At 46.7% G+C, this 143820-nt stretch overlaps 3 protein-coding genes across 10 annotated transcripts in view; 2 read left to right on the top strand and 1 right to left on the bottom strand.

Moving 5' to 3' along the window:
* The window catches only part of ATXN1 (ataxin 1), a 453518-nt gene extending 397608 nt beyond the window's left edge, over positions 1 to 55910 (top strand). For all 8 annotated transcript variants that reach the window (XM_030817352.1, XM_030817350.1, XM_030817346.1 and 5 more), the window contains 2 exons: positions 33327 to 35358; positions 55286 to 55910. In XM_030817352.1, coding sequence (XP_030673212.1) covers positions 33487 to 35358; positions 55286 to 55816 — 2403 coding nt within the window. In that variant the 5' untranslated portion in view covers positions 33327 to 33486 and the 3' untranslated portion in view covers positions 55817 to 55910. The remainder of the gene's footprint in view (positions 1 to 33326; positions 35359 to 55285) is intronic.
* LOC105740192 lies at positions 55793 to 63048 on the top strand. Its single transcript, XM_030818375.1, has 4 exons — positions 55793 to 56399; positions 56565 to 56629; positions 59159 to 59313; positions 62050 to 63048. The coding sequence occupies exons 1-4, from the start codon at positions 56204 to 56206 to the stop codon at positions 62576 to 62578; spliced, it is 945 nt and encodes a 314-aa protein (XP_030674235.1). The 5' UTR covers positions 55793 to 56203; the 3' UTR covers positions 62579 to 63048.
* Positions 63049 to 75945: 12897 nt separating this feature from the next.
* GMPR (guanosine monophosphate reductase) lies at positions 75946 to 134282 on the bottom strand. The gene is made up of 9 exons (XM_003263539.3): positions 134091 to 134282; positions 125857 to 125976; positions 122454 to 122537; positions 118110 to 118283; positions 97590 to 97671; positions 93008 to 93114; positions 86063 to 86105; positions 80934 to 81093; positions 75946 to 76497 (listed from the first exon to the last, which is right to left on the bottom strand). The coding sequence occupies exons 1-9, from the start codon at positions 134175 to 134177 to the stop codon at positions 76317 to 76319; spliced, it is 1038 nt and encodes a 345-aa protein (XP_003263587.1). The 5' UTR covers positions 134178 to 134282; the 3' UTR covers positions 75946 to 76316.
* Between the last annotated feature and the right edge of the window lie 9538 nt (positions 134283 to 143820).

Genomic DNA, 143820 nt, shown 5'->3' with positions numbered 1-143820 from the left:
TTTTTTTTTTTTTTTTACGTCCATAGGTTTTGGGGGAACAGGTGGTGTTTGGTTACATGAATAAGTTCTTCAGTGGTGATTTCTGAGATTTTCGGTGCAGCCATCACCCAAGTACTATACACTGTACCCATTTTGTAGTCTTTTATCCCTCACCCCCCTCCCACCCTTTCTCCCAAGTCCCCAAAGTCCACTGTATCATTGTTAGGCCTTTGCATCCTCATAGCTTGGCTCCCACTTAGCGTGAGAACATACTGTTATAGGATCTCTGGGGTGTCGATTTTTCTGATGGGAAACTTCTGTGGCCGCAACGCCTTTGAAGCCCAAGTTTTTGTCCTGCGCCCAGAAAGAATGAGGTACACAGACATGTGAAGGGTGAAAAAGAAGAGTTTTATTTAGTGTTAGAACATCTCGGAGGAGTGGGGAGCTCCTGTCTGTAAGCAGATCGCCCCATTGAGTGTTCAGCTCTCAGCAGAGAGGAGGCCCTGGAAAGGGTGGCTCCCTCTCTGCAGGCAAGTCTTTCTGCAGGTCTCTGAAGCACTCCTCTTAGCAGAGAGGGTAGCTCCTCTCTGCCAGCAGGTCATCTCTGCAGCTGGTCGTCCCATCGTCTCCAGCTATCAGCAGAGAGGGTACTCCTCTCTGCAGCTGGTCATCCAGTCGCATTCTCTCTCTGCCCCCTTTGTCCTCTGGCCATATTCCTGTCTGCTGTGGCTAAGCCCAGGGTTTTTATGGACCTCAGAGGGGAGGAAGTATGTGCCAGTTCATCCATGGGCGGCCATGGGTGGACAGAAGAGGCACCATGAGTCCCCACTCTGGTCGGCAGGACTGGCAGCCCGGCCCCCAGCCTTCAGGCCCTCCCTCGCCTGAAGGTGGGGCCTAATTGGGGACTCCCCTCTTTTCTGCCCCGGACTCCGTCTTCCTCCTGCTGCCATTCATGTCCCCGGGGCTTGGCCCCAACCAAGCTCTGAGATCTGAGTGGGTGCCTGGAACGGAGAGAGGCCAGGCAGTGGGCGCAGACACACCTGAGCATGCAGAGATGGGGGGGTCCTTCCTGGGGCGCCCAAGGGTGCAGGCTGCAGAGATGCCCCGGTCCTGTGCCTGGGAGGGTTGGCCACAGCTGCACGCGGGAGCTCCCGCTCTGACAACTTGGAAGGGGCAGGGCTCCCACTTGTTCCTGGCTCCTGCCTGCTTCCTGGAATGGGAGGCCCAGGTCTGCAGCCGTGGGTGCGGCAGCTGCAGCTGCACCCGGGAAGGCAGATCCTGCCTGTCCCAGGCTCCCCCAAGAGCACAGAGAGGCTCGGATCCACAGCTGCAGTTTGGGTGGCAGTAGCCCCAAGAGGGCGGGGCTCCTGCATGCTCTGTGGAGCAGGAGGCCTGGGTCTGCAGCTGCGGTTCAGATGGCTGCAATGGCACGCGGAGCTCGCATCCCAACTCGGAATGAATGGGGCTCCCACCAGCTCCATGGAGTGTGCAGCACCAGCCGCACAGCCAGCTTGATGGCAGCAGCCACTGCCATCATTACGGTGTTCGGTTTTCCATTCCTGAGTTACTTCACTTAGAATAATGGTATCCAGTTCCAAACAGGTTGCTGTGAATGCTATTATTTTGTTCCTTTTTATGGCTGAATAGTATTCTGTGATATATACATACAATAATTTATCCACTCATTGATTGATGGGCATTTGGGCTGGTTCCATATTTTTGCAATTGCGAATTGTGCTGCTGTAAACATGCATGTGCAAGTATCTTTTTCGTACGATGTCTCCTATGGGTAGATACCCAGTAGTGGGATTGCTGGATCAAGTGGTAGTTCTACTTTTAGTTCTTTAAGGAATCTCCACACTGTTTTCCATAGTGGTTGTACTAGTCCACATTCCTACCAGCAATGTAAAAATGTTCCCGTTTCACCACATCCCCGCCAATATCTATCATTTTTTTTTTATTATGGCCATTCTTGCATCTTCGCCCTTCTTGACTACTTTTCCTCTCTCTAACCAAAATTATGGTAGGTGTTTGCTCTTCTTCCCCTTTGATTGCCTTTCTTGGATATTTCTCCCAGTGTCAGCTTCCTTCCCGGGTACTGGTGCTGCTTCTGTCACCCCGTTCCCTTACCTACTCTTGGTCCTTTCAGGAGAGTTGCTGTATGTTTATCTTAGAGCCACGTAAAGGTAAATGGGTCTTACTGTCTTTATTAACGAGCTTCATTATCTGCCCCTCCTCTAGCTTAGCACTCTGTCCATTCTGGGTATCTTGTTGCAGTTGTACCTTTCCTATTCCCACCTGAGAGCTCCCACTCCTTTGGTTCAACCCAGCTTCCATCAATCATTCCTCAAGCCTTGCCAATTTTTTGTGTCTCTCTTCCATGTTTACTGTCGCTACCTGAGTCTAGACCCTCTGGGAACTGAGCTGATTGGATTGCAGTCTTCTGCACAGGGAGCCATGGTGTAGAGTGGAAAGTAATGGATGTGGAGTTAGAAAGATCAAATTCTGGACACGGTTAAGCATTTAATTAAAATGTCTTGGCCAGGCATGGTGGCTCACACCTGTAATCCCAGCACTTTGGGAGGCCGATGTGGGTGGATCATTTGAGGTCAGGAGTTTGAGACCAGCCTGACCAACATGGTGAAATCCCGCCTCTACCAAAAATACAAAAATTAGCCGGGCATGGTGGCAGGCACCTGTAGTCCCAGCTACTCAGGAGGCTGAGGCAGAAGAACCGCTTGAACCGGGGAGGCAGAGGTTGCAGTGAGCCGGGATCATGCCACTGCACTCCAGCCTGGGTGACAGAGTGAGACTCCGTCTCAAAAAGCAAATAAATAAACAAAACAAAACAAAATAAAATAAAATAAAATAAAATAATAAAATAAAATGTCTCAAACCCATAGGACCTTAGTAGTGCATATTTCTCTCTAGGCCTGTTTCACCACCTATAAAATAAGCTGCATTTTATAAATGGAATAACTATAAATGAATATAAATCGATGTGGAATTTGCATAAATTCTATATAGATTTGGGTTTCTTGGCCTTATGCTGAAACCAGCATTTGAGACTGTTGGTGAAAAGAATATAAAGAGGTGGTGTGGTGTACATATTACCATCCATATTATGGTCTGATTGTCACCGCAGTCCTCCATATTAGCTTTTTATATGACCCCTGCTTTCCCAATCTAGACCTCCAGGATTTTTTTGGTGTTTTTTGAATATAATCAAAACTTTGTTTTGCTCAAGATTCATTTTCCTAAAAATGTTTGACAAATGCCTAATTTGCAAATTAATTTGCTGTCTTCGAGCTTCTCTTAGGAAAGAAACATGGTCCAAAAGAAGTTTGTCTAATATGCAGGGATTTTTAAAAACTGGATAACCCAGGGTGGTCTGCATAAGTTATATGCTTTTCCCCCAAAGAATTTCAAATGGCTTTCCCGGTATCATTTGTCCTTATGTTTCTTTAGTTCCAGGATAGTTCATACTGTTCTTGGCAGCTTACAAAATGAGAAACTGAGGTATTGTAATTCAGTCTACTTCCCTTCCAAGGAAAATTGAAAAACACTGTGGGGAAAATACTAACAATTATGTGAGCCTCAACTTTAGATTCTGAAAAATTTATTCATGGAAAGCAAAAATTCATTACTATTCCCAGAACATTGCCAACAGCAAAGAGATTATATTCAGAATTAAATACAGCCCTGTTCCATTTCTCCTTTGCTTTGAAACTCAGTGTGAGACAGCAGTGGAACCTTTTCCCACTTAAGGCCAAATTAGGTCAAAAACCTTTGCTTTGAACCTTCTGAGTCATAGAATAAGTAGGGAGGAGGAAGAAAATCCATGACCTGTGCCATGATTTTTTACTGAGGTTTTGTGCAAAGAGTGCTGTATATACTTTGCATACTGTGGGCAGGAAATATAGGAAGAAGAGAGGAAATCACTTCTTCAGTGTTTCCTTGTATGTCCAGAGATGGGAAATTCAGGCGTTTGTTTTATTTGCTAAGCTTCACAGATGTGAGCAAGAGGAACATTCGAAGCAATGTGTCTAAGTTACTTACTTAGATGTAATGACTTCAGAGCTCTCAGGAGGAGAATGGTCCCGGGGAAGGAACGAGCCCAACCAATGGCATGCCCAGAGTCAGCCCTTCATCTGCAGTTTTAAGAAGTGGTGGTTGGAGCGAGAGGTGTTTGCGGTTACAGGAATAAGCAGGAGAGGGCAGCTCAAGGTGCCCATCAAAAGGGTGGGTGAGGGGCTGGGCGTGGTGGCTCATGCCTCTAATCCCAGCACTTTGGGAGGCCAAGGTGGGTGGATCACCTGAGGTCAGGAATTCAAGACCAGCCTGGCCAATATGGTGAAACCCCGTCTCTACTAAAAATACAAAAAAATTAGCCGGGCGTGGGGGCGCATGCCTATAATCCCAGCTACTCAGGAGGCTGAGGCAAGAGAATTGTTTGAACCCGGGAGGCAGAGGTTGCAGTGAGCCGAGATCGCACCACTTCACAACACCCTGGGCCACAGAGTGAGACTCTGTCTCAAAAAAAAAAAAAAAAAAAAAAAAAAAAAAAAAAAAAATGGTGGGTGAGTATTCCTGCAGGAAGGGGAAGATCGAGCAGAGAAAAATGTCATCCCTTTCTTATCCATGGGGCTTCTCCTCCCCCACCAAGCTCACCCATCAGGGTCGACACTGCTCTTGTTTGTCTTCACTTAGAAGAGCCTGCTAGAAGAGTGGCAGATGAGTCACCTGTCACTAAGAGTAGGTGTTCTTAGCGCTGAAGAAAATGGAAGGTGGCAGCAAATTCCTGCTGCAGTTTTCCATAAAATTGAATTACCACTACTGGTTTTAGGTGCCCCTGGTTTTAGGTGCTCTGTGTGTAAGTTTGTGCAAAAGTACAGCAGCATCTGTGGGCATCCAAGCTGGGTTCTGCTCTCAGCAAACTGAAGCAAGCCCAGGCCAGTCCAAGGGAAGATAGCTATGGACCTTCCTTCTGTTTTATGCAGCCTAGTTTGAGGCAGTTCAACTGCCCCAGAGTTAAACAGTTCACCATACATAATACAGGACTTCATAATTAAAATAAATACCTCTCCACCAAGAGAGGAGAAAAAGAAAGATGTGCACGGTGTGATGCAGAAATGCAGGGTGCCCTAAAGTCAAATATGTTACAGGACATGGTGTGCAGCTGTCAGGGCCTGTGGCCAGTCTCCAGCTATGCTGGAGGTGTTTTCTGTGCTCTGACCATAAGCTACAAGACCACATGGCTGCTGCTCCACTCTGTAGAGTTTCTTGCGTATCAGAAAATCTGAGACCTGACATTTATGATGAATATTTCTTGTACCCATCACAAATCAGGGGAACAACCCAGAGAGGATGTCAGGCACCTGTTGGTCTTTCCTCTTGATCTACTTGTTGCCTCCAAGCAACTAAGGTTCTTTTTAGAGCTCTCACCCCCCAAAGCATAGATAATTATATTATCCTCTAAATATCTAAAAACTTTGTTTAAAAGGACTCGATTTTGTTTTCTGGGAAAAGCTTGGTTTAATACAAACAAATTCCATGCGTAACCCAGCTTTATGAAATAGAAAGGTCTGAGTGCAGTGGCTCACGCCTGTAATCCCCACACTTTGGGAGGCTGAGGCAGGTGGATCACGAGGTCGGGAGATCGAGACCATCCTGGCTAACACAGTGAAATCCCGTCTCTACTAAAAATACAAAAAATTAGCCAGGCATGGTGGCGCACGCCTGTAGTCCCAGCTACTTGAGAGGCTGAGGCAGGAGAATCACTTGAACCCAGGAGGCAGAGGTTGCAGTGAGCTGAGACTGCACCACTGCACTCCAGCCTGGGCGACAGAGCGAGACTCTATCTCAAAAAAAATAAATGAAATAAGATAGGAGGAAGGGGTCTGGCTTTATTGTGGAGGGCACTGCCTTAGGGAGGTACATACATGAATATGTTCCTCCCTCAGGGAACTGAGGGTCCACTGCACTGATTCTCAACCATGGCTGCACATTGAAATCACTGATACCCACTCCGACCCTACAGGTTCTGAGTTCAGTGGCCTGGAGTGTGGTGTGACCGGCAAGACTTTTCAAAATCTTTCCAGGTGATTCTCCTGTGCTGCCAAGGTTAAGAAGCACAGGTATAGTGTAGTAGTTCCCCAACCTAGCTGCCAATCAGAATCACCAAAAGAGATTTTTAAAATACAGATTCCTAGGTCCCAGCCCAGACCTACACAATCTTGGGAAACTACAGAGAATGTGTATTTTTACAGCATCACATGTATTTCTGATTATCGACTCAGGGGACCCTCACTGTAATGTCCTCATGCACGATTGTGATCTTGAAGCATAATGCTTATAGCAGTTTTCATTTATTTATTCTCGTAGACGAAGCCGTTTTTCACTGTTTCAAGTTTAATGGCCAAGTGTGTTTGTAATTGTGGTTTTTTGTTTTTTGGTTTTTTTGAGACAAGGTCTTGCTCTGTCATCCAGGCTGGAGTGCAGTGGTGCAATCTCGGCTCATTGCAACCTCCGCCTCCCAGGTTCAAGTGATTCTCATGCCTCAGCCTCCAGAGTAGCAGGGATTACAGGCACAAGCCACCATGCCTGGCTAATTTTTGTATTTTTAGTAGAGATGGGGGTTTTGGCATGTTGGCCAGGCCGGTCTCGAACTCCTGACCTCAAGATCCGCCCACCTCAGCCTCCCAAAGTGCTGAGACTACAGGCGTGAGCCACCATGCCGGGCCTCCTGTAATTGCTTGTTAAGCGAATCAGACACCTTTCTGAAGCCGCTAACCAACCAGCAGCATTCCCCATTCTATGAGCGCTTTTCCTTTCTGCTTTCTTGGCACATTTCTGTCATAGACCTCGTTCTCAGCCTTGTTGAGATACCTCCTTTAGTTTAGTGTGGAGTATTTTCCTAGAACCCCGCAGCCAGACGTCCCCCGTTATCCACGGGCTGATTTCTGAGGCCAGCTGCAGACTGAAAATATGAAATGGAAAATTCCAGAAATAAACAGTTCCTAAGTTTTAAGTTGCGTGCTGTTCTGAGTAGCATGATAAAATCTCACACCTTACCCCATCCTAACGCGGACGTGAATCGTTCCTTTCTCCAGCTTGTGGGCTGCGCAGCGCTCCCCGCCGGTGAGTCACCTAGCGGCCATCTTGGTGCTTAGATCCACTGTGGTGGGATGGAAGTGCTTGTGTTCAAGTCACCTTTATTTTACTTAATAATGGTCCCAAAGCACTTAGTGATGCTGGCATACTGTTATAATTGTTCTATTTTATTATTAGCTATTATCGTTACTCTCACACTGTGCCTAATATATAAATCAAACTTTATCGTAGGTATGTATATCTAGGAAAAAAACATGGCGTATATAGGGTTTTGTACTATCCATGGTTTCAGGCACCCACTGGGGGTCTTGGAACCTATTCCTCATGGATAAGGTGGGGACTATTGTACTGAAATCTGACAATAACTCTGCCATGATGCTTCTTTGAGCCACGAAGGGAGCCCTCGATGTGCCTTGCTGTGGTCATTTCCTTTAAATTCCCTTGCTGTGATCATTTCCTTCCATCCAGCCCAGCCTGAGATGTGGAGACTACCAGACAGAGCCTCGTGTGATGCTGTGTCAGCTTGAGTGTGAGGAAGCTTGTAAATCTGTGCGTTTTGTTAAAACATTATCTTCCACAGTGTCGTTGAGGGAAGTTTCAAATCAGCTGTGAAAGAAAACAAAACCCACCCATCTAAGGCATTACTCATGCCTGGCTGTTCCTGGCTTGCATTAGCCTCCCTGGCTCGTCCCTTCAGGCTCTCCGTTGAGAGCTTTCTGTGAAGTTCTTTGTATATTTTCCCAAATATGTTTGTTATGGGTTCATTTTATCATCTATGTTGGAAACATTATAGATTGAGACTCAGTCACTCCCTTATTGCCGCTTTTCATCATCCCACCCACCATCCCTTGGGTTAACCAGAGCAAAATGGAAGCAAACGATATTATTTGCGAAACTATAGCAGGGAAAAAGATCCAAGTTTCTGGAACGTGTCCTGTTGAAAAAATAAGAGTGCATCAGATGTGGAGATAAAATGTCTCAATGTTGAAGGGATGCATTTATCTACTTAACAGTCAGATGTTTTTCTGATGGAAGCCTCTGCTTATTTATATTTTAGGAAAGGCCAAACTAACCTGTTCTAAGAAATTATCTCGTACTGAAAGAGAGACCTCACTTCCCATTTCCCAATCCAAAGTAAATGCTGTGAAAGACCAGGAATGTAGTACCGTCAGCACACATCTGGGACTGTTTGTAGCCTACGTTCTGAAATCAGGGGATGCTGACAGGCTCAAGCTGCGATACTGAAAGGAGGCCCGGTTTCCCTTCTGTTGGAATTACATTACAAGGAGAAATATTGATCCAGCATACTCAAGAATGGGCTGGGTGTGGTAGCTCATGCCTGTTATCCCAACACTTTGGGAGGCTGACACAGGCAGATCTCTTGAGCCCAACAGTTCAAGACAAGCCTGGACAACATGGTGAAACCTCATCTCTACAAAAACTACAAAAAATTAGCTGGGCGTGGTGGCATGGGCCTGTAGTCCTAGCAACTCAAGAGGCAGAGGTGGGTGGATGGCTTGAGCCTGGGAGGTCGAAGCTACAGTGAGCCGAGATTGGGCCGCTGCACTCCAGCCTGTATGACAGAGTGAGACCCTGTTTCAAAAAAAAAAAAAAAAACCCTGAAATTAAAAAAACATTCATCGGGGAAAAAATTGGTTTCTTAGTAGAAGAATACTAGCAAAACTCAAAATGAAAATGGAAATACTCTGCTGCCAATCATGAAAAGACTGAAAATCTTGGCAGAATTCTCCTGGAATCCTCTGCCCATTTCCTTCATGTTCTCATAATTATAAAAGAAAAAGAAATGAACATTGATAAAGTTCCTGCTGAATAAGAGAAGTTTTTTCTACCTCACATTTGTTGAATGCATCTCATTTAGTCATCACCCTAACCCTGCAGGGTACGTGTTATTATCTCCATTTTCTTTGTTTTTTTGAGACAGGGTCTTGTTCTGTCTCCCAGGTTGGAGTGCAGTGCCGCAATCTCAGCTCAATGCAGCTTCGATCTCCCAGGCTAGGCTCAAGAAATCCTCCCACCTCAGCCTCCCAAGTAGCTGGGACTGCAAGCATGCACCACCACACCTGCCTAAATTTTTTTTTTATTATTTTGTAGAGATAGGCCTCACTTCGTTACCCAGGCTGGTCTCGAATTCCTGGCCTCAAACAGTCCTCCTGCCTCGGCCTCCTGAAGTGCTGAGATGACAGGTGTGAGCCACCACGCCCAGCCAATTCCCATTTTAAAATGAGGAAACCAAGGCTTGGGTTCAGTAATTTGCTGTGACTCAAAATCCTTCCCTCCCCACAAATAGGGACACTACTATCAGATATCACAGAGATCATTTCCCAGGAGCCAAGGGCAAAGGGCAGACCCGTCTTTGGCAAAAGCCGAATTCTTTCCTACACAGTAAATATGGGAAAAAAAAGAGAGAGACTTCAAATTTCACCCCAAGAGTTGAGACATTTTGAAGTAAGACTGACACAATTAGGGGAGTAGCTGGATATAGGAGTGAAGTGCGAGAGAGGTATCAAATATCAGGCTCTGGCGTATGCTTGGAGAAATGGTGCAAAACCATTAGCAGAAATATGGAACCGGAGTGCATGCTGATTTGAGAGGGGCGGTAAGCATCCAAGTGGAAATTCCTCACAGGCTCTTGAGCTGAGACTGAAGTTTAGGAAGAAGAACACACCTGGATTTTTTTTTCTTATGCTAGGCGTTATAGTTGCTCTTATTTCATCTCAACAATCTTTTGAAAACGTATTATCATCATTCACATATTCCAGATGAGGAAACTGAGGCTTACAGAGGTTAACTGCATCTTCCACATCCACAGTGCTAGTATAGAAAATGAGCTTTGTTGTAAACAGGAGACTTACTTTTTTTGCATTTCCGTTTGTCCATTAAATATTTTATTGCCTATTTAGATTACAGTCATTGGTGCCTACAGCAGCATTATTTATCTTTCATTGGGAATTAGGGCCTTAAATTAAATCGTTAGTCATATTTTATGTTTTTATAATGTTGTAGAGATTCTAGTTAGGGCACGGTATTCCAAAAAGGAAAAGGATTGATTTAATTTATAATGAATAATTGTATCTAAACAGTGTACTATGTGTTCTGCGTTCAAATAAGCCAGAAAGCTTCTATTTATACCAAAGGAATAAACAGCAAACAACAGACATACTTAAACTGAAAACATGAGCACATTTGAATTTTATTTTTGAATGTAGATGTAACTGACCATTTGTTCTGCAAACAAGGCTTTGGTCCAGTTTAGGGGGAAAAAAAATCAGTGCACTAGTGTGGAGTATTTTCTAAAAGAAGACAATTTTAGAGACTTAGTAAACTTTCTGAACCGGTAAGACTTGAAATGCCTCATGAAGGGAAGTGAGGCAGGGAAACTTTTAATGAGAGATTATTCCATTCACCATCTTTGCTGGAGCTGACTGGTGTCTATGATGCAAGAAGTAACCTGGGAAAGAATTCTAGGGTGTCTGGAATTGGTGGGTTCTTGGTCTCACTGACTTCAAGAATGAAGCCGCGGACCCTGGCCGTGTTACAGCTCTTAAGGCTGCGCGTCTGGAGTTGTTCATTCCTCCTGGTGGGCTCGTGGTCTCGCTGGCTTCCGGAGTGAAGCTGCAGACCTTCGCGGTGAGTGTTACAGCTCATAAAAGCAGTGTGGACCCAAAGATCAAGCAGTAACAAGATTTATTACAAAGAGCGAAAGAACAAAGCTTCCACGGTGTGGAAGGGGACACGAGCAGGTTGCCACTGCTGGCTTGGGCAGCCTGCTTTTATTCTCTTATCTGCTTTTATTCTCAAATCTGCTTTTATTCTCAAATCTGCTTTTATTCTCAATCACGTCCTGCTGATTGGTAGAGCCAAGTGGTCTGTTTTGACAGGGCGCTGATTGGTGCATTTACAATCCCTGAGCTAGACATAAAGGTTCTCCACGTCCCCATCAGATCAGTTAGATACAGAGTATCGAAACAAAGGTTCTCCAAGGCCCCACCAGAGCAGCTAGATACAGAGTGTCGATTGGTGCATTCACAAACCCTGAGCTAGACACAGGGTGCTGATTGGTGTATTTACAATCCCTGAGCTAGACATAAAGGTTCTTCACCTCTCCACCAGACTCAGGAGCCCAGCTGGTTTCACCCAGTGGATCCCGCACCAGGGCTGTAGGTGGAGCTGCCTACCAGTCCCGAGCCATGTGCTCGCAATCCTCAGCCCTTGCTTGGGTGGCCAACGGGACTGGGCGCTCTGGAGTAGGGGGTGGCGCTCGTCGGGGGAGGCTCGAGTGCACAGGAGCCCATGGAGGGGGTGGGAGGCTCAGGCATGGCGGGCTGCAGGTCCTGAGCCCTGCCCCGCAGGAAGGCAGCTAAGGCCCGGCGAGAAATCGAGCGCAGCGCCGGTGGGCTGGCACTGCTGGGGGACCCAGTACACCCTCCGCAGCCGCTGGCCCGGGTGCTAAGTCCCTCATTGCCCGGGGCAGCAGGGCCGGCCGGCTGCTCCGAGGGCAGGGCCCGCCAAGCCCACGCCCACCCAGAACTCCAGCTGGCCCGCAAGCGCCCTGCGCAGCCCCGGTTCCCGCTGGCGCCTCTCCCTCCACACCTCCCTGCAAGCTGGTGGAGCCGGCTCCCGCCTTGGCCAGCCCAGCATGGGGTTCCCACAGTCCAGCGGTGGGCTGAAGGGCTCTTCAAGTGCCGCCAAAGTGGGAGCCCAGGCAGAGGAGGCGCCGAGAGCGAGCGAGGGCTGTGAGGACTGCCAGCATGCTGTCACCTCTCACTAGGGAGGAAAATGTGTTTTTTTCTTCCTATCTCTTTTTTTGAGACATGGTCTCACTCTGTTACCAGGCTGGAGTACAGTGGCATGATCTCGGCTCACTGCAACCTCTGTCTCCCGGGTTCAAGTGATTCTCTTGCCTCAGCCTCCCGAGTAGCTGGGAGTACAGGCACGCGCCACCATGCCCCGCTAATTTTTGTATTTTTAGTAGAAATGAGATTTCACCGTGTTGGCCAGGATGGTCTTGATCTCTTCATCTCGTGATCCGCCAGCTCAGCCTCCCAAAGTGCTAGGATTACAGGCATGAGCCACCGTGCCCAGCCTGAAAATGTGATTTTTTTAATGCAGATGAAAATAGGATCAAAGTGAAGGAGGTAGAGAAGAGAGCCTTTCTTAGAAGATAATCGTAACAACCACAGCCAGTACTTGTAGGTCTTGAGTATGCCAGGCCCTCATCTAAGTTCTTCTTATGTATGAACTCACAGCAAGCCTGTAGGGTAGGAACTAGTATTATTCCCACTTTGGAGCTGAGCAAACTGAGGCACAGAGAAATGAATTACTTGGGCCTGGTTAGTACTTAGATCAGAGAAATTAATTAACTTGCATCAGATATACACAGCTGGGGAGTAAGGGCACCAGGATTCCAAATCAGGTGGCCTAGATCCCGAGCCTGTGTTGTTAGCTGCAACAGTCATAGGAGGTAGTTTGAACTGGAAAGCAGTTCATCATGAGAGGTAGCATTTTTTGAGGCACTGCTGCCTGCTCGCATGCTAGGCACTGAATTGTCCCATGCAATTCTCATAACAACTTCATGAGATAAGGCTTATTACTATCTTCACTTTTTTTTTTTTTCTAAGGCAGAGTTTAACTCTTGTTGCCCAGGCTAGAGTGCAATGGCACAATCTTGGTTCGCTGTTACCTCCACCTCCCGGGTTCAAGCGATTCTTCTGCCTGTCTCCCTGGAATTATAGGCACCCACCACCACGCCTGGCTAATTTTTTGTTTGCATTTTTAGTAGAGACAGGGCTTTGCCATGTTGACCAGGCTGGTCTCGAACTCTGGATCTCAAATGATTGCCCACCTCGGCCTTTCAAAGTTCTGGGATTATATGTGTGAGCCCACCATGCCTGGCCATACTATCTTCATTTTCCTTAAGAGGAAATCAAAGCTTAGAAAGTTGAATGGGCCAGGTGCTGTGGCTCATACTTGTAATTCTAACACTATGGAAAGATGGGAGAATCACTGAATCCCAGGGATTTGAGACCAGCCTGGACACCGTGATGAAACCCTATCTGTATAAAAATATTAAAATGTAGTTAGATATGGTGGCACAAGTCTATAGTCCCAGCTACTAACAAGGCTGAGGCTGGAGGATTGCTTTGAGCCCAGGAGATTGAGGCTGCAGTAGGCTATGGCCGTGTTACCGTGTCTGGAATTGGTAGGTTTTTGGTCTCACTGACTTCAGGAATGAAGCCGCAGACCCTCACAGTTGAGTGTTACAGCTCTTAAAGCTGCACATCTGGAGTTGGTTACTCCCTGTGGGTTTGTGGTCTCACTGGTTTCAGGAGTGAAGCTGCAGACCTTCCCAGTGAGCGTTACAGCTTATAAAGGCAGCATGGACCCAAACAGCAAGCAGCAGCAAAATATATTGCAAAGAGCAAAAGAACAAAGCTTCCACAATGGGGAAAGGGACCTCAGCAGGTTGCCACTGCTGGCTCCAGCAGCCTGCTTTTATTCTCTTATCTGGCCCCACACACATCCTGCTGATTGGTCCATTTTACAGAGAGCCCAGTGGTCTGTTTTGACAGGGCGCTGATTGGTGCGTTTACAACCCCTGAGCTAGACACAAAGGTTCTCCAAGTCCCCACTAGATTAGTTAGATACAGAGTGTTGATTAGTGCATTCACAAACCGTGAGCTAGACACAGGGTGCTGATTGGTGTGTTACAAACCTTGAGCTAGATACAGAGTGCCGATTGGTGTATTTACAATCCCTTAGCTAGACATAAAGGTTCTCCAAGTCCCCACCAGAGTAGCTAGATATAGAGTGTCCATTGCTGCATTCACAAACTGAGCTAGACTCAAGGTGCTGATTGGTGTGTTACAAACCTTGAGCTAGATACAGAGTGCCGATTGGTGTCTTTATAATCCCTTAGCTAGACATAAAGGTTCTCCAAGTCCCCACCAGAGTAGCTAGATATAGAGTGTCCATTGCTGCATTCACAAACTGAGCTAGACTCAAGATGCTGATTGGTGTGTCTACAAACCTTGAGCTAGACACAGAGTGCGGACTGGTGTATTTATAATCCCTTAGCTAGACATAAAGGTTCTCCAAGTCCCCACCAAACTCAGGAGCCCAGCTGGCTTCACCCAGTGGATCCTGCACTAGGGCCGCAGGTGGAGCTGCCTGCCAGTCCTGTGCTCTGCGCTCACACTCCTCAGCCCTTGGGTGGTCAATGGGACTGGGCGCCATGGAGCAGGGGGCGGCGCTCGTCAGGGAGGCTCGGGGAGCCCACGGAGGGGCGGTGGGGGGAGGCTCAGGCATGGCGGACTGCAGGTCCCGAGCCCTGCCCCGCGGGAAGGCAGCTAAGGCCCGGCGAGAAATTGAGCACAGTACCTGCCCGCCCAGGTGCTAAGCCCTTCACTGCCCAGGGCGGGCGGGGCAGCCGGCTGCTCCGAGTGCGGGGCCTAGGAGCCCACGCCCACCCGGAACGCGCGCTGGCCCACAAGCACCGCGCGCAGCCCGGGTTGCCGCCCGCACCTCTCCCTCCACACCTCCCCGCAAGCTGAGGGAGCCGGCTCTGGCCTTGGCCAGCCCCAGAAAGGGGCTCCCACAGTGCAGCGGCGGGCTGAAGGGCTCCTCAAGTGCCGCCAAAGTGGGAGCCCAGGCAGAGGAGGTGCCGAGAGCGAGCGAGTGCTGTGAGGACTGCCACCACGTTGTCACCTCTCACTACTGCACTCCAGCCTGGGTGACAGAGTGAGACCCTGCGTCAAAAGAGAGGGAAGGCTGGGCGCGGTGGCTCACGCTTGTAATCCCAGCACTTTGGGAGGCCGAGGCGGGTGGATCACGAGGTCGGGAGATCAAGACCACGGTGAAACCCCGTCTCTACTAAAAAATACAAAAAATTAGCCGGGCGTGGTGGCGGGTGCCTGTAGTCCCAGCTACTCGGAGAGGCTGAGGCAGGAGAATGGTATGAACCCGGGAGGCGGAGCTTGCAGTGAGCCGAGATCGCGCCACTGCACTCCAGCCTGAGTGACAGAGCAAGACTCCATCTCAAAAAAAAAAAAGAAAGAAAAAAAACAGAGGGAGATAAAATTGAAAGACTTTCCTAAAGTCACGAGTTATCAAATGCCAGTAGCTGGGTCTAACACGACACTGAATCAACCATGTGCTTCCTGCTCAGGAGTCGGAACGATATTATCAAGTGTTTATGCCTCTAAATGCAAAGAGGGAGCAAGGTGTTTCTTCTCTTTAGTCTGTGACCAGCTGCTCACTATAACCTCCCTTCCACTGCATGTCCAAGGAGTACTGCATAGAGGAGGATTCCCATCTTCCCGGTCCCTAAATTTAAAAATAAACAGGCTGAGCGCGGTGGCTCACTCCCACTTTGGGAGGCCGAGACAGGCAGATCACCTGAGGTCAGGAGTTTGAGACCAGCCTGGCCAACATGATGTAACCCTGTCTCTAAAAAAAGTACAAAAACTAGCCAGGCGTGGTGGCAGCGCCTGTAATCCCAGCTACTCAGGAGGCTTAGGCACGAGAATCGTTTGAACCCAGGAGGCGGAGGTTGCAGTGAGCTAGGATCATGTCACTGCACTCCAGCTCTGGCTACTCTGTCTCAAAATAAATAAATAAATAAAAGAATGTAGAACCGCCCTCACATCTCCTGCCGGATGCAGTCAATTTGACAGTGTGTCTCATTCAGAGGGTGTTGCCTACATCCAGGGAGTGTCAGTTTTTTTAATTGAATGAATACCTGATTAAGTTAATGACTCTGAGCTAGGGGGAGCAGCTTGGCAGCCCAATGCTGAAGGGTTTCTGGCAGCTCATTCAGTGTCCTTAATGTTCCATTGGCTTTGTGCTGGGCCGCATGTGAGCCCCAGGACAGGCTGCTGTAATTACTCAGCTTTTTTATTGAAAACAGCTGCAGGTAGCGAGTCATCCCATTGTCCATCTTGCTGGTGATTGGAAACAACTCGGGGTCATCTTGGGCTCCACTACACTGCAGCCTCATTCTGAAGTCAGTGGAGGTAGAAAGTAGGCTTCCCACTTGCTGGGCTTTTCAAAATGAACCATTCATCTTTTGAGGGTCAGAACTCAGCCACCCATTCACCGAGTGTGAGTCATACCCCTAATTTTAAAACCAACATTTATTGCAGAGAGAATTCTTATCTTGGCCAATGTGTACAGCTGATCTCCTTGTCCTTCCTACGATTGATTTAGGCTGGTTTCAACAAAATTGTTGTCTTTGTAAATACACACCTCTTCCAGTAAATCCAGAGACTACCGAAGCGTTTCCTTGAGATTGAGCCTAAGACAATCTGTAATTAGTTTTGGATAATTGGATGTGAATGTTTAGAGGCCTTCCCATATAGCACGTGTCTTTAACATCTCACACAATATATTATACTTGTACTTCCTGACCCAGGAAGTAACAGGAGTTAATAATCTCACGTGAGAAAGTATGTTAGAAATGGAATCTCTAGGGGCAGATTCTTTGCAGATACACATTATTTTATGTCCCTCTGTCAGGAGTTCAGTTTTTTATCATCACATCCAAAATCTAGAAAATGATCCAGAAATCCTTTGCCTTTTAATAACCAGCTTGTAAGGAAGACAAACTGCAAGAGATGGACACAGGATAAGAACAGTAACCAATCAAGGACGGACAGCACCCTAGAAACCCAAGGGGTTGTGAACTTCAGTCTCTAAGCAGCATTGGAGTTTACGGTCTAATGACGAAGACACGTGAAAACAAGGATTTCGGCAGCCCGAAGTGGCTTTGCTGAGAGCTTAGGAATGATTGCCTAAGGAAGTAGCAGTTAGGGGACCCACTGTATTAGTCAGGGTTCTCTAGACAGACAGGACTAATAGGATAGATGTATATATGAAGGGGAGTTTATTAAGGAGTATTTACTCACATGATCAAAAGGTCAAGTCCCACAATAGGCCACCTGCAAGCCGAGGAGCAAGGAAGCCAGCGGTTGACCAGTCTGAGTCCCAAAACCTCAAAAGTAGGGAAGCCGACAGTGCAGCCTTCAGCCTGCGGCCAAAGGCCCAAGAGCCCTGGCCAACCACTAGTGTAGGTCCAAGAGTCCAAAAGCTGAAGAACTTCAAGTCGGATGTCCAAGGGCAGGAAGCATCTAGCACGGGAGAAAGATGAAGGCCGGAAGACTCAGCCAGTCTAGTCCTTCTACGTTCTTCTGCCTGCTTTCATTCTAGCCTCGATGGCAGCTGATTGGATTGTGCCCACCCAGAATGAGGGTGGGTTTTCGTCTCCCAGTCCGTGACCCAAACATTAGTCTCCTTTGGCAACACCCTGACAGAGACAACCAAGGATAATACTTTGCATCCTTCAATCCAATCAGGTTGACACTCATTATTAACTGTCAGGCCTACCATGGTGAAGGCATGCGGGGATGGCTGGTGTTAGCCTAATTGGAGCCTTGGAGGATAGTTGAGGAAATGGTTCCTGAACAGTGTGTGGATGAGAATGATGGAGCAGGGTGCTAAGGAGGCACAGAAGAGAGGCAGAGGGTACGGGGTTGGAGTGGGGAGACCCTTAAGGAGGTGACATTGAAGGAGAGACCTGAAAGATGGGTGAGGCCAGTGCTTCTGAAAGTGTGGTTCTTGGACCAGCAGCATCAGCAGCATCTGGGAACTCCAGGTGAATGTGATGCGCATGCTCAAGTATAAGAACCACTGCATTAGAAAACAGGTGATGGTGCCTTGCGGAGGAGTGGTGGCTGGTGTGGAAAGTACTCTAACAGAGCAGAGGGAACACATACCCAGAGGCCTGCAGCAGTTGTATTTGAGACTTGATCAGGACACAGCCACCCACACCCACTGGTTATGAATTATCTGTGGTTGCTTTCAGCCTGCGGAGGTAGAGCTGAGTAATTGCCACAGAGGTGTACGGCCCGCAAAGCCACACAATTTACTAGGTGGCCGCCCATCATCAAGGTTTTCCAGCCCCTGATTCAGAGGGTGGAACTGACATAACCTGGTGACAGAACCAGGAGAGAAGAGGCATACAGGGATATCAGCCAGCTTTCAGTCTTCAGTGAGCAATGACATGATAGAACAATGACACTAAGATACTGCTGCTTCACTTTTTACAGTTCACAGTCCCCTTTGCAGATGTGAGAAAGGCCGTACAGCTTTAAGGGCTGAAGGATGCCCTGACTGGAGTCCTGGAATACAGGCTAATGCCAGCGGGTATCTCAGAGATCCTTGTAGCTCCCAGCAGATGAGGGAGCGGGGCGCTGTTTGGTTTCAAAACAGAAATGCAGTTTGTTCTCAAACTTTTAAGATCATGACATACTTATTTATTTATTTACTTATTTATATATTTGAGACAGAGTCTCGCTCTGTCGCCCAGGCTGAAGTGCTGTGGCGCGATCTCAGCTCACTGCAAGCCCGCCTCCCGGGTTCACGCCATTCTCCTGCCTCAGCCTCTCGAGTAGCTGGGACTACAGGTGCCTGCCACCACGCCCGGCTAATTTTTTTCTATTTTTTAGTACAGATGGGGTTTCACCGTGTTAGCCAGGATGATCTTGATCTCCTGACCTGGTGATCTGCCTGCCTCAGCCTCCCAAAGTGCTGGGATTACAGGCATGAGCCACCGCGCCCGGCCATGACATACTTATTTTTTTAACATTTTCGACTGGTGACAAAATATGCATAATATGAAATTTACCATCTTAATCATTTTTACGTGTACAGTTAAGTGGCACATTCTTGTTCAACCATCACCACCATCTCTCTCCAGAATGTTTCCATCATACCAAACTGAAATTCTGGACTCGTTAAACAACTCCCATTGCCCCCTCCTCCCAGCTCCTGCTAACGCCTGTTCTACGCTGTCTCCAAATTTGACTATTCTAGATTCCTCATAGAAGGGGAATCACATGATATTGTTCTTTTGTGTCTGGCTTCTTTAACTTAGCATAATGTTTGAAAATTTATTAATGTCATAGCATGTAACAGAATGTCATTCCTTTGTAAGGAGAGGGGGATGAATAATAGCCCATCATAAGGATATACCACATTTTTAAAGTTTATTCATCTGTTGATGATCATTGGGGTTGTTGACACCTTTTGGCTTGTGTGCGCAATGCTGCTATGAACACGGGTGTGGAATATCTAAGTCCCTGCTTTCAGTGCTTTGCGGTAGATATCCAGACGTGGAATTGCTGAGTCATATGGTAATTCTATATTTAACATTTTGAGGAACTGCCAAAATGTTTTTCATGCAGCTGCATCATTTTACGTTCCCACCAATGATGCACATAGGTTCTAGTTTCCCCATCTCCACCAACACTTGCTATTTTCCATTTTTGTTTTTGTTTTTTTTTTTTTTTTAAAGAATATAATGTCCGTCTTAATGAGTGTGAAGTGATGTCTCATTGTGGACATAGCATATAATTTTAAGTATGATTAAAGGAGGTTAGAACACGACTTTGGTGTTGGCAAAGTGGGGAAAAGGGTTGGCTGCTGTAATTAAAATCACTGAGACAGGCCGGGCTCAGTGGCTTATGCCTGTAATCCCAGCACTTTGGGAGGCCAAGGTGGGTGGATTGCCTCAGGTCAGGAGTTCGAGACCAGCCTGGCCAACATGGTAAAATCCCATCTCTACTAAAAATAAAAATAAAAATAAAATAGCCAGGTGTGGTGGCAGGCACCTGTAATCCCAACTACTTGGGAGACTGAGGCAGGAGAATCACTTGAACCTGGGAGGTGCAGTGAGCTGAGACTGCACCCATTGCACACCAGCCTGGGTGACAGAGCGAGACTCCATCTCAAAAAAAAAAAAAAAAAATTCACTGAGACATATTGCCAAGGACAGATGGAGTTAGGGAGCTTAAAGATCCTCTATACTGGCCAGGTGCGGTGGCTCACGTCTGTAATCCCAGCACTTTGGGAGGCCGAAGCAGGCAGATCAAGAGGTCAGGAGATCAAGACCATCCTGGCTAACACGGTGAAACCCCATCTCTACTAAAAATACAAAAAAATTAGTCGGGCTTGGTGGCGGGTGCCTGTAGTCCCAGCTACTTGGGAGGCTGACGCAGGAGAATGGTGTGAACCCGAGAGGCGGAGCTTGCAGTGAGCCGAGATCACGCCACTGCATTCCAGCCTGGGGGCCAGAGCAAGACTCTGTCTCCAAAAAAAAAAAAAAAAAAAATCCTCTATACCAGAGGTTCTCACCTCTGGCTGCAAATTAGAATCCCCTGGTGCATTTCCTAAAATGCCAGTGGTGGTCCCAACATCTAGGGATTCTTATTCAGTTGGTCTGGGGTAGATCTGGACATTGGTGGTGTTTTTAAAAGCTCCCTGAGTGAGTCTGATGTGCCGTCAGCATTGATTTCTTATTCTGCAGGTGAGAGAGTATGGCCCTAGTACTAAGGCTGCAAGGGTTCTGGTCTCTCAGCCAGAGCTGCTGCCACTGATACACCATTATTCAGCATGATCACAAACACAGTGAAATCAGTAGTGTCCCAGGTACATGTGCATCCTCCTCTGTATTCTGGAGGAAGTATGTCCCCAAAATCCGGAGAGCCGAGTGCGGGAGCTGACTCCTCCATTTGGTCTGTTGAGATGTTCAGTATTCAATGACCATGGTAGATTTCTAGTAAGTCAATTTCACTCAGTGGGCTGAGGATATTAAGACACCGGAAGTTAGCTAGTGTGTTCCCCCCATTGCTCCAACACTTTGAACTCTGTACCCCCAAAATTGATCCACTCAGTTCTTCTTACATGTGTGTACCATTGGGGAGATTTCCACAGGGAGGCTTTCTCTGAGCCTTTGGCCCTGGTGACATTACACTGAGTAGTATATATCCCTGTTCCTTTCTGTACCACCCATTTGCCTGTTCCCTGGCCACAGTTTTGGGGTACACCAATTTAGATTAACCTAATTGTTTCACAAGGCATTCTTATCACTGAATGCTGATGGATGTTATTTCAACGTTGTTATATTTTATTACTTGGCCTATTTAAGTGTATAACCATCACTAGCTATAAGAAGGTGACCAACTACAATGTTAGAGAGAGCAGTGCCTGCACCACGAATTGCAAGTTCAGGGGGTTTCCCAGACCACCCTCCGTTTTGATAATTCAGTAAAAGGACTCGCAGAACTCACTGAAAGCTGTTCTACTCATGGTTATAGTTATTACAGGGAAAGGATACATGTTAAACTTAGCCAGGGTAAGAGACATATAGGAGAGGTCTGGAGGGGTCCAGACATGGGGCTTCCGTTGCCCTCTGCCCATGAAGTCATGAACAGCATTACCTCCTCCCAGCCATGATGTGTGACAGTACCCCTGGAGAATCGCTGACCAGGGAAGCTCATGTGAGCCTCAGCGTCTAGAGTTTTTATTGGAGCTCAGTTGCTACTGTCCTCATGACTGACCTCTAGTCCCTAGGCCCTCCTGGAGATCAGGCAAATATCTTTCATTATTAGTTCCTCTGAGGTTGGAACGTGTACCTCATGGCCCAAAGCCCCCATCATAAATCACATTGTTACTCCATCCAGTGGCCAATCTCCCCAGGCAAATAAACATACTCCTATGAGGCAGGACATTCCAGAGGCCGAGAGATCACCTCCCTACAGGTGGGGTCAAAGGCCAGACCTCAGTTTGGGTGAGGTTAAATTCTTCATGGTCAGGCGCGGTGGCTCATACCTGTAATCCCAGCACTTCGGGAGGCCTAGGCGGGCAGATCGCGAGGTCAAGAGATTGAGACCATCCTGGCCAACATGGTGAAACCCTCTCTCTACTAAAAATACAAAAATTAGCTGGGCATGGTGGCGTCCGCCTGTAGTCCCAGCTTCTTGGGAGGCTGAGGCAGGAGAATCGCTTGAACCCAGGAGGCGGAGGTTGCAGTGAGCCAAGATCACACCACTGCACTACAGCCTGGTGACAGAGTGAGACTCCATCTCAAAAAAGAAAAAAAATTCTTCACTACACACTAGTGACCCATTACACAGCCCAAGAACTAGATCCCAAGTTTTCATATTAGGATTTTTTGTGTGTTGTTTCTGCCCTTTTTTAGCCATGTAATCTTAGGCAAGTGACTTACACTCTGAGCTTCAGTGTCCTTGTCTTTGAAATGGGATGATTATATGCTGGTTGTTACTTAATATGTAAAGCATTGCTGTAGCCTGCACAAAGTAAGCATCGTGACTTGTCCTGCCTGCTGTGCCTTAGGGAGCCTGGGTGCCAGGAGGTCTTGGGGTCTTTGCAGTCGAGAGCATTGAATTGTGCAGTGTCTCAGTGACCGAAACCACCATAGAAGGGAAGCCAATGTGTGACACCTGGAGGAACAGCTGGTTAGTTTATGAATTATCTGGAGGCATTGGCTTTGCTTTCATTCAGCCACACCAAGGGCAATGAATAGTTTAAGACCTTCCCAGAGTACCTCAGTTCCCGCAAGACCTTTTTCCTGACTTGATGGAGAGTTTTATATTCTCTGTTGTAGACTGGGGCTGTCTAATGTCCTGGAAACCCAGCCCCTTGGTGGCCTGGCAGGATCCAGCCTAGGCCTCCTGGAGCAGTTGCTGGCGCTTTGCATCATGTTGTGTGGTGAAGCTCGTGAGTGTGTGTGCGGGTAGACAGCTGGCAGCCTTCCCTGCGGGATGTGGAAGGAGGATTCTGCATTTCCCCACCATGCGTCTTGGGAATTACTCATCCAAAAAGTATTGTGGAAAAGCAGGCAGAGTGAAACACGGAGGCATTGCACTTAACCCTTCCCTGGAAATGCCACCCTTGAGTTTAGTGTCTGAGCTTTCTGTTTATTCTGCTTGTGTGTTGAATTGCCTTCCTTCTTGTTGTTGTACATAGGGGTCTGCACACTGGGCACTTACAAATATTATCCCATCTATCAAGTGAAGAAAAAAATGAACTCCCAAACACCTATCACTTCCTCTTTTTCTATCACAGATGTGAGGAAAAAACAGATGTTTGAAAGAATTGATAGTTTGAAGGTGTTGTGTTGATTACATCGTGGCCAGGAGAGATGAGCAACAGATAAGTTGGGTGATCACTGAGAATTCATGAGGAAATGTTTATTGAATTATAACTACGATGGCAACCATGTACTGAGTGTGTGTTATAGTAGGCACTGTGCATGTTAATTCTTCCCCATTTTAAAGGCAGAGATTACAACTTTACACATTGTTGAAATGAAATTTTTGCCTCATTAAACTGGGGCACATGTATAATTGTAAGTAAAATTAAAATTATTATTATTGAGATGGAGTCTCGCCGTGTCGCCCAGGCTGGAGTGCAGTGGTGTGATCTTGGCTCACTGCAACCTCCGCCTCCTGGGTTCAAGCGATTCTCCTGCCTTAGCCTCCCTTGTAGCTGGGACTACAGGCACCCGCCACCACGCCTGGCTCATTTTTTGTATTTTTAGTAGAGACAGGGTTTCACCGTGTTATCCAGGATGGTCTTGATCTCCTGACCTTGCAATCTGCCTGCCTCGGCCTCCTAAAGTGCTGGGATTGCAGGCATGAGCCACCACGCCCAGCCAAAATTATATTTTAAAAAATGGATAACATAGGCGGTTTGGGGTAAAGCCAAGGTTTAACCTGTTCTCTACCTTACACCGTAGGTACTCTAACTACAATTCTATGTGTCCTTAGTAGTAATAGTAGTAGAATATTATTGATATCATCATTGTTAGTAATAATAATATTAATATTTATCTTGATATTCTAAATAGGACAGTGGATGTGAATGCTTCGTGCATCGTGTAGTGAGATCTATCACAGTGGTGGTAAGAAACATTCATGTGAGAGTCAAAGTGACAGGTTCTCATCCTCCTGACCCCCAGTTCGAACTGTGTTACCTTGGCCAATACTTTTCATCTTCTCGAATCAGTACCTGAAGTAAGATAATGAAGAGGGCTCACTTCCTCTCGCTTTGAAACAAGTTAGTCTGGACTGGGATGAGAACCACTAACTCCAGGCAGTGTGGAAAGCATCTGTGTAACTGTTCCCAGCCTTCAACCAGAGTGGTGGATAAACAGAAACGTGGGTGCCCCCGGGTAGCTAACCTGGAATGCACTACGCTTTAAAGCAAAAAAGTATTTGCTTATGTATTGAATCAGGAAAGGTCTTGACAGAAAGGCATTTCCAGCTTTTCTTAAAAACTCCAACTCAACCTCTGTCAGACAATTCATTTGGGACCAGCTTGGATCCAGATGGTTATTTTTCCATCTTGAGCCTTTCCAGGAATTCCGGCATGGGCAGGCCGCCAGAGACACTGGCTATACAGCCACTGCAGCGCGTTTTCCATGTGAGCCGGCTTCTAGGGATGGTCCAGCCCAGCTGTGGCCCCGCCCCTCCTCCTTCCTCATCCAGGCCGATCCTCCAGCACTCACGGACATGTGCCATGAGCCACACAGGGGTACCCCAGCCACATGGCCGATGTCCTGATGTTTCCAGGGGTGGCAGAGCTCACTAACTGCACCCCCAGAACTGTCATCTGCTCACTACGAATAGCAATGGTAGAAGCCAGGAATCTAAGAATTGATGAAGCCTGGCCCTCCATTATGTGGACAGGTAGTAGCAAATCACTCAGCCCCACTTAGGGATAAGGGAGACAGCAATTTAATGACGTGCCAAGCAGACAAAGTCAGCAGAATGGCAGCCAGTGCAGCTGTGCATCTTGAGGAATTCTTTCCAGCCTCCCCCTTCAAGGCCCTTAATCGAAGAACAACTCTACGCTGGACACAGAGCTACCCCAAGCCAGCGACCACCCGAATAAGACTATTATTTTGGGTGGATTTAAATTATTTAATCATTGCTTCAAGTATAGTTGTATCCATTGCCAAAAAAATCCATAGATCCATAGAGTCAAAAAACACTACTATTCGTGCTGCTGATAATATAAGTAGTGGGGCCGCTTTTCTCCTGCCTTTCCTTGACCCACTCTAATCCCAGCTGGTAGTGGTAGTGGCAGATTCCCCCCACCCAACCACCCCCAGGAAGGTCTTGCCTCAAAGAAAAGGAAAATGTGGTGTGTGCTGCTGGCTGCCACGGACTCAGGGGAGCCTGTGCCAGGTTGCAGGCTTGAACTTGCTTCTTGTGACACTAGAGGGAGAGAGCTTGTTTCAAAAGCGTGTTAGTGCTCTCAGTTCCTCACATCCGACCTGTGCCGGAGGCTCCTTCTGCAGTCTTACCACTCCTGTGGCCTGGATCACAACTGGGTGGGTGGTCTTGAACTTGGCTGCTGGGCCTGAGGTCCCCTGCTCGCTTGCCTGGGAAATACAAACATCCTGACCTCTCTTCCTTGGTCAGTGATCAGTCTCTTCCTTACTGAACGTCTTACCAGCTGCAGTCCTTGATTAGTGTCAATGTGGTGCAGAGGTACCCTAGACATCTTTTCCCCTACTTATTCCTGTGCATTCTGTCCCTTTTCTACATGAAAGATAAATAGGCATATTTGCTGTGAGGCTACCATCGCCATAGCCAGGATGTGAGTGTAACCCACATCATGGTTGGGTAGATGAAGAAAGTGATTTCCAGTGCTAGTTCTACCTCTGACTATGTGGCCTTGAGAAAGCCTCAGTGTCCTCATCTGGAAAATGGAGATAATAATACAAACCTCACAACTTTGTTATGAAGAGTAAATGAGATATTTAAGTAAGTTTCTTGGCATGTATAATAATAAATAATCAATAAATGGAAGATATTTGGATTAGTTTCTTAGGGCTGCCATAATAAATTACCAAAACATATGGTGGCTTAAAACAACAGAAAAGTATTCTCTAACACTCCTGGAGGCTTGAAGTCTAAAATTAACATGCTGGTGGGGCCATGTTCCCTTCAAAGGCTTTGGGGAGAATCTTTCCTTGCTTCTTCCTGCTTCTAGTAGCTTCGGGTGATCCTTGGCTTGGGGCTGCGTCATTCCAGTCTCTCTGCCTCTGCCTCCACAGGGCCTTCGCCCCTGTACATCTCACATCTTTCTCTGCCTTTCTCTTATAAGGACATTTGTCTTTGAATTGAGGGCCCACCTGGACCATCCAGCATGATCTCATTTCCAAATCCATAATTACATCTGCAAAGACCCTTTTTCCAAATAAAGCCATTCCCAGGTTCTGAGTGGGCATAACTTTAGGGATCTACCATTCAACCCACTGTCCTTCCTTATTCATGATTAAAATTAAGATACATAAATTTATCTATTTTTTATGTCCTCAGGCCCTCGTGTGGACTCCTTCTAGCTTGGATTACGAGCTTTCATTTCTTGCTTTTTCTCTTCTCACTCACCACACTTCTGTGAAGAGCAAGATCCCATGTCCCAGGGGTGCAGAGCCGAGAAGGGAAACCCGAGCGCGTTGGGGTGAGGCTCTCAGACAGCATCTTCTAAAAAGTTGTCCCAGGTACCAGCTCGCCTCTCTGGTGGTTTCTGGCCTGGATGTCGCCAGACAGGGCCTCCAGTCCCCTTCAGGAGCCTCCTCATTTTGGACCAAGAGGCCTGCCCCATGAAGCTCCACGCTAGATAGACGTGGAAGAGAAGGTCAATAGTCAGTTTCCACTGAGGACACATCAAGAAGAAACTGTGACAGTAGGCCGGGATGACAAGCCAGCCACCTTGACACGGAGTAGAATCACAGTCCCAGAATGTTCCTATGGCAAAAAAATGTAGAGTAAGTAGCTCGAACACCCAGCCAGGGCAGGGACCCCTACCCCATATCCCTGAGTTTCTATCCTGACCCTTGGGGTGACCCAGAGATCCCTGACTCATGAGGCAGCCCAGTCCATTTTTAACCATTCTCATTGCTTCCTAATGCTGCAGCTTTTTCTGTCCTTCCCCAGGGCACGCATTCCCAGTTGTCTCAGCTGTTACTCACCTGCTTGCCTCCAGACCTCTTGCGCAACTGATCACTCCCCCCAGACATGCCCCATCCTTCCCACGTGCCTTTGCAGCAGCAGGATTTCAACTGTGGCTTTACCCCTGCCATCTATGGTTGCAGTATTTATTCCCTTATTCTGAACATTGTTTTCTTTCTCTTTTCTTGAGACAGGGTCTTGCTTTATCACCCAGGCTGGAGTGCAGTGGAGCAATCATGGCTCACTGCAGCCTCAACCTCCTGGGCTCAAGCAATCCTCCTGCCTTAGCCTCCTGGGTAGCTAGGACCACAGATGTGAACCACCATGCCTAGCTAATTTTTTTTATTTTTTGTAGAGACAGGATCTCGATATGTTGTCCAGGCTGGCCTTGAGCTCCTGGGCTCCCAAAGTTCTGGGATTACAGGTGTGAGCCACTGAACCCAGCCTGAACATTATATTTTTTTAAATGAAGCTTATAATTACTACACTTTTTAAGAACCCTACCAAACGGTTGTTCATATGAGTGTATAGTCAAACAAAAACTTCCTGGGCTCTTTCATTGAAACCATTATTAAGCCAGATCTCTTCAACCCTGCTACTAGGCTAATTGAGCTGTTGAAACCAAGGGCGGGCATTTACATTTATTCTTATTGATCTTAATTTTCCTGGTTCTGTACCATCACTTCCAGCTTCTTAAGATATATTTGAATCTTAATCACACTGTATATCCCTTCCAGCCTTCTGTTACTTTGAAATATGATAACCAAAACACTGTATTAGTATTGAATAGAACAGAACTAAAAATAGAGTTCTGGCATACCATTTGCTTCACGCTCACATTGAACAATTGAGGTCCCCATCGTACATAATAGAAACGGAATAAGTGTTTGATGAATGAATGTGTGATCCACTTTGGGGGCATGCCTGTTCAGTCAACTATAAAGGCATCTAATTATAGCTATCATCCAACCCACCTTTCTCCATTCTAGATACTCCAAGCATGTCGGGTTTGGACCTGTTTTTAATGCTTGGCCAAAATGAAGTGCTTTCTGCCAGTGCACCACACAGGCCTTCCAGTTTAGTGATGTAATAAAGCTGGAAGGAGATTGGGGAGTCAGCACTTTGAGAATCCTTGCCATGCCAAAATAACCTCTGTCCTCACACCCAGGTATTCTGCCCTCTTCAATGTTCGCATACATAGTTTTTCCAGTCCTGGCACAAGCTCATCAGCCTGCTCTTCCTCTTCTTTAAAGCTGAAACCGTGCCCTGTTTGTCCATAGACATACAGGCCAGGCAGCCATGGGTTCATTCAAACTGAGAAACACAGGATTGGGGGTGTAGGAAAAGCAACCTATTTTCTTGCCCTAGGTTTAAGATGTATTTTTAGGACTTTATATATAAAATTCTAAGAGCATCTTCCATTCTGAGCAGTTGGCTGCTATTTACTGGACTTGCAGTCAGTGGGCATATATTCCCCACATCCCTAGCACAGAAGCGTCTCATTTTCCTATCACTTCCCAAGCAGTCTGAATCCATGGGAATAGCAAAAAATTTCTTGAAATGAAATTATAGCAAAGATACAAGTGTGGAGCTTCCTTTGTTAAATTTCATTTTTCTTCCTGGGAATGATTGAGTTGTGTATAAAATTTATGATAATAGACTTTTTAAAGTATATTTCCCTGCAGTTGTTTAAAGAACCAGAAGAAAAGCGGCATTTGTTATTTACAGCTGTATTAGGTTTAGATGACCCCAGAGGAAGCAGTGGAGCATCACCTAAATATTAGATGTTTATCTCCGAGGCTCCATCAACTCTATGTTTATGTACAACACCTAGTTTGGTTTCCCAGTGCCTGCTCCATTAGGAAGAGGCTAGAGATGTTTAATTTGCTTAAGAGTTTAGCAGTAGAAAATTTAATCTGATAGATACTAGGGTTTCTCAAACCTTACTGTGCATAGAATCATCTGGATATCTTGTTAAAATGCAGGTCTGGATGGGGCCTGAGAGTCTGCATTTCCAGCAAACTTGCAGAGGATGCTGATGTCACGGGTCGGAGGACCACACTTCAACTAGCAAAGCCTTATACCACTGGGCTAAATTTAGAAATTATGATAGAGAGATAGTTAATATAGCCCTAAAGCGGATTAAGATGAATGTATTCAGAACAGTAATTATCAGGCAAACCATAGGTAGCAAACTCTAAATACATTTGTCTTGATTCATCTATTAACTCCCCCTCCGATTTCCCTTTTCCAATAGTAATGTTTAACAGTGCGATCTGCATATGTGGCTCTCTGGTAATTTGGCATTGATATAATTGTGCATGGCCCCCTGTTTGGAAGAAATCTTTTTGTTGTGGCAGGTGCTTCCAGAGATAAACTCCTCGGGGGCCCCTGGGAGGGCAATTCAGGACACAGAGGCCAGTTGTCTGCAACTAGAGACTTTAAGAGCTGAAATCCCACTCCCCTTTTTTTCTTTTTTTCTTCCTTCTTTTCTTTTTCTCTCTTCCTTATTTTCCAAATCTACTTTTCCACCTTCATAAGTTACTTCTGTGTTGTTTCGTCCCATAATCACCCGACAGACCAGGAATGTGGTGCCATCCTGGGGCGCCCTCTGGTGGTTCATTGAAAAGACAGCAAGACCCAATCTCTACCCATGGGTTTCCCCTTATCAGTACTGAAAGCTTACGGGGCCCAGAGAAGGGACACATACCTCAGCTTTAGAGAGCCCTGTCTGCTCCGTGCTGCACTGGCAAATAGCCCTAAATGTAGGAGGAGGATGGGTGGAACTTTTTATCAGTTTGGCCCCAGGTCGCCGCAGCTTCTGTCTTAATCATTGTGTCCTTGATTTCTCATCGGCAATCTCTGGAAAAGATGCTGTTTATCAATGGATAACTTTTCAGAAGAATACATTTGGGTTTGTGTGTTAAGGCCAATATGTCTTAGCAATCATTTAGCAGAAGACCAGTCCAGTGAGTCTTCAGGGCTGACTAAGCCGATGTCTCTCAAATAAACAGTATAATTAAACCTGAGCACTACTGAGAACCAAGTCAGCATTCTTTTTCAAATTTACGAAAGCTGGCTTCCTAAAGAAGTACCTTCAGAGGAGTTTTCTAGTTTTGTGTATTGTGCATTCAATTGTACAGGCAGTGTTACATTTGCATTGCTAATAGACCCTTCCTGAATGTGTTTGACATTTTACTTGGCTTTGAAAGGACTTTTATGCCGCTGCTTTTTCTTCCCTAGTGCTGCCTTGGGCTAATTAACCTATTCCCTTACTGGCTGGGCCTACTATATGCAAATGTTCTCATTTTGCATTCTGACATATCACTCTTGCATAAATATCCCTCATGAAACCCTGTGGGGTTTTATTGGATCAGTGCTACAGGAGGGCCAGCAGGGGGCGCATGGACTGGTTCTCTCTGAGTAGGTCTCACGCATGAGTTTTCCTTGCTGGTTGGTATGGAAATGTGGGAGCGTTTGGCATTCTCTTTCTTAAGAGTGAGTCTCGAAATTTAAAGGTAAAAGTTCATTATTAGTACTTCATTTCTTTTTACAAGGGAAAGCTGTACAGAACACAGTTATTTGACACTTACAAAAACCCTAGGTTGGCAGGGCGCAGTGGCTCACGCCTGTAATCCCAGCACTTTGGGAGGTCGAGGCTGGTGGATCATTTGAGGTCAGGAGTTCGAGACCAGCCTGGCCAACATGGTGAAACTCCGTCTCTACTAAAAATACAAAAATTAGCCAGGCATGGTGGCAGGCGCCTATAATCCCAGCTACTCAGGAGGCTGAGGCAGGAGAATCGCTTGAACCCGGGAGGCGGGGGTTGCAGTGAGCCGAGATTGGCCCATTGTCCTCCAGCCTGGGTGACAGAGTAAATAAGTGACATTACTCCTTCAACACTTCATTTCTTCAGCATAAGTGTTTTAGGGTTTTTTAACCTTATTTTTCATTTCCATCCCAGTCTTTCAGCACCTGTCTTGTCTTAGGAGAAATTCTATTCTTACTGAAATGTCCTTTGATATCGAGACACCAAATTTCTAAACCTCCACCTTCCTAGATATCTGATCAAAATCATTAAGGATTGAGAACTTTCTGTTGTATCATTTGTCATTTCATTATGATGTTCATTGATGATGTTGGAGCAAAACCAACAAGGGCCATTAAATCATTGCCCCTTCCAAGCTGGGTGCAGTGGCTCATGCCTGTAATCCCAGCACTGGGAGGCCAAGGTGGGTGGATCACTGAGGCCTGTTCAAGACCAGCCTGGCCAGCATGGCAAAACCCCACCTCTACAAAAAGTACAAAAATTAGCCAGGTGTGGTGGCGTGCACCTGTAGTCCCACTACTTGGGAGGCTGAGGTGGGAGGATCACTTGAGCCCAGGAGGCACAGGTTGCAGCAAGCCAAGATCATGTCACTGCACTCCAGCCTGAGCAACAGAGCAAGAGCTTTTCAAAAAAAAAAAAAGGAAGGAAGGAAGGAAAAAAAATCATTGCCCCATCTAAAAAATAGTTACAAATTAGGGGGCAGAGGAGAGAAAGGGGGTTGTGTTTCAATAGGGATTTCTCTGTTGATCCAGCATGGACAAGGATTGAATGCTGAAGGCTGCTACTTTATTGTGTTTGTTTTAAAATCGGATCATTGGCTAGACACAGTGGCTCATGCCTGGAATCCTAGCACTTTGAGAGGCCAAGGAAGGAGGATTTCTTGAGGCCAGGAATTCAAGACCAGCCTGGTTAACATAGCAAGACCCCATCTCAAGAAGGAAAGAAAGAAAGAAAAAGAAAGAAAGAAAGAAAGAAAATCAGATCTTTGAAAAGAGGGTCTAGATGTGAGATACCAAAACCCAAGGGTGTGGAATTCCCAAAGCCCCGGATCACAGCACGTTGCACTGTGCATACCTACAGCTGCTACCTGTGGAAGCAATCACATCTGCTGCTTGCTAGCCTGGTTCATGTCAGTTCCACTGATACTTGGCCTCTTGTCTGTTGGGCATTGGTTTGCCCACATAGCAGCAGTAACTCAGACTTCAGTGGTTAGTAAGAGACTGAGATACTTGTACATAAGAACTGGCTCCAGGGTCACTGTTTGTATGTCCAGGTTTGAACACACCAATCTGATTTGTCTGAAAGAGCTGTCGTCTCTAGTGTTAATGGCGAGTTGTTCCTTTCCAAGGAGAAAGGGGAAGGTGTGAAGGGGAACTTCAAAGACAACTTGAAAAGGAAGAGACAGATGGACAAATAAAGCATGTAACCCATTAAGAAAACATTCAGTGCACTAGCCCTATTTTTGTATGGTATTTAGGTTTTTTAACCATAATCAAATTTGGTTTTTAACAGTCTCACTCTGTTATCATATGAGTGGCTGTACTGGGAATTCTTTTGAAACTTGCAGAGAACAGGATTATTTCTGGCGGCCTCTGCTGAGTTGGCGTGTGTGTGTTTGTGTGTGTGTGTGTGTGTGTGTGTATTAGGGAGAGGAAATCATAGGTCCAGTATGGACCCAGAGCTAAGGGGAATCTTGGGGAGTAGTGGCTCTGGCAGATGAGAATTCAGAAATCGAGTACAGGGACTGTTCTGGACTTTCACTGCTAACCTGCTTTTTCTCAGTGCCTGGCTCTGAGGGCAGGGTCCAGCTGGTGTCATGCTCTCCAAGGGTTTCATTTTATTTTCCAGCCAGGCAAAGGAGAGGTGAGAAATGGAACCAACATTTCTGAAAAGGAAATTTAAGAACTGCATCATCTACCCTCTAAGAAGAAAAGGAGAAAAAAAAAAGGAGAGAGGGTATTGAGAACATCTTAGGGGAGTTGTTAATTGCATTAAAAAATATATGTGTTAGAGTGTTCACCTGCCCAGTGTCTTCATAATCTTCCTTTATGATGTGCAGCCGCCATGGCTAGTGTTTTTTGTTGTTGTTGTTGTGTTGTTTTGTTTTGTTTTTGGAGACAGAGTCTTGCTCTGTCGCCCAGGCTGGAGTACAATGGTGCAATCTCGGCTCACTGCAACCTCCACCTCCCAGGTTCAAGCAATTCTCCTGCCTTAGCCTCTCAACTAGCTGGGACTACAGGCGTGTGCCAGCTACTGTTACACCCCCTAAATTTTTTTTTTGTATTTTTGGTAGAGATGGGGTTTCACCATGTTAGCCAGGATGGTCTCAATCTCCTGACCTCATGATCTGCCTGCCTCGGCCTCCCAAAGTGCTGGCTAGTGTTTTATCTGCTTTAGTGCTTGGGGTATGATTGGGTTTGGGGAGTTCACACTGAGTCCAGGGCCTAGTCTTAATCTTGCCAAAGATGTTCTTTCCCCGGTGCTCATGTTCTGATGTCCTTTCCCTCCTTCCCTTTCTCCTCCCTTTCCTTTTCCCTTTGTCACTGCCCTCTTCCCTTTCCCAGCATCCAGAGCTGCTGTTGGCGGATTGTACCCACGGGGAGATGATTCCTCATGAAGAGCCTGGATCCCCTACAGAAATCAAATGTGACTTTCCGTTTATCAGACTAAAATCAGAGCCAGCCAGACAGTGAAACAGTCACCGTGGAGGGGGGACGGCGAAAAATGAAATCCAACCAAGAGCGGAGCAACGAATGCCTGCCTCCCAAGAAGCGCGAGATCCCCGCCACCAGCCGGTCCTCCGAGGAGAAGGCTCCTGCCCTGCCCAGTGACAACCACCGGGTGGAGGGCACAGCATGGCTCCCGGGCAACCCTGGTGGCCGGGGCCACGGGGGCGGGAGGCATGGGCCGGCAGGGACCTCGGTGGAGCTTGGTTTACAACAGGGAATAGGTTTACACAAAGCATTGTCCACAGGGCTGGACTACTCCCCGCCCAGCGCTCCCAGGTCTGTCCCCGTGGCCACCACGCTGCCCGCCGCGTACGCCACCCCGCAGCCAGGGACCCCGGTGTCCCCCGTGCAGTACGCTCACCTGCCGCACACCTTCCAGTTCATTGGGTCCTCCCAATACAGCGGGACCTATGCCAGCTTCATCCCATCACAGCTGATCCCCCCAACCGCCAACCCCGTCACCAGTGCGGTGGCCTCGGCTGCAGGGGCCACCACTCCATCCCAGCGCTCCCAGCTGGAGGCCTATTCCACTCTGCTGGCCAACATGGGCAGTCTGAGCCAGACGCCGGGACACAAGGCTGAGCAGCAGCAGCAGCAGCAGCAGCAACAGCAGCAGCAGCAGCAGCACCTCAGCAGGGCTCCGGGGCTCATCACCCCGGGGTCCCCCCCACCCGCCCAGCAGAACCAGTACGTCCACATTTCCAGTTCTCCGCAGAACACCGGCCGCGCCGCCTCTCCTCCGGCCATCCCCGTCCACCTCCACCCCCACCAGACGATGATCCCACACACGCTCACCCTGGGGCCCCCCTCCCAGGTCGTCATGCAATACGCCGACTCCGGCAGCCACTTTGTCCCTCGGGAGGCCACCAAGAAAGCCGAGAGCAGCCGGCTGCAGCAGGCCATCCAGGCCAAGGAGGTCCTGAACGGTGAGATGGAGAAGAGCCGGCGGTACGGGGCCCCGTCCTCGGCCGACCTGGGCCTGGGCAAGGCAGGCGGCAAGTCGGTTCCTCACCCGTACGAGTCCAGGCACGTGGTGGTCCACCCGAGCCCCTCAGACTACAGCAGTCGTGATCCTTCGGGGGTCCGGGCCTCTGTGATGGTCCTGCCCAACAGCAACACGCCCGCAGCTGACCTGGAGGTGCAACAGGCCACTCATCGTGAGGCCTCCCCCTCCACCCTCAACGACAAAAGTGGCCTGCATTTAGGGAAGCCTGGCCACCGGTCCTACGCGCTCTCACCCCACACGGTCATTCAGACCACACACAGTGCTTCAGAGCCACTCCCGGTGGGACTGTCAGCCACAGCCTTCTACGCAGGGACTCAACCCCCTGTCATCGGCTACCTGAGCGGCCAGCAGCAAGCAATCACCTACGCCGGCAGCCTGCCCCAGCACCTGGTGATCCCCGGCACACAGCCCCTGCTCATCCCGGTCGGCAGCACTGACATGGAAGCGTCGGGGGCAGCCCCGGCCATAGTCACGTCATCCCCCCAGTTTGCTGCAGTGCCTCACACGTTCGTCACCACCGCCCTTCCCAAGAGCGAGAACTTCAACCCCGAGGCCCTGGTCACCCAGGCCGCCTACCCAGCCATGGTGCAGGCCCAGATCCACCTGCCTGTGGTGCAGTCCGTGGCCTCCCCGGCGGCGGCTCCCCCTACGCTGCCTCCCTACTTCATGAAAGGCTCCATCATCCAGTTGGCCAACGGAGAGCTAAAGAAGGTGGAAGACTTAAAAACAGAAGATTTCATCCAGAGTGCAGAGATAAGCAATGACCTGAAGATTGACTCCAGCACCGTAGAGAGGATTGAAGACAGCCATAGCCCGGGCGTGGCCGTGATACAGTTCGCCGTCGGGGAGCACCGAGCCCAGGTAACGTTAGCCCGGGTGGCACAGGGATGGGACACCACACCGTGACGCCGTCATCATCTCCTGGCAAGACGAATTGCTTCTATGAGGCAGGATTAAGGGTTCTCAGGTACACCTAGACCTTAGACTCAGCCGTCCCCAACTGCGTTCTCTAGAAAAAATAAGCCCCATTTCCCCATGACCTCTGCTGTGTGTAATGAATTAATCTCCATGCATGGAGAGTGGGGCTAGTTATGGAGTCCTCGAGACAATCCAGAAACTCACCACTCTAGTTATTTTTTGAATTCTGTGGTTAAGATGAGGAACCCCGATTAGGAAAGGCTGCTGGACTTCAGGTCCTTCTAGTGGTCATTCGACACTTTTTCCTACCAGGAAAAGACAGAGGATGCCGCTGGAGTGAGGGGATTAGATGCTGAAGCAATCATATCCCATTGCAACATCCATGTTTTAAAATATGTCTTATTAGCTGGGTACAGTGGTATATGCCTTTGGTCCCAGCTACTCCAGAGGCTGAGGCAGGAGGATCACTTGAGCCCAGGAGTTCAAGGCTGTAGTGAGCTATGGCTGAACCTGTGACTATCACTGCACTCAAGCCTGGGCAACATAGCAAGACCCCGTCTCTAACATATATATAATGTGTTACTATCATTGAGGTATGATAAGGCCAACAGATAGATCAGCAGACAACTCTCTTTGACGAGATAATTTGTTATACACTCTGATCCCAAGAGGAAGGGGACACTCTACACCAAGAGGTGTAGAACACCATAAAGTGGGGGGCACCTGGGGAAGCCCCAGGTGGGTCAGGAGGTGGAGGGAGTGAGGGGAAATGTGGCAAACAACAGCCTTTATTGTGGTTTCATGGGAGGCAGGGTAAGCCGTTTTAGGATTGGTTAGAGTGGATAATTCCAGTGTGTTCTGGGGCGTAGGGGCTCTCCCTAGTTGTCTGGCGGCTGGTGCTGAGGAGATCAATACAGGTGGAAGGGCCGGGCACCGTGGCTCACACCTGTAATCCCAGCACTTTGGGAGGCTGAGGTGGGTGGATCACCAGAGGTCAGGAGTTCGAGACCAGCCTGGCCAACATGGTGAGACCCCGTCTCTACTAAAAATACAAAAATTAGCTAGGCGTGGTGGTGTGTGCCTATAATCCCAGCTACTCAGGAGGCTGAGGCAGGAGAATTGCATGAACCCGGGAGGCGGAGATTGCAGTGAGCCAAGATCAGGCCACTGCACTCCAGCCTTGGCCACACAGCAAGACTCTGTCTCAGACAAAAAAAAAAAAAAAAAAAAAAAAAAAAAAAGATGGAAGGCAGCCCTAAGTGTGATGGACCAAGATAGGAGGCTGCTGGGGAGTGGGCTCTGGGCTGGTTAGTTTGCATATGAAAGTCAGGCTCCTAGGAATTAGCTCTGGACTGGTTGGTTTGCATGTAAAAGTCAGGCCTCTAGGAATTAGCTAATCCTAGGAGAGACTATACCTCTGGGATCCACAACACCCTAAAATATCAAAGCATCAGAAAATAAAAGCATGGTTAATACAATCTGAGAAGTCAGGGCTGTCCCAGGTGACCTGCTGGGCTTGGGGTAAAGTCAGCTGTAGCCAAGATGAGTCACTGGAAGTATGGTTAACTCTCTTAATTTCCACAGGCTCCTTCAATCCACCCTTTTCCAGGTTCTTAGATCGATTCCATGCATTTATTCCACAGCCCATTTCTTTCACTGCCCAAGTTGCTGGGAGTCCAGCAGGTTCAGCCTGCAGCTGAGAGCTTTCCTGGGTATCGAGCGCACTTTCTACAAGTGTTTCCATCTACTATTTGAAAACACTCAAATGGGACAGAGCCTCCTTCCAGCTTGAGTTGAAAATAGTCATGAAATAGCTGCTATTTGGGACATTCAGATAAAATAAAACAAGAAAAAAAAGATAAACTAATTAATGGTTTGAATTGTTTGGGGCATTTTTTTTTTTTTTTCCATTTTTTGAGACAGTGTTTCTTGTCTCCTAGGCTGAAATGCAGTGGTGCAATCATAGCTGATTGTGGCCTTGACCTCGTAGGCTCCAGCGATCCTCCCACCCCAACCTCCCTAGTAGCTGGGACCACAGGTGCATACCACCATGCCCAGCTAATTTAAAAATAAAAAAAAAATTTAGTAGAGATGGGGTCTTGCTGTGTTGCCTAGGCTGGTCTCAAACTCCTGGGCTCCAAGCAATCCTTCTACCTCCGCCTCTCAAAGCCCTGAGATTACACACCCAAGTCCCCATGTCTGGCTTTTTTGAGCATTTCTTAAAAGCCCAAGTGAGGAAAGGACCAAATCAGTTTTCCAGAACCACTCGTGAATGACTGGATATGGGGGCTTGCACAAAGCCGCGGCCCTGCATTGCCGAGAGCTTTTAGCCCTGAATACTTTTCTTTGTATTATGAGATGTCACTGTAGGTTTACAGTCTTTGGAAGTGCCCAAGAAAGATTTCCCCAAAGATCTGATTAAAAAAAAAAAAATCAGGATTTTTTTAAATAAATGGCATAATAATACAGCTCACTACCCCTCTGTAGTGGCTGTTCACTTCCTGCATGAATTAGGGGTGGGTACTAGGAGAAAGAAAATGAACTGCCTTGAGCAAAGTTGAGTCTTCACAGACCCCAGGTGAAACATGCAAAATAAACATGAGGAAGAGTCATTGCTTTTCATGGTACTTAGAATCCTTAAAACATTTTTATGAACAGACGCAGGTGTGAAAAGAGGTTTTGTTTAGAAATGCGACTGGTTCCTTGCTGGCCAGCATCTCCTTCAGCTTGAGAATGAAGGCAGTCACTTCAGTTGTGGGCCACACTTCCCAGGCCTGGCAGCCTCCGCAGAGCCCAGACTCTTCTATTTTTTTTTTTTTTTTTTTTTTGAGACAGAGTCTTGCTCTGTCACCCAGGCTGGAGCTGGAGTGCAGTGGGGTGATCTTGGCTCACTGCAACCTCTGCCTCTTGGTTCAAGTGATTCTTCTGCCTCAGCCTCCCAAGTAGCTGAGACTACAGGCACATGCCATCACCCCCTGCTAATTTTTGTATTTTTAGTAGAGACAGGGTTTCACCATGTTGGCCAGGCTGGTCTCGAACTCCTGACCTCAGGTGATTCACCCACCTCAGTCTCCTAAAGTGCTGGGATTGCAGGCGTGAGCCACTGCACCCAGCCCCTTACAGCCCTTTTCTGTTCTTGGGGAGGAAGAATCTAGGTGTGTTTTTCCCTACTCCAAACTTTGCAAAATTAATGATTAAATGAAAGAGAAATTGGCTTCCCTGTGAAGTCAGAGCCCTGTTCTCATGTTTTTTTCCCATAGTGAGATCACTAAATCTCTCTACTGACAGCCAGGGTGCAGACAAGCAGGTAGAAGTGTTGTCAGGGCCTGTTTGCAGGTCTGTGAGGTTGGCCCCCGCGTGGCTGTGCTGCATGCAGCGAAGGGCTTCCGCAAAGAAAGGCAAGTGTGCTGAGACCTGCTGAAAAGGCAGCTAGGGCTTCTCGCTGTAAAAACAAAAGTGCAAGGCCTGACGCAACCAATGATTTGTCACTTTACCGAGGAGCCTATCAGAAATCGGCTGACATCATCACAGCTAAAATACTCCACCAGCTGTGTTTGCCACAAGTGACAGGTTCAGAGTCAGCGGAGACTCAGACAGAGAGCCTGAGAGGGGGAGATGGGAGGGAGAGAGAGAACTCATATCTGGACTTAATTGAGGTTCCAAAGGCTACATCCTTCTCTGCCTCTGCAGTGCCTTCCTGAGGGGTTTTCTCCCCTCTCCTGAAGAATCTTCCTGGTCTTCTCAACTGGTTAGACACTGCTGACACTGCACCCACAGAGAAATTCAGAAATGTGCAAATTGTTGAGCTTAATAAGCAAAATCACAAATTTGATTGGGGAAGTTGTGAAAGAAGAGATGGTTTTCTCCAAAACAGATGGCATTGTGACTCTAGGCAGAAATCCTGCATGAACAGACTCTTGAGGATGCCTGAACTCATAAGACCCCCCCCCCAACATCACACCCCCAGGGAAAGCAGTGTGATATGGTATGGTGGTGACAGACCCAGGGGTGCGGCTTTGGGTCTCTGGCAAGACAACTTACTTCACCTCTCTGAGCTGCAGCTCTCTCCTCTCTAAACCAGGCAAATGAGTTTTGTTTTTCTGTGGATTTTTGTGTTCGTTTGTTTGCTTGTTTTGAGACAGGGTCTTGCCCTGTCACCCAGGCTGAAGTGCAGTGATGGGATCATTGGCTCACTGCAGCCTCAACCTCACGGACTCAATTGATCCTCCCACCTCAGCCTCCCCAGTAGCTGGGACTATGGGTGCGTGCCACTACACCCAGCTAATTTTCTGTATGTTTTTGTAGAGACAGGGTTTTGCTATCTTGCCCATACTGGTCTGGAACTCCTGGGCTCAAGCAATCCACCCACCTTGGTCTCCCAAAGTGCTGGGATTACAGGCGTGAGCCACGGTGCCCAGCCACATATGATTCTTCATAGGAGATAATCTCTTGAGAGGGCTCCGTTTGTTAATGCTTCACTTTTATACTTTCCAGAACAGCACAGCCCTTGTAAAAATTTATTAGCGTCAGTTAACCAAAAACCAAGAAGGGCATTAAGGTGAACATGTACTGACCTCATGCTAAGCGGTACACAGACCTCATGGGAACGAAAGCCATGGCATATAAAACTGAGGGGTGTTTAGTTTGAGGATGACTTTTTTTTTTTTTTTTTTGAGATGGAGTCTCGCTCTGTCGCCCAGGCTGGAGTGCAGCGGCGCAATCTCGGCTCACTGCAAGCTCCGCCTCCCGGGTTCACGCCATTCTCCTGCCTCAGCCTCTCCGGGTAGCTGGGACTACAGGCGCCCGCCACCACGCCCGGCTAATTTTTTGTATTTTTAGTAGAGACGGGGTTTCACCATGGGCTCGATCTCCTGACCTCGTGATCCGCCCGCCTCGGCCTCCCAAAGTGCTGGGATTACAAACGTGAGCCACCGCGCCCGGCCAGTTTGAGGATGATTTTTAAGGGGCTAAATTCCTCATTAAGACTGTGGAAAGATGCCCCCAGCGTTGTTGTCCCAGCTGACGCTCCAGATGAGGCAATGGAGGAGAAAAATGCTTTTCCGTGTTTGTCACTATCCCTGTGGCATTGCCCTGCCCGGTACAGCATTTCTCCGCTCGAGCAAAGGGTCTATGCATCCCCCCGGGCTCCCACCTAGGTGCTGTGGGAGGAAAGGGGAATGCCAGGTGTTGTCCATTGTTACTGCCTGCACCAAAGGAAGCCTCCTTCCTCTTCAGTGGAGGGTGATAGCACGTTCCCCACCCTGGAAGAGAGTTGCTGCTTTGCCATGCCTTGATTCTGGTTGAGAGTCCCAAAGGATGACAGAATCACTTCCCTTGGGCCTCACTGCCAAATATAATCCACTTAATATTCTCCAAGTTTGAGGCCATAAGTCTGTGGTGCATCCCAGATGGGACCCCCAGGCGATAGCATCAACGTGGGAGCCAATGCGACTCAAAAGAAGGATGGGGCTTCTCACCTCCTCTTTGGGTAGGAAGTAGGTTAGCTGCTTGGAAAATGCAGGAACTGGCACTGAAGAGATCTGAGTCTGAACATATCCCTCACCCGTCAGTAGCACTGGGACCTTGTGCAATGTTAGTTTTCCCTTCCCTGCTTCAACTTAGATGGCTCAGGCCCTGAGAAAGTGATTCACAGCTGAAAAATAAATCAAAGTCCTCGTGTTCTAAAAAGAGTTTATGGAAGGAGAGGCAGCTGATGAAAGTCTAGAAAGAAGGCTGAACTTTTCCAAGGAGCACAATAAGCCATTTTTACCCTGCCTGTAATCCTCGGGGTAGAATCCCGCGAGTGGCTGAGGAGAGCACCCTTCCCGCCGTTCCTGTTTGTAAAGGCTAAATGATGTCATGCCAGCCTGCGTGAGCATATCAATCTGTATTTCTGAGTATGAACTGGACATGAGGGATGCATTGGTGCTCCAGCCCTCCAGATCAGTAAGAAAACCAATGCAGAAACAAGCTCTCGGGCTCTCTCTTCTGCAAGAGGCTGTTAGCGATGTGCCCTCTGGGACAGCCTTGCCCAGGATGGCCCCAGCTGGGGAGCCTTTGGCTTCCATCTGGCGGCGTTCTGTATTATCCCATCCTTCTGTCTCACCCTTCCTGGGTTCAGCTTCTCTGAAGAGTACACAGCATTTGCTCAGTGGAGTTGTAAAATGTATTGGTAAAGTGCTCTGGGCTGACACGTTCCTTTGCTTCTTTCCTAAATGCCAGGCTCTGTGTGTTATTAGGGCCGTCTGTCGCTTCCCAGCGCCTCCTGAGGTGACTGCTTCCCTGACTTGGTGCCTGCTTAATATTCAGTGCCATTTCCTCCTCCTGACTGTCCTGGCGTGGGTGTGAGTGTGCCTGTGTGTGTGCTTGTACAGCAGTTGTTATCATGATGTACTTACTGGGTGTTTACTGATGGCTTTCCTTTCATTCTACTATTTTTTGGTTGACTTCTGTGAGCTGTGAGTCATCGGTGGTAACATTATGCATTGAATGGATTAGCTGGTATCTAAAAATAGCCAAGGCCCTCATGCAGGCGGCACATGAGCCTGTAGAGTCAGTCCCTTTGCAGCCAAGGCAGACCCACTTGCCAACACTGAACATGCCGAGCTTGGTGGCGATGAATCCTAATGTATCAAAAAATAGATAGTCGGTGACTGCCCTGTGTGCAGAGCCCAGCCCTGGATTTGTGCCGCAGTTGTTGGTAATACACACTTCCTGTCTGTTCTGATGCTGGAAAGGCTCCAACAGAGAAACTATGTCAAACTACATTTTTGTCTGTGGGTCTTTGTATCTCTCTCTAAAAAAAAAAAAAAAAGGAGAAAAATGCTCTCCTCTAAACTTTATGTGCTATACGTGCCCCCAACTGGGTCATCTTACATGTTTTGATTCTCTCAGACTGTTGTTGTTTATAGCATTTAAAAAAAAATTAAAGACTATTGTTTAAAGCAGTTTTAGGTGTACAGCAAGTAGAGAGAGGTCCCACACACATAACAGTTTTCCCTGTTATTAAAATCTTGCATTGGTATGATAGATTGGTTACAACTGATGAGCCAGTACTGATACCTTATTTTTAACTAAAGTCCATAGTTTATACTACAATTCACTCTGTGTTGTATATGCTGTTTTTGATGAATTTATGATGTCATGTATCCAGCATTACAGTATTATACAGAACAGCTGTACCACCCTAAAAATTCCTTATGCATCAACTATTTGTCCCCCACACCCCACCTTAAACCTCTGGCATCCACTGATCATTTTACTTTCTCCATAGTTTTGCCTGTTCCAGAATGCCATGCAGTTGGAATCATCCAGTATGTCGCCTTTTCACATTGGCGTCTCTCACTTAGCGATATGCATTTCAGGTTCTTCCATGTCTTCTTGTTGCTCTGATAGCTCATTTCATTTTAGCACTGAATATTATGTTGTTCTTTAAGGCACATTTTTTTTTGAGATAGGGTCTTGCTCTGTTGCCCAGGCTGGAGTGCAGTGACACCATAATACCTCACTGCAGCCTCGACCTCCTAGGCTCAAGCAATCCTCCCACCTCAGCCTCCCTAGTAACTGCAACCACAGGCACACACCACCATGCCCAGCTAATTTTTGTATTTTTTATAGAGACGGGGTCTTGCCATGTTGCCCAGGCTGCTCTTGAACTCCTGAGCTCATATGATCCTCCCACCTCAGGCCCCCAAAGTGCTGGGATTACAGGGATGTGCCACCCTGCCCTGCCTAAGGCACACACTTTAAGGCCCCAGAAAAGGAAGGCAAGTGAGCTAGAACCTGTGTGCCTAAGGGCTTCCATGTCATACTGCTGTGGTCACTTACTGGACAGGGCTGAGCCTCCCCACAGGGCCTTCCCACAAGGGAGCTCTGTGAGCCACGCTACCACGTGTAAGAAAAACCCAGCTTTTAATTTGGGATTTGTGTTAGGAGGCGTCCCGGTGCTAGGGTGTGGGTTTACTGAACAACCCTGAAACACTTCCACCAAGGACTGAGGCAGGCTTTGCGTGAACATGATTCAGTGTTTTAAATAGAACACTCACAGAGATTCTTACACTCAGCCGAAGAGTTTTGACTGTTTTTATTAATGATTTTTAAACATTGCAGTAAATGGGTCTCTCGCTTACCCCCTTCATCTTTGAGACGGGGTTTTCTGATTTTTTTCATGCTGAGAACGTAACCATGCAGATTAGCCTTCCAGGAAAGCAGACTGGTCTTTCTCTACAGGTAAAAACAAGACCGAGAATTTCACTTGCAGACAAAGTTAAGAATGCCCAATTTAATAATTTCACCAAAAAACAAGACATACTTACTGAAACCTAGCTTATGAGAGATTTCATTGCTCCCAGCAACAGGCGAAATTTGTGTGTCTGGGATAGTGTCACGAAAAAAATGTTTTGTAAAACAGATGCCCTTCGCAATTTGTGAAAACAGGGACTCTTGTGAAGGAAAAGGGAGACATATTTAAACAACAGACGTTTTGTTTTCTTTCTATCTTGTTTTTGGTGATATGTACATATGTGTGTATATAGACATAGCACCAATCTAAGATTGAAATATACAATCAAACAGCTTAAATATGCGTGTATGTGCATAGTGGTTAGATACAGTAGTTATTAAGTGGTGAAAGGAATTTTATGGAATTTTCATATAGAGGAGCTAAAATTTTTCTTAAAAGCCAGTCATTAGTCAGATTAGGAAGACGACATTGAAAAAATAATTATGAGCCCAGAAGTGAGTCTGTGTTGTCTCCCTGTCTTGGTTCCTCCATCCAAAATGGGAGTTGGAGGTGACGGTTTTAGAGGAGTCGGTTTAGGGGGATGGACGGAGGAAGGGGAAGGCAGACCCCTTATAACCACACTGATGAGCCAACGGGCTTGCTGGCAGCAGTGGGAGGAGGGAGGAAAAGAGTGGAGGAGGGTGGGAGGCGGTCCACCCCCAAAAGCAAGAGGTGCTGGCGACAGGGCATCCAGAGATGAAAGACAGAGGACCCTCAAGCTGACAAAAGTATAAAGGCCATCCCTGGGCGTGGTGGCTCACACCTGTAATCCCAGCACTTTGAGAGGCCGAGGCCGGTGGATCATCTGAGGTCAAGAGTTCAAGACCAGCCTGACCGACATGGTGAAAACCCGTCTCTACTAAATACAAAAAAATTAGCCTGGTGTGGTGGCAGGTGCCTATAATCCCAGCTACTTGGGAGGCTGAGGCAGGAGAATTGCTTGAACCTGGGAGGCAGAGGTTGCCATGAGCCAAGATTGCACCATTGCACTCTAGCCTTGGTGACAGAGTGAGACTCCGTCTCAAAAAGAAAGAAAGAAAGAAAAGTTATAAAGGCTATCCTACTTACTGCTTAGGGTGTTTGAAACAGGATATATTTACTGGATGAAAAAATGGGCTACACTGAGCTGTCTGGCGTTATGTAACGTGCTTTGGTTATCTGTGGTACTGCTCCCATGAGTTTATTTTCATTGGGATTTCATCAGAAACCATTCTGGAAAATGTGCGGAACCCCAGCAAAATCATAAAATGACTTAATGATTACTAACACAGCTGCAGGAACAAGAGTGGAGAGAAAATAACTGAAGTATGATTCAATAAAATCATGACGACCTCAGCATCTGACAAGGTGAGGTGGCTATGGCTCTGCTGAGAAAGCTGCCTGTTAGGGGGTAAGCCACACCCTGGAGAAAGCACTGCTCCTCTCCCTGGGGGAGGTCATAGCCCACTTTAGTTCTGGCTGGTAAAAAAACAAAACAAAACAAAACACAGGCAGTCTCTCTATTGCCCCCTGTTGTCCAGTTGTACCATTGCAATGTTTTTCCGTACAGAAGGCAAACAGAACTATTCTTTCAGATTTTTTTTTTTTTTTAAGACGGAGTCTTGCACTGTCGCCTGGGCTGGGGTGCAATGGCGTGATCTTAGCTCACTGCAACCTCTGCCTCCCAGGTTCAAGCAATTCTCCTGCCTCAGCCTCCAGAGTAGCTGAGATTACAGGCGCCTGCTCCCATGCCTGGCTAATTTTTTTGTATTTTTAGTAGAGACAGGGTTTCACCATGTTGGTCAGGCTGGTCTCGAACTCCTGACCACATGATCAGCCCGCCTCCACCTCCGAAAGTGGTGCGATTACAGGTGTGAGCCACCGTGCCCGGCCTCTTCTTTCAGATTTTAACTGAGCACCTATTACTTGCCAGGAAGTCTTTTAGACTCTGGAGATAGAACACTGAGTTTGGGGAAAGAGGCAAAACAGACAAATATACAAGTAAATAAAAAAGAATGTATAAGAAGATAACCAGTCCCTTTTGGCACCAGGGACTGGTTTCACGGAAGAAGATTTTTTGGCAGGATGGGAAGAGGGAGGGGGATGGTTTTGGGATGAAACTATTCCACCTCAGATCATCAGGCATTAGTTAGATTTTCATAAGGAGCGCACAACCTGGATTTCTTGCATGCGCAGTTTACAATAGGGTTCATGCTCCTATGAGAATCTAATGCTAGCGACTGATCTGACAGGAGGCGGAGCTCAGTTGGGAATGGTCGCTCACCTCCAGCTGTGCGGCCCAGTACCTAACAGGCCAAGCCTGTGTGCCAGTCTTGCTCTGGCACACAGGCTGGAGTGGTGCAGTAGCTCGAGTGACCCTCCCACCTCTGTAACCGAACCTAGGTTTGGCTGCTCACTACTCAAAAGCCAAATATGAGAGATGAGGTTGGTGAGAGGAAAAGCAGGTTTATTGGGAAAGGCAGCGAAATTGAGAAGATGATGAGCTAGCTTTCTAAACGGTCTGTTGCCTGGGGGTTGGGGATCCCTGGCATAAAGAGGAGAAGGGGCCAGGCTAGGTGGCTCATGCTTGTAATCTCAGCACTTTGGGAGGCCGAGGCAAGAGGGCACTTGAGGCCAGGAGTTTTGAAACCAGCCAGGCCAACATAGCAAGGCTCCATCTCTACATAATAATCATTATCATCATCAACAAAACATTAGCTGGACATGGTGGTGCATGCATGTGGTCCCAACTACTCAGGCGGCTGAGTCAGGAGGATCTCTTGAGCCCAGGAGGTCAAGGTTGCAGTGAACCATGATCATGCTACTGCACTCCAGCCTGGGCAACAGAACAAGACCCTATCTGAAAAGAAAAAAAGAAGCTATGGAAACTAGAGGGTTGTTATTTTAAATAGAGCTGTCAGGAGAGTTCTCTCTGAAAAGGAGAGTGGGTGGCAACAGTACGTGAGGAAAAAAGATTCCAAATGAATGGAGAGAGTAGCAGGTGCCCAGACAGAAGGCGCAAGAGGGGTTAAAGGGCCAGCAAGGAGACCACTGTTGCTACAGTGTAGGGAGTAGGGGGCACATGCAGACCACATCAGGCTTGCACGTGGTGACTGAGTGAGTGAGACGCAGTTTGGCCAGGACAAAGGTGGTGGAGGTAGTAAAAAATAGTCTCATTCTAGGTGTATTTGGAAAAGGAACCCATACAGTTTGCTTATAATTGGGATGTATGTGAGGTAAGAGAAAGAGCGGAAGAAAGTGTGATTCCCAGGTCTTTGATTGAACAGCCGGAAGAATGGGATACCATTTATGGAGATGAGGAAGAACATGGAATGGCCACCGGGCAGGGGCACATCGGGAGGTCTGGTGTGTTTTAGGTCACTTTAAGTTTGAGTTGCCCATTCGACATCTGAGTGGACATCATCGGATAGCGTGGTCACTGGTGTCCAAATGTACTCTTGTTTTGCATGTATGTTCTCTCTCCTCATGGGAGGCAAGAAATTAGGTCTTAACCAATAGGTACTCTTCTAAGGTTCCTAACACTTAGCAGGTGCTTGGTGTGTATTTGTTGAACTTTTATTAAAACTGCAAAGCCTGAAATGTATCATTAGGAACACTCAATAATATTTTGAGGCTGGGCACAGTGGCTCACGCCTGTAATCCCAACACTTTAGGAGGCCAAGGCAGGCGGATCACTTGAGGTCAGGAGTTCAAGACTAGCCTGGCCAACATGGTAGAACCCCGTCTCTACTAAACATACAAAAATTAGCCAGGTGTGGTGGCTTATGCCTCCCAGCTACTCGGGAGGCTGAGGCAGGAGAATCGCTTGAACCCAGGAGGTGGAGGTTGCAGTGAGTCGAGATAGTGCCACTACATTCCAGCCTGGGCAACAGAGCAAGACTCCATCTCAAATAATAATAATAATAATAACAATATTTTGAAGCTCTCAGCATCATAGGGAACACCCACATGGGTCTTAAATTCAAGGAATTCACAGACTCGTTCCAGTTGAAGATGACATCATCCTACAAAATCACATCATCTCTGTTTCACATCCAAACCAGTCCCCGCTGGCATTGACAGCATGTTTTGAGATGGAGAAGGCTCCTCTCCAAGGGAATTTCAAGCAACAGATTGATTATATATATTCTCACTGAAAAACCCCTCAGTGAGATTTCTTCATTAACTGTTAATGATCAGTTAACCTTTAAGAATGTTTATATCCTTATGGCAAACCTAATTATAAAATAAAAATAGATTTGCTATGAATACTTGAGTATTCATATTTGAGATGTGTGCAACAAGATTTAAACTTTCACCAAAGAAAGGGAAAAAAAACTTATTTTACTTCACATACATTCAGACCCCAAGGGGGGAAAAGTGCATTGTCTAGATAGTTCACACTAATTAGTGAGGAGAAAACCAGCATTGGGCTGGCAGGCTGTCCAATCTGTGCCTACAATGATCAGATTATCTGAATAATCTTCCGCTCCCGCCTCAGCTTTCATGGACCCGGCTGATACCTGGTTGTGGCATCTTTTCGCAGGGTGACACAGCTCCTTTGGTAGGAAGTAAAGGCAGAATTTAGGCAAAAAGAAACAAAGAGAAGCCTTTGAAGTGACTAAAGAAGAATCTCCCAAGCCTATCTAGGTTAACATAAATTCCATTAACAGGCCAGGCGGGCGTGGTGGCTCACGTCTGTAATCCTAGCATTTTGGGAGGCTGAGGCGCACGGATTGCCTGAGGTCAGGAGTTCAAGACCAGCCTGGCCAACATGGTGAATGAAACCCCGTGTCTACTAAAAATATAAAAAATTAGCCAGGGGTGGTGGTGGGCACCTGTAATCCCTGCTACTCGGGAGGCTGAGGCAGGAGAATTGCTCGAATCCAGGAGGCAGAGATTGCAGTGAGCTGAGATGGTGCCACTGCACTCCAACCTGGGTGACAGAGCAAGATTCTGTCTCAAAAGAAAAAAAAAAAAATTCCATTAACATCATCTTATTTTAATGCGCATCTCAAATATTCTCTCTCTCCACCGCTTTTCTCTCATGAATTTTTCGGCAGGCTATTCTAGCTATGGTTCACACCACAGCATTTAATTCTAAGGCCTGTCTTTGGAGATTTGGAGTTTGGTTTGGTTTGGTTTGGTTTTGAGAGACAGAGTCTTGCTCTGGCTCACAGGCTGGAGTGGTGCAGTAGCTCGAGTGACCCTCCCACCTCTGTAACCGAACTTAGGTTTGGCTGCTCACCACTCAAAAGCCAAATACGAGAGATGAGGTTGGTGAGAGGAAAAGCAGGTTTATTGGAAAAGCCAGCAAAATTGAGAAGATAATGAGCTAGCCTTCTAAAGTACCATCTCCAGGCCGGGCATGGTAGCTCACACCTGTAATCCCAGCACTTTGGGAGGCCAAGGCAGGCGGATCACCTAAGGTCAGGAGTTCAAGACCAGCCTGACCAACATGGTGAAACACCATCTCTACTAAAAAATACAAAAATTAGCCAGGTGTGGTGGCACATGCCTGTAGTCCCAGCTACTCAGGAGGCCAGGGCAGGAAAATAGCTTGAACCCAGGAGGCAGAGGTTGCAGTGAGCTGAGACTGTACCACTGCACTCCAGCCTGGGCAGCAGAGTGAGAATCCATCTCAAGAAATAATAATAATAATTTTGTAAAAATTAAGTACCATCTCCAAGTTTTTAGGCTGGTTGGAGGGTTTTTATGGGAGGGGGCTATGGGGGAGACAAGGGGGTTGGTATCAAGGAGACTGAGGACCATAGACATTTGGGCACCAGTGAGGGTTCGAGAAGATTGAGAACTTCTTTGTCCTTGGTCAGGTCACAATGCTCCTTTAGTCTTTTGTATTTTTAGTAGAGGGTTTCACCGTGTTGGCCAGACTAGTCTCTAACTCCTGACCTCAGGTGATCCTCTCGCTTCAGCCTCCCAAAGTGCTGAGATTACAGGCGTGAGCCACCGTGCCCAGCCACTCCTATCAGTCTTTAACAATATATAGTTAGTTGTTTGTATACTTCCCCTTGAATCCCAGAATTAGTTTCTAAAAGTACATGATTGTTTGTGTATATTATCTCAGTGCTGTAAAATTATCCTAGCCTACATGCAGGAAAGGGTAAAACCCTTTTAACAAAAAGGGAGTTAGTTATGTTCGTTCTTTTGCTATTTCACAGTTACACCTCAGCCTCCCAAAGTGCTGGGATTACAAGCTTGGTGTCTTTGGAGTTTTGAGATGTGGAAATAATGAAAGGCTTTCAAAATGTCCAACAACATTATGAAGTCTTTCGTGGGAAACACGTGTATCTGTATCCTGGCTTTTGCAGTAATCAATTATAGTACGTGTTATAAAGGGCTTGTAGACATTTCTTAATGAGTCTACAGATACTTGGTAATGTGGAAATCCTCAGATAGGTTTATCTGTGAGCACACAGTAGATGTTATTTTCAGAAAATTAAATATTGCCTGCCCTGCAAAGTGTGTATATTGTGGCTCAAACACCAAGGGCCCCTCCATGGGTAGGTGTCCGGCCGTCTGCCAGCAAGGAGGCAGGGAATTATCCGGGAACACGCAGAACCGGAAAAGAGGCTGACATGTTTGGAAATAAGGCTTCTGGTCTTCTGAATGTCACATTACCTCTGCCTGGTGTTGGGCAAGAATAAGCAAACCGCAACTCTGGTAGAGAGTCTTACGAGACAGATATTAACACCTGAGAGTTTTATTTTTATGACTTGGATTTGCAGCAAAATAATCTCCACTTGATGTGGGATTGGTTTCCTTCTGTTCAGTTTATGTTGTTAATGGCTCTAAGAGGTTTGCAAGAGGATCTATGGAGCCAGTTCCCGATTGGTCCTCCTACTTAGAATACAGTGGGTATTCCCATCTGATATGCTCACTTGTAAGTATATTTGTCTCTGTATATATGCACATATATGTTTGTGTGTGTGTGATGTAAATGTAGCTTTGAAACCAAATAGTGTCACACACTTGTACAGGGTAACTAGAATTGTAGGAGTGGCTATAAGGCAGACACTACATCACAATTATCTGTACCATGGAACAAGCCCATGAGCTCATGCCTTTGGATCCTACTTATTTCAGTCAACATTCACCACAGTTGGGGGGGTAGCGGGAATGCTTAGTTCATCTCTTTTGGTGGCATTGTAATGTCTTTGCTCACAAGGATAGAGGTCAGGAGTCATAGAAAAAAGAAAATGGGTTTGGGGGCCAATGACTGGGATAAAATCCTAAACCCATTAGCTAATAGCTATGACATTAGGCAAGTGACTTAATCTCTCTGTGACTATTCGTAAAATTTATAAAATTGGAAGAGCAATTCTATTCCATACTAATACTATTGTGAACTGTAAACAAAATACTTTTTGTAAAGTTTGTACCTGAGAGCTTGACAGAGAGTAGGCACTCAAAAACTTTTAGTTTGCTTCACATTATAAAAATAGCCCAGAACAATGAAACTTTCCTCCCAGTAATACACACAGGTGTATGGGTTCATGCTTACAGGCTGCCATATGAATGTATTCAAGTTGTCTCTTCTAAAAATATGCCTTGTATGGATCCAGTAAAGTCTGTCATTCTAGAAATGTATCAGAACTAGATCAATCAGAGTTAACAAAGGAAATGAAGACGAAGTAGAAAAGCCACAATCTGTGGAAATCTACTACTTTTAAAGTTTTTTTGGTACTTCAATTGTGCATGTGTATTTTTGTGTGTCCGAATGTGTATAAAATCCAATGGAGGCCGGGCACGGTGGCTCACGCCTGTAATCCCAGCACTTTGGGAGGCAGAGGTGGGTGGATCATGAGGTCAGGATATCAAGACCATCCTGGCCAACATGGTGAAACCCCGTCTCCACTAAAAATACAAAAATTAGCCGGGCGTGGTGGTGGTGGTGCATGCCTGTAGTCCCAGCTACTTGGGAGTCTGAGGCAGGAGACTCGCTTGAACCCGGGAGGCGGAGATTGCAGTGAGCTAAGATCACGCCACTGCACTCCAGCCTGGGTGACAGAGCAAGACTGTCTCTCACAAAAAGAAAAAAAAAATCCAACAGAATATTTTAAATATTGTTACATATAGCCAATATTCATTTAGATTCACCACATACCAACCATTTTCATTCGTCTTCATTCCTCCCTGTACAAACTTCAATCTAGATTTGTTTTTTCTCTACCTAAAGAATACCTTTTAGTATTTTCTATAATGCAGATCTGTTGGTGGTGAATTCTTTTAATTACTGTTTGTCTGAACATGTCTCTATTTTGCCTTCATTCTGGAAGGATCTTTTTGCTCATATAGAATTCTCGATTGGCAATTCTTTTTCTTTAGCACTGTAAAGATATTCCATTGTCTCCATTGTCTGCTAGCTTCCATTATTTTTGTTGAGATGTAAACTGTGAGTTTAATTGTTGCTTATTTGGAGGTAATATGTATTTTGTTCTAGAGGCTTTTTTTTTTAATGGAGTTTCTCTGTTGTTGTCCAGGCTGGAGTGTGATGGAATGATCTTGGCTTACTGCAACCTCTGCCTCCCGGGTTCAAGTGATTCTCCTGCCTCAGCCCCCCGAGTAGCTAGGATTACAGGCTCCTGCCACCATGCCCAGCTAATTTTTGTATTTTTAGGAGAGACAGGGTTTCACCATGTTGGCCAGGCTGGTCTCAAACTCCTGACCTCAGGTGATCCACCCACCTCGGCCTCCCAAAGTGCTGGGATTACAGGCAGGAGCCACCACGCCCAGCTGTTCTAGAGGCTTTTAATGATGTTTTTTCCTGTTTAGTTTACAAGATGTCTTTGATTTATAGCAGTTTAATTCTCATCTGCCTCAGTGAGGATTTCTTTTTATTTTTCCTGTTTGGGGCTAGGCCTACTTGAAACTGTCTTATTATCCTTCTTCAGTTTGGGGAAATTCTTCGCCATTACCTCCTCAAGTATTAACTTCTGCCCTATTACCTCCCTCTCTTCCTCCTCCTAGGATTCATATTATGTGTCTGTTAGCCCCTCTCAACATATCCTGTCTGTCTGCTACCCTCTCCTCCATATTAACCATCTTTTTGTCTCTATGTTCACTCTGTGGAGTCTCTTCTAAAGCTCTAATTAGAGAATCTGGTTCCTGAATTATTTCTTAATCCGTGTCTATTCAACTGGAAAACTCATTGCATTTTTGATTTCAATGGGAGTATATTTTAATTCTACAATTCTCATAGATCTTTTTTTAATTAATTAATTATTTTTTTTTTGGAGACAGGGTCTCACTCTGTTGCCCATGCTGCAGTGCAGTCTCGTGATCATAGCTCACTGCAGCCTCTAATTCCTGCGGTCAAGATCCTCCTGCCTCAGCCTCCTGAGTAGTTGGGACTACAGGCGCGCATCACCACACTAGGCTATTCTTTAAAAAAATTTCTGTAGAAATGGGGTCTCACTTTGTTGCCCGGACTGGTCTGAAACTCCTGGCCTCAAGTGATCTTCCCCGTCTCAGCCTCCCAAAGTGTTGGGATTACAGGCGTAAGCCAGCATGCCTGGCTTCATGGATCTTTTAAAAACAGATTCTAGTTTCCTATCAAAATTCTCAAGCTGTCTTTAATCTTCTTAATTATTGTAAGCATAGTCATTGTAAAGTCTGTATGTATGACTCTATATGAGAAGCCCTGGTGCATCCGTTTTTAAGATCTGATATTTTACTAGTGCTTATACATGATATCTGGTCTCCTCATGACCACCACCCCCCTTTTTAAATTGAATGCTTTTATTTGCAAAATTGTGAAAATAATTCACAACCTTAATCCAGTTTTAGGAACTCAGATGAGTCAAATCTGAGCTTCAGACCTTGAAAGGCCTGTTGGCTTGTGGTTCACCGTCACCTCTAAGGGACAGTGCTTTGGGATCACAACGCAAAAGAATGGGGTTCACCAGAGAGCACCCTCCCTTGGTGTATCCCGAACTCCATTACCTGTTCCCTATGCTCTTAACACTATCAAAAGCCCACTTGGTTTCCAAACTGTTCCACTTTGGAACGTTCAAGTGTCTTCAGCAGAAAACAGGCCCCCAACACCAGCTTCACCTCTCTGGGCCATCATCTTTTCCTGATCCAACCCAGGAACTTTGTGTGTGTGTGTGTGTGTGTGTGACGGAGTTTCACTCTGTCGCCCAGGCTGGAGCGAAGTGGCATGATCTCGGCTCACTGCAGCCTCCGCCTCCCGGGTTCAAGTGATTCTCCTGCCTCAGCCTCCTGAGTAGCTGGGATTATAGGCGCCTGCCACCACACCTAGCTAATTTTTGTATTTTTAGTAGAGACGGGGTTTCACCATGCTGGCCAGGCTGGTCTCAGAGTAAAGTGGCACGATCTTGGCTCACTGCAACCTCCGTCCCCAGATTCGAGCGATTCCCCTGCCTCAGCCTCCTGAGTAGCTGGGATTATAGGGGCCCACCACCACACCTGGCTAAGTTTTGTATTTTAAGTAGAGATGGGGTTTCGCCATGGTAGCCAGGCTGGTCTCAAACTCCTGACCTCAGGTGATCCACGCGCCTTGGCCTCCCAAAGTGCTGGGATTACAGGCATGAACCACCGCGCCTGGCCTTTTTAACTATCTTATTTGCTGTCCAGTACTATAAGAAAAAAATTTAAACATTTTGTCCAGAGTTTTTAAATTTGTTTGCTTATATTTTTGTTCAGCGTTTTTAGTTGTCCTCAGAAGGAGGGTTGGTTCAAATTACCTAGTCTACTCCATCTGGAAAGGACATTGAAAATTGACTTTTTTTTTTTTTTTTGAGACGGGGTCTCACTCTGTGGCCCAGGCTGGATCGCCCAGTGTCACAATCTCGGCTCGCTGCAACATCTGCCTCCTGGGTTCAAGCGATTCTCGTGTCTCAGCCTCCCAAGTAGCTGGGATTACAGGTGCCCGCCACCACATATGGCTAATTTTGTTTTTATTTTTAGTGGAGACCGGGTTTCGCCATGTTGGCCAGGCTGGTCTTGAACTCCTGACCTCAAATGATCCACCCACCTTGGCCTCCCAAAGTGCTGGGATTACAGGCATGAGCCACTGTGTCCAGCCACCCAGCATCCTTTTAGGGGCTGGGGACTCAGTGATAAACACACCGTGCCTGCTTCTTGGAACTCACTTACAGTCTCACTCTGATCCGTGTTTAGTCCTGTCCTGTATGATAATAGCGGTTGTCCATTGAGCTCATAAAATCTAAGACCGCACTGGGCTTCTAAGCCACCCGCAGAGCCTAGCTCAGCGCTGAAAGCTAAGTGGGTGCTCTGTCATTGCTGGGGTTAGATTGACTGGTTCTAACAGAGACCAGCTATAGAGCTAACACTTGATGGAATATTTTGAATATTGATGGCCTTTTCACTGGCTTCTGCCTATGGTAAGTACAGGTACAACCCAAAGCGAAGAGCCTCATTTATAGTGTGTGGCTGGGGGAGAGGGAGGTTTGCGAACTGAGTCATTTTTCCCCCATTCAGCCTGTGTGTGTCTGTGTGTGTATGTGTGAGTTCATACCTGTATGTGTGCATAAAATCAAACAAGAATAAAATGTTTTCCTTTGTTCCCTTCCTTCTTCCTCTCTCTGTCTCTCCCTGTTTCCACAGGTCAGCGTTGAAGTTTTGGTAGAGTATCCTTTTTTTGTGTTTGGACAGGGCTGGTCATCCTGCTGTCCGGAGAGAACCAGCCAGCTCTTTGATTTGCCGTGTTCCAAACTCTCAGTTGGGGATGTCTGCATCTCGCTTACCCTCAAAAACCTGAAGAATGGCTCTGTTAAAAAGGGCCAGCCGGTGGATCCCGCCAGCGTCCTGCTGAAGCACTCAAAGGCCGACGGCCTGGCGGGCAGCAGACACAGGTATGCTGAGCAGGAAAACGGAATCAACCAGGGGAGTGCCCAGATGCTCTCTGAGAATGGCGAACTGAAGTTTCCAGAGAAAATGGGATTGCCTGCAGCGCCCTTCCTCACCAAAATAGAACCCAGCAAGCCTGCGGCAACGAGGAAGAGGAGGTGGTCGGCGCCGGAGAGCCGCAAACTGGAGAAGTCAGAAGACGAACCACCTTTGACTCTTCCTAAGCCTTCTCTAATTCCTCAGGAGGTTAAGATTTGCATTGAAGGCCGGTCTAATGTAGGCAAGTAGAGGCAGCGTGGGGGAAAGGAAACGTGGCTCTCCCTTATCATTTGTATCCAGATTACTGTACTGTAGGCTAAAATAACACAGTATTTACATGTTATCCTCTTAATTTTAGGTTTCTGTTCTAACCTTGTCATTAGAGTTACAGCAGGTGTGTCACAGGAGACTGGTGCATATGCTTTTTCCACGAGTGTCTGTCAGTCAGTGAGCGGGCGGGAGGAAGGGCACAGCAGGAGCGGTCAGGGCTCCAGGCATCCCCGGGGAAGAAAGGAACGGGGCTTCACAGCGCCTGCCTTCTCTAGCGGCACAGAAGCAGCCAGGGGCGCTGACTCCCGCTAGTGTCAGGAGAAAAGTCCCGTGGGAAGGGTCCTGCAGGGGTGCAGGGGTGCACGCATGTGCGGGTGCACAGGCGCTGTGGCGGCGAGTGAGGGTCTCTTTTTCTCTGCCTCCCTCTGCCTCACTCTCTTGCTATCGGCATGGGCCGGGGGGATTCAGAGCAGTGTCCTCCTGGGGTTCCCACGTGCAAAATCAACATCAGGAACCCAGCTTCAGGGCATCGCGGAGACGCGTCAGATGGCAGATTTGGAAAGTTAACCATTTAAGAGAACATTTTTCTCTCCAACATATTTTACAATAAAAGCAACTTTTAATCGTATAGATATATATTTCCCCCTATGGGGCCTGACTGCACTGATATATTTTTTTTTTAAAGAGCAACTGCCACATGCGGGATTTCATTTCTGCTTTTTACTAGTGCAGCGATGTCACCAGGGTGTTGTGGTGGACAGGGAAGCCCCTGCTGTCATGGCCCCACATGGGGTAAGGGGGGTTGGGGGTAGGGGCAAGGGAGAGAGCGAACACCCACGCTGGTTTCTGTGCAGTGTTAGGAAAACCAATCAGGTTATTGCATTGACTTCACTCCCAAGAGGTAGATGCAAACTGCCCTTCAGTGAGAGCAACAGAAGCTCTTCACGTTGAGTTTGCAAAATCTTTTTGTCTTTGAACTCTAGTACTGTTTATAGTTCATGACTATGGACAACTCGGGTGCCACTTTTTTTTTCAGTTTCCAGTGTGACATGAGGAATTAGATTTTGAAGATGAGCATATATTACTATCTTTAAGCATTTAAAAATACTGTTCACACTTTATTACCAAGCATCTTGGTCTCTCATTCAACAAGTACTGTATCTCACTTTAAACTCTTTGGGAAAAAAAAAAAAACAAAAGTAAGTTGCTTTCTTTTTTTCAACACTGTAACTACATTTCAGCTCTGCAGAATTGCTGAAGAGCAAGATATTGAAAGTTTCAATGTGGTTTAAAGGGATGAATGTGAATTATGAACTAGTATGTGACAATAAATGACCACCAAGTACTACCTGACGGGAGGCACTTTTCACTTTGATGTCTGAGAATCAGTTCAAGGCATATGCAGAGTTGGCAGAGAAACTGAGAGAAAAGGGATGGAGAAGAGAATACTCATTTTTGTCCAGTGTTTTTCTTTTTAAGATGAACTTTTAAAGAACCTTGCGATTTGCACATATTGAGTTTATAATTTGTGTGATATTCCTGCAGTTTTTATCCAATAACATTGTGGGAAAGGTTTGGGGGACTGAACGAGCATAAATAAATGTAGCAAAATTTCTTTCTAACCTGCCTAAACTCTAGGCCATTTTATAAGGTTATGTTCCTTTGAAAATTCATTTTGGTCTTTTTACCACATCTGTCACAAAAAGCCAGGTCTTAGCGGGCTCTTAGAAACTCTGAGAATTTTCTTCAGATTCATTGAGAGAGTTTTCCATAAAGACATTTATATATGTGAGCAAGATTTTTTTTAAACAATTACTTTATTATTGTTGTTATTAATGTTATTTTCAGAATGGCTTTTTTTTTCTATTCAAAATCAAATCGAGATTTAATGTTTGGTACAAACCCAGAAAGGGTATTTCATAGTTTTTAAACCTTTCACTCCCAGAGATCTGAAATATCATTTGTGGGTTTTGAATGCATCTTTAAAGTGCTTTAAAAAAAAGTTTTATAAGTAGGGAGAAATTTTTAAATATTCTTACTTGGATGGCTGCAACTAACCTGAACAAATACCTGATTTTTTCTTTTACCCATTGAAAATAGTACTTCCTTCATTTCACAAATTAAAAAAAAAAAATCTGATATCAACCCACATTTTGGCTGTCTAGTATTCATTTACATTTAGGGCTCACCAGGACTAATGATTTTTATAAACCGTTTTCTGGGGTGTACCAAAAACATTTGAATAGGTTTAGAATAGCTAGAATAGTTCCTTGACTTTCCTGGAATTTCATTACCCTCTCAGCATGCTTGCAGAGAGCTGGGTGGGCTCATTCTTGCAGTCATACTGCTTATTTAGTGCTGTATTTTTTAAATGTTTCTGTTCAGAGAACTTGCTTAATCTTCCATATATTCTGCTCAGGGCACTTGCAATTATTAGGTTTTGTTTTTCTTTTTGTTTTTTAACCTTTGATGGTAAGAGGAATACGGGCTGCCACACAGACTTTGTTCTCATTAGTATCACTATTTACAACTCATGTGGACTCAGAAAAACACACACCACCTTTTGGCTTACTTCGAGTATTGAACTGACTGGATCCACTAAACCAACACTAAGATGGGAAAACACACATGGTTTGGAGCAATAGGAACATCATCATCATTTTTGTGGTTCTATTTCAGGTATAGGAATTATAAAATAATTGGTTCTTTCTAAACACTTGTCCCATTTCATTCTCTTGCTTTTTTAGCATGTGCAATACTTTCTGTGCCAATAGAGTCTGACCAGTGTGCTATATAGTTAAAGCTCATTCCCTTTTGGCTTTTTCCTTGTTTGGTTGATTTTCCCCATTCTGGCCAGAGCAGGGCTGGAGGGAAGGAGCCAGGAGGGAGAGAGCCTCCCACCTTTCCCCTGCTGCGGATGCTGAGTGCTGGGGCGGGGAGCCTTCAGGAGCCCCGCGCGTCTGCCGCCACGTTGCAGAAAGAGCCAGCCAAGGAGACCTGGGGGAGGAGCCGCAGTGTCCCCTGTCACCACACGGAATAGTGAATGTGGAGTGTGGAGAGGAAGGAGGCAGATTCATTTCTAAGACACACTCTGGAGCCATGTAGCCTGGAGTCAACCCATTTTCCACGGTCTTTTCTGCAAGTGGGCAGGCCCCTCCTCGGGGTCTGTGTCCTTGAGACTTGGAGCCCTGCCTCTGAGCCTGGACGGGAAGTGCGGCCTGTTGTGTGTGTGCGTTCTGAGCGTGCTGGCCAGTGGCTGTGGAGGGGACCACCTGCCACCCACGGTCACCACTTCCTTGTGGCAGCTTTCTCTTCAAATAGGAAGAACGCACAGAGGGCAGGAGCCTCCTGTTTGCAGACGTTGGCGGGCCCCACGGCTCCCAGAGCAGCCTCTGTCACCGCTTCTGTGTAGCAAACATTAACGATGACAGGGGTAGAAATTCTTCGGTGCCGTTCAGCTTACAAGGATCAGCCATGTGCCTCTGTACTATGTCCACTTTGCAATATTTACCGACAGCCGTCTTTTGTTTTCTTTCCTGTTTTCCATTTTTAAACTAACAACAGCAGGCCTTTTGCGTTTACAATGGAACACAATCACCAAGAAATTAGTCAGGGCGAAAAGAAAAAAAAATAATATTAATAAGAAACCAACAAACAAGAACCTCTCTAGGGATTTCTAAATATATAAAATGACTGTTCCTTAGAATGTTTAACTTAAGAATTATTTCGGTTTGCCTGGGCCACACTGGGGCAGAGGGGGGAGGGAGGGATACAGAGATGGATGCCACTTACCTCAGATCTTTTAAAGTGGAAATCCAAATTGCATTTTCATTTGGACTTTCAGGATAATTTTCTATGTCGGTCAATTTTTCGTTTTCTCTAACTCACCCAGTTTAGTTTGAGATGATTTGATTTCTGTTGTTGTTGATCCCATTTCTAACTCGGAATTGTGAGCCTCTATGTTTTCTGTTAGGTGAGTGTGTTGGGTTTTTTCCCCCCACCAGGAAGTGGCAGCATCCCTCCTTCTCCCCTAAAGGGACTCTGCGGAACCTTTCACACCTCTTTCTCAGGGACGGGGCTGGTGTGTGTGTGGTACACTGATGTGTCCAGAAGCAGCACTTTGACTGCTCTGGAGTAGGGTTGTACAATTTCAAGGAATGTTTGGATTTCCTGCATCTTGTGGATTACTCCTTAGATACTGCATAGATTGCAATATAATGCTGCATGTTCAAGATGAACAGTAGCTCCTAGTAATCATAAAATCCACTCTTTGCACATAGTTTGATCTTTACTGAAATATGTTGCCAAAATTTATTTTTGTTGTTGTAGCTCTGGATTTTGTTTTGTTTTGTTTTTTTAAGGAAACGATTGACAATACCCTTTAACATCTGTGACTACTAAGGAAACCTATTTCTTTCATAGAGAGAAAAATCTCCAATGCTTTTGAAGACACTAATGCCATGCTATTTCAGATATGGGTGAGGAAGCAGAGCTCTCGGGACCGAAGGCCAGGCTTCTTGAGCTGTGTTGGTTGTCATGGCTACTGTTTCATGAACCACAAGCTGCTCAACAGACTGGTCTGTTGCCTTCTGAAACCCTTTGCACTTCAATTTGCACCAGGTGAAAACAGGGCCGGCACACTCCGTGGCCCAATTCGGTTTCTTCGGTGGTGATATGAAAGGAAAGAGAATTACACTTTTTTTTTTTTTAAAGTGGCGTGGAGGCCTTTGCTTCCACATTTGTTTTTAACCCAGAATTTCTGAAATAGAGAATTTAAGAACACATCAAGTAATAAATATACAGAGAATATACTTTTTTATAAAGCACATGCATCTGCTATTGTGTTGGGTTGGTTTCCTCTCTTTTCCACGGACAGTGTTGTGTTTCTGGCATAGGGAAACTCCAAACAACTTGCACACCTCTACTCCGGAGCTGAGATTTCTTTTACATAGATGACCTCGCTTCAAATATGTTACCTTACTGATAGGATCTTTTCTTGTAGCACTATACCTTGTGGGAATTTTTTTTTTTTAATGTACACCTAATTTGAGAAGCTGAAGAAAACAAAATTTTGAAGCACTCACTTTGAGGAGTACAGGTAATGTTTTAAAAAATTGCACAAAAGAAAAATGAATGTCGAAATGATTCATTCAGTGTTTGAAAGATATGGATCTGTTGAAACAACGAGTTTCATACTTTGTTTGTAAAAAAAAAAAAATAAAGCAGAGAAGGGTTGAAAGTTACATGTTTTTTTGTATATAGAAATTCGTCATGTCTAAATGATCAGATTTGTATGGTTATGGCCTGGAAGAATTACTACGTAAAAGGCTCTTAAACTATACCTATGCTTATTGTTCTTTTTGTTACACATAGCCCTCGTCTGAGGGAGGGGAACTCGGTATTCTGCGATTTGAGAATACTGTTCATTCCTATGCTGAAAGTACTTCTCTGAGCTCCCTTCTTAGTCTAAACTCTTAAGCCATTGCAACTTCTTTTTCTTCAGAGATGATGTTTGACATTTTCAGCACTTCCTGTTCCTATAAACCCAAAGAATATAATCTTGAACACGAAGTGTTTGTAACAAGGGATCCAGGCTACCAATCAAACAGGACTCATTATGGGGACAAAAAAAAAAAATTATTTCACCTTCTTTCCCCCCACACCTCATTTAAATAGGGGGGGTGAAAACATGATTTCAATGTAAATGCCTCATTTTACTTTAGTTTTATTTTGATTTTTATTTAATATAAAGAGGCCAAAATAAATGCGGAGCAACTTCTCAGAATAGTATTCCTGTCCAAAAATCAAGCCGGACAGTGGAAACTGGACAGCTGTGGGGATATTAAGCACCCCCACTTACAATTCTTAAATTCAGAATCTCGTCCCCTCCCTTCTCGTTGAAGGCAATTGTTCTGGTAGCTAACTTTCTCCTGTGTAATGGCGGGAGGGAACACCGGCTTCAGTTTTTCATGTCCCCGTGACTTGCATACAAATGGTTCAACTGTATTAAAATTAAGTGCATTTGGCCAATAGGTAGTATCTATACAATAACAAACAATCTCTAAGAATTTCCATAACTTTTCTTATCTGAAAGGACTCAAGTCTTCCACTGCAGATACATTGGAAGCTTCACCCACGTTTTCTTTCCCTTTAGTTTGTTTGCTGTCTGGATGGCCAATGAGCCTGTCTCCTTTTCTGTGGCCAATCTGAAGGCCTTCGTTGGAAGTGTTGTTTACAGTAATCCTTACCAAGATAACATACTGTCCTCCAGAATACCAAGTATTAGGTGACACTAGCTCAAGCTGTTGTCTTCAGAGCAGTTACCAAGAAGCTCGGTGCACAGGTTTTCTCTGGCTCTTACAGGAACCACCTACTCTTTCAGTTTTCTGGTCCAGGAGTGGGGTAAATCCTTTAGTTAGTGCATTCGAACTTGATACCTGTGCATTCAGTTCTGTGAATACTGCCCTTTTTGGCGGGGTTTCTTCATCTCCCCAGCCTGAACTGCTCAACTGTAAACCCAAATTAGTGTCAGCCGAAAGGAGGTTTCAAGATAGTCCTGTCAGTATTTGTGGTGACCTTCAGATTAGACAGTCTTCATTTCCAGCCAGTGGAGTCCTGGCTCCAGAGCCATCTCTGAGACTCGTACCACTGGATGTTTTCATATCAGATCATTACCCACCAAACTTCCAATCGTATGCCTCCCACAGGCCAAGGGAGAACAGACACCAGAACTTGGGTTGAGGGCACTACCAGACTGACATGGCCAGTACAGAGGAGAACTAGGGAAGGAATGATGTTTTGCACCTTATTGAAAAGAAAATTTTAAGTGCATACATAATAGTTAAGAGCTTTTATTGTGACAGGAGAACTTTTTTCCATATGCGTGCATACTCTCTGTAATTCCAGTGTAAAATATTGTACTTGCACTAGCTTTTTTAAAACAAATATTAAAAAATGGAAGAATTCATATTCTATTTTCTAATCGTGGTGTGTCTATTTGTAGGATACACTCGAGTCTGTTTATTGAATTTTATGGTCCCTTTCTTTGATGGTGCTTGCAGGTTTTCTAGGTAGAAATTATTTCATTATTATAATAAAACAATGTTTGATTCAAAATTTGAACAAAATTGTTTTAAATAAATTGTCTGTATACCAGTACAAGTTTATTGTTTCAGTATACTCGTACTAATAAAATAACAGTGCCAATTGCAGATGTGTGTCTTTGCCTTCTGTTGGGTCCTCAAAGAAGAGGCTAGGAAAAGAGTGCTAATTCCTCCTCCTTATTGACCCCTGCTCACGAGTTCTCCCTGGGTAGGTCAGAGGTGGGGAGGTGTGACATGAGGCATTGCCTTCACTGCTAGTGTTTGGGGGGGAAGAGTATGTGTGAGATGAGGTTCTAATAAAAGGCACACAGCCACACCTGATGTCTTGGTTTCTTCAGTTCACGTTTATGCCTCCTAGCTGAACGCTGCTGTTCACAAGAGGTATATTTGTCTTTAAACGTGGTAGCTTTGTGGGCTCCTGTGGCATAATCTATACACTCTTTACAGATTTGCTCTCAACTGATTAGTGGTCTGAAAGTGGAAAATTTATTTTTATTTCCTGTAATTCAAGCTCAATAGAAATTCAGGGAGCAGGCTGGGCACAGTGGCTCACACCCATAATCCCAACAGTTGGGGAGGCCGAAGCAGGAGGCCTGCTTGAGCCCAGGAGTTCGAGACCAGCCTGGGCAACATAGTAAGGCCTCATCTCTACAAAAAATGAAATTAGCCGGGTGTGGTGGCACATGCCTGTGGTCCCAGCTACTTGGGAGACTGAGGTGGGAGGATCACGTGGGGCCAGGAGGTCGAGGCTGCAGTGAGCCATAATCATACTGCTGCACTCCAGCCTGGGCGACAGAGCAAAACTCTGCCTCAAAAACAAAAAAAACCCAACTCCGGGGGGTGGAGCCAAGATGGCCGAATAGGAACAGCTCCAGCTTCCAGCTCCCAGCCTGAGCGACACAGAAGACGGGTGATTTCTGCATTTCTGCTTGAGGTACCGGTTTCATCTCACTAGGGAGTGCCAAACAGTGGGTGCAGGACAGTCGGTGAAGCGCACTGTGCGCGAGCCAAAGCAGGGCGAGGCATTGCCTCACTCGGGAAGCGCAAGGGGTCAGGGAGTTCCCTTTCCTAGTCAAAGAAAGGGGTAACAGACGGCACCTGGAATATCGGGTCAGTCCCACCCTAATACTGTGCTTTTCCAACGGGCCTGGAAAACAGCACACTAGGAGATTGTGTCCCGCACCTGGCTCGGAGGGTCCTATGCACACGGAGTCTCGCTGATTGCTAGCACAGCAGTCTGAGATCAAGCTGCAAGGCGGCAGCGAGGCTGGGGGAGGGGCGCCCGCCATTGCCCAGGCTTGCTTAGGTAAACAAAGCAGCCAGGAAGCTCGAACTGGGTGGAGCCCACCACAGCTCAAGGAGGCCTGCCTGCCTCTGTAGGCTCCACCTCTGGGGGCAGGACACAGACAAACAAAAAGTCAGCAGGAACCTCCACAGACTTAAATGTCCCTGTCTGACTGACAGTTTTGAAGAGAGTAGTGGTTCTCCCAGCACACAGCTGGAGATCTGAGAACAGACAGACTGCCTCCTAAAGTGGGTCCCTCACCCCTGAGCAGCCTAACTGGGAGGCACTCCCCCAGTAGGGACAGACTGACACCTCACTCGGCCGGGTATTCCTCTGAGACAAAACTTCCAGAGGAACTATCAGACAACTGAATTTGTGGTCTCACGAAAATCCGCTGTTCTGCAGCCACCACTGCTGACACCCAGCCAGACAGGCTCTGGAGTGGACCTCTAGTAAACTCCAACAGACCTGCAGCTGAGGGTCCTCTCTGGTAGAAGGAAAACTAACAAACAGAAAGGACATCCACACCAAAAACCCATCTGTACATCACCATCATCGAAGACCAAAAGTAGATAAAACCACAAAGATGCGGAAAAAACAGCAGAAAAACTGGAAACTCTAAAAAGCAGAGCACCTCTCCTCCTCCAAAGGAACGCAGTTCCTCACCAGCAACAGAACAAAGCTGGATGGAGGATGACTTTGACGAGTTGAGAGAAGAAGGCTTCAGATGATCAAACTACTCTGAGGTACGGGAGGAAATTCAAAACAATAGCAAAGAAGTTAAAAACTTTGAAAAAAATTAGAAGAATGGATAACTAGAATAACCAATGGAGAGAAGGCGTTAAAGGAGCTGATGGAGCTGAAAGCCAAGTTTCGAGAACTACGCGAAGATGGCAGAAGCCTCAGTAGCAGATGCGATCAACTGGAAGAAAGGGTATTGCTGATGGAAGATGAAATGAACGAAATGAAGTGAGAAGGGAAGTTTAGAGAAAAAAGAATAAAAAGAAATGAACAAAGCCTCCAAGAAATTTGGGACTATGTGAAAAGACCAAAGCTACGTCTGATTGGTGTACCTGAAAATGATAGGGAGAATGGAACCAAGTTGGAAAACACTCTGCAAGATATTATCCAGGAGAACTTCCCCAATCTAGCAAGGCAGGCCAACATTCAGATTCAGGAAATACAGAGAATGCCACAAAGATACTCCTCGAGAAGAGCAACTCCAAGACACATAATTGTCAGATTCACCAAAGTTGAAATGAAGGAAAAAATGTTAAGGGCAGCCAGAGAGAAAGGTCGGGTTACCCACAAAGGGAAGCCCATCACACTAACAGCTGATCTCTCAGCAGAAACTCTACAAGCCAGAAGAGAGTGGGGGCCGATATTCAACATTCTTAAAGAAAAGAATTTTCAACCCAGAATTTCATATCCCGCCAAACTAAGCTTCATAAGTGAAGGAGAAATAAAATACTTTACAGACAAGCAAACGCTGAGTGATTTTGTCACCACCAGGCCTGCCCTACAAGAGCTCCTGAAGGAAGCACTAAACATGGAAAGGAACAACCGGTACCAGCCACTGCAAAAACATGCCAAACTGTAAACACCATCGAGGCTAGGAAGAAACTGCATCAACTAATGAGCAAAATAACCAAATAACATCATAATGACAGGATCAGATTCACACATAACAATATTAACGTTAAATGTAAATAGGCTAAATGCTCCAATTAAAAGACACAGACTGGCAAACTGCATAAGGAGTCAGGACCCATCAGTGTGCTGTATTCAGGAAACCCATCTCACGTGCAGAGACACACATAGACTCAAAATAAAGGGATGGAGGAAGATCTATCAAGCAAATGCAAAACAAAAAATGACAGGGGTTGCAATCCTAGTCTCTGATAAAATAGACTTTAAACCAACAAAGATCAAAAGAGACAAAGAAGGCCATTACATAATGGTAAAGGGATCAATTCAACAAGAAGAGCTAACTATCCTAAATATATATGCACCCAACATAGGAGCACCCAGATTCATAAAGCAAGTCCTGAGTGACCTACAAAGGGACTTAAACTCCTACACAATAATAATGGGAGATTTTAACACCCCACTGTCAACATTAGACAGATCAACGAGACAGAAAGTTAACAAGGATATCCAGGAATTGAATTCAGCTCTACATAAAGTGGACCTAATAGACATCTACAGAACTCTCCACCCCAAATCAACAGAATATACATTTTTTTCAGCACCACACCACACCTATTCCAAAATTGACCACATAGTTGGAAGTAAAGCTCTCCTCAGCAAATGTAAAAGAACAGAAATTATAACAAACTGACTCTCAGACCACAGTGCAATCAAACTAAAACTCAGGATTAAGAAACTCACTCAAAACCGCTCAACTACATGGAAACTGAACAACCTGCTCCTGAATGACTATTGGGTACATAACGAAATGAAGGCAGAAATAAAGATGTTCTTTGAAACCAACGAGAACAAAGACACAATGTACGAGAATCTCTGGGACATGTTCAAAGCAGTGTGTAGAGGGAAATTTATAGCACTAAATGCCCACAAGAGAAAGCAGGAAAGATCCAAAATTGACACCCTAACATCACAATTAAAAGAACTAGAAAAGCAAGAGCAAACACATTCAAAAGCTAGCAGAAGGCTAGAAATAACTAAAATCAGAGCAGAGCTGGAGGAAACAGAGACACAAAAAACCCTTCAAAAAATTAATGAATCCAGGAGCTGGTTTTTTGAAAACATCAACAAAATTGACAGACCGCTAGCAAGACTAATAAAGAAGAAAAGAGAGAAGAATCAAATAGATGCAATAAAAAATGAAAAAGGGGTATCACCACCGATCCCACAGAAATACAATCTACCATCAGAGAATACTACAAACACCTCTATGCAAATAAACTAGAAAATCTAGAAGAAATGGATAAATTCCTCAACAAATACACCCTCCCAAGACTAAACCAGGAAGAAGTTGAATCTCTGAATAGAACAATAACAGGTTCTGAAATTGTGGCAATAATCGATAGCTTACCAACCAAAAAGAGTCCAGGACCTGATGGATTCACAGCCGAATTCTACCAGAGGTACAAGGAGGAACTGGTACCATTCCTTCTGAAACTATTCCAATCGATAGAAAAAGAGGGACTCCTCCCTAACACATTTTATGAAGCCAGCATCGTCCTGATACCAAAGCCTGGCAGAGACATAACCAAAAAAGAGAATTTCAGACCAATATCCTTGATGAACATTGATGCAAAAATCCTCAATAAAATACTGGCAAACCGAATCCAGCAGCACATCAAAAAGCTTATCCACCATAATCAAGTGGGCTTCATCCCTGGGATGCAAGGCTGGTTCAACATACGCAAATCAATAAATGTAATCCAGCATATAAACAGAACCAAAGACAAAAACCACGTGATTATCTCAATAGATGCAGAAAAGGCCTTTGACAAAATTCAACAACCCTTCATGCTAAAAACTCTCAATAAATTAGGTATTGATGGGACGTATCTCAAAATAATAAGAGCTATCTACGACAAACCCACAGCCAATATCATACTGAATGGGCAAAAACTGGAAGCATTCCCTCTGAAAACTGGCACAAGACAGGGATGCCCTCTCTCACCGCTCCTATTCAACATAGTGCTGGAAGTTCTGGCCAGGGCAATCCGGCAGGAGAAGGAAATAAAGGGTATTCAATTAGGAAAAGAGGAAGTCAAATTGTCCCTGTTTGCAGATGACATGATTGTATATCTAGAAAACCCCATTGTCTCAGCCCAAAATCTCCTTAAGCTGATTAGCAACTTCAGCAAAGTCTCAGGATACAAAATCAATGTACAAAAATCACAAGCATTCTTGTACACCAATCACAGACAAACAGAGAGCCAAATCATGAGTGAACTCCCATTCACAATTGCTTCAAAGAGAATAAAATACCTAGGAATCCAACTTACAAGGGATGTGAAGGACCTCTTCAGGGAGAACTACAAACCACTGCTCAATGAAATAAAAGAGGATACAAACAAATGGAAGAACATTCCATGCTCATGGGTTGGAAGAATCAATATCGTGAAAATGGCCATACTGCCCAAGGTAATTTATAGATTCAATGCCATCCCCATCAAGCTACCAATGACTTTCTTCACAGAATTGGAAAAAAACTACTTTAAAGTTCATATGGAACCAAAAAAGAGCCCGCATCGCCAAGTCAATCCTAAGCCAAAAGAACAAAGCTGGAGGCATCACGCTACCTGACTTCAAACTATACTACAAGGCTACAGTAACCAAAACAGCATGGTACTGGTACCACAACAGAGACATAGATCAATGGAACAGAACAGAGCCGTCAGAAATGATGCCGCATATCTACAACTATCTGATCTTTGACAAACCTGACAAAAACAAGAAATGGGGAAAGGATTCTCTATTTAATAAATGGTGCTGGGAAAACTGGCTAGCCATATGTAGAAAGCTGAAACTGGATCCCTTCCTTACACCTTATACAAAAATTAATTCAAGATGGATTAAAGACTTAAATGTTAGACCTAAAACCATTAAAATCCTACAAGAAAACCTAGGCAATACCATTCAGGACATAGGCGTGGGCAAGGACTTCATGTCTAAAACACCAAAAGCAATGGCAACAAAAGCCAAAATTGACAAATGGGATCTAATTAAACTAAAGAGCCTCTGCACAGCGAAAGAAACTACCATCAGAGCGAACAGGCAACCTACAGAATGGGAGAAAATTTTTGCAACCTACTCATCTGACAAAGGGCTAATATCCAGAATCTACAATGAACTCAAACAAATTTACAAAAAAAAACAAACAACCCCATCAAAAAGTGGGCAAAGGACATGAGCAGACACTTCTCAAAAGAAGACATTTATACAGCCAAAAAACACATGAAGAAATGCTCATCATCACTGGCCATCAGAGAAATGCAAATCAAAACCACAGTGAGATACCATCTCACACCAGTTAGAATGGCCATCATTAAAAAATCAGGAAACAACAGGTGCTGGAGAGGATGTGGAGAAATAGGAACACTTTTACACTGTTGGTGGGACTGTAAACTAGTTCAACCATTGTGGAAGTCAGTGTGGCGATTCCTCAGGGATCCAGAACTAGAAATACCATTTGACCCAGCCATCCCATTACTGGGTATATACCCAAAGGACTATAAATCATGCTGCTATAAAGACACATGCACACGTATGTTTATTGCGGCACTATTCACAATAGTAAAGAGTTGGAACCAACCCAAATGTCCAACAACGATAGACTGGATTAAGAAAATGTGGCACATATACACCATGGAATACTATGCAGCCATAAAAAAGGATGAGTTCATGTCCTTTGTAGGGACATGGATGAAACTGGAAAACATCATTCTCAGTAAACTATCGCAAGGACAAAAGACCAAACGCCGCATGTTCTCGCTCATAGGTGGGAATTGAACAATGAGAACACATGGACACAGGAAGGGGAACATCACACTCCGGGGACTGTTGTGGGGTTGAGGGAGGGGGGAGGGACAGCATTAGGAGATATACCTAATGCTAAATGACGAGTTAATGGGTGCAGGAAATCAACATGGCACATGGATACATATGTAACAAACCTGCACATTGTGCACATGTACCCTAAAACCTAAAGTATAATAAAAAAATAAAATAAAATAAAATAAAAGAAAAGAAAAAGGGGATATCACCACCGATCTCACAGAAATACAATCTACCATCAGAGAATACTACAAACACCTCTATGCAAATAAACTAGAAAATCTAGAAGAAATGGATAAATTCCTCAACAAATACACCCTCCCAAGACTAAACCAGGAAGAAGTTGAATCTCTGAATAGAACAATAACAGGTTCTGAAATTGTGGCAATAATCGATAGCTTACCAACCAAAAAGAGTCCAGGACCTGATGGATTCACAGCCGAATTCTACCAGAGGTACAAGGAGGAACTGGTACCATTCCTTCTGAAACTATTCCAATCGATAGAAAAAGAGGGACTCCTCCCTAACACATTTTATGAAGCCAGCATCGTCCTGATACCAAAGCCTGGCAGAGACATAACCAAAAAAGAGAATTTCAGACCAATATCCTTGATGAACATTGATGCAAAAATCCTCAATAAAATACTGGCAAACCGAATCCAGCAGCACATCAAAAAGCTTATCCACCATAATCAAGTGGGCTTCATCCCTGGGATGCAAGGCTGGTTCAACATACGCAAATCAATAAATGTAATCCAGCATATAAACAGAACCAAAGACAAAAACCACGTGATTATCTCAATAGATGCAGAAAAGGCCTTTGACAAAATTCAACAACCCTTCATGCTAAAAACTCTCAATAAATTAGGTATTGATGGGACGTATCTCAAAATAATAAGAGCTATCTACGACAAACCCACAGCCAATATCATACTGAATGGGCAAAAACTGGAAGCATTCCCTCTGAAAACTGGCACAAGACAGGGATGCCCTCTCTCACCGCTCCTATTCAACATAGTGCTGGAAGTTCTGGCCAGGGCAATCCGGCAGGAGAAGGAAATAAAGGGTATTCAATTAGGAAAAGAGGAAGTCAAATTGTCCCTGTTTGCAGATGACATGATTGTATATCTAGAAAACCCCATTGTCTCAGCCCAAAATCTCCTTAAGCTGATTAGCAACTTCAGCAAAGTCTCAGGATACAAAATCAATGTACAAAAATCACAAGCATTCTTGTACACCAATCACAGACAAACAGAGAGCCAAATCATGAGTGAACTCCCATTCACAATTGCTTCAAAGAGAATAAAATACCTAGGAATCCAACTTACAAGGGATGTGAAGGACCTCTTCAGGGAGAACTACAAACCACTGCTCAATGAAATAAAAGAGGATACAAACAAATGGAAGAACATTCCATGCTCATGGGTTGGAAGAATCAATATCGTGAAAATGGCCATACTGCCCAAGGTAATTTATAGATTCAATGCCATCCCCATCAAGCTACCAATGACTTTCTTCACAGAATTGGAAAAAAACTACTTTAAAGTTCATATGGAACCAAAAAAGAGCCCGCATCGCCAAGTCAATCCTAAGCCAAAAGAACAAAGCTGGAGGCATCACGCTACCTGACTTCAAACTATACTACAAGGCTACAGTAACCAAAACAGCATGGTACTGGTACCACAACAGAGACATAGATCAATGGAACAGAACAGAGCCGTCAGAAATGATGCCGCATATCTACAACTATCTGATCTTTGACAAACCTGACAAAAACAAGAAATGGGGAAATGATTCTCTATTTAATAAATGGTGCTGGGAAAACTGGCTAGCCATATGTAGAAAGCTGAAACTGGATCCCTTCCTTATACCTTATACAAAAATTAATTCAAGATGGATTAAAGACTTAAATGTTAGACCTAAAACCATTAAAATCCTACAAGAAAACCTAGGCAATACCATTCAGGACATAGGCGTGGGCAAGGACTTCATGTCTAAAACACCAAAAGCAATGGCAACAAAAGCCAAAATTGACAAATGGGATCTAATTAAACTAAAGAGCCTCTGCACAGCGAAAGAAACTACCATCAGAGCGAACAGGCAACCTACAGAATGGGAGAAAATTTTTGCAACCTACTCATCTGACAAAGGGCTAATATCCAGAATCTACAATGAACTCAAACAAATTTACAAAAAAAAAACAAACAACCCCATCAAAAAGTGGGCAAAGGACATGAGCAGACACTTCTCAAAAGAAGACATTTATACAGCCAAAAAACACATGAAGAAATGCTCATCATCACTGGCCATCAGAGAAATGCAAATCAAAACCACAGTGAGATACCATCTCACACCAGTTAGAATGGCCATCATTAAAAAATCAGGAAACAACAGGTGCTGGAGAGGATGTGGAGAAATAGGAACACTTTTACACTGTTGGTGGGACTGTAAACTAGTTCAACCATTGTGGAAGTCAGTGTGGCGATTCCTCAGGGATCCAGAACTAGAAATACCATTTGACCCAGCCATCCCATTACTGGGTATATACCCAAAGGACTATAAATCATGCTGCTATAAAGACACATGCACACGTATGTTTATTGCGGCACTATTCACAATAGTAAAGAGTTGGAACCAACCCAAATGTCCAACAACGATAGACTGGATTAAGAAAATGTGGCACATATACACCATGGAATACTATGCAGCCATAAAAAAGGATGAGTTCATGTCCTTTGTAGGGACATGGATGAAACTGGAAAACATCATTCTCAGTAAACTATCGCAAGGACAAAAAACCAAACGCCGCATGTTCTCACTCATAGGTGGGAATTGAACAATGAGAACACATGGACACAGGAAGGGGAACATCACACTCCAGGGACTGTTGTGGGGTTGGGGGAGGGGGGAGGGACAGCATTAGGAGATATACCTAATGCTAAATGACGAGTTAATGGGTGCAGGAAATCAACATGGCACATGGATACATATGTAACAAACCTGCACATTGTGCACATGTACCCTAAAACCTAAAGTATAATAAACAAAATAAAAAAAAACCCAACTCCTTGAGCAGGTCTCTCAGCATGTGGAGGAACCCTCCCATTTACCTCAGGAGTACCACAGTACAGCTTTGCACTGGGCCCAGTCTTGGAAAGACGTGGCTTAGCAGTTGTGCCAGAAAGTAACTCCTCAAGAACCCATGGCTTCCAGGTGGAACCCCCTGCACTCACCACAAGTCCTTCTAGCCTCAAGGTTAAACAGAGGTGGGAGAACGCTTGGGGTTAAATTCATTTTCACTTAGGCAAGGAGTAACTATCTTCTTGGGAAGGTGTTTTGGATTCTCCTCTGATTACTTAATAGTTGAGGTCCTGACACATTATGTAATAAATATGTGAAAGAACACACAGCAAACCAGAGCTGTGTAGGTGCAGCTCAGGCTACAAGGGCTGCCCCAGGTCCTCTGGAGCAGCCCGGGCAAATGTGCCCTTGTGTTGTGGGCAAACCTGGCAAAGCAGTCTGCATCTCTGCCTTCCCTTTTTGTTTGTGTGAGATGCTGATTGTTCTGACAAATTTGGGGTCCAGTGGCTGTGCTACTTACCTCAGCTGGTGAAATCAATTAGGGGGAACCATAGCTTCAGGTGCTGCAGTGGGGCAGGCCTTGAAACCATCAAAAGCATTGCCAGAGCCCTCAGATGGAGCGGCCAGAGCAGCCCAAAATGAATGGCATCGAGTTCACTGGCTCCCCTCCTCCTCCCACAGCTCTGGCACAGGAAGCCCAGTGGGTCAGCAGCAAGGCTGCATGCTTCATCTCCAGGTCCTGTAGGACAGCTGGTCCAAAGGACACTCTGGTGTGGGCTCCCCCAGCCCCACTCCTATCAGAGGCAGAGATGAACCTGCTAAGGCAAGCGGTGACGGAGCCTTACAAGTTCTCTTTAAGGGCGGGGTGCGGTGGCTCACACCTGTAATCCCAGCACTTTGGGAGGCTCAGGTGGGTGGATCACCTGAGCCCAGGAGTTTGAGTCCAGCCTGGGTAACATGGCAAAAACCTGTCTCTACTAAAAACACAAAAATTAGCCAGACGTGGTGGTGGGCACCTGTAATCCTGGCTACTCTGGAGGCTGAGGCACGAGAATCGCTTGAACCTGGGAGGCAGAGGTTGCAGTGAGCCGAGACTGTGCCACCGCACTCTGCCTGGGTGACAGGGCAAGACTTGGTCTCAAAAAAAAGACATTCGTTTTCGTTTTCTGAAGCCTCTGCTTCAAAATGGTCCTAACGAGTTTTTTGATTTTGTAACTACTCAGTCTCCATGTCCCTAAAAATTGGATTGCTAAGAACCTGCCTTTGGTTTCTGGAAACAAAGAGCCAGTCTGCATAATTTTTACAGAAGATGGGTAAAGCAGCACGCGTCCCTGCAAGGGACACAGCCCTCGGGGTGCCATAAGTGGACAGACCGGTATCATCCTCCCTGACCACTCTATTCTGAAAGAAGCTGCCTTACTACTGCTGGTCCAGTTTTAATAGATTTCTTTAAGATGTCCTTTCCTTCCCCTCTCTCCCTTATTTTGCAATAGTCTCTTAAAAACTAACATTTGAAGATGAATGTAAAACATACCTTCCACAGGACCAGCGTGAGAGCCTTGCACTTCACACAGACAGGACCACAGAGAGCAAGGTGGGGAGCCTGCAGCCAAGCCCCACGTCTTGCTCCACATTAAACAGCCTCTTGGCCCTCCCGTCTCCAAAGTGCAGCCCTTGTGTTTCTACAGGTGCAAGTATTATTCTTAATGGGCCAGGCACAGTGGCTCACACCTGTAATCCTAGCACGTTGGGGAGGTTGACGCAGGTGGATGGCTTGAGCCCTGAGATTGAGACCAGTCTGGGCAACATGGTGAAACCCTGTCTCTATAAAAAATACAAAAATTAGCTGGGCATGGTGGCAGGTGTCTGTAGTCCCACCTACTTGGGAGACTGAGGTCGGAGGATCACCTGAGCCTGGGAGGTCGAGGTTATGGTGAGCTGTGATCCTGCCACTGCACTCTAGCCTGGGCAACAGAGTGAGATCCTGTCTCAAATTAAAAAAAAAAAAAATTCTTAATGGATTTAGTAGGGTAAAGTATTGCACTGGAATCAACGCTGCTGGCTGGATCTCTAAACGTATTCTTAAAGGACCAACAGTGGGCCTGTGTTATCCCAGAGTGTGACAATTCTGGTTGGACCCTTCTCACGCCATCAGTCACCGTGAACAATCAGGCCATTCATTCACCCTGGCACAGCAGAACCCTGTGGATCTTCTCTGCTCCAGGGTCATCGCTTGGCTTTCCAAAGAAAACTGACTTGTGTACCTGCTCTTCAGCCGTATTAAAAAGTAAAGTAAAACATCCTGATCTGCATACGCTTTCCAGGCCTGGAACTCAATACTTCAACGTTTAGCGGCCGGTCATCACTTCTTCTGTGTTCACTGTTTAAACAAGCATCCTGGTGGACTGCTGATCTCCAAGACAATGTCATTGTTCCCAACCCGTTAACTGACCCTTATACAGTAGTGCCATGTGGTCCACCCAGGAAAGGATTCACTGTCACACTGAGGGAATGGCTCTAACTCATGTCTGAAACCAATGCCTTTTAGGATGCCACTGATCAAAGCTTTGGCTCTTTTTCAGTGTGACTCCACCTGCTAATTTCTTGGGAGACAACCTTCCCATAAAACATCCTGTGGAATTTCAAATTAAGACAAGTTGGGACTGAGAAGGGGGAAAAAAAAGATGGAGGAAAACAAAACAAAATGAGAAGCCAGGACAGGGACAGCTTCCTAGAGGCAACAGCAAACTGGTAGCGACAGATGACTTGTCCCTGAAAAGCACATGTAATGAAACTTTTGGGGAAAACACATTGGCTCAACTTTGTGAGTATCGGCTTGGAAAACAATTCACGTTCATCTGTCCGGTTAATTGCTTTTGTTCTTTTGCAGCAACCAAAAGCTAGAGGTGAGGGATGCCAGTTACTCTGACCCCAGCCTGTCCACCCTTGGCCCCCGCACTGTTCTCCTCTCCTTGCCCCGCCTAAGGTGACTTGTCTGCTAATCGCCAGGACAGGCTTGCCATCAGCCTGTCTAGGAAGGCAGCAAAACAAATCCCAGACCATTCAACTTGACTCCTGGAAATACAAACTCCAGCAACTCCAACAAGTCTTAAGATAATAGCATTATATTAAAGTGAAACCATCTTCTTTTAAAAAAGAAAGAAAAACAAAGAAAGGGAGAGGAAAAGAGAAAAAGAGAAAGGTGCAAGTGTTGGTTTGAACAATGAGGTTATGAGTTCTCGGCAGCAGGGCTCTGATGTTGGCCCAATCGGTGCCTTGCATCTGGGCCCTGAGAAGGCAGGCGGGAGAGCCCCGAAGCCTCCAGGTGGCAGGAGAGAGGAGAGAGGAGAGAGGACACAGCATTCCACCATTCGGGAGCAGCCAAAAGCTCTGACGGAACAGACTAAGCGGGGGTGGATGGGAAAAGCAGGTTTGGACGCTTCCACTGGAGCCAGACGCCGCTTTGCCCCTGGGGTTAGCTGAACACAGTGTTGTGCTGCTGGGTCACCCGGATGAACGTTGCCCTCCTGCTGAGCTCCTTGAGTTTGGCGGCCCCCACGTAGGTGCATGTGGACCTCAGTCCCCCGAGAATATCCAGGATAGTGTTTTCCACATCTCCTTTGTAAGGCACTTCCACAGTCTTACCCTCAGAGGCTCTGGAAGACAAAAGAAGAAGTTTTCTTTTTATCTAGTTTCCCGCCCCACCTTAAGAGCCCAATTAGAATTACTCCCAGCTCCAGCACTTTCTGCAGCCCCCAAGGCACTCAGAAAACCAGACCCCACCCTCTGACCCCATCCCCACATTTCTACCAAGTGCCAAGATGATCACCAGCATCTCATCACCTCCCACCCAAAGGGCACGGGCTCATTGCTGGCTGCCCTGCATGCTGCGGAGAGGAAAGTCCTGGTGAGTAGCGCTTGAAGCAGTCAGGGACCCATACCACCCTGCTTGGTGCCATTCTCTCCAGCAACATGCTCCCCTTTGCCCCTAACAGAAACCACCTTACCTTTCTATTCTACCTCAACACGCACACCAACTTCCTAACAACCAGGAGCCCAAAATGCCCCCAGAATGGCCCTGGCCAATTCCCCCTGGAAACAGCCTGCTGTCCTCCTACATCAACAACAGGAAAAGTCCAGAGCTTCACCTCCTGCCTGCCTGCTCTAAGATCAGAAACCAAGTGTCTTCAAGGGGGATGACCAGGACGAGGAGGACACAAAATGGATAGCTGAGGTCCTACCAGCTTACTTGGAAATCACCAGCAAGGTGATTTCATTGAAGTGGCTCCGTTTTGATAGCCTGCCTGTCTTTCTGCTTTGCTGGGTACACTGGCCACCCCCAGTTCGACTCCCTGTTCTCTCACAGGTCACTACACCTATCACCCTGCACATCTGTGGGCCCAAGCAAGGTGGAATCAGAGGAGAACCAAGACCTGTCTTAGCACCGGAGGCTTCCAGGCTTTGGATAGCATTGTTCACATTTTCAGAGGAGTATTTAGAAATTCAGAAGGTCTGGCCTATGGCATGAACACTAAGCAACATTTCACTGTCCCCACTGAGCCCATGTCCCTCTCTTCACAAAGCCACCAGGTAACACTGCTTGATTGTTACTTGGGTAACACAGGTCATGTCCCCTCACTGCAAAATGGGGATGTGGTCCAGACACATGTATATATTACCAGAATGTGTGTATATTACACATGTGTGTATTGCCAGATTTGTGCATTACCAGAAGGAAATCTGAAATCTAGGCAAAACTCTAGCTCTCATCTAAGGGCCATGCAAGTTCTAACAAGTACCCAAATTCTGGAACTTTCTGTAGCCGTTCTTTTCAGCTGGAAAAAGAGCATCTTTTTTTTTTTTTTTTTTTTTTTTTTTTTTTTGAGATGGAGTTTTGCCTTTGTTGCCCAGACTGGAGTGCAATGGTGCAATCTCAGCTCACTGCAACCTCTGCCTCCTGGGTTCAAGCAATTCTCCTGCCTCAGCCTCCTGAGCAGCTGGGATTACAGGTGCCTGCCACCACTCCCAGCTAATTTTAGTATTTTTAGTAGAGACAGGGTTTCACCATGTTGGCCAGGCTGGTCTCAAACTCCTAGCCTGAGGTGATCCACCTGCCTTGAAGAGCATCTCTTGACCAGACATTCATTACCTAGAATTTCAAAAGGGCTTAACTCTTGGTCGCTGAACAGGCAGGACTACCCTTGAGTAAAATCTAACTACTTAAACCATCAGCCGGTTTAGAGCCCTAAGCTCAGGAAGCCAAAGTCATTGGCCATACCCAGGATGGTTCAGGGCTCAGCACTCCGTGACCCCAGACAGGCATCTGTACACATGTGCCTGCAATTACTGACATTTCATTTTTGTAAGATATTTCCATGGCCTTCCTGGGGCTTCTTGGAAATTTCTAGATTCTCACTGTTGCTTCTCTGCTAAGTGGTGGTGTCACCTTTTACAAGCTCCTTTTTTGCTGATGCTTAAGTCTGCTCATCTGTAAAATGAAGGTACTTTGCTTCCCGGGGACAGCGTGAGAATGAAATCGTTAATAATTGGGAAAGAACCAGCAATGTGTACATAACTGTGCCATAAGTAATTTGTCAAAGTCAGGAAGCATTCTCATGACAAGATCATGGTCATGAGGCTGAAAACTGAGAGAGAGAGAGAGAGAGAGAGAGAGAGAGAGAGAGAGACTCAGAAACAGACAGAGGCAAGACAGGTGCAGCCGCAAGGCTCAGGCTGAAGCCTTTGGATTAAGGTTCTAATTTCCTCAGCAATTTCCTTTCCTGTTAAAGATTTGAATCCACTTCCAGAATTGAGTCTTGCTACTGCTGAATCTTTTTTTTTCTATTATACCTAAACCCTGCTGAAATTACAGGAGACAGTTTTTCTTTCAGCTCTTTGGCTTCTGTTTGTGCCATAGCCTGCTCTGGCCTTCCTGATTCTATAATTTTTTTAAGAACACAAAACAGATGCAGCCACGAGGGTGAAAAAGGTACTCCAGGCAAAGCACCTAGCTGCTGCTCACCCATGAAAGCTCCACTTACATTCTGGCGCAGAGGACACATGTGCAGGCCCTCGGATGATGACAACGGTTGCTGGTAAAGCACGAAGCTTCTTGACCATAGGTCCAGCTTAGTGCCTCCTCCTTACCCAACCGTGCAACCTCCTCCTCTATCAGGGACCGCACAGGGGAAAGAGGGCCTCGGGGGCTACCTGGAAGGAGTGCATCCCTGATTTCTGATTGGTGCAGTCCTCATCGATCTTTCCCATCCTGCTTTTCCCATACTATAATATCTTTATTGGGGTTCACCACCAAGAGAAAGAGACTGAGGAGAATGAGAACTGAAGTAAGTCCACTAGAGCCCCACAGAAGAACAGAACTCTGGTAGAATACACCCCACTCCCCCCAATCCCCCCACCTATCTCAGTGGAGTTCTGAGATTTTGCTGCTAGCTTGGTATGAACCTTATATAATGCATCTGAATCCTAGGTCCTCAAAATGACCCTCTGGGTGTGGAATGAGTGGTAGGAAATAAAGGGTGTCAGTCAGGGAGGGCTTAGGTTTCCACTCCAACACAGGATAGAGTCTGAAAACTGGAGGGAGAAGCCTGAAGTTTCCTGGAAAAACGCAACCAGCCAATTCACAGCCAATTTCCCTCTGCGCATGGAGAACCTTTGCTCCTGCCCCCATTTTGTATAGCTTGTCGTCGGCACTAACCCTGATGAGAGTAACAGTAGGCTCTACGGAGCAGGGTGAGGCAGTGAGTATACTGTCATCAGGTTCTTTTTTTTTTTTTTTTTTTTTTTTTGGCAGGGTATCACTCTGTTGCCCAGGCTGGAGCACAGTGGCACGATCATAGCTCGCTGCAGCCTCCAGCTCCTGGGCTTAAGCCATCTTCCTGCCTCAGTCTCCTGAGCTGCTGGGAGTACAGTCATGTGACACCACACCCAGCTAATTTTTAATTTTTTTGTAGACACAGGGTCTTTCTATGTTGCCTAGGCTCATCTGGAACTCCCGGGCTCAAGCAGTCCTCCAACTTTGGCTTCTGGAAGCACTGGGATTACAAGCATGAGCCACTGTGCCTGGCCCCATCATCGGGTTCTTAAAACACACATGCAGACAGTTAAAGTGGAAGTCAATCAGGAAAAGACCCAGGTATCTTTGGAGACCATGGATTAAAAACACACATCAGGAGCCGGGCGCGGTGGCTCATGCCTATAATCCCAGCACTTTGGAGGCTGAGGTGGGTGGATCACTGGAAGTCAGGAGTTCAAGACCAGCCTGGCCAACATGACGAAACTCCATCTTTACTAAAAATACAAAAATTAGCTGGGCATGATGGCGGATACCTGTAATCCCAGCTACTCGGGAGGCTGAGGCAGGAGAATCACTTGAACCCGGGAGTCAGAGATTACAGTGAGCTGAGATCACACCATTGCACTGCAGCCTGGGCGACAGAGCACGACTCCACCACAAAAAAATAAAAATACAAAATACAAAATAAACACACATCAGCAGAAGCAAGCCCCACTTCTACAGTGGATGACACAACTGAATGGCTGAAAATGCTGCTGTGTCGACTCTCGGAGCCTGGAGGCAGGTGAGAAGCAGTATGAGCTATATGCAGCATTCTTCAGGAAACACCTGGCCACCGTGCAGTGGTCTAGACCACACCTATGGCTTTCTGTGCAAGAGGAGAGCCATTCTTCAACTCAATCCTTTCAGCCTGAACTCTTCTCAAGCCAGAGATCTAAGCTTACAGGGATAGCTCAGCACAGGCTCTACTGGAAGGACAAGACAGTAATTCCACCCACCCCCAGAGGTCTGAAGTATTCCTTTCAGGACTGGCACCCACTCACATATACCCCTGGTCACACTTCCAACCCATCCCCAAACACTGCTGCTCTGTACTTGCTTTGGGGAACCCCAAACACTGCAAACGCTAACTGGATACAAATTAGGGCTCTTTAAAAAGAACCCCTTCCCACGGTACTGTATTATACACAGAGCTGCTATTCAGACCTGCTTCCATCCCATCTCCATAAGAAGAGCAAGGCCAGGCCTCAAGGGTGCGCCCCGGGGCCGCCTCCTCACCTGTACTCAGCAACTCCTCCAGCGTGCTTCTTCATGGCGGTGTCAGAGCTCATCCCGTAGAAGAGCTTGAGCTTCCGTCCGTTCCTCTCAATCACTTCTCCAGCACACTCCGTATGACCTGAAAACATTCCTCCCAGCATGACAAAATCTGCTCCAGCTCCTAAATGCCAACGGTGGGGATGAAAGGGAGTAGCAGAGAAAACAGCTCAGGGGAAACAGGCTCTCAAAAAATCCCAGTGCTTGCCCAGTTCACCTCCCTCCCAGCCCAGCTATAGTCAAGAGGAAGGCTGGACCTCTCTCTCCTGTCTCCTCCTGGAAAAAAGGAGAAGGCTTCCATGCAGGGAGATGGGGCCATGGGACACTGGGAGAAACAAATGTAGCCTACTGAAGGCTAGTGTCCCATATACTGGACCATGCTGAATGGCTTTTAATGGCTAAATACGACCACCTTCCTCAGATCCAACTCTTTTAGAATCAGAGAAACATTAAGAATTGGGGAGTAGGGCCGGGCGCAGTGGCTCACGCTTGTAATCCCAGCACTTTGGGAGGCCGAGGCGGGCGGATCACGAGGTCAGGAGCTCGAGACCACGGTGACACCCCATCTCTACTAAAAATACAAAAAAAATTAGCCGGGTGTGGTGGCGGGCGCCTCTAGTCCCAGCTACTCGGAGAGGCTGAGGCAGGAGAATGGCGTGAACCCGGGAGGTGGAGCTTGCAGTGAGCCGAGATCGCGCCACTGCACTCCAGCCTGGGTGACAGAGCCAGACTCCGTCTCAAAAAAAAAAAAGAATTGGGGAGTATTCCACCAAGCACGGTGGCTCAGGCCTGTAATCCTAGCACTTTGGGAGGCCGAGGCAGGTGAATCACTTTTGAGATCAGGAGTTCAAGACCAACCTGGCCAACATAAAACCCCATTTCTACTAAAAATACAAAAATTAGCCGGAAATCGCTTGAACCCAGGAGGTGGAGGTCACAGTGAGCCGAGATCATGCCACTGCACTCCAGCCTGGGCAACAGAGGGAGACTCCATCTCAAAAAAAAAAAAAAAAAAATTGGGCAGTATCTTAGAGAGCAAGTTATCTAATCTTGTACTTAATGCTGTGACTCCTCTGATACCCCCCTCAGGTGTCTGGTCTGTACTTGAAGCTCTCCACTCTGACACTCCCTGTGCGTATACATCAGGAAAGGGCCTCAGAACAGACTGAAGCGCCTACACTAGAGGACAGCTTCAAGGAAGGCAGGTCCTGTGTTGTGGAAGTCGTGTGAAACTCCACCTGCACCACAATGCTGCTAGACTTCCAGAGTAAATACTCTACCAGACTAACCCCCGAATGACAGCACATTTCCAGGACAGGCACAGGAGACTGAGGTACTGAAGCTACCTGTCTTTGTGGGCTGTGCTGGAACAGGCCCAGGGCAGGTTCTATGTTTATCCCAAGTGCATTGCACATGATCGACACTGAATGATTAGCTGTCAAAGTAAAAACGTGGGAGAAAAAGTCATCATTTCCCATTTTGCTCATGGGTCACCGTGCAGTACAATTCTTCATTGGCTATTAAATAAGGAACTGCTAGTGTCCAGAATTGGCGGGTTCTTTGTCTCACTGACTTCAAGAACGAAGCCTCAGACCCTTGCCCTGAGTATTACAGCTCTTAATGTGGTGTGTCTGGAGTTTGTTCCTTCTGATGTTCAGGTGTGTTCAGTTTTTTCTTTCTCTTGGGTTCATGGTCTTGCTGGCTCAGAAGGGAAGCTACAGACCTTCCCAATCACCATTACAGCTAATAGAGGCAGTGCGGACCCAAAGAGTAAACAGCAGCAATATTTATTGCAAAGAGCCAAAAAACAAAGGTTCCACACTAAAGGAGGAAATCGAAGCGGGTTGCTACTGCTGCCTCGGGCAGCCTGCTTTTATTCTCTTCTCTGGCCCCATCCACATCCTGCTGATTGGTAGAGCCGAGTGGTCTGTTTTGACAGGGCGCTGATTGGTGCGTTTGCAATCCCTGAGCTAGACACAAAGGTTCTCCACCTCCCCAACAGATTAGCTAGATAGAGAGTGTTGACACAAAGGTTCCCCCAAGTCTCCACGAGAGTAGCTAGATACAGAGTGTCGATTGGTGCATTCACAAACCCTGAGCTAGACACAGGGTGCTGATTGGTGTGTTTACAAACCTTGAACTAGATACAGAGTGCCAATTGGTGTATTCACGATCCCTGAGCTAGACATAAAGGTTCTCCACGTCCCCACCAGACTGGCTTCACCCTGTGGATCCGCTCTGGGGCTGCAGGTGGAGCTGCCTGCCAGTCCCACGCCGTGCGCCCGCACTTCTCAGCCCTTGGGTCGTCGATGGGACTGGGCGCCGGGGAGCAGGGGGCCGCGCTCATCGGGGAGGCTCGGGCCGCACAGGAGCTCATGGAGGGGGCGGGGAAGCTCAGGCATGGCGTGCTGCGGCTCCTGAACCCTGCTCCGCGGGGAGGCAGCTAAAGCCCAGAGAGAAATCCAGCGCAGCGCCAGTGGGCTGGCACTGCTGGGGGACCCAGCGCACCCTCCGCAGCCGCTGGCCCGGGTGCTAAGCCCCTCATTGCCCGGGCCGGCAGGGCCGGCCGGCCGCTCCGAGTGCAGGGCCCGCCAAGCCCAGCCCACCCTGAACTCCAGCTGGCCCGCAAGTGCGGCGCGCGTCCCCGGTTGCCACTCGCGCCTCTCCTTCTGCACCTCCCTGCAAGCTGAGGGAGCCGGCTCCGGCCTTGGCCAGCCCGGAAAGGGGCTCCCCACAGGGCAGCGGCGGGCTGAAGAGCTCCTCAAGTGCCGCCAAAGTGGGAGCCCCGGCAGAGGAGGCGCCGAGAGCAAGCGAGGGCTGTGAGGACTGCTAGCATGCTTGTCACCTCTCACTACAACCTCCCCTGAGTAAGCCCTACTGAGGGTTTATATTTAGAACAGAACAAGACAGTAGCAGGGCGCAGATGTATTAAGTAATAGGATGAAGGAAGAGGGGAGCCTGGCAAATCCTAATTAGGAGGAGGAAACATAGGAACTCCTGAAAGTGGCCCTGATGCCTTCGATTTGGTCATTTAAACATTGGCAGAGCACTCTGGGGTTTGCGTTGTCGTTACGGTGCCTTCCGTTCACCATGACAGGCGAGCTTTTCTAGCACTCGGAAGCAAAGCACAACGCAACCTTCCTAAGTGGCAGCAACCTCTGAAGACCCTCCCCTTTCAGGGTTCCTAACACGAATGCTGACTCCCTGGTCCTCCTGCCATGATTTTAAGGAAGCAGGATAACTGGTGTCCAGCCAGGATTCTTGCCGACCACAATTCAGGAGCACAGCACCTCTGCGGCAGCTGCAAAGGAGCAGATGTCAACAGCAGGAACGCAGAGCACAAACCCACTAAAGAACGCTTTGAGGGGGTTCCCAACCATTTTCATTTCGGGACACTCTTGCATCCTTCCCTGACAAGGTCCCTCTCGCTCCACTAAGTCTTGGCACAGGTACGGCCGCACTGACTGAGAGACAGTGGAGGAGGGAATGGCACCCAAAGGAGACTGAGCTGAGTGTGGTCCAAAGGCCAGGAACTGTGATCTACAAGGCACTTATCAATGACCAGTCACTTTAAAGTGTGTTTGGCTCTCTCTGTACAGAGAGCATGTGTGAGGCAACACAAAAGAGTCCAAGATGGACCACCACCTGTATTAAGTAGATTCAGCGCAAAAACCAATCATAAAAATGCCCTTGGCCGATGATCCTTACAATAAAGGGTAAGTGACAGCACTAGCTAGCAGCGGCACTGTATTCTCCCTGTTATGCCCCTGATTGTAGGGCTGTGACCTTGTCATTCCCTCCTAGAGCCTCAGTCCCCTCAACTATAAAATAGGAAGCTGGAATCAGTGGAGGGTCTATAGACTCCCTTCCACAGATAAGACCTATGATTAGGAGGAGGTTAAATCCCATTTTTTGTGACATTCTTTGGGTTGCTATGAAACCTTGTTGCTAAGAACACTGCCCTGTGTTTTCCTTTGTCACTATCAGGGTTGTCTGATCATTTATTTTTTAATTTTTATTTTTTATACTTTTTGAAACAGGGTCACTCTGTCGCCCAGGCTGGAGTGCAGTGGCGTGATCTCGGTTCACTGCAACTTCTGGCTCCCAGGTTCAAACAATTCTCCCACCTTGGCCTCCTGAGTAGCTGGGATTACAAGCGTGCACCACCACACCCAGGTAATTTTTTTGGTATTTTTAGTAGAGATGGGGTATTGTCCAGGCTGGTCTCAAGCTCCTGGTTTCAAGTGATCCGCCCACCTCGGCCTCCCAAAGTGCTGGGATTACAGGTGTGAGCCACCGTACCCAGCCTGAAAATTAAAAACAAAAAACAAAAGAACAGAATTCCTGACAGAAAGTTTCCTGCCACCATTTTTTTTTTTTCTGGCATCAGCAAAGGGCGGAGGCATGGGAGCTTCGTTTCTGCCTCCCGCCGGCACCCACAACCCCCATTTCACATTCTGGAGCCTGCAGCCACACGGCCAGCTCTGACTTCCGAATGCCATTTGCAGTTCTGTGGCCAACACGTGGCTCGGCAGTCGTACTTTACTGCTTGTGGTGTTGAGAGGCTGGAGCGTCTAGTGCTTTCCCGAGAAAAGCTCAGGACCTGCTGCCCTCCCACCACCGCTCCCCATCCTCAATCCCACGGGCTCACAGCAGGCACTGTTGCCCCCTAGTGGGAGGCAGGCTCCAGCCTCCAGTGAGAAACCGCTGCGGGATTCCTCCTGTCCCTTCCACGGGACTTCTCCAAGCTGGGTCCAAAAAACCCCCTCTGTAGTTCCTACACATCACACCTGGCACCTCCCCTTGGACAGGTTCCCTGAGCTTTCTCCTCCCTGGGATGAAAAGGCCGTGACTTCACCCACTCCCGGCTTGCCGGACGTCACCCCTAGATCTATCTCCTGGGGCATCTGTGGCCTGCTCTGCCACGGTCCAGGATTTGGGCCAACTGGGGCTGAAACCCAGGGAGAGGAACCTCCAGGAGGCCCAGAACTTTCCCACCAGGTCCCCCTCCTCATTCAGGTTGCCACCTGGAGAGGTGCAGGGAGCTCCCTCCCTCCTTCCTTCCCTCCCTCTGCACCAGGGCCCGGCCTTACCAAAGGCTTTGGCGACGTCCCCTGGACACGTGCAGCCTCCATCCTTCACAGAGGAAAAAGCAGGGACAGGATATCATCAGCGGGAGCTCAGCCAGGCTGTCCTCTCCCCCCAGATGACCTAGTGACTGGGGGTTCAGACCCACCACAGCCCCCAGCAAGCCCACGGGCCCAAGTCCCCCCACCACGGCTGTTGTTGTCTGATCAAGTGTACTCTCCTCAATATTGCACCTTTCACTCCCCAGGCCCATCCAGGCTTCCTCTGTGGGTCAGAAGCTGGCACCACCCACTGCCCACCTGCCTGCCTGGGCTCAGGCACGTCTGTTGCAGAGCAGGAGGCAGCAGGGGCTGTGAGTGGCAGAGGGGCTCGGCTCTCATCCCATGCCAGCCCCCTATGTAACACACCCAGCCATTCCACTGTCCACGCTCATTCTCACTCAGGAGTCACCTTTCCCTCTCTGCCTGGTGTGAGGTGAGATTTATTTAGTACAAGGGTTGAATTCTTATAAGAGCCCAGAAAAGGACATTGAGTTAATCCTTTTATCCTTCCAGGTATCTCCATGTCTCCTATTCCTCATGTATGGTACAAAGTTACCTTAAAATCAAACATCTGTTTTTCCACCCACACTGCCCATGCAGACCACACTTGGGCTGCTTTAATGTGTAGCAGGGCCAATCTGTTATCTTGGGCTGCCCAGCAAGGTTCAGCTGTTGCGGGTAATGTTTAAACACCAGCCACACAGTACAAGTCTTCTAGGATGCAGAGCTAGCTGCATTTTCTTTTCTTTTTCTTTTCTTTTTTTTTTTTTTTTTTTGGAGACAGAGTCTCACTCTTGTTGCCCAGGCTAGAGTGTAGTGGCGTGATCTCAGCTCACTGCACCCTCTGCCTCCTCCTGGTTTCAAGCAATTCTCCTGCCTCAGCCGCCTGAGTAGCTGGATTACAGGTGCCTACCACCAAGCCCAGCTACTTTTTGTACTTTTAGTAGAGACAGGGTTTCGCAACATTGGCCAGGCTGGTCTTGACCTCCTGACCTCAGGCCTCCCAAAGTGCTGGGATTACAGGCATGAGCCACCGCACCCAGCCGCTAGCTGCATTTTCTTACAAACACGACACCAAATGCCCAGGCTGTTACCTGCTATTCCTAATGTAGCCTGGGTGCAATTCAAGGGGCAAAAGGACGGCAACAGTACGCTGGAGCAGCAGCCAGACACACAGGGACAGTCACGAAAGCCATGGCACAAGGGGAGATAGCAATAGTGTCAGGGCTCACGTGACGGTGACACAGCCCAAAGCTAAGTGTGTGTCTAGGAGAAAGAGCAGGGCCTCAGAGGGAAGCACCTGTCCGCAGAAGGTGGGACCCACTTTGGGAAGGAATAGAGAAAAGACAGGGTACCCAGGCTACCCCGTGTTACAACCTGCAGGAAGGTGCATGCACCTCTGGAGTTGGAGAGCAGGGAAATGGGATGAACCACCTTGTGAAGAACATCTCAAACTGAGAACATAGGGTCTCTGTGACTCAGTCCCCTTTCTCTATCTACCAATGAGGCCTGTCACTCCAGGAGCTAGAACTCCAATACTGTTTCACTACTTCTTTGCAGCTCTGATCAAAAGGTTAAGTGTGAAGGCTGGACCTTTTCTTTACAAACATTTACTGACCATGGTTATTTCCTCAATCAAATGTGTTATTCATACATGGCTTCTCTGACCCCCAGAGGGCCACAGAGCACTGAGGAATAATTACTCCAGAGGTGGTCCTGCCATATGTTATCTGGCCCAAACCCACTGTGTAAAGACAGGGACAGGGCTTGTGGCTGTATACCCCTTGTTAATGCTTCAAAATCCTGGCATATTTATTTACTTTACCTTTCAAAGGTACAACCTCAAAATGCCCTTCGCTTGCCCTGCCAATTAATTTTAAAGTGCTTTATCTCTTTATCAAAACCAGCTCTACGCAGTGTTTCACACTTCTGGCCTCAAACACATTAAATAAACTCATGCTCGCATTAAAATAAGTCCTACACGTGTATGACTTTTAAAAAAATCACTCTTTTGTTCACTCATTTGTGTCTCCTGTGGTGTCCTGAAAATTTTGTATTATTGTGGTCAGTGATAAGGCCTGAATCAGGAGCCCTGTACCACTGGGACCCCAAGAAAATCAGCCTTTCTCTTCCCAGGATGGGCCAAGAGATCAACAGTTAATACAACTGTATGGCGTGTTGCAAAGAGGAAATCATATTTACGGCATCATCTGCTCACAGGGTGCTTTTGTATGTGCACTTGTGAAATGGACAGCGTAGACCAAACAACCATATGTGGTTAATGGTTGCACATTTAACCAAGAGCAATCCAACTTCACATGATGCCTTAGGACAGACAGGGCAGTCTAATTCCTGCCACTGTTTATATTTCCAGAAGTGTTCAAAGTGTCCTTTCATGTTCTCGGGAAGCAGAGTAGCACCAGCAATCTAAGACATACATGTGTCTTCACACATAAACATTCATAGCTGCTGAAAGGTTGTTAAAAACAACAACATTTGGGCTAGTATTCTGTTCTGTGCAAGTATTCAAAGCAGTAATGTACAAGGAGTCCTTTTTTTGTTTTTCCAAAAGAGTTAACATTATATTTAAGTACAAACGGCATCACAGGACATGAATGATAACTTGTGAATTGTCAGCCAGCCTCTTTTGCTTAAAAATACTTGCTCAGGCCAGGCACGGTGGCTCACACCTGTAATCCCAGCACTTTGGGAGGCTGAGGCAGGCAGATCGCCTAGGGTCAGGAGTTCAAGACCAGCCTGGCCAACATGGTAAAACCCCGTCTCTACTAAAACTACAAAAATTAGCTGGGTGTGGTGGTGTGTGCCTGTAATCCCAGCTACTCGGGAGGCTGAGGCAGGAGTATCACTTAAACCTGGGAGACAGAGGTTGCAGTGAGCCGAGATCATGCCACTGCACTCTAGCATGGGTGACAAAGCAAGACTCTGTCTCAAAAAAAAAAAAAAGAAAAAGAAAAAGAAAAAAAAACATACTTGCTCACATTATGTTGAATACTGACAATGAAAAAACAAAAAAGAAAAAAGAAAAATACTTGCTCATTCCTAAAACAAAGGAAGGATGGTGATGGCAAACATGGAGTAGGCAGAGAAAGGAGTTCAAGTCAGTCACCTACTAAGAACCAGCAACTATTATGAACTTAAAAGTCATTTTTCCATTCAAACTCATGAACCTGAAGGAGATATTGTGTAGACAGCAGGGGAGGGGTGGGATGGGGGCGGCGGGCCGTGGTCAGAGGCTCAGAAAGGTTAAGCAACTCTCCTAAGGTCACACAGCTATAAAAATGGAAAAACAAGTTTAGAACCAGGGGTTATCTTAAGATGATAGCATTACTGCTAATACTTATTTTCCTTTTTATGTTTATTTGCATTTCTAACTTTTCCTAGGTTAAACATATTTTGTTGGGAAAATTTTCCTGACTCAAAAAAAAGATTAATTATTTGAATGAATTTGTTTAGGTATTTCTAAATAATGGTGTGACAACAAAAAATTAACTGGTCCCACCTTAATCTTCACCTGTGCAGGAAATATCCTGAATTTTTCCTCTCTCTGCCTCTCTGAAGCCCACGTGGGCCACAACAGGAACATGACTGAAGCCCAGCCTCTTGGGTATCAGCACATGCTGAACAGACACCATGTTGTGGCTTCCTTTGAACTTCAATGGCACCACTGTGCTAACTCAGCAAATAAAGGGTAAAATGGGACAGCTGGAAGGAAATTGGACCAAGTGGCAGGATCCAAAACATCTGGTGGGTTTCCAGCAGGTTCAGGGCTACTGGCAAGTGAGAGAAATGTGCCCATGCCCTGTTAGACAAAGGGAGTATGGGGGCAATGACTGCTCTGAACCCCAAGACACTCAGCTGCTTACAGCTGAGCTGAGGGCAAGGGTCCAAATTCTAAGTCCATTCATTTGCTTTTCTGGCTAAATGGAACTCCTAACTCCATCTAGGAAACCTCTCAGTATTGATGTAAAAGGAACCTCGGAGGCCGGGCATGGTGGCTTACGCCTGTAATCCCAGCACTTTGGGAGGCTGAGGCGGGTGGATCATGAGGTCAGGGGTTCGAGACCAGCCTGGCCAGCCTGATGAAACCCTACCTCTACTAAAAATACAAAGAAAAATTAGCTGAGCATGGTGGCACGTGCCTGTAATCCCAGCTACTCGGGAGGCTGAGGCAGGAGAATCGCTTGAAGCCAGGAGGCGTTCTAGCAGTGAGCTGAGATCGTGCCACTGCACTCCAGCCTGGGCGATACAGCAAGACTCCATCTCAAAAAAATAAAAAATAAATAAAAAAGTAAAAAATAAAAAGAAAAAAAACCTCAGAGAACACAGGCAAGATCAGAAGTGCTACCTTCCGATTGCACCAGTGCCCCAGGCTTGGGATGTCATTGTCCCTAACTGTTAAATTCAGAGAAGTTGCTGCCTTGGGCACCAGCAGATGAGACCTGGTTCAGGAACACTCACCCCGCCAGTGTATGCTGAGCCTCTACTCTATAAGCCAGTGGGTCTCACACTTGAGAGGACATCAGAACTACCTGGAGGGCTCGTGTTAAAACAGGTTCCTGGGCCTCACCTGCAGAGTTCTGATTCTGTAGGTCACCTCGATGGTGGGGCCCAAGAATTTCTAACAAGTTCTCAGTTGATGCTGTTGCTGCTGGTCTGGGCACCACACTTAAGAGAACTGCTGAGATACACTATAAATTAGGTGGTACTGAGTAAAGAGATGCTAAGTTGATTTCCAATCAGATTCACCTCTGGGGCACACAGAGCCTCCACCCCACCCTACCTACCACCAATCTTTGGCCAAACAGCCCTGTAAACTAAGCAAGTTTGAAGTTTCTAGAAAGACATAAGGATCTCAGAATATGTTCAGAGTAAAACTTTATTAATCAGAACTCCACTACTTTGGAAATAGTGGTCATTCAACACTTACGATATAGGGTCCAAGTTTTGACTTGATGGAGATGCTCAATGGTTAACATTATTAGGTAATGGAGACAGGACTAATTACATATGGGGATTTTGGGGACCAACCTCTGAAAGAGCCAGTTCACTAGGATGGGGTCCCGGAATGTTGATTTGTAAAAGCCTCTCTGGTGATCCTCATGCAGCCAGCCTCAGACAAGGCTGCACTCAGGATTTAAGAACCACTGACATATTGCGGAATGGTACTACTGCCTGGCTGCTCCCGTGAGTTGAATAACCTCTCAGCAAATGTAGACCGACAGTTCTATGTCAGCCTTTTACACACTAGTTGCTCAATAAATGGATATTAATTTGTTCACTGGGGCAAAGGGTATTGAGTGGAGGGTCTTGGAACTCTGTCATTAACCAATAAGCCTTTGACCATTTATTTTACATACTATCATAGTAGATGCTTAATAGATACTTGCTGGATGAATGGATGGGTGGGTGAAAAACTTGGATGAGGCATTAGAAGGAGCCCAGGCAATTTGCACTGGACAGCGAGTGAAAGACCTTGATCTTAGCTTCAGTTGTTACCTGAGCACCATTCCCAAGACTCTCATCATCTATGGGCTAAAAGCTGCCAAGTCTCCAACCATGAACACAATGCCTCATGTGCAATTTCCCTTCTGATGCCCCTCAAGCACCTCAAAATCAACAGACACGTGCCATAGTGAACACCACACCAGCCCCGAACCTCTTCCTTTGCAGCCATCTTCCAGGTAAGCCAGCACGTGAGCCAGCCACAAACTTGCTCCTCCTTCTCCTTCTCCAGTGCCCCCCAAGCACCTACTCCATTGCTGACACTTATTTAATTCTGCCTCCCAAATGTCAGTCAATTCTGGAGATGGCTTTCAAGCCTGCTGCAGGGCACAGTCACCTCCCCCCTGAATTACTAACACTGACTCAGCTGGGCTCTCTTTTTTATTTTGCCCCTTTCAATCTGCCCCAAGGCAGTGAGTTGGGCACTCTCCTGCTCAGACCTCTGCAATAGCTCCCTAGTGCTCTTGGAGAAGTCCCACCCTTAAAGCTGGATCCCACAGCTCTTGTCCACACTTGCCCTCAAGCTTATCTCCTGCTGCCCCTCACGCCTGCCTCTCTCAGCTCACTCGCACCAGATGCAGTGACTGAGATTTGGTTCCCCAGTGCTTTTCTGTTCCCTTTTTTCTTCTCATCTGAAAAATTCCTTTTCAACCATCAGGTCTCTCTATTACACTCCAGGAAACCTTCCCTGACCCTGAATATGGGATTTGTGGCCTGTTATGGGTTGAACTGGGTCCCCCCCAAAAACTCGCATGTTGCCATCCTAACCCCTAGCATCTCAGAATGTGACCTTATTTGGAAACAGGGACAATGGACATGTCATCAGTTAAGATGAGGACATCCTGGAGGAGGGTGGCCCCTGATCCAAAAGGACTGGTATCCTCAGGAAAAGGGAATGTTTGCACACAGAGACACACACAGAGAGGATGTCACAAGCTAAGGAACCAGCAGAAGGTCACAGAGCGGCCTGGAACACATCCTTCCCTGGGGCCCTGAGAGGGAGCATGGCCCCCCCAACACCTTGATGTTGGGCTTCTCGTCTCCAGAACGGTGAGACACTGAAATTTAAGCCCCCAGTCTGTGGGGCTTTATTACAACTGTTCTAGCAAGCTGTGGCCTGGCCTACCCTGTGCTCTGAAAGCTGCCTGCACATCCTTCATCGGATGGACCACCCACCTGCTTGTATGGCTTCTGCCTACTGGGCCTGCCACCCTCACTGTGGAATCCGTGGGCAGCAGGGTCTCTGTTTCTGCTGAATGTCAGCGCTGTGACCGCAGTGCCCAGCTCCCTCCCATGCCCACAGGATGCCCAGCCAGTGGAAGAAGAGCAGCGAGGGAGCAGGGGCCTCACAAGACACCCCAGCCCCAGCCCTGGGTGGAGACTCACAGAGATGATGTGGCCCTTCAGGCCATGGGCAGAGTCAGCGCACTCAATGACGGCACTCAGCTGGGGGTACCCCACTCCTGTCTTGGTGCGGGTGGTGCACACAGAACCTGCACAGAGAAAGAAGTTGCCCCCAAATAGATGGTTATACATGAGAAGACTGTGAAATGAAATGTGCCCCCATCACCTTCGCAGCCCTGCTCTAGTGACCAGGGTGAACCTCTGTGGCAGAGGAGATGTGGGGAACGGGCTGCCCCATCTGCACAATGGAGGTCGCTGAAAACCACACTGCCTGGCCATGCACCCCTTCCGGTCCTCATCACTGTCACTGGCTGATGTCCCAGACATCGCCTTCCCCTCCACCATGCACCTGTCACTGCCACTCCTCCCTGTGGCATCGGCTTCCATGCAATAGCCAGGCACTGACCTTTCCACACTTAAATACCCACTCCTTTCCACCTTTCTACAAATCTACACTCTGCTTTAAAGGACCTCTCAGAATCCTCCCACAGCCTCATAGCTTCTTTACCTTCAACCTTTGTCAAATGACTCACCCCTCTTAAGCCTCACTGCCTGGCCTGTAAAATGCAAAGAGAAACACAACCTCCTGGGGTTGTGGCAGAGAACAAATGGCACAGGGAGGGATACTGCTTGGCCCAGGGCCTGGCCTGCAGCACCACACCCTCCACACCCTCACCTGCTCTCACTCAGCTCTGTGCTCCACGGGGCGCAGCTGTTTGCCCATCTCCCTCCTGGCTGCCCCACCTCAAGTCCCTTGCAGCCTAGCCCAAGGTTCACTTCCAGGGCAGGGCTCACACCAGCACCCTCCTGCCTGCCTGTCCCACGGTCAGCCCCAGTCCTGGTTATTCTCCCAGTTAGGTCCAGGCCAAGTCGCACTCTGACCTCTTTATCATACCTCCCCTTATTCAAGCTTCCCGGTGCCGCCACAGCACCCCACTTTACCCAGATCAGCAGAATCAAGCTCCATCTGCTCCCCTCCCTCCCCACTGCTTCTCCAATGGGGCAAGTTTCTTCCCACCTTAGGGACTCTGTACACCATGTTCTCTCTCTTGGACACTCCCCTCTGTACCAGCCTGCCTAGCCAAACCCTTCTCATCTTTCCAGCTTCTTCTTAAATGTCACTGCCCCAGGGGAGTTGTTCATCACAGTTTCAAAAAGAGGCATTTCAATCAGGATCTGTGTGAGAATGTTAAGGGTCTGTCTTCTCTGCTGGGTGGTCAGCTCCATGGACATTCACTGTTGCTATCAGGTGCTGAGAACAGAGCCTCATATATAATAAGGCACTATAAATAGTCACTGAAAGAATGTGTGGACTCAAGAATGAATGAGTCACCCACATCCCTGTCTCCACTGCCACTCACTCAGCCCCTCCCGGAGGTCTTGTGGTGTGCACGAGAGGGCGCTCTGGGGACAGGGTGCTCTGGGGACAGGGTAAAGGTGGAAGTGAACTCCTCCCTCCCACCAGACTCGGGGGTGGGATGCTTTGAGGCCCAGGCTCCTCTCCGGCTCCTGGCCGGCACCACCTTGTAGGATGCTAATTTCTGCCAGGGGTCTTAAGGGACAAGATCAGATGGAGAAGTGTGTCTGTGTCCCCCAGGCCTGGATTTAGCAGAGAAACCAGGAGAGACAGGGCAAGCCCCTCTCCTGCATCAGCTGTGGGGCAGAGTCCACAGAAGTCCTGTAGCTCCCTGTGTCCTGCTATGTGTCACTCACAGTCCCGGAGCCAACAAGTCTCATTCCCACGAAGGCGCCTTCCCCCCGCCCTGCAACCGGACGTTGTGCACAGCAGAATAAAAGGTTTAACCTCCGGTTCAGCCTCGGCTTTTCTCCTCCTCTCCCATTCAATTGCTAGATCCAGGGGTGGGGGCCTCAGCTGCAGTAGGCCTGGGGTTCTGATCATAGTGAGGGCTCTATAAAGGGTAGACCAATTGCCTTTCTTGGAAACAGCCAAGGAAGAAGCTTCAAATAACACACAGGCATGTTTGATTAGCACCCAGGTGAAAGAAGAAGTTGGTGCATATTTTCTCCTGACTAGAGGGGCAGGGAATCCATTTCTGATGCTTTCTCCCAGTTCCCAGGAGTTGCTCAATAATGAATGAAATCTATCAATCAATAGACATCCAATAATGCTATCATTTAGATACATAATACACAATGTTTTTACCATAAAGAATGTGTGAGACTTAAATATGGTCTCCAAACAATTTAAAGAAGTAGCTCCCATGCATCAGGCTCAGAGAAAGCCCCTTATTCTCTTTTTTTTTTTTTTTTTTTGTTTGTTTTTTTTTTTTTTGAGACGGAGTCTCGCTCTGTCGCCCAGGCTGGAGTGCAGTGGCGCAATCTCGGCTCACTGCAAGCTCCGCCTCCCGGGTTCACGCCATTCTCCTGCCTCAGCCTCTCTGAGTAGCTGGGACTACACCCTTATTCTCTTTAGTCACATCTGTTCTACACAGACAGCCAGAGGGGTGGGGAGAGACAGTGAGAGCAGAAGGACAATACAGATTCTGGGGAAATAGAATGCAGACACAGAGATGTGCAAGAAGAAAACAAGCGTAGTAAATGTTCGAGATCACATCTAGAAAAGCTTTGAGAGGGCCAGGCGTGGTGGCTCACACCTGGAATCCCAGCACGTTGGGAGGCCAAGGCGGGCGGATCACCTGAGGCCAGTGTTCGAGACCAGCCTGGCCAACATGGTGAAACCCCGTCTCTACTAAAAGTACAAAAAATTAGCCGGGCGTGGTGGCGCATGCCTGTAATCCCACTTAGTCGGGAGGCTGAGGCAGAAGAATCACTTGAACCTGGGAGGCGGAGGTTGCAGTGAGCTGAGATCGCACCACTGCACTCCAGCCTGGGCAACAGAACAAGACTCTCTTAAAAAAAAAAAAAGCTTCGAGCCAAGAAGCTTCTCACACACCTTTACATCCTGTACAGCACCCGCCCAACACAATGGTAGCTAGTGAACATTCAACACATATTTCCTTTTTTTTTTCTTGAGACAGGGTCTTGTTCTATCACCAAGACTGGGGTGCAGTGGCGCGATCTCAGCTTACTGCAACCTTCACCTTCCAGGATCAGGTGATCCTCCCACTCTAGCCTCCCAAGTAGCTGAAACTGCAGGTACATGCCACTGTGCCTGACTACTTTTTAATTTTTATCTTCTATTTTTAGTAGAGACAGAGTTTCACCATGTTGCCCAGGCTGGTCTCAAACTCCTGGGCTCAAGCGATCCACCCACCTTGGCCTCCCAAAGTGCTGGGATTACAGGCGTGAGCCACCGCATTAGGCCCATATTTCTGATTAAACAGGTGACTAGTGAGTGTCCCTGCCTTTGGGACTAAAAAGAGTCTTCCTAGTCTATTAGCCTATTTTGTTCTATTATCAGTCTGTCTATTACAGCCTGCCCTAAGAGGAGGCAGCCTGGCAAAGAAGAACGAGGCCTTATCTTTTCTTTGCCTTTTCAATAATGGTAGACACTCAGTAAAGACCTCTTCCCACTTGCTCAGAATACATTATTAGCTGGCTTAAATGAGTGGCAATATGAAAAACTTAACCTTGAAAATCTCCCTGTATGTTAAAAGCTTGGGTATTTTTATGAATCTAGGGCTCTTCTTCCTAATATTCTCTTCATACACATCCAGTTCCCTCAGGCTGATCACGGAGCCAAGTCACAGCTCAACAGCGTCTCCTGTGCCTCCCAGCTGTGCGTTTTTCCAACAGATTCCTCTCATGGGTTTAGGTTTGCTTCCTTTTTTGGTAGTGTCATTTGGGTGTGAGATTCTTTTGAAAAATCTTTGCTATTTTTTAGTCCCAAGCGAAAACGTGTATCTTCTTTCTTGCTCCTCAATTTTAGTGCCTGGTTAATACTGGATGTGCATGGATGAATTTAAAACATGGCAGCTCATCTTCAAGCAGGGCAAAGAAGGAAAGCGAACAGTAACTCTGCCCCATGAAAAAATGGCGCCACCCAAGACAAGGACAGAAGGCTCTACCTCGTTCTTCTGCTTAAGATGCCAATGGGTGTTCCTAAGAAAGCATGCCAGGGAGAAGAACATGGGCAAAATCTACATCTAATACGTATCAGGTAAGGAGCCAAAGGTGATCATTACCTAGGCGATGGGTCAAGTTTGAATGTGGCCTCATCACTGCAAGCTTATTTGCAATGTTTGGGGTCCCTCAAACATTCACATAAACTGGAGTCATTCATGTTTATTAACTGTCTGTATGGATTCTTCACCTATCACCTTCCTCTTCAAGGTGTATGGGGTCATTAGTGAAATGTACATTCTTCCACATTGGTTCTGAAAACAAGCCCTCGTATTCTGACCACATCCATATATTCTAACCATAATTTAGAAGGTCCCTGGGGGCATCAAAAAGCAGCTCAAGAATACTTTTCATCAAGGGCTTCCCCGAGAAGCTCAATTATGCTTCCAGAAAAAGCGTGCTTTAAATATCTGTGAATGAGTCATTCATGCATCCCCTTCCAGTGATCTCCAGTCCCTGCAAGCCCCAGATCCCATTCTTCCCCACACACGCCCTCTGCTGTGCTCCTAACAAGTCTTACCTGGTCCAACTCCCACTTTGATGATATCTGCTCCGGAAAGAATAAGCTCCTCTACCATTTCTCCTGTCACCACGTTCCCTGCCTGAGACAGAAAGAATACAGCTCATGATCATGAACTACTATTGCTGGTATAAAGGTGAGGAACCCCACACCTGAACACACGGATGTGCAGGTCCTAAAGCCACCAGACAGCTGGGGGACAAAAAAGGAACACAGAATTTCATACCTGGAGACCACTTTTGGGAAAGGCCCCTTGGGTGAGCTGTTGGCATGAGAAGATACAGCATTATATGATTTAAGAACTAGAAGAGATCTTAGAGTGTCCAGGTCACGGCTTTTCAGACATCTCAGCAATCAACAACAACAACAACAATCTTAGAGGGGGCTGGGCTTGGTGGCTCATGCCTGTAATCCCAGTACTTTGGGAGGCTGAAGCAGGCAGATCATGAGGTCAAGAGATCGAGACCATCCTGGCCAACATGGTGAAACCCCGTCTCTACTAAAAATACAAAAATTAGCTGGGCCTGGCGGCGCATGCCTGTAGTCCTAGCTACTCAGGAGGCTGAGGCAGGGCAATCGCTTGAACCTGGGAGGCAGAGGTTGCAGTGAGCCAAGATGGCACCACTGTACTCCAGCCTGGACGACAGAGCGAGACAGTCTAAAAAAAAAAAAAAAATCTTAGAGGGACCCCAAATACAAAAAGTCAGCAATGAAACACTCTCTTGGTAATTAAAATCTTTAGTGTTGGGCAAAAAAATGTTTCACAGTTTGCAAAACCCCTGAAGAATCTCTATAGAACCCCACAGAGTCAGAATTAGAAAACACAGTTAAGAAAATAGCAGTGTGCCCCACTCTCTAGGGCTGGGATTCCCATCTAGACAGGAAAAGGCAGATGAGCCCTCATGGACCACATAGCATCAGCACGTGCTCAGTTTACAGAATATGAAGCTTTGGCCTAAGAACACACAACCCTCCAGGAAGTGGCAGAATCTATCAACTAGAAGGATGTGTCTGGTTTGGAAATAGTACAAGTTCTTTCACTGCAGGAGTGTAGGAGTGCAAAAATAGCCCTTTTTATTACAACTCACTGCCCTGTGGATTCTTCAGCCGGTATATAGGATACTTGGCAAGATGCCCTGGCTGAGTTTTCACAACTGTGCAAAGTCATATTTTGCAAAATGAATCCTTACTCATTCCACTCATGTTTTTTGCACTGAAGTCCAAATGTCTTCTCTCTGAATTGCTTCCCAGCGGGAATTTTTCTTTTTTAACGTAGACAAAATGACTTTTAACTTCATATAAAAGGATGTGGGGAGAAGGTGATGAGGAGGGCTCAAAGCTTTAATCCAAACAGTAGCTGACAATGGAAAAATCACAGATGGCCCAGAAAGAGGACTAGAGGTAGATTAAAGAATTAAAATTAAAGTTATACTCCCCAAATTCAGAAGGAAACCTTGAATACTTTCAATAAGCATAAAAGTGAAAAAACATAATGACAGAGCTGTCTACATAAAAACTAAAAACTTGGCCAAGTGCAGTGGCTCACGCCTATAATCACAACACTTGAGAGGCTGAGGTAAGTGGATTGCTTGAGCCCAGGAGTTCGAGACCAGCCTGGGCAACATGGCAAAATCCTGTCTCTATGTAAAAAAAAGAAAAAAAAAACTTAAATACATGTAAACACAGATATTCATACAATCAACAAATACCCAGGTAGAGAAAAATATCTACAATTTTGACAAAGGGTTATTATCCTTAACATAATAAGAGCTCTTACAAACCTGTAAGAAAAACGCTAACACCTCATAGAGTAAGTGCCAAAGGACATGAATACACTACTGAAATAAAAGTGGCTAAGAAAAATGGAAAAAGTGTTCAACCTCCCGAATAATCAAATGTAAACTAAGGTACCTATGAGGTACTACTTTTCACTTAACAAATTATCAATAGTTGTAAACAGTAAATACTAAAGAGAAAACATCAGACAGAATCTCTCTTTCTTCTGGGAAAATTTATTGTAGTATGAGTTTTCCCAGAAAGCAACTTGTCCGTATAAAAGAAATAGGCGCTTCCTCGTATTCAACAATTCTTCTAAGATTCTCTCCCAAGGAAATAATCATAGTGTGGACAAACATTTAACTACAAAGATGTATTATCTGTAACAGTGCAGAACTGTAAATATATTCCCTAAAATGAAATGATCCAACAATTTATGACCCATCCATATGGTGTTTTTAAGAGTGGCTTTTTGTTTTGTTTTGCTTTTGAGATGGAGTCTTGCTCTGTCACCCAGACTGGAGTGCAGTGGCATGATCTCACTGCAACCTCTGCCTCCCGGGTTCAAGACTCTCCTGCCTCAGACTCCCTAGTAGCTGGTATTACCGGCACACACCCCCCTGCCCAGCTAATTTTTGTATTTTCAGTAGAGACGAGGTTTTGCCAAGTTGGCCAGGCTGGTCTCAAACTCCTTACCTCAGGTGATCTGCCCACTTTGGCCTCCCAAAGTGCTGCAATTACAGGTGTGAGGCACCACACCCAGCCTAAGAGTGGTTTAACAGCGTGGGAAAAAATGCTTAAATGCTTTTAGTATAATATTGGGAGAAATAGAAATCTCAATTTTGTTATTAAAAAAATTGTATGTGTGTATGAAAAAAAAACACCAAAATGCTAACAGATGATGTCTAGGTGAAGAGATGATCAAACTTTGTTTCTTCTTTAATCTTTTCTAGATTTTATACTAGAAAGTGTGTTACTTTTATAATTAAATGGGGGCAGGAGTGTTTAGTTTTGTTTTTTACAGTGCGAGGAACAGCATGATGAGCTCTGTCCCTGATAGAGAACCTCACAGGAGCCTAAGAAGCAGGGCACGAGCTCCAGTTCTTCCCCAGTGGCTGACTTGCTAAACAACCAAACAAAACCAAAAAAACTTTAGAGAAGCTATGCTAAGCCCACCACACATTTTGTTTTCTTTTCTTTTTCTTTTTGAGATAGGGTCTCACTCTTCTCTCCCAGGCTGGAGTGCACTGGCACAAACGGCTCGCTGCAGGCTGAACCTCCCAGGCTCAAGCGGTTCTCCTGCCTCAACCTCCCAGGTAGCTGGGATTACAGGTATGTGCCACCACGCCTGGCTAATTTTTGTATTTTCTGTAGAGACAGAGTTTTGCCTTGTTGCCTAGGCTGGTCTCAAGCTCCTGAGCTCAAGCAATCTGCCTGCCTCAGCCTCCCAAAGTGCTGGGATTACAGGCATGAGCCACTGTGCCCGGCCACAATTTCATTTTCGATGTGGATTTCTCTTCCCCAATCTGGCGCCACCTACTAACCGTTTTATTTTTAAGGGGCTACTTTAGACAAAATAAATTAATTCAAGTCAGCTTACCATAGACGTACCAGGTACAACCAGGTAGAGTCAAAGTAAGTTCTACTTACTTATTTAATTATTTTTAAAACAGAGATAGGGTCCTGCTATGTTGCCCAGGCTGGTGTCTAACTCCTGGCCTCAAGTAATCCCCCCACCTCTGCCTCTCAAAGTGCTGGGATTACAGGTATGAGCCACCTCAACTAGCCAAAGTCAGCTTAAAAACATCAAGAAGGCTGACACCGCTTTAGTAACCCAGAAGCTTGTGCAAATGTCTCTCCATCCCATCAGCTACCTGTGTGACTGCTGAATCCATCCATAGTCCAAATGTGGTCACTGACACTGTCTGGAAAAACCCAAAGTGATTATGAAATGTCTCAACCATGAGGGACTCCAAAGAAAGAATGCTTCCAGGAGGATGAGGGAGTTTCCACTGGCAGGAACAAAGAGCTGTCAATTCAAGTTTGAAATCAAGAAGGGCAAAATAGGGGAAAAGAGGAAAAAACCAAATCAGAAATGAGAACATGACAGGAGTGTGGTCAGGCTTTAGTGAAGTCCCTGGTGTACCGTCGAGCAGCCTCTGGGAATGGGGTGTGATAATAGGGGCCAGGAAGCAGCTGGTCAGAGTGATTAAGTGAGGAGTCTACTTTATCTTGTCATGAAGCACCTTGGGTGTGGAGCGGATACAGGGGTGTCAGAATGGGACTGTGCGTAGCAGCACAGCAGGCTCAGTCACCCAGGCAGTTCATGCAGGTTCATTTCTTGGGCAGCCACGACAACATGGAAGCAATGAACCCTGGTCCAGAGCACTGAGGCAGGCAGATGGAGGATTCTGATAGGCAACCCCTCTTCCTAGGGAAGCCAAGCATGTTTTGGGCTCCCCCATGCTCTGGAAGGCAACAATTGCTCCTCTGTCTCAAGGAGAGGTTGAAAGTCATGGAAAAGACATAAAAAGTGGCCAAGCCAAGACTTCAAGAACTTTTGTACCATTTTTTAAAAAGTTGGTATGGTCTGAATGTTTACGTCCCTCCAAAATTAAAATGCTGAAAGCTTTACTCCCAAGGTGGTGGTGATACTAGCAGGTTGGGATTTGGGGAGGTGAATTAGGTAGGTCATGAGGGCATAGCCCCCAACAAAGGGATTAGTGGCCTTCTAAGAGAGGACTGAGAGAGCTCCACAAGAGGTGACAATGAAAAGATGGCCATCTATCTGAGCCAGGAAGCCGGCCCTCACCAGATACTGAATCTGCCTTGATATTGGCCTTCTCAGCTTTCAGAACTGTGAAAATAAACTTCTGATTTGTATTATTTATTTTTGAGACAGGGTCTCACTTTGTCACCCAGGCTGGAGTGCAATGGCGCAATCACAGCTCACTGTAACCTCAACTTTCCAGGCTCAGGTGATCCTCCCATCTCAGCCTCCTGAGTAGCTGGGACTACAGGCATGTGACACCACGCCCAGCTAATTTTTTGTATTTTTAGTAGAGATGGAGTTTCTCCATGTTGACCAGGCTGGTCTCAAACTCCTGGGCTCAAGCAATCTGCCTGTCTTGGCCTCCTAAAGTGGTAGGATTACAGGTATGAGCCACCACACCAGGCCAACTTCTGATTTTTATAATATAAGCTATTCAGATTACGGTATCTTGTTACTGCAGCCTGAACAGAACTAATGACAAAAGGTCTCTGGGCAAAAATGAAAACAAAAACTGCTTTGCCCCAATTTTTCCAGCTTTCCTTTAGGCCTCAACATCTATGGCAAAATAAGTTCAGAAAGATCTGGGGTTGAATGCTAGACCTCCCTCATTACTGGGTACTTTTGAGCAAATCACTTCAACCAGTCTCCATTTATCCTGTTATAAAATGGGGGTGGATGTACCCACTTTTACTCCTTAAAAGGTTTACAAAGAAAGTTCTCTCAAATTCTTAGCACAGGGCCCAGCTCTTGGTGGTGCTTTATAAATGTTAGTCCCTCCATTTAAGAGTACTTTCTGTATATTGCTCCTTTACCCATTCTTTTTAGTTTATTTTGTAAGTGTGGTCAAATACACAAAAAATTTACTAGGTGTAAATTGTACACATAGAAAATAAAAATTTTTGTTTTTTAAATATTTTTTATTTTTATTTTTTTGTGAAGGGACTTAGTGGCACTGAACTGTACACCTAAAAATAAAAAACATTTAAAATTTTTAATTTAAAATAAAATTCATTTTATTTTAAATTTATTTAATATAAAATTTGTTAGTAAATAAGTTTTTTACAAAGTACAGTTCAGTGGCATTGAGTACATTCACACTGTTGTACAACCATCACCATTATTCATCTCTGGAACTTTTTAATCATCTCAAACTGAAATTCTGTACCCATTAAACAGTAATTTCACCCACTTTTCACTGGTTTTTCTGGGGTCCTCTTGCAAGAAAAATCCTTTCCATAGGATGATAAAAGGCAAGGGTTGGCAAACAGGCAGCAGGCAGCTAGATTTGGCCCACAGGCTGTGATGTGCCAATCTCTAACATAAAAATAAAAATATCACCAGGCACGGTGGTTCACGCCTGTAATCTCAACACTTTGGGAGGCTTAGACAGGTGTATCACCTGAGATCAGGAGTTCGAGACCAGCCTGGCCAATATGGCAAAACCTCGTCTCTACTAAAGATACAAAAACTAACCAGGTGTGCTACTCAGGAGAATCACTTGAACCTCGGAGGCAAAGACTGCAGTGAGCCGAGATCGCACCACCACACTCCAGCCTGGGCAACAGAGTGAGACTCCATCTCACCAAAAAAGAGTATAAACCCGTGACTGTTCCCAAGCACGTGGAAAATGTCCCACTACCTGCCCAGGGAAAAATAGTTGCTATCCAGGCAACAGCCACGTTAAACTGAGTTTATTATGTGACTCTTGAGAGAACATCACCTTCGTAGCTTTCAGCTATGGTTCCAGAATGTGGGTGAAAACAGAAAATCCAGGGAACACGGCCTGAGAGGTGCTCTCAGCCACACACACCCCTTGTACCTCAGGGGAGACACACTCGACTGGTGAGGCCCCAGACCTGCCCCAAGCCTTCAAGGAATATTCAATGTGTCTGCCTGCTGTGAAGCGGCGTAGAACGGAAATGTCTGTGTGGCTGAGAACCTTAAGAATGTGGGCAGGACATTGAGCCATCAGTCACGCATGGAGATGTCAGGGTCCTGCCCTGGAGATCCAGCCCATGGCTCCCGGAGATCTACCCACAGCACCTGACACGGCATTGCCCCAGGGGAGTAGAGCTTTGCCTCCATCTAATCTGGACAGATTAGATCTCAGGTACCTATTTCCTCCAGACCAGGTCAGAAAGAGCCACCAGCACAAAAGCATCTCCCAGAGCCAACACACAGACCTCCAAGTCCCAGTGTGTCCGGAACTGGTTCCTTCTGGTGGGTTCTTGGTTTCGCTGGAGCCGCAGACCTTTGCGGTGAGTGTTACAAATTTTAAAAGATGGCGTGTGGGGAGTTTGTTCCTTCTGGTGGGTTCATGCTCTTGCCGACTTCAGGAGTGAAGCCGCAGACCTTTGCAGCCAGTGTTACAGCTCTTAAAGGTGGCACCTCCGGAGTTATTTGTTCCTCCTGGAAGGTTCGTGGTCTCGCTGACTTCAGGAGTGAAGCCGCAGACCTTCGTAGTGAGTGTTAACAGCTTTTTTCGAGACGGAGTCTCACTCTCACCCAGGCTGGACTGCAGTTGCACAATCTCGGCTCACTGCAAGCTCCACCTCCCGAGTTCACGCAATTCTCCTGCCTCAGCCTCCCGACTAGCTGGGACTACAGGCGCCTGCCACCGCGCCCGGCTAATTTTTCTTTTTTTTGTACATTTAGTAGATAGAGATGGGGTTTCACTGTTAGCCAGGATGCTCATGAGCTCCTGACCTCATGATCCACCCACCTCGGCCTCCCAAAGTGCTAGGATTACAGGTGTGAGCCACCACACCCAGCCATGTTACAGCTCTTTTAGGTGGCACATCCAACATGCCACTTTTCACATAAGTGTTACAGCTGTTTCAGGTGGCACGGCCAACATGCCACTTTTCACAGGGACTGTTACAGCTCTTTTAGGGGGCACATACGAAATGCCACTTTTCACAGGAAGTGTTACAGCTCTTTCCGGTAGCACACCCAGAGTTTTTCACTTCTCATGGGTTCATGGTTTACAGACTTCAGAAACGGAAGCCGCACACCCTTCGCAGTGTTAAAGGTGGTGCACCCGCCGTAGTTCATTCATCGTCGAGTGTTACAGCTCTTAAAGATGGCAAGTATTACAGCTCTTAAAATAACCCATATGGGAGTTGCTCATTCCTCCCAGTGGGTTTGTGGTCTAGACTTCAGCAGTGAAGCCATACCTTCAGTGAACATCACAGCTCTTAAAACTGGCGCAACTAAAATTGCCTCTTTCTCCCAGCGGGTGGGTTCACAGTCTCAGTATCTTCAGAAATCAAACCGCACACCTTTGCAATAAGCATTACAGCTTAAAAACGTGGCGTGGACCCAAACAACGAGCAGCAGCAGCAGAACAAACCAAGAAACACTTCAACAGCATAGAAGGGGACCACAGCAGGCTATCGGGGTTGGTGTCAGCAGCCAGCTTTTATTCCCTTATTTGGCCCTGCCCACATCCTGCTGATTGGTCCATTTTACAGAGCACTGATTGGTCCATTTTACAGAGCACTGATTGGTCCATTTTACAGATTGCTGATTGGTGCGTTTTTACAGAGTGCTGATTGGTGCGTTTACAAACCTTTAGCTAGACACAGCACTGCTTGCTGCGTTTTTACAGAGTGCTGATTGGAGCATTTACCATCCTTTAGCTAGACACAGACTGCTGACTGCTGCATGTACAAACCTTTAGCTACACACAGAGCACTGACTGATGCATTTACAATCCTCTAGCTAGACAGAATAGTTCTCCAAGTCCCCACTCGACTCAGAATGTCAAGCTGGCTTCACCTCTCACCAGCAAGCCTGAACTGGTGACATGTGGGGGACAATAGCAAAAATTTGCAGGCTCAGACAAGCCACCTGGCCCTGAATACCAGGTCCAGCTCTCACTGGTGGTGTAACCCTCAGAAGGCTTCCTGAGCTCTCTAGGACTAAGTTTCACATCAACAAAAGTAGGTGCTATTACCTCTACCCAAAGATTTGTTACTAGAAAAGAAGTTCTGGCCAGGTATGGTGATTCATGCCTGTAATTTCAACACTTTAGGAGGCAGAGGTAGAAGGATTGCTTGAAGTCGGGAGTTTGAGATCAGCCTGGTCAACACTGCAATATTCTGTTTCTACAAACATTTTTTTAAAAAAGTGCCTAGTCTGTGCTAGTGCCTTTTTCCACAGTACTGGTACCCGAGAACACATTATTTTCTTTCCTCCCTGAAAGCCACCAGGCAAATGGCCACAGGACTTGGTATACTCTTCAATCAGCCAGCCCCTCAATAGGACCTTTTCTGCCAAAGGTGTTCTCTAAAAATCCCTGCTTCTCCTACCCCTATGTGGCAAGGCCTGTCTTAGGTGAAAGGTTTCAGGCCTCTGAGCCCAAGCTAAGCTATCATATCCCCTGTGACCTGCACGTACACATCCAGATGGCCGGTTACTGCCTTAACTGATGACATTCCACCACAAAAGAAGTGAAAATGGCCTCTTCCTGCCTTAACTGATGACATTGTCTTCTGAAATTCCTTCTCCTGGCTCATCCTGGCTCAAAAGCTCCCCCACTGAGTACCTTGTGACCTGTACTCTGCCTGCGAGAAAACCCCCCTTTGACTATAATTTTCCTTTACCTACCCAAATCCTATAAAGCGGCCCCACCCCTATCTCCCTTCACTGACTCTCTTTTCGGACTCAGCCCGCCTGCACCCAGGTGAAATAAACAGCCATGTTGCTCACACAAAGCCTGTTTGGTGGTCTCTTCACACGGACGCACATGAAATTTGGTGCCGTGACTCGGATCAGGGGACCTCCCTTGGGAGATCAATCCTCTGTCCTCCTGCTCTTTGCTCCATGAGAAAGATCCACCTACGACCTCAGGTCCACAGACCGACCAGCCCAAGAAACATCTCACCAATTTCAAATCCGGTAAGTGGCCTCTTTTTACTCTCTTCTCCAACCTCCCTCACTATCCCTCAGCCTCTTTCTCCTTTCAATCTTGGCGCCACACTTCAATCTCTCCCTTCTTTTAATTTCAATTTCTTTCATTTTCTGGTAGAGACAAAGGAGACACGTTTTATCCGTGGACCCAAAACTCCAGCACCGGTCACAGACTAGGGAAGGCAGCCTTCCCTTGGTGTTTAATCATTTCAGGGACACCTCTCTGATTATTCACTCAGGTTTCAGAGGTGTCAGAACACGCAGGGACGCCTGCCTTGGTCCTTCACCCTTAGCAGCAAGTCCCGCTTTTCTGGGGAAAGGGCAAGTATCCCAACCCCTTCTCTCCGTGTCTCTACCCCTTCTCTGCCTTTCTGGGGGGCAAGAAATCCCCAACCCCTTCTCCTTCACTATTAGCGGCAAGTCCTGCTTTTCTAGAGCAGGGGCAAGTACCCCAACCTCGTATCTCTGTGCCCCAATCCCTTATTTCCGTGCCCCAACCTCTTGTATCTCTGCGCCCCAATCCCTTCTTTCCGTGCCCCAACCTCTTATCTCTGCACCCCAATCCCTTATTTCTGTGCCCCGACCTCTTATCTCTGCGCCCCATCCCTTATTTCTGCACCCCAATCTCTTATCTCTGCGCCCCATCCCCTATTTCCATGCCCCGACCTCTTATCTCTGCGCCCCAACCCCTTATTTCCACACCCCAACCCCTTTCCCGCTTTTCTGGAAGATAAGAACCCCCGAACCCCTTCCCTCCGTGTCTCTACTCTCTTTTCTCTAGGCTTGCTTCCTTCACTATGGGCAACCTTCCACCCTCCATTCCTCCTTCTTCTCCCTTAGCCTGTGTCCTCAAAAACTTAAAACCTCTTCAACTCTCACCTGACCTAAAATCTAAGCGTCTTATTTTCTTCTGCAATGCCGCTTGACCCCAATACAAGCTCAACAGTAGTTTCAAATAGCCAGAAATGGCACTTTCAATTTTTCCATCCTATAAGATCTAAATAATTCTTGTCTTAAATGGGCAAATGGTTTGAGGTGCCTGACGCCCAGGCATTCTTTTACACAGTGGTCCCTTCCTAGTCTCTGTTCCCAATGCAATTCCTCCCAGATCCTCCTTCTTTCCCTCCCACCTGTCCCCTCAGTCCCAACCCCAAGCGTCGCTGAGTCTTTCTAATCTTCCTTTTCTACAGACCCATCTGACCTCTCCCCTCCTCCCCAGGCTGCTCCTCGCCAGGCCGAGCTAGGTCCCAATTCTTCCTCAGCCTCCGCTCCTCCACCCTATAATCCTTTTATCACCTCCCCTCCTCACACCTGGTCCGGCTTACAGTTTCGTTCCGTGACTAGCCCTCCCCAACCTGCCCAGCAATTTACTCTTAAAAAGGTGGCTGGAGCTAAAGGCATAGTCAAGGTTAATGCTCCTATTTCTTTATCCCAAATCAGATAGCGTTTAGGCTCTTTTTCATCAAATATAAAAATCCAGCCCAGTTCATGACTTGTTTGGCAGCAACCCTGAGACACTTTACAGCCCTAGACCCTAAAAGGTCAAAAGGCCGTCTTATTCTCAAAATACATTTTATTACCCAATCTGTTCCCGACATTAAATAAAATTCCAAAAATTAAATTCCGGCCCTCAAACCCCACAACAGGATTTAATTAACCTCGCCTTCAAGGTGTACAATAATAGAAAACAGTTGCAATTCCTTGCCTCCACTGTGAGACAAACCCCAGCCACATCTCCAGCATATGAGAACTTCCAAACGCCTGAACCGCAGTGGCCAGGCGTTCCTCCAGAACCTCCACCCCCAGGAGCTTGCTACAAGTGCCAGAAATCTGGCCACCAGGCCAAGGAATGCCCGCAGCCCGGGATTCCTCCTAAGCCGCGTCCCATCTGTGTGGGACCCTACTGGAAATCCGACTAACTCACGTGGCAGCCACTCCCAGAGCCCCTGGAACTCTGGCCCAAGGCTCTCTAACTGCTTCCCAGATCTTCTTGGCTTAGCGGCTGAAGACTGACGCTGCTCGATCACCTCAGAAGCCCCCTAGACCATCATGGACGCCGAGCTTCGCGTAACTCTCACAGTAGAGGGTAAGTCTGTCCCCTTCTTAATCAATACGGAGGCTACCCACTCCACATTACCTTCTTTTCAAGGGCCTGTTTCCCTTGCCTCCATAACTGTTGTAGCTATTGATGGTCAGGCTTCTAAACCTCCCCAACTCTAGTGCCAACTTAGGCAATACTCTTTTAAGCACTCCTTTTTAGTTATCCCCACCTGCCCAGTTCCCTTATTAGGCCGATACACTTTAACAAATTATCTGCTTCCCTGACTATTCCTGGATTACAGCTACATCTCATTGCCGCCCTTCTTCCCAATCCAAAGCCTCCTTTGTTCCTCCTCTTTTATCCCCCCACCTTAACCCACAAATATAAGATACCTCTACTCCCTCCTTGGTGACCGATCATGCACCCCTTACCATCTCATTAAAACCTAATCACCCTTACCCCACTCAATGCCAAGATCCCATCCCACAGCATGCTTTAAAAGGACTAAAGCCTGTTATCACTCACCTGCTACAGCATGGCCTTTTAAAGCCTATAAACTCTCCTTACAATTCCCCCATTTTACCTGTCCTAAAACCAGACAAGCCTTACAAGTTAGTTCTGGATCTATGCCTTACCAACCAAATTGTTTTGCCTATCCACCCCATGGTGCCAAACCCATATATTCTCCTATCCTCAATACCTCCCTCCACAGTCCATTATTCTGTTCTGGATCTCAAACATGCTTTCTTTACTATTCCTTTGCACCTGTCATCCCAGCCTCTCTTCGCTTTCACTTAGACTGACCCTGACACTCATTAGGCTCAGCAAATTACCTGGGCTGTACTGCCGCAAGGCTTCACAAACAGCCCCCATTACTTCAGTCAAGCCCAAATTTCTTCCTTATCTGTTACCTATCTAAGCATAATGCTCATAAAAACACACGTGCTCTCCCTGCTGATCGTGTCCGATTAATCTCCCAAACCTCAATCCCTTACAAAACAACAACTTTCCTTCCTAGGTATGGCTAGTGTGGTCAGAATTCTTACACAAGAGCCAGGACCGCACCCTGTAGCCTTTCTGTCCAAACAACTTGACCTTACTGTTTTAGCCTAGCCCTCATGTCTCCATGCAGTGGCTGCTGCGCCCTAATACTTTTAGAGACCCTCAAAATCACAAACTATGCTCAACTTACTCTCTACATTTCTCATAACTTCCAAAATCTATTTTCTTCCTCATACCTGATGCATATACTTTCTGCTCCCCAGCTCCTTCAGCTGTACTCACTCTTCGTTAAGTCCCACAATTACCATTGTTCCTGGCCCGGACTTCAATCTGGCCTCCCACATTATTCCTGATACCACATCTGACCCCCATGACCGTATCTCTCTGATCCACCTGACATTCACCCCATTTCCCCATATTTCCTTCTTTCCCGTTCCTTACCCTGATCACGCTTGATTTATTGATGGCAGTTCCACCAGGCCTAATCGCCACACACCAGCAAAGGCAGGCTATGCTATAGTACAAGCCACTAGCCTGCCTCTTAGAACTTCTCATATTCTTTCCATCGTAGAAATCTATCCTCAAGGAAATAAATTCTCAGTGTTCCATCTGCTATTCTACTACTCCTCAAGGATTATTCAGGCCCCCTCCCTTCCCTACACATCAAGCTCGAGGATTTGCCCCCACCCAGGACTGGCAAATTAGCTTCACTCAACATGCCCCAAGTCAGATAACTAAAATACCTCTTAGTCTAGTTAGACACTTTCACTGGATAAGTAGAGTCCTTTCCTACAGGGTCTGAGAAGGCCACCGCAGTCATTTCTTCCCTTCTGTCAGACATAATTCCTCAGTTTAGCCTTCCTACCTATACAGTCTGATAACAGACCAGCCTTTATTAGTCAAATCAGACAAGCAGTTTTTCAGGCTCTTAGTATTCACTGAAACTTTTACATGCCTTACGGTCCTCCGTCTTCAAGAAAAGTAGAATGGACTAAAGGTCTTTTAAAAACACACCTCACCAAGCTCAGCCACCAACTTAAAAAGGACTGGACAATACTTTTACCACTTTCCCTTCTCAGAAGTCAGACCTGTCCTCAGAATGCTACAAAGTACAGCCTATTTGAGCTCCTGTATAGATGCTCCTTTTTATTAGGCCCCAGTCTCATTCCAGACACCACACCAACTTAGACTGTGCCCCCCAAAAAACTTGTCATCCCTACTATCTTCTGTCTAGTCATACTCCTATTCACCGTTCTCAATTACTCATACATGCCCTGCTCTTGTTTACACTGCCGGTTTACACTGTTTCTCCAAGCCATCACAGCTGATATCTCCTGGTGCTATCCCCAAACTGCCACTCTTAACTCTTGAAGTAAATAAATAATCTTTGTTGACAGGACTATGCTGAATTTCCTTAGGCACTCTAATTAGATGTCCTAGGTCCTCCCAATTCTTAGACCTTTAATACCTGTTTTTCTCCTTCTCTTATTCCGTTTAGTTTTTCGATTCATACAAAATCGTATCCAGGCCATCACCAATAATTCTAAATGACAAATGTTTCTTCTAACAGTCCCACAATATCACCCCTTACCACAAAATCTTCCTTCAGCTTAATCTCTCCCACTCCAGGTTCCCACACCGCCCCTAATCCCGCTCGAAGCAGCCCTGAGAAACATCGCTCATTATCTCTCCATACCACCCCCAAAAATTTTCACCATCCCAACACTTTACCACTATTTCGTTTTATTTTTCTTATTAATATAAGAAGACAGGAATGTCAGGCCTCTGAGCCCAAGCTAAGCCATCATATCCCCTGTGACTTGCAGGTACACATCCAGATGGCCGGTTCCTTAACTGATGACATTCCACCACAAAAGAAGTGAAAATGGCCTGTTCCTGCCTTAACTGATGACATTGCCTTGTGAAATTCCTTCTCCTGGCTCATCCTGGCTCAAAAGCTCCCCTACTGAGCACCTTGTGGCCCCCACTCTGCCCGCCAGAGAACAACCCAACCCCCCTTTTACTGTAATTTTCCTTTACCTACCCAAATCCTATAAAACGGCCCCACCCCTGTCTCCCTTCGCTGACTCTCTTTTCGGACTCAGCCCGCCTGCACCCAGGTGAAATAAACAGCCATGTTGCTCACACAAAGCCTGTTTGGTGGTCTCTTCACACGGACGCGCATGAAAAAAGGCAAGAAAAAAAAAACAGGAGAAACTGGGAGCAGGTAGCGACAAGCCCTCACTCCTGGTGCAGTGGCCGGGAACTGCCAGCTTTTTCCCGGAACATTTGCGAGCATCCTTTCTGTTCACTGTATGGTAACGATCGTAATAACACTCCATTCCATAACACTCAGCCCCCATATTACATCATTCAGTTCCAAAACACTGGATAAATGTGAATGCGTCTTCACAATGCCTCCAAAAGCCGTAAGAAATTATGTTTCAAAAACACCAAAAACCAAGGACATAAAAGTATTGGAGGTTTCCAAATGAATCACAGATTTCAAGGGTCAGTGCAGGCACAGAACAGCTTAAGAATAAACACCTACCTTGCCAAAGTCTCCTGTTCATTGCTGGGGACACCAACAAGAGCAATGAAAACATACCCCTGGGCCAGCCAGCCAGCAGATGCTGGAGAGGGCCTCGCTGTTAGTGGCTTCCCAGACAGCTGTGGGAACTCTGAACCCATCTCCTCCCTCCCAGTAAACTCCCCCATAGCAACTCCTAAGTTCTGCACTGGCAACAACACCTTTTCCCTCGTCTTACCCAGCCCCCTCCTTCCTGCACTTCCCTCCTCCCTGATCTTTGTCCTTCAGAGGTGACATGCAGGCTCTCTAGGCTGTCCAACAGGCAGCTCACAGTACTCAGCAGGCCCAGCTGTGAACTACACCCCACAGCAGCTCCAGTTTGGAGAATGTAACGGACAGCTTGGGAGCACTAATGCATTTCTGCTATCACTTGTCATTTTAAAGAGTAACACATTTTCTCTCTCTTCTTAAAACAAACCCCACATTACCCTCCATCTTTCTTCTCCATCTCTGACTCAGTTCTCAGAGCATCTGCCCTTGACGACACTCACCAGAGACGAGCAAATGCCAGTGAAGGTTGCGCTGTTACCAAACAGCATCCCATCTGAGCCTGAGTCATTCTCCAGCCACGAGGATCCTCAATCTCCTTTTCACAGGTGAGGAAAGTGAGATTGAGAAAGAATGCGACTTCCCCGGTGTGACTCAGCTCATGTGCCCATGCTGACTTCTGGGGTGCTATGGGCTGAATGTTTGTGTCCCCAAAAATTCCTATGCTGAAACTGAATCTTCAAGCCAATGGCATTAGGAGGCAGGGCCTTTGGGAGGTGATTAGGTCATAAGGGTGCAGCCTTCATGAATGGGATTAGTACCCTCACAAGAGAGGTTCCAAGGAGCCTGTATGCCTCTTCCACTATATGAAGATGCAGCAAGAAGGCACCACCTATGAGGAACGGTGAAACTAGACACTAAATCAGCCAACACCTTGATTTTGGAATTCCAGCCTCCAGAACTGTGAGCAACTTTCTGTTGTTTATACACCAGTCAGTTTATGGTATTTTATGATAGCAGACCAAACAGACTCAGACAAAGAGCATTAAGGAGTGACTTTAACAGCAATACAACCAGCTGGAAAGTAAAGAGAAGGAAAAAGAGCAAGTGAGGTATCTAGGAAATGATATTAATGATGAGCTCCAGTAACCAAGGAATATATATATATACAGCTGACATAAAGCAACGTGGTGAATCTCAAATATACTATCAAGAAAAAGAAGATCAAAAGACATAAAGGATTACCACTTATGGAATGTTTACCAGTTTATCATATTAATAAAGGCTATGATGGATACAGATGAACAGCCTGATGAAGCGAGACATAGGGTGAGGTCTGGAAGAGTCCAGAGTGCAGGAGCTGCTGTCCCCACAGAGCTCGGGTCTGCCACCCTCCAGGCATGTAGACGTGTTACCAGCCACAAAGCTTTCAAAACCCCATACTTGTCAAGGCCTCGTCAAGGAGGCATAATGGATTATTAACTCTACTTCCAGCCCTCTCCCCTCTCTGGAAAATGGAGGATGGAGCCAGAAGCTCCAAGCTTCTAATCATGGCTTGGTCTATCTGGTGACCAACCCCCACGCAGGAGCCCATTAAGAGTAGCCTTGTTAGTGAGAGGTCAGCCCTCGCTCGCTCTCGGCGCCTCCTCTGCCTGGGCTCCCACTTTGGCGGCACTTGAGGAGGCCTTCAGCCCACCACTGCACTGTGGGAGTCCCTTTCTGGGCTGGCCAAGGCCGGAGCCGGCTCCCTCAGCTTGCAGGGAGGTGCGGAGGGAGAGGCGCGAGTGGGAACCGGGGCTGCACACGGCGCTTGCGGGCCAGCTGGAGTTCCGGGTGGGTGTGGGCTTGACGGGCCCCACACTCTGAGCAGCCGCCGGCCCCAGACAATGAGGGGCTTAGCACCTGGGCCAGCGGCTGCAGAGGGTGTACTGGGTCTCCCACCAGTGCCGGCCCACTGGCACTGCGCTCGATTTCTCGCCGGGCCTTAGCTGCCTCCCTGCGGGGCAGGGCTCAGGACCTGCAGCCTGCCATGCCTGAGCCTCCCAACCCATCCGTGGGCTCCTGTGTGGCCCGAGCCCCCGACGAGTGTCGCCCCCTGCTCCACGGCGCCCAGTCCCATCAACCACCCAAGGGCTGAGAAGTGCGGGAGCAAGGCACGGGACTAGTAGGTAGCTCCACCTGTAGCCCCAGTGCGGGATCCCCTAGGTGAAGCCAGCTGGGCTCCTGAGTCTGGTGGGGATGTGGAGAATCTTTGTCTAGCTCAGGGATTGTAGATACACCAATCAGCACTCTGTATCTAGCTCAAGGTTTGTAAACACACCAATTAGCACTCTTTGTCTAGCTCAGGGTTTGTGAATGCATCAGTTGACACTCTGTATCTAGCTAATCTGGTGGGGAGGTGGAGAACCTTTATGTCTAGCTAAGGGATTGTAAATACACCAATCAGCAGGATGTGGGTGGGGCCAGATAAGAGAATAAAAGCAGGCTGCCCGAGCCAATAGTAGCAACCTGCTTGGGTCTGCTTCTACATTGTGGAAGCTTTGTTTTTTCACTCTTTGCACTAAATCTTGCTACTGCTCACTCTTTGGGTCCACATTGCTTTTATAAGCTATGACACTCATCATGAAGGTCTGCAGCTTCATTCCTGAAGCCAGTGAGACCATGAGCCCACCAGGAAGAACGAATAACTCCAGAAGTGCTGCCTTATAGAGCTGTAACACTCATTGTGAAGGTCTGCAGCTTCACTCCTGAGCCAGCCAAATCACGAACCCACTAAGAAGGAAGAAACTCCGAACACAGCCAAACATCAGAAGGAACAAACTCCAGCACGCGTCACCTTAAGAGCTGTAACCCACCGCGAGGGTCCACGGCTTCATTCTTGAAGTCAGGGAGACCAAGAACCCACCAATTCTAGACACATTAGGACAAGAACAGCTGTGCTGCTATCACCCAGGAAATCCCAAGAGATTTCGGAGTGGAGTGATGTGTCAGGAACCAGGGTCAAAGATTAAATAGAACAAAAGCTACCCCTACCACCCAGGAAGTCCCAAGGGCTTCAGAAGCTCTGTACCAGGTGCTGTCATCACTGAAAATTACAAAAGTTCTAAAAGCTCTGTGTCAGCAATCAGGATCAATAACCAAATGTTAGAACAAAAAGATTCTTAGTACCCTTCTCAAGAACCAAGGGCTGAGACCAATAAACACATACATTTCTTATTATTTAACAGTATTCAACAAACATCAAAAACAAGTTGGCTGCTCTATTACAGAGAACAAAGTGAATTTTTCTATTTCCCAACCCACTCCTAACAGTGGTACAGCTGGTTGACCTTGGAACAATTTTGTTGTTGAGACAGAGTCTCACTCTATCTCCCAGGCTAGAGTGCAGTGGTGAGATCTCGGCTCACTGCCACCTTTGCCTCCCAGGTTCAAGCGATTCTCTGCCTCAGCCTCCCAAGTAGCTGGGATTACAGTTGCCTGCCACTACGCCTGGCTAATTTTTTTTTTTTTTTTAAGTAGAGACAGGGTTTCACCATCTTGGCCAGGCTGGTCTTGAACTCTTGACCTCATGATCCACCCACCTCGGCCTCCCAAAGTGCCAGGATTACAGGCATGAGCCACTGAACCTGGCCAATTCTTTTTTTTTTTTTTTTTTTTTTTTTTTTTTGAGACAGTCTCCCTCTGTTGCCCAGGCTGGAGTGCAGTGGCGTGATCTCGGCTCACTGCAACCTTCACCCCCTGGGTTCAAGAGATTCTCCTGCCTCAGCCTCCTGAGTAGCTGGGATTACAGGTGCCCGCCATCACAGCCGGTTAATTTTTGTATTTTTAGTAGAGACGACATTTCACCATGTTGGCCAGGCTGGTCTGAAATTCCTGACCTCAGGTGATCCACCCGCCTCAGCCTCCCAAAGTGCTGGGGTTACAGTTGTGGGCCACTGCGCCCAGCTGGGAACAATTCTTGATCCTTTCTTGTTATGTGTTTGAAAAGCATAAAAATACTTAACAATACTTGGAAGTCCTTTAACAGAAGACTTTACTCCATAACAATTCCTTCCTCCCAACTTTCTTACAATGATGACATACATGAGAAGAAACGAAGTTCCAAATTCAAAAAAGGAAGGGTTAAGTAAATTATCTAGTGGTCGATCAGTATGTGCCATCATAATTAGAATTAGCAAAGACTTGCATAATTACAATACAGGTTTTTGCAAAAGCCCAAGTTGTACTCTAGAACTGCTAAATCCCTTTTTCTGCCAATCCATCTTTCCCAAAAGTCACAAATCTACATTCTAACTAGGTAAGGTGCAAATAATTAGGAAAATACAGGAAAAGTCAAGAAACAAAGCTCCTACATAAAAGACACCACCGACCAATTCACCATCGATAGTAGATGGTCGTGAAATGTTCATAACGTGGACTCCGAACTCCTACAGCGGAGTTTCCTGCTGGCAGTAGGGGTGGGACATGGAGGACCTACATATGTGACACTCCAACCCAGTCACGTTTTCAATCTTAAAATACACTCTCTTAAGAAGTAATACAAACCCCTTTTAAAGGTATCATATGGGGCCAAGTGTGGTGGCTCACACCTGTAATCTCAGCACTTTGGGAGATCAAGGTGGGCGGATCACCTGAGGTCAGGAGTTCAAGACCAGCCTGGCCAACATGGTGCAACCCCGTCTCTACTAAAAATACAAAAAAATTAGCCGGGCATGGTGGCGGGCACCCATAATCCCAGCCACTTGTGAGGCTGCGGTACAAGAATTCCTTGAACCTGGAAGGCATAGGTTGCAGTGAGCCAAGATTGCCCCACTGCACTCCAGCCTGGGTGACAAAGTGAGACTCCTTCAAAAAAAAAAAATAAGTATCAGATATTAAGAAACGTGATGATACTTAGGAAAAATTGGAGCCAACATCCTATGAAGTTGATGGGGATTTCATTTTTTTTATTTTTTCTTGAGACGGAGTCTCGCTCTGTCGCCCAGGCTGGAGTGCAGTGGCGCAATCTCGGCTCACTGCAAGCTCCGCCTCCTGGGTTCACGCCATTCTCCTGCCTCAGCCTCTCCGAGTAGCTGGGACTACAGGCGCCCGCCACCACACCCGGCTAATTTTTTTGTATTTTTTAGTAGAGAAGAGGTTTCACTGCGGTCTCGATCTCCTGACCTCGTGATCCGCCCGCCTCCGCCTCCCAAAGTGCTGGGATTACAAGCGTGAGCCACCGCGCCCGGCCGGGATTTTATTTTTTTATACAGGAAAGCTAGTTTTCAGATCTTCCACAGCGGCTACCTATCCTTTCCCAAATGATCCTCAATTAATCTTTGACTAAAGAGGCACCAAAAGCTCTGAAGAGAATATAGCTCCCCCGACACACTGAACAACTCCCTCATGGCTTCCCCATCTTGAGAATGTTCTACCGTAATGTTCTACTGTACTTACCATAATAGTGTGTTCAGGAAATTTGGCACGGACGAGTTTCACGAATTCCACAAAATGTTCTGAATACCCATTGGCCACATCCAGGCAAATAAATTTAACCTGTGGCACAGCTTCCAGGATGCTGGTCATCTTTTCCAGATCGTTCTGCCCACTGCCTGAACTCACGGCTACATGCTGCACCAAAATAAACCAAGAAGACAGGCATAAACAGTAGCATTCAGACATCAGACCCTGCCCCTATTTATGCACCTATTCTGAGACAGTAAAACAACCCTTTTTGGTCTACCCTAATCAAATGCACAGTGCACCTGCTCAAGACACATGCAACAGCAGAGGTAAAGGGAATTCATTCATTAAATTATCTAAACTTTGGCCAGGCACGGTGGCTTATGCTGTAATCCTAGCACTTTGCGAGGCCAAGGCGGGCAGATCACCTGAGGTAGGAGTTTGAGACCAGCCTGGCCAACATGGTGAAACCCCGTGTCTACTAAGAATACAAAAATTAGCCAAGTGTGGTGGCTCATGCCTGTAATCCCAGCACTTTGAGAGGCCGAGGCAGGTGGATCACCTGAGGTCAGGAGTTCAAGACCAGCCTGGCCAACATGTTGAAACTCTATCTCTACTAAAAATACAAAAATTAGCCAGGCGTGGTGGCAGGTGCCTGTAATCCCTGCTCCTTGGGAGGCTGAGGCAGGAGAATAGCTTGAACCTGGGGGGCAGAGGTTGCAGTGAGCCGAGATGGCGCCATTGCACTCCAGTCTGGGCAACATAACGAGATTCCATCCGCCACCACCCCCCGCCAAAAATAAAATAATAACTACCGGCATGATGGTATCATAGCAGGGAAACTCAAGGGAGGACAATGAGCAAGAACTAGGAAGTTTCCAGGAAGGAGAAATAGCCAATCAACTCAGGTTTCCCCACATGAAAGCTGTGGCCTTCACCCTGAGCACCTTGCTTGGGGAGCAAGAGAGGGGAAGAGATCTGAAATGCCTCTTAAAAACTCTTTACTATTTTTATTTTCACTCCCAATAAAATAATAGTGCAGCATGTGACATAGTTTGGATATTGTCCTCACCCAAATCTCATGTTGAAATATGATCCCGAGTGCTGGAGGTGGGGTCTGGTGGGAGGTGTATGGGTCATGGGGGTGGATCCCTTATGAATGGCTTGGGCCATCCCCTTGGTGATCTCTCCGTCTGAGTTCACAGGAGATCTGGTGATTAAAAGTGTGTGACCTCCCACCCTCTCTTTCTCTCTCCCACTTCGCCTTCCACCATGATTGGAAGCTTCCCAAGGCCTTCCCAAAAGCAGATGGGTGGCACTATGCTTCCTGTACAGCCTGCAGAACCATTAGCCAATCAGAACTCTTTTCTTTATAAGTTACCCAGTTTCAGGCATTTATCTAAAGCAATGCAAGAACAGCCTAATACAGCATGCAAATCTCAACCTATACACAGAACTGCAAATCTGTTTTCCTATTAAAGGGATAAAATTTCCCACGGTGTGAAAAGAAGCCTGACATGATCTTTCACAACTACACTTGTACATGTTTAAATCTGAAGCCACCACATCCTCTCCTAGTAACACCCTTGTCCCTTAACTTCCACCAGTGCCCTTGAACCTCATACCTCTCCCTTCTCTGAACATCTGCCCCTTGGGAAAGGACTTGTTTTCACTAATTTGTGCCTTAGTGAAACTAAGACATGGATTGTTTATATTTTAACTCTATAAACCCTGGGCCATATGAGTGACCTATCTTAATATCCTTTATGTTATTCCCCCAAATCATAACAATGTAGCTACAGCACAGAGACTGAGTGTGAGCTCATGGTTAACATGACACATATTTACTCCAGCCTTCTCTGTGCATTCACGCCTGGGCCTCGTGGCTCACAGCTCTGCCCTGTGCCAGCCCAATCCACACAAGCCCACTCTCCCACCCACTAGAGCTCTGCGCTCTGCTTTTTTTTATCTTACTTCATTTCTGCTTAAGTACACTATATGCAGCTTGAGACCGGTTGCCTTCTCTCACTGCTACTAAGTTTTTAACATTATCCCTTTTGAATTTGCCTTTTATTTGGTGGCGGGCTGTGTAGTAAGTCGATGTATCACACTTGGTAAGGAAAGCCACAGTTCCAATTAACAATACATTGCCAAAAACTCCCTTAAAGAAGGTGGAGGGAGGCCGGGCGTGGTGGCTCATGCCTATAATCCCAGCACTTCAGGAGGCCGAGGTGGGTGGATCATTTGAGGCCAACATGGTGAAACCTTGTCTCTACTAAAAATACAAAAATTTAGCCGGGCTAGGTGGTGCGCACCTGTAATCCCAGCTACTCAGGAGGCTGAGGCAGGAAAACCACTTGAACCCGGGAGATGGGGTTGCAGTGAGCAGAGATCACGCCACTGCACTCCAGTCTGGGTGACAAGAGCAAAACTCTGCCTCAAACAAAAAAAAATAAAAGAAGTTTGGAGGGAGGTCTGAGAAAAAGAAAAAAAGAAAATCATTATTCCCAAACTTATTATAGGGAAAAACAGAAGAAAGCGAAAACAAGCACAATTCACTTGAACACAATATGGCAAAAATGAAGGACTTACTATTGAGTCAGAATTATTTTATCTCCAAAACCACTTTTTCACTAATCAAAATCCACATAATTAAAGCACAGTGACAACAACCACAAAAAGCCAGTGAGACCTTGAAAATGGTACGATCTGAAGTCATTTTCCAATCATAAATGATCTGACCAGCAGGGAACACCTCTAACCCACGGAGACCTGTCTGTGGCTTCAGCTCAGAACCACCTGAATGTGGCAGGAGCAAGTGCAGGCATGTTGCAGCAAGGCTTTCTGTTGTTTTTTTTTTAACAGCTTTTTGAAATATAATGACATACCATACAATTCACCCATTCAACATGCACAATTCAATGATTTTTAGTATATTTAGAGTTCTGTAACCATCATGATCGATTTTAGAACATTTTCATAATCCTCCCAAAGAAAGTCTCATACCCCTTAACCACACTCCCTCCCACACTTCCTCAGCCCCTCAGGCCACTAATCTATTTTATGACTTAGATTTGCCTATTCTGGACATTTCCTAGAAATAGGATCATAGATGCTCTGGCCTTTGCGTGTGGCCTTTTCTTTTCTGAGACAGAGTTTCGCTCTCATTGCCCAGGCTGGAGTGCAATGGCACAATCGTGGCTAACCGCAACCTCCACCTCCTGGGTTAAAGCAATGTTCCTGCCTCAGCTTCCTGAGTAGCTGGGATTAAAGGCATGCGCCACCACACACGGCTAATTTTGTATTTCTAGTAAAGACAGGGTTTCTCCATGTTGGGCAGGTTGGACTCGAACTCCCAACCTCAGGTGATCCACCCGACTAGGCCTCCCAAAGTTCTGGGATTACAGGCATAAGCCACCGTGCCGGGCTGCATCTGGCCTTTTCACTTAGTGAAATGTCCTCAAGGTTCGTCCATGCTGTAGCCTGTATCAGACCTTGACTCCTTCTTACGGCTGAACAATATTTCACTGTATGGATATACCTTATATTGTTTGTCCTTTCACCCACTGATAAACATTTGGGTTGTGTCTACTTTTGGGCTATTATGAATAACGCTGCTATGAACATTCATGTACAACTTTTTCTGTGGAAATATGTTAATTTCTGTTGAGTCTACACCTAGAAATGGAATTGCTGGGTCACATGGAAACTCTAATGTTTAACATTCCAGGAACTGACAACTGTTTTCCAAAGCAGCTGTACCATTTTCCATTCTCAGCAGTGAATAAGGGTTCCAGTTCCTCCACATCCTCAACATTTATTGTCTTTTTTTTAATAGAAATGGGGGTCTCACTATGTTGACCAGGCTGGCCTTGAACTCCTGGGTTCAAGCAGTCCTCCCACCTCAGCCTCCCAAAGTGCTGGGATTACAGGCATGACCCACGGTGCCTGGCTATTATCTGTCTTTTTGATGACAGCCATCCTGTTGGGTGTTTACTCAACTCTAAAACACCTTGTTATACTCAGAAGTTTTCTCTACAGCCAAAAGACTGGATCTACCTTGAATTACCCGGTAGGAAACACAGGTCTTCCCCAAGCTCTTGGGATATAACACTTCATCTTTCAAGGGAAAACAGACATTTCTTACAGATAAATCCTAGTATTTTAATAATACAATATGGAAACAAGTTTTCTCAGCAAATCCCTGGCAATGGCACAGGGCTAGAGAAACACCAAACTCTCGATGTCTCTCTGCTACTGACTGAAATCCTCTTGACAGCTCTGAAGATTTTGTTCCCCCTGCAACACTAGTAATTGATAACCAGGCTGTAGTCGTACCTGCAGGCATTCTGGGTGATTTGTGGCAAAGAGCTTCCAGTCATCCAGGGAGTAATGCTTATGAATTGCTGTAAACATGGAGTGCTAGGAAACAAAACAACACCATTAGGATGGGAAGCCAAGTGAGAGCCCCCCTCCCTCCTCCATCTGGAGGTGGTGATCCAACAAGACAAAGGCATCAGTGTTCCTGCCATCCATGCTTAATTTGCTTTGAATATGCTCCTAGCAGCCAAAGCCAGACAAAGGTACAACCATTGAAATCATAATACCCTGTTTCCCATTCTAATCTGGTTAGACAATACCGCATTCAGGACTAGGGAGGCTCTGCCAGAAGGCAGGAGAAGGATAAAAGAGAATTCTCAGAGCCCTGCCCAGCCCACCCAGGCTCCCACCCACACCTATATTATTAGGCCAAAAGCAGCACAGATGGTCCAAAGAGAAAACCAGGCAGCAGGTCCCCTGCCCAGGAGAAGGACCATCCTAACACAAACTTCTGCTTAGCCAGCCCTGAAGAACCCCACCTTAACCCTGAAAGCTTTCTCTTGTGTTCACAACCGGAACACTTCTTGCTAAAAGGTAAGTCCATTAAATCTTGACAGTGGGAATTATATAAAGTATAATCCTAAATCTATGACTACTGCCCCAGCATTTATGACCTGCTTTGTGTCAGTCTTTTCGTTTAATTTTTGGAACAACTTTCAACAGCATTATTAGCTTCGTGGGCATAAATGGAGCTTAAGAAGTTTAAATTGCCCAGGCATGGTGGCTTACGCCTGTAATCCCAGCACTTTAGGAGGCCGAGGCAGGAGGATCACTTAAGCCCAGGAGTTCGAGACCAGCCTGGCAACATGGCAAGACCCCATGTCTATTTAAAAAACAAAAAACAAATCAAATGTATAAAATTTGCTGAGCGTGGTGGCACATTCCTGTAATCCCAGCATTTGGGGAGGCTGAGGTGGGTGGATCACCTGAGGTCAGGAGTTCAAAACCAGCCTAACTAACATGGTGAAACCCCATCTCTACTAAATACAAAAAATTAGCCAGGCATGGTGGAGCGCCTGTAATCCCATCTACTCAGGAGGCTGAGGCAGGAGAATCACTTGAACCTGGGAGGTGGAGGTTGCACTGAGCCAAGATGGCGCCATTGCACTCCAGCCTGGGCAACAAGAGTGAAACTCCATCTCAAAAACAAAACAAAACAAAATTACAAAATATAACAACTGCATGGCGAGGAAGAGGCGAAGGCCTCTTCCAAACTTGGATCTGACTATGGAGATTGGACACCTTGCCCTTTAACAGAAGCCTCCCACCTAACTTCTCTGGGGCTACCTATGTCTCCATCTACAACTTCTCATTCTAAACTTCTATGACTTCAGTAACTTGCGCTAGTTCTATGGATCCTAGAAACGGGAAATTCACAGTAGTCACCCACGGTTAGCTACACCAGTCTATGCTATTCTGTTAGCAGGGAGACTTCCTAGGAAAACGGTAAGAGCACAGCAAGTTCTAGGTTTTTCCTGGACTATAATCTATTATGTGAATAAATCGGACTTGATTGCTCCCTGGTTCCCCTCACTTTTATACTAACATATAATTCATTAACAGCAATGGTTGATGACACAGCAGAGCAGGGAAAGAGTGAGGAGAAAAAAATACCAGTTCCTTAGCAATTAATTTATTAGCCTCTGCCCCAATACTCAGTAGGGGCTGAGGTCTGACAGACAATGCAGGTGATCATGGAATCTGGCAGACCACCCCTACTCCATTTTGGGAGCTCATAATTTATTTGAGAATCTTTTCTGTCGAATCACTGGCTAATAATGAATCTCAGTGTCTCCTGTGGTTAGACTTGCTGCCCACAGTGAGAAGCTCTCTCAACTAATTGGATTTATCTTTTCACTTGGCAGGCATTATCCACAGGAAAGACAGAACCCCTGAGTGCAGCAGACATTCCACATCTAGGATGCAGAAGACGCTCTGCACCTCACCCATAAAGGTCCTGCCCACAAACGGGTTTTCGTTTATTTTTCCCAAAGCCAGGATACTATTTTTAATTTTTTAAAATTTTATTTTAACAAACAGTACTTCTCAGATTGATCTATACAATGAATTTTTTTTTTTTTTTTTTTTTTTTTAGACAGGGTCTTCTTGCTGTGTCACCCAGGCTGGAGTGCAGTGGCGCAATCTTGGCTCACTGCAACCTCCGCCTTCCAGCTCAAGTGATCTTCCCACCTCAGCCTCCTGAGTAGCTGGGACTACAGGCTCACACCACCACACCCGGCCAATTTTCATATTTTTTTGTAGAAATGAGGCTTCGCCATGTTGTCCACTCTGGTCTTGAACTCCTGAGCTCAAGCAATCTTGCCCCCACCTCCCCAAATCCTGGGATTACAGGTGTGAGCCACTATGCCCAGCCAAAGCAAGGATATTAGCTACCCTCTTTATAGAAAATTAGGCTGGTGTAGTTGGCTAAAAGAGACTTTGAGCTTGTAATGTGATCGTCCATTTAAGTTCACGGGTAAATTCCTTAGATTCTAGAGTCAGTTTGGGTTGGAATCCTGATTCTCTCTCTGTGTACATCTGGCTGAGGGCCTAGGGTAAGTGACCTACCCCTCCCCTCTCTGCCTCAGTTTCCTCATCTGTAAAAGGAACCTATCTTGTTGAGTTGTTTCAAGAATTAAGAGATACAGGCCGGGCACAGTAACTCATGCCTGTAATCCCAGCACTTGGGGAGGCCAAGGCAGGCGGATCACCTGAGGTCAGGAGTTCAAGGCCAGCTTGGCCAACACGGTGAAACCCCATCTCTACTAAAAATACAAAAATTAGCCGGGTGTGGTGGCATGTGCCTGTAATCCTAGCTACTTGGGAGGCTGAGGCAGGAGAATTGTTTGAACCAGGGAGGCGGATGTTGCAGTGAGCCAAGATCACGTCACTGTACTCCAGACTGGGCGACACAGTGAGACTCTGTCTTTAAAAAAAAAAAAAAAGAAATACATTATCTGCAATGTTTCACACATAAGCGCTCGATACATGTATTCAACATAATTATACAGTAAATGCTGCAGCACAGACTGCATACAAAGCAGCTCTGTCTTAATTTTAAAGAGGTTGTCACTTTTCTGCAATATGGCACTCTTCATGTTGTCTAGCTTCTTTCTGTATCTCTAATTTCCAAAACCATCACAGCCATTTTCACGGAAGCAATGGATGCAGATCTAGACCATCTCATTGAACCCAAAGTCCAGACACCGTCCACTTTCTGATTGAAGGGAAAGACAGAGGATGACCCAAAGCATCTCACATTTCTACTCTTCCCTGTGTCTGAATAAAGCCAGGGTCAGCTCCTGATAACCTGTCCACAGTGTGAGCAGCAAAGGAAAAAAACAAAAGCCTACCGCCTCACCTGTGACATCACGGCTGCCATCTCAAATGTGCCCACAGTGTCCATGTTGGCCACGATGATGGGAATCCCTGAGTAGGTCTGCTTTGAATTTCGAAAAGTGAAGGTGCGTTCAAGATCCACCTGTTGGCAAAACAGTTAAAAAAAAAAAAAAAGGGGGGGGAAAGAAATGAGTGCTTTGCTCTTATGTGAAACGTGCAGAATTTCTGGAGTTTGGAGTGAGTAGGAACAACATAAAGGTCCCTGGATTCTCTTAGGGGTCAAAGACAGGTATTCCAAGACACCAGAGCCCCCAAAGAAACCCGGTAAGGCACTGGATCCAGGTGCAAAAGCTGAAATGGGCTCCTCACTTTCCTTGATCAAGCACCAGCAGAAGGCACTGGAAATTCCGCCGTCGAGACAAGCCTCGGAATAGGAAGCTCTCTCCTACTCTCCCAGCCTCTCCAACCCCACTGCTGCCTTCTATCGGCTTCCCTGAAGACCCACATACATGTTGTCTTTGCCCCACCTCCAAGCCCTATAGAAACCATTCCCCTCCTGGGAGCATCTGCTCCACTCTTCCTTGCCAACCATGGCCCTCCTCCTGGAACAATCCCTTCACTTCTTACCTTTCACCTAGAGCCACACTCCAAATTCATCCTGCAGTGAGCACCACACCATTAATCCCACCTTTTACCCTCCACGGCTGCTTTAATTATGAGGATCTTTCAAAAAGCTGGTGGAAAGTACATTGCAACCATATGTTCCCACATATCAACACTTGTTCCTTTGACTTGCAAGCAGCTGGGTGGGGAGGTGGGGGGGTTCCAGTTCTGTAACTTCAAGATCAGGGCATGTAGGACTAACCTTGCTATCCGCAATCCAGAACAACACAGCCACAAGGGTGGGCTTGACAGAAGCCACGTGCTAGATAAAGCCAGGAACTCACCAAGAGCTAGAAGAGTCCGAATTACCTCTCTGACCCAGGGCAGATGCAAGCCTGTCTGCTCACCCACCATCCTCAGCCTGCTCTTATCCCAGGAAGGCTACCTGCTACAGGCTCCACTTCTCAAGTTCATTTCTGGCTGGGATTGGCCAATGGAGGACACTGGGTGGGAAACTGGAGGACAGTGGCAGGCAGAGGTAGGGGGAAGTCCGGGTAGTTCTCCCAGAACCCCTCTGCCTTAGGCAGCTTCACCAGAGCAGCTGCGTTGCCTCCAGGCCTGGATCCTCTGACCAGAGAGGCCTTGTGTATTCCTTGTTCCAGCTTTCCCTAAGAGAACCCAGTCCCTTCCTGGGCTCCAGAGCACCGTCTTCTCCCTCTGACCCTCACCCTAAGGTAAGGGTGGCTTCTTGCTGTTGCTGATTTCTGGGGTACCTTAATATCCTCAGTTGTGTCAGGATACCCCCCATTCAATTCCATGTTTTAAACAGTCAGCATCGTTTGTTTCTCTGGCTGGACTCTGATAGACACGAACCACATTAGAAGTGGGTGCGTCCCCAGGGGGAACTGGCCAGAGGAGCACAGGTATGAATCTTATCCTTCTGCAGTAACTTAGACCTACATTAACCCTGGCTTCATGAATTACACCAGCAAGAGTCATTTTCTGCCAGTGTTTACCTAGATATTCCTCTTATTTTTTTCACTTGAGGCAACTTTCAGTTTGCGATCAGCATTAAGTCAGAAAACACCCTGGGACGGCTCTGGCCCTTTAGCCTTTACATTTCTCTTGCTTCTCAACACAGGGTTCTGTGTCCAGAAGGCATCCTGGGTGAATGATGTCATAAACATGACTGCACAGGCCTCACACAGCCATCAATGAGGAGAAATGAGATGCTGGAAGTGCACGAACCTACGCAGTGGCGCGTCCCTTTCTCCACTTCCTTCCTGATGACTCTGGGTTCTACTTCAGTGGAGCAGTTATAGTGACATTCTGAAAGAGAAATGAAGAGACCTACCCATAGCAACCCTGTGTGTGGCTAATGGCTCTCTAACATTTGGCTTGGCAGGCTTGAAACAATCAGAATTCCTTGGTCTCAAATTAGTCTTCTATCCTCCAACAGGCATGGGGCTAGCTGCTACACTCTGCACCCGGCTGAGATCACAATGGGTTTTTCTTGGCACTCCAAAACCTATCAGCAGGACACAAAACGCAGAGCTCTTCATGGAAAAGGGCAGCCTTAACAGTAAATGCTTCCCCTCATTTCCAGTCCATTTTATGAGCTAGCTCTTTGCCATTGTTAATTCTAAGAATGAGAAATAAAATGATCTTCCCCAACTTTATCCACCCAGACACACACACATAACCCAGGACAGTTGTTCATTAGCAGAGATAAATATTTTAAATATTTCAGCCTCCCAGGAACAACACTTGGCGCTTAGTCTGGCACAGCCGGCCAATATGCCAAATATAGATTTGATTCCCTGTCTAAGCCTGACCTGAAAGGGAACATAAAGTAACAAAGTCCCCTCCCCCACCCGCAAACACACATCTCTGCTGCTCTCTAACAGGCCTTCATTAAAGCCAGTCCTGCCACCCAACATGTCAGGGGCTCAAAAGTGCAAATGGGCTGGCGTGGTAGCTCACACTTGTAATCCCAGTACCGTGGGAGGCTGAGGCAGGCAGATCGCTTAAGCTCAGTTCAAGACCAGCCTGGGCAACATGGTGAAACCCCATCTCTACACAAAATAGAAAAAACTAGCCAGGCTTGGGTGGCGTGAGCCTATAGTCCCAGCTACTCAGGAGGCTGAGGTGGGAGGATTGATTGAACATGGGAGTCTGAGGCTGCAGTGAGCCATGATCATGCTACTGCATGCCAGCCTGAGTGACAGAGCGAGACCTTGTCTCAAAAAAAAAAAAAGTACAAATAGAGGCCCACCTACCACATTCCTAAATAATTCAATGTGATAAGTCCAATGAACAAACTGCTACATAAAATAGGTTCTAACCTCCTATCCAAAAAACAAATTTTATTCACAACCAGAAAGGCACCAGAACATGGTAGCAGGGAGCTGGCCCTGGCCCCCGGTCCACCCCCTTCCCTTCTCACCCAGATCCTTATGTGTGTACAGAGGATCAGCCCCCACCTTCAGTATGCACGTGAAGCTCTGTGCATACCCACATACTTTTCCATAAACAACTGCCACTTGCCCACTCTGAGTTGGAGGTGAGCACACCAGCATCACGGGTGGCCCTTGGAAACACACCAGGGCAAGAGGTCCATGCAGGCCTTAGAATCAGCTCAAAGTCACTTGGGGAAGGATATGCAGGATCCTGAGTAATTGGAGCATGGCCTAAGGAACAACATAGCCCACAGGCCCTGCCTAGTGAGGGATGCAATTAGGGGGGCACACGTGGGACCCAGGACAGAGGCTCCTTTTCCTAGATCTACAGATGGTACCCAGTAAAGCAATTCTCTTATATATTGTGTTTATTACATAATCTATTATATAGACTGCTCGTTATCTGTAACACCTGTCTGAGTACAGTCTTCCAACTTTGTAGTCCTAGTGGCTCAAAACGTGTGGGATAAACTAATGCCTGGCTAAAAGGTAAGAATACTGTGTTCTGGCCCCCAGCCTTTTGCAGTGTTTGGTGGCCCCAGCCCAGACCTCCGAATGTGGATCCAAGCCCTGAAAGCCTCACCATCAGTTATCAGGCTCGTGAGACGCTCATGCCCAGCTGCAGTGCTACCAGCAAGCCGCAGGGTTCCACAAATTGAAAGGGCTTCAGAGGCTGGTCCAGCACACCCGGGTACACATCAGAATCCTCTTAGAAGTGGTTCCAAAATACTCGTGCTCCAGCTGCCTCAAACTTCATGAATCACCACCTTTGTGCTGGACACATTATGCGTATTTTGGAGTGTTTCCCTAGGCGATTCTAACGCATTCATGACTCAGAACAGCGCCAAACTCTTTAATTTTCCAAAGCAAAATGTGCAAAGGCTGTTATGGGTTGAATTATGTCTCCCCCCAAAAAATGTTGAAGCCCTAACCTCCACTACCTGTAAATGTGACCTTACTTAGTTAATAGGGTCATTGCAGATGATCAAGCTAAGGTGAGATCAAGAGGGTGAGCCCTAGTCCAATATGACTGATGTTCTTATAAAAAGGATAAATTTCCGGGCACGTAATCCCAGCACTTTAGGAGGCCGAGGCGGGCGAATCACCTGAGGTCAAGAGTTTGAGACTAGCCTGACCAACATGGAGAAACCTTGTCTCTACTAAAAATACAAAATTAGTCGGGCGTGGTGGTGCATGCCTACAATCCCAGCTACTCGGGAGGCTGAGGCAGGAGAATCGCTTGAACCTGGGAGGCGGAGGTTGCAGCGAGACGCCATTGTACTCCAGCCTGGGCAACAAGAGCGAAACTGCTTCTCGAAAAAAATAAAAAAAAATAAAAAGGAGAAATTTGGACACAGATGCACACATAGGGAGAACCTCATGTGGAGATGAAGGCAGAGATTGGGGACAACTGTCAGCAAACCAGCAGAAGCTGGGAGAAGGGCAAGAAACAGATTCTCCCTCCCAGTCCTCAGAAGGAATCAACCCTGCCAACATCTTGGAATGGGACTGCTACCTTCCAGAACTGTAAGATAATAAATTCTTGTTACTTAAGCCACCAAGTATGTGTTCCTCAGTTACAGCAGCCCCAGGAAACCAGCATACAGGCAAAGATTAAAAAAAAAAAAAAAAGTAATTAGTGACAGAGCTTGGACTAAAACACAGATATCCTTCCTCCCAGCCACTGTGCCATGTTCTCATCCCCCTCAGGCCAACCAGTAGCAGACGGTGAAAGCTAGACCAGAACTCTTCTCACTGGACTGCTGGGAAAAAAACTGCTATGAAGTTTTAAGCAGACTGAACATCTGTTGTGTCTTCTCTGTCCTAAAACAAAATGAGTAATTTGCTGCAATTCTCTTCAATGCCTGACACTTTATTAGTAAGTTTTTGGGGGGTTTATTTTTTGTTTGTTTTTTTAATTCTTATCCGCTGGGTGCGGTGGCTCACACCTGTAATCCCAGCACTTTGGGAGTCTGAGGCAGGTGGATCACCTGAAGTCAAGAGTTCAAGACCAGCCTGGCCAATACGGTGAAACCCCATCTCTACTAAAAATACAAAAATTAGCCGAGTGTGGTGGGTGCCTGTAATCCCAGCTTCTCGGGAGCCTGAGGAAGGAGAATCGCTTGAACCCAGGAGGCGGAGGTTGCAGCGAGCCGAGATCACGCCACTGCACTCCAGCCTGGGTGACAGAGTGAGACTCCGTCTCTAAATAAATAAATAAGTACATTCTTACTAGCTTAAGGACTAGAATAGAATGTTAGAGCCAGAAATGGGTTCTAAGGAAGAAAACACTCAGGGAGAATGCAGGCTCTCCAGCATATCAGATGAAAGCAAAGGTCTTGTCTCAATCCACAAACTCGTCACTTCTCAGAAAAAGATTATCCAAATGTCCCCACGTGACCCTGTGGCGCTTTATTCTTCCATGCCAGGGGCTGGACATTTGAGAGATGAACGCCTCCCTGGAGAATCTGGGCAAAGGCCACCTGGGCCACTGCTACCTGTATTCTTTGCCTCTCAGAGGTGACCTCAGATTCATCTCGTTCATGTTCATTTATGGGAGGCTGGTGGAAATGTCCTTGCAGGAGTCCTGAAGCTTCTGAGGGGGAGATCACTCTTACTGTCCGTTTCCTGCTTATAGCCTGATGATCCATTGCTGGGCCTGGCTCTTAGCAAAACTGTCACAAGGATAAGCCCATCATCAGCTGTCAAAACCCTCCTCCCCCAGCCAGACTCTACTCCCAGGGTGTACGTTCTCTTTCCTGGCTCCACACAAATCCGCTGTTAGGCTCAATGTCGGTCATCTACCGTTCAGTTTCCAATTTGCCTCCAGATATTACTTCTGCCAGGATGCACATATTTTAAGCTTCTGATTGTGCAAGTTAAAGTTTTTATCTGCCTATGAAAAATTTCAGGCATCAACAAGCAAACTGAGAAAACATTGAGAGGGGATTAGGGAGGCCTAACTAGATCCCTCAACGCCACTGAGGCAAGTAAAGTCAGATCATGGGGGTGGCCAGCCAGGCAGCAGCCTCACGCATCAGGGAGCTAAACCATCACGGCAACCGATTAGAAAGGCAATGCTGGTTACCTTGAGTCTCCAGGCCTGTGGCTGGCAAACTCCCACGAACATAAAAATACAAAAGAGACTTCTCAAGGGCACTGAGTTGTCACTGCAATGTGTACATAAAGATTGCAAAGGTGCCATCCCAAACCGGAACATTAGTAGTTAACAATCTGCCCAAATTGTGAAGCCAAGTGTTGCATGACATTGTCGCATGATGTGATAGTATTCCCTGAGAAGGAGTAATTCATTCTATTACATAAAGTTCATTTTAGCTTTAGAGACAGGGTTGTCCAGGCTGAAGTGCAGTAGCACCATCATAGCTCACTGTAACCTCCGGCTCCTGGGCTCAAGCCATCCTCCTGCCTCAGCCTTCCAAGTAGCTGGGACTACAGGTGAGCACCACTGCCCTAATTTTTTAAATTTTTGTTGTAATCTCCAACTGGTGGGCTCAAGCCATCCTCCCGCCTCAGCCTTCCAAATAGCTGGGACTAGAGGTGTGCACAACTGCCCTGGCTGATTTTTTAAATTTTTGTAGAGCTGAGGTCTTGCTATATTGCCTAGGCTGGTCTCGAACTCCTGGCCTCAAGCAATCCTTCCACCTCAGCCTCCTAAAGTGCTGGGATTACAGGTGTGAGCTACTGTGCCTGGCCCTATTACATTAATGTTCAATATTTTACCTTCTCAACATGTTTTCTGGTTCAGAAAATAGGTATATCTTTCTTTTGAACATCCAATTTTCTGAAAAATAAGTTTCTCTCTTCTAAATACATTTGGAATATTTAAAGAATATTGAGGCCACCAAATTATTAGCATATCCAGAATCCCCCTATTTCATCTCTGTCTTGCCTTAGGAATTGGCTACAGCTCATGCTTCCAGAGGCCCAGGCCTGCCCTCCAAACTGTTTTTGTTCCAAGAGTGACCCTCTCTTTAGCACTTGAAAGGTCATGAGGGACAGGCACAGGGTCACCCAATCTGGGGCGATAAGCTTTAATCATTCCTCCCCCACCTCCTCCAGTCCTGCCGGGCTCCAAACCAGCCAATGCTGCTGCTTACAGAAGGCCACTTGGTTTAGTCATTGGCTAACGCGGAGGCTTCCCCAATCCGAGCAAGCCCTCGGCTGGCAGCCCCAGGCACTGCAGTTAGGCCTGGCACCGGAGTGGGCAGCGGACTTCTTTGCTGAGGGGATTTATTTATGGTCTTGTTTGTGGAGCTGGGTCGACGGAGCTGTGCAGGTTGGCCCAGCCTCCTCGTGTTTACTCCTTCAGCCCCAGCCTTCAGCCGTGTCCAGTTTCCTCACATTCCTCTCCAGCTCTCAGCAAAGCCACAGTCACTAGCGCACACTACCCCGGGGCACTCTGCCTTTCAGGGCAACTAGTTTATCCTTCAGGGGCTGGCCTCCCTTCCCCCAGCCTCTGGCTATTTCCAGTCCGGTCTACACCCGTTCCTCAGGATTTGAGTACAACCAGGCAGAACCAGGGAAATGCCCGAGGCTTCCAATTCGCCCCCACCTCTCCCACCCCAAAGCTTTCGAAACGCTTCTCCAGGGCTAGGCAGGGACCGCGGGCTGTCCAGTACCGCAGAGTCCCCAAGCTCCACTGCCAGCAAGGCCGCCAAACTCAGAAAGGAAACCCTGAACTTGTGCCCTGGGTTCTCCTGGATTTTCAGACGCGTTCACGAAGTTCCACCGCTGGACCCGAAGCGAAAGCAGCAGCAATTCTCAGCACTAGGAGACGCTGCCAAAAATCACCGGGATCTGCAGTTGTTTTTCTCGTCCTGTCTCCCCTAGCTCCAGTTTCCTTTTCTTGCTATAAGCGCCCTCGTACCCCCATTCCTTCTAAACCAACTGGCCACTGGATCTCTGCTCATCTGTGGTCGAGTTTCACTGTGAACTTCCCCTAGGCCACCCAACGGGACCGACGTGTAGACAATTTCAATGGGCCCCCGTATCACCGCCCTTAAAGACACCTCACGTCCTGGCAGGTGCTGGGGCGGGGGAACGGGGGCGCAGCGCCCCAACCTCAAACACCGAAGCAGGCAGGGTAACCCGGTGCCACCCCCTTCCATCCACTTGCCCCGCGCCACCCGGAAAAAAAAATCCCACCCCACTGCGACTTCCGAACGGCCCCCACCTCGGCTCGGCTCTTGAGGCTGCTCCGCTTAGGTCGGAGCAGGACATCCTTGAAGTCGAGCTTGAGGTCCGCATCTATGCGGGGCATGGTGCGGCGGCTCCTGGCTGCGGCGGCGACGGCGGGGCGGGGGCGCCTGCGCGGGGCGGCGCAGGGGGCGCCGGGGCTGCTGTGCCGCGGCCGGGAGCTGGCGCGGGCTGGGCGCGCACGCCGCGCTCTTAAACACGCCCAGCCGACCCGCGGTCACGCTTGGCCCGCCCGGGGCACCGCCTCGTCTCGGGCAGGGGCTGAAAGGCAGACTGGTTAGGGACAGACTGGCGGCGAAGCCCTTCCTCCTCGCGCCCCCGCCCTCGTCCTTCTCCCGCCGGTGTACAGCCCGTGGCAGTGACCGAATGGGGACGGGGGAGGGAAATGCGCACCATTCTGTTTGTCCCCAAGGTCCCCGATGGAGAGGGGACTTAGCGTGTGCCTGCCTTATCCAAGGGAAAAGTCGCTCCCTGAGAGCTTTTACTTTTTTTTTTTTTTTTTTTTTTTTTTGAGACAGTCTCACTGTCGCTCAGGCTGGAGTGCAGTGGCGCTATCGCCCCTCATCGCAGCCTCGACTTCCTGGGCTCAAACGATTCTCATGCCTCAGCCTCCTCGAGTACAGGCGCACGCCTCCACACCCGGCTTATTTTAAAAATTATTTCCTAGAGACGGGGTTTCACCATATTGCCCAAGCTGGTGTCGAGCTCCTGACCTCAAGTGATCCGCCTGCCTCGGCCTCCCAAAGTGCTGGGATTACAGGCGTGAGCCACCGTGCCCGGCGGATTCTCCTTTTTTAAAATTCAAGCCCAGTGTGCTCACCCAGTGCTGTGGGGCACGGCTCTCACTTGCCAAAGAACCAGAAACCCCAGGGAGGTTGTACAGAATTAAGGAAAAGAGCGTGGGCAGTTAACTATTTAGCTGTACTGGGATTGTGGAGGCCATGATTCCCTTTGGACTTGTTGTTAAGAGACAAGGTCTCACTGTGTTGTCCAGGCTGGTTTTGAACTACTGGGTTCAAGCAATCCTCCCGCCTCAGTTTCCCAGTGTTGGGACTACTGGCGTGAGCCACTGTGCCAAGCCTGGATTTCAGGATTTTTGTTTAAGAAAAACAGTGAGGTCTGCAGTCAACGCAGATTCTGAGATTTGAGGAGACTGAGTCCCGTCTGAGGGTTACCAGTGATGTGAGTTCAAGGGGTTACCAGTGATGTGAGTTCATTGATTCACTTACTGACCTTACCGAGCTTTTATTATACACTTGGAATGTGCTGCCCGGCTTCATGCATCATCTCATTCACTCTCAGAACAACCCAATGAAGAAAGAGCCATTTCACAGATAAGGAAAAACGAGTCTCCTATAAATGAAATAAATTGCTCAAGGCCACAGAAAAATTCAATATAAATTTCTCAGTCCTTAAAACTTGCTACAACTATTCACTGAAGCTGCTTTTGTCCTGGAACATCTCTGCCTGAGTTCAAAACCTGGTTCCATCACTGTCTAGCTAGGTGAGTCAATTTCTCTAAGTCTCAGTTTTCTCATAAAAGGGGTGGAGGCAGGAGTGGGGGTTAACCGTATCTCCTCCCTGGTTTTTGTGAGAATTAAAGTGTGTGTGTTTATGTAAGCACAATGTGTGTCCCATAGTATTGCTCAATGCATTGTAGTTACAGATTTGCAGTCACATGTTACATTATGTGCATTATGTTTGTATTTTCAAACTAGAATGCTAACTGCACAAAGGCAAGAATCATCTTTCATTCTCTTCCATTTTTCTGCAGCCTCAAAATGAGCTAGCAACTGTCCTCCTTGAGCTAGCATATGATAAGGCTGACCATAAAAGATACATCACAATATTCAATTTAACACAAATGTCTGAAGATGATAAAGGTCTCAGCCCATCCCACATGCTCTCATTAGCTATACCCCAAAGGAAGTTCATGAAGTTTCAGGGAAGGAAATGAAACTTATCAGAGAGAGAATGAAAGTAGCCACAATTAGTCCAGCCCATGCAATGTTTATGACACCCTTGACAAATTCTTGGGAGCTGGCCAGATGTGCTGCTTATTTGCGAAGTACAGAAAGGAAACCTAATTCTGATCTTTTAAAGATAAAACAGAGGTAAAATATAATTACTAGATGATATGATTATTTTTAAATTATTATCCTTAAAGAGAAGAGAAACTGACCTTGTTAATCATCTGCCAGCATGGGTGAGGGCTTCGTTGTTTCATACACGGTCTTAAAGGAGAAGCTTCTGTAGATTGTCCTTGCTCATTCCCTCTGGTCCTCCTTCTTTCTGGCCAGCGCTCTTTCTATTAGAACAGACAGAGAAGTTCATTTTACACATTCCATTCCCTCTCCCTCTGGAATATTCCTCTATAACTATTCTCTTCTCTGACACAAAATCATACTCCTGTTAGAGTCAGCCTGAGTCCCTGATTCTTCTAAAACCGGCTTTGCAAAAATTATGACAGTGAGAAAAATCTGACATAGGAAAATGACAACAGTGAAAGAAATCTGACCTAACCGACTCCATCTTGCTTTTAACCTCCAAGGTGTCCTTGTTCATTCCTGGGTGTAGGCTGAGCTAACTGTGGGAGGAATTGAGTTTATGGTTTAACTTTGAAACAAAGATGAGAACAGCACATTCCCAAAACAAACCCCCTCCTGGCTTGGGGACCAGCGCACCTTTGTAAAGCTAACAAAGTAGCTACAAGATTACAAATCATGGCTCAGGCATCATGTAGCCAGAGGCCATAAGATTCTTAACCTCCCCAGTTGCTCCTATGAATAACATCACTATTGAAAACCTAAGAATGGTGTTAGAGATATGTTTCAGTCAGTCCCCCCATTCTGATGGACCAGCTGGCACCACCCTGACCAGTAAACTGGCTCAGCTAGTTCTGTGATCCCACTCAGAAACGGAAGACAGCAAGAAAAACCCACTTCAACAGCCTATTATTTCATCCCTCACCTGACCAATCAGCATTCCCCGCTCCCTAGTTCCTGCCCACCAAATTATCCTTAAAAGAGCCTGGTCTCTGAATTTTCGGGGAGACTGATTTGAGTAATAAAACTCCAGTCTCCTGTTAGCTGGCTCTGCATTTATTAAACTCTGTATTGCAGTAATGCTGTCTCAGCAAATTGGCTCTATCTATGCAGCAGGCAAGAAGAAGGCATAGGGCAGTTCCACTCCCACACCAACTGAGACTCCTCTCAACATCCTCTGCTTCTCATTACTCTAATACTAACAATAATAGTTTCCCATCAGTACAATGACTTTATGTTAAAGTTTTCACTGTCTAGACAAAGCCATAAGTGATATCCAGAGTTCAATTTGTTAACATTATATTATGGGAGGGGAAGGTTATCCCCAAAATTACATGGGGAGATAACCTCCAAAATTATGTGGGATAAATTCCACTTGGTCACATGCATAATCCTTTTTTGTATCGATGGATCCTATTTGCTAACATTTTGTTAAGGATTCGTGCATCTGAGCTCATAAGGGACATCAGTCTGTAGTTTTCTTTTGATGCCTTTATCAGGGTAATAGTGGCCTCATAGAATTAGTTGGGAAATGTTCCATGTTCTGTTTTCTGAAAGAGCTTGTGTAGGCTTGGGATTAGTTCTTTAAATATTTAATAGAATTAACCAGTGAACTAAAATTATGTGAAGTGATAAAATGGTTTATTTTTAGTAAATAAGTATCTCTCAAAACCCAGAAATAAAGTTAAGTATTAAAGGCTTTTTGATAATTCAGAATTATAGTATTTAATATTAAGGGATAAGAGCAAATCTCGAGGCATCACACTACCTGATTTCAAACTATACTATAAGGCCATAGTCACCAAAACAGCATGATGCTGGTACTGGTATAAAAATGGGCACATAGACCAGCGGAAAACAATAAATAACCCAGAAATAAACCTACATACCTACAGCCAGTTGATCTTCAACAAAGCAAACTAAAACATGAAGTGGAAAAAGACACCCTTTTCAACAAATGGTGCTGGGATAATTGGCCAGTCACATGTAGGAGAATGAAACTGGATCCTCATCTCTCACCTTATACAAAAATCAACTCAACATGGATCAAGGGGCCAGGTGAGGTGGCTCATACCTGTAATCCCAACACTTAGGGAGGCTGAGGCGGGCAGATCACCTGAGGTCAGGAGTTTGAGACTAGCCTGGCCAACATGGTGAAACCCTGTCTCCACTAAAAATACAAAAATTAGCTGGGCATGGTGACACCAGTCTGTAGTCCCAGGTACTCGGGAAGCTGAGGTGGGAGAATTGCTTGAATCCGGGAGATGGAGTTTGCAGTGAGCCGAGATTGGGCCACTACACTCCAGCCTGGGCGACAGCGTGAGACTCCATCTCAGAAAAAGAAGAAGAAGGTGGATTAAGAACTTAAACCTAAGACCTGAAAGTATAAAAATTATAGAAGATAACATTGGAAAAACCCTTCTAGACATTGGCAAGGATTTCGTGACCAAGAACCCAAAGCAAATGCAATAAAAAACAAAGATAAATAGCTGGGACCTAATTAAACTAAAGAGCATGGCAAAGGGAACAGTCAGCAGAGTAAACCGACAACCCACAGAGTGGGAGAAAATTCACAATCTATACATCTGACAATGGAGTAATATCCAGAATCTACAACAAACTCAAACAAATCAGTAAGCAAAAGACAATCACATCAAAAAGTGGGCTAAGGGCATGAATAGACAATTCTCAAAAGAAGATATACAAATGGACAACGAACACACGAAAAAATGCTTAACATCACTAATGATGGGGGAAATGCAAATCAAAACCACAATGCGATACCACCTTATTCCTGCAAGAATGGCCATAATCAAAAAATCAAAAAACATTAGGTGTTGGTGGCCGGGCATGGTGGCTCACACCTGTAATCCCAGCACTTTGGAAGGCCAAGGCGGGTGGATCACGAAGTCAGGAGATCCAGACCATCCTGGCTAACACGTTGAAACCCCATCTCTACTAAAAATAGAAAAATTAGCCGGGCGTGGTGGCACGTGCCTGTAGTCTCAGCTACTCCGGAAGCTGAGGCAGGAGAATTGCTTGAACCTGGAAGGCAGAGGTTACAGTGAGCAGAGATCACGTCACTGCACTCCAGCCTGGGTGACAGAGTCAGACTCCATCTGAAAAAAAACAACAAGATGTTGGTGTGGATGCGGTGAACATGAAACACTTCTACACTGCTGGTGGGAATATAAACTAGTACAACCACTATGGAAAACAGTGTGGAGATTCCTTAAATAATTAAAAGCAGAACTACTATTTGATCCAGGAATCCCACTACTGGATATCTACCCAGAGGAAAATAAGTCATTATTCAAAAAAGATATTTGCACACACATGTTTATAGCAGCACAATTCACAATTGCAAAAAGTGGGCTAAGGGCATGAATAGACAACCTACACTACAACCTCCACCTCTCGGGCTCAAACGATTTTCCTGCCTCAGTCTCTAGAGTAGCTGGGACTACAGGTACGCTCCACCATGCCCGGCTAATTTTTGTATTTTTAGTAGAGACGGGGTTTCACCATGTTGGCCAGGATGGTCTTGATCTCTTGACCTCGTGATCCGCCTGCCTCAGCCTCCCAAAGTGCTGGGATTACAGGTGTGAGCCTCCGCACCTGGCCAGCCAGCTTACTTTTAAAAACTGGAAGGCCTAGCCGGGTGTTCATCCCATCAGAGGTCTGCCATCTGCTACAGTGAATTAATGTTGTCTCTTTAGATGGGGTGGGTGGGTGATCTCTAATGCATAAACCTGACTCGACCCTCCTGGCACATAAACAGTTGTTTAAATTTGCCATCCCTGATGGACAATACACACTGAGAATAATGCCTTGCTTTTCCAGCTCAATTTCTGCAGAGAAAGTAGATATAAATTCAATTTGCTTCTCTTGGGGCAGGAAAATGTGTGTGTGTCTGTGTATATGTTTGTTTAACTTACTGAAATAGAGAAGTCAGTATCATCATAATGGAATTTAGACTACTAAATCTAACACCAAAATGAGGGGGTTTGCCTTTAGGATATGATTCTATTTTTAAAATAACGTTAGAGATTAAAACCTGTGATGGTATTATTATTAAGGTTGTTGTTATTACGATGAGTCAAAATTAGTCTGGCATAATCATCTCATTACCATCCCGGTGATCTCCTTTCTTTTAATTAAAATCTTCTGTGTCAGGAATAAGGCAGAAGGGCAGAAAATAATACCCACATTAAAATTCCCGTAGAGTCTTCCCTTAATCCAGTTAATCTGGTGTTGGGTAGTTTATTAAAAATGCTGTTTTCCACATTTTTCACTGAGATGGAGCCTCCACTTCTTAATTCAATTGTGTTTCCAGCCCAGACATTGAGTTTTAACTGACAGAAGAATGTGACATGGCTTTTTCTTGCAGTGGTGTTTACAACTAATTTATCACAGCCAGTTACAGATTTCTTTGTTCTTTCTCCAGTACCGCTCCTTCACTTGACCAGCCTTAAAAAAAAAAAAAAAAAAAAAAAAAAAAAGCTTTTTCTTGATTTTCTCATAATCCCTCCTGTCAAGAACACTTTTTTTGTTTGTTTTCTTTTTTTTTGTTTTGTTTTGAGACAGAGTCTTGCTCTGTCACCCAGGCTGGAGTGCAGTGGCGTGATCTAGGCTCACTGCAACCTCTGCCTCCTGGGTTCAAGCGATTCTTCGCCTCAGCCTCCCGAGTAGCTGGAACTACAGGTATGCACCACCACGCCCGGCTAATTTTTGTATTTTTAGTAGAGACAGGGTTTCACCACGTTGACCAGACTGGTCTTGAACTCTAGATCTCAGGTGATCCACCCACCTTGGCCTCCCAAAGTGCTGTGATTATAGGCAATTGCCACTGTGCCTGGCCTTGTTTTTGTTTGAGACAGTGTTGTGGGAAACTGAGGACCGGAGAGACTGATATGGAGAACTGGAGGATTGTTTATTTTAGGTACGCACTGGCTCAGTGGACTTATATCCAAAAAGCTGAGCCAGTGCGTACCTAAAATAAGCAATCCTCCTGTTTTCCATATCAGTCTCTTTGGTCCTCAGTTTCCTGCAACATTTTTGGCGACCACGAAGGGACGGGAGACGGCAGGCTTACTGTCTCCTTTGCCTCTAGGGGTTGGAGCCCTGGGCCTCGGAAAACCTGTGACCTCAGGCGCCACCGGGAGAACTTCAGCCCAGAGGGATGATTAGCTCTCCCGTGACCCAGTGCCCCTACCCAGCAGCACAACGAAACCTAAAGAAGGGCCACAGGACGATTTCAGAAATAGCGTGCTTCAGAAACTGCAGTAAGGTTTTAAGGGCCCAAGGCAGGACCCGTCCCAGTGGGATGGAAGGGGAGCCTGATCACCCCCCGGGGTGGGCTGAATAGTCCGACTCAGAGGGGCTGGGGGCACCTGGAGTGGCTCATCAATTTGGATGAAACTCACACGCCAGCTGACACAGGACACGGGAGTGGCTCGCTAAGTCGGCTAGAAAACTGGAGGTGGTGAGAGTGGCTTCCCACCCCAACTAGGAAACTGGAGGTGGCGAGAGTGGCTCGCTAAGTCAGCTAGGAAACTGGAGGTGGCGAGAGTGGCTCACCATCCCAAATGGGAAACTAGAGGGGGCAAGAGTGGCGCATGATCCCAGTTATGAACACGGGAAATGGGAGTGGGAAAGTGTGTGAAAATGTGTGAATGGAGGAGCCTAATTAGACTCATCAGCCACAAAGTTGGGAGTCACAGATCTCTTAGCATGGACTATATGCTCTGAGAAAGTGTAGGGTCAACTAAGACTAGTGGCGATCTGCATATGGCTAATAGGAGCTGCCCTACAGCTCAGAGTTGTAGCAGAAATAAAGAACTCTCCAAAGCCAAGCAGCATCTGAAAACTCCCATAATAGGAGACAGTATAGTCAGCCGAAACGAGAGGAAAAGTGAGTATGCGAGAGTGATTGTGCTGTACTGTAAAGGGAGGAATGGGAGGAAAGTCATCAAAACTTACTCCATTGGAGTGCATGTTACAAAACTTTAAGAAAGGTTTTGCAAGGGATTATGGAGTTAAGCTAACCCCCTAAAGGTTGGGAACTCTCTGTGAATTAAAATGGCCTTTTAGTGTGGGATGGCTGACCCAAAGAACTATAGATAGGAATAATTGTCCATGCATTTAAGGTGGTGACGGGGTTGGAGGACAGCCAGGGTACCCAGACAAATTTCCTTAAATTGATTCATGGTTAAATATAGCACAGACAAGACCAGCCTGGATCCAGCCCTATTTAGCAGCTTCGCTGGCAGACACAGAGTTAAAGGGAAGTCCCAGAGAAAGCAAGAGAAGCCAGTTTTGCAGGAGCCGCCAGAGGGAACAGAGATTCTTCCTCCATATGTCCCAGCCTACCCCCCTTTACCGAGGCTAACAGCCCTCCAGGAACCAGATTCAGGAGCTAGCACGCCCCAAGTTTCACCCCAAAGGGGAGAATCGGAGCCTCGAGAGGTCAGGGAAGGAAGTCAAGATAGTCAAGCAGGCCACCTCAGATCTGGCCATGCTTGAGCTATGCAAATGCCTCCTAGGGAGACGCGAGAACCCATTTCTTATGATGACCAAGGCCAGGTCCAGGGGACCGACGGACTTTTGTCTACCAGCCTTTTCAACCACTGATCTTTTAAACTGGAAACACCATGCTCCCTCCTACATGGAGAAGCCCCAAGCTCTTATAGATCTGATGCAATCCATCTTTCTGACACACAATCCAACCTGGCCAGACTGCAGGCAGCTCCTCCTCACATTATTTAACACTGAAGAGTGCAGGAGAGTAACACAAGCAGCTCTCCGCTGGCTAGAAGCCCAGGCACCAGAAGACACAGTGAATGCTCAGGCATATGCTCAGGGTCGGTTCCCAGACCAAGACCCCAACTGGGACCCGGAGGATGCAACTCAGCTTCAGTGTTTGCAGAGGTACCGAAAGGTCGCTTTTGCAGGGGAGAAGAGCTAATAAAAATAAAGCAATTAATACAAGGAAGATTTCAGAAGTGCTTCAGGGAGCTGACAAGAGCCTAAGTCACTTTTATCAGAGACTTTGTGAAGCATCCTGGTTTTACACCCCATGTGACCCTGAGGCTGCTGAAAATCAGCGCATGGTAAACACAGCATTTGTAGGGCAAGCCCAGGGTGACATCAAGCGGAAGCTGCAGGCATGAATGCCACCAGGCTTATAAAAGTGGCCACCAAGGTGTATGTTAACCGTGACCAGGGAACAAATGGGAAAGCGTAAAAGCAACAAGCACAGCACCAGGCAGCTAGGCACGCTAAGGGTTAAGTCCCTTTCCCCAGCCCGGCTCTATCTGGAAAAAGAGGGAGGCAGGGACCCGCACCGGCACCAGGAGAAGAGCAAAGGAGAAGGAAGGGAGAAAGTAAGAGTAAGTGTGAAAAAGAAGAAAGTAAAAAGGAAAATTGGAAAGAAACAGAAAAGACCGATGGCAGTGCGTGTGTGGGGGCAGAGCCCGTGTGCCTGGCCCTGCCGGCCATAGGAGCAGAACTCAGGAAGGAAAAAGAAAGCAGAGCGAAGACTTAAGAAAAATGCCGATCTGTTGGCAGCAGTCTTTATAGAAAAAGAGATTAGCAGTGTGAGAGGACATGGACACGGACGTGGACATGGAAGGGGTCAAGTTAGGCAGGGATTTGAGAGCC

The sequence above is a fragment of the Nomascus leucogenys genome, chromosome 8 (assembly GCF_006542625.1).
Source record: "Nomascus leucogenys isolate Asia chromosome 8, Asia_NLE_v1, whole genome shotgun sequence".
Classification (NCBI taxonomy): domain Eukaryota; kingdom Metazoa; phylum Chordata; class Mammalia; order Primates; family Hylobatidae; genus Nomascus; species Nomascus leucogenys.
The sequence above is the reverse complement of the archived record's forward strand: the minus strand, read 5'-3'. Positions and strand labels throughout refer to the sequence as shown.

Excerpts from the sequence above, each read along its gene's own strand:
- LOC105740192 (XM_030818375.1), top strand. The coding sequence starts at position 56,204 with ATGTGCGGGTGCACAGGCGCTGTGGCGGCGAGTGAGGGTCTCTTTTTC. Across the intron at positions 56,400-56,564 it reads TCAGATGGCAGATTTGGAAA|TGCAGCGATGTCACCAGGGT; the intron begins GTTAACCATTTA and ends GCTTTTTACTAG. Across the intron at positions 59,314-62,049 it reads AGCTTACAAGGATCAGCCAT|GCCTTCGTTGGAAGTGTTGT; the intron begins GTGCCTCTGTAC and ends GCCAATCTGAAG.
- GMPR (XM_003263539.3), bottom strand. The coding sequence starts at position 134,177 with ATGCCCCGCATAGATGCGGACCTCAAGCTCGACTTCAAGGATGTCCTG. Across the intron at positions 118,284-122,453 it reads ATCACCCAGAATGCCTGCAG|CATGTAGCCGTGAGTTCAGG; the intron begins GTACGACTACAG and ends ATTTTGGTGCAG. Across the intron at positions 93,115-97,589 it reads CAAAGTGGGAGTTGGACCAG|GTTCTGTGTGCACCACCCGC; the intron begins GTAAGACTTGTT and ends TTCTCTGTGCAG.